The 114424-nt window shown below is 43.8% G+C and overlaps 1 protein-coding gene across 2 annotated transcripts; it reads right to left on the bottom strand.

Annotated features, from left to right (window-relative positions):
• Nucleotides 1-43405: 43405 nt before the first annotated feature.
• LOC139241444 (protoheme IX farnesyltransferase, mitochondrial-like) lies at nucleotides 43406-101778 on the bottom strand. Of its 2 annotated transcripts, none has more exons than XM_070870002.1 (5): nucleotides 101699-101778; nucleotides 98225-98364; nucleotides 77280-77604; nucleotides 60775-60899; nucleotides 43406-45611 (listed from the first exon to the last, which is right to left on the bottom strand). In XM_070870002.1, exons 1-5 carry the CDS (start codon nucleotides 101760-101762, stop codon nucleotides 45444-45446), a joined length of 822 nt encoding a protein of 273 aa, XP_070726103.1. In that variant the 5' UTR covers nucleotides 101763-101778; the 3' UTR covers nucleotides 43406-45443. The 2 variants fall into 2 exon arrangements, with proteins under 2 accessions (XP_070726103.1, XP_070726104.1); XM_070870003.1 differs by lacking the exon at nucleotides 43406-45611 and adding an exon at nucleotides 52499-52611.
• Nucleotides 101779-114424: the final 12646 nt, after the last annotated feature.

The raw sequence follows: 114424 nt of genomic DNA, 5'->3' as shown, positions 1-114424 counted from the left end.
CATACAGAAGAGAGGGCAGAGTCAAGGAGAGATTTACACACGGGAGAAGTTGAGCAGGGGTCATAAATAAGGATATGCAAGAGAACGCGAGAGGGAGGAAGAGAGGAAAAGGAATGGAAAACAAATAGAAACACAGAATGAAATAGAAAAATGGATTGAGAGAATAGGAGGACAGACAGAGATGTAGTTCCAGGAAAAGAGACAGTATTTAAAAAAAATTTTGTTCATGAGCAATGCCACAGGATAATGAGAGACATTCTTGATGCTTTTATACTGCGACGGGCAAATGGTTTTCCAAGCATTTTGCTAAAAATATGTCTTCCGACAGCAATTTTAGTGAGTCCAGGCAGCTTTATATTTGGCTTGCAGCCGGCTATACTCAGCTACGCTTGGGAAATCCATTACACTGAACCGGGTTTTGCACAACATAATGGGCCCAAGTTTCCACATGATTTGCGCCTGATTTTTAGGAGCAACTGGTGGAGAACGGACTATCTTAGAAATCGCAATTCTCCACATTTTCTTTTCTGCAGTTCTAGTCAGGTAGAACAGTTCTACTTTGGAACAGAATTTTTTCTTCAAAGAATTTTTTCTTTGAAAGTTTCCACAGTGAAAACGTACTCCAAACTAAAGTAGAATGGAGCAAGTGAAGATTTTTGTAGAACTGAAAAAACCTGTTCTACACATTAAAAAATCAGGCGCAGGTTACAAATTAGGCGTCCAGAACGAGGTGGGGGGGGGGGGGAGGGGGGGGTAGGGAAGTCATTAAATTCTATAATCAATCCTTATTTATACTTATACAAATATTATACAAATAAATCCAACCTGAATAAACATTTATAAGCAAAGAAAAGATTAAATAAACCATCTTCCTACCTGTGTGAAAGTGCTTCAGGCAGGCCTTTCGGGACCGAAGGCTGAACGGGCCGGCCCGAGACTTCGGGCAGGGCCTGTCCCCAGCACCAGAATTACAGGTAGGTGGCATTGGGTTGGGTCGGGGAAGTTTGGTTCGGTTCGGGTCGGGGGGGGAGGGAGGGAGGGAGAGAGAGGGGGGGAGGGAGGGAGGGAAAGAGAGGGGGGGAGGGAGGGAGGGAGAGAGAGAGGGGGGGGAGGGAGGGAGAGAGAGAGAGGGGGGGAGAGAGAAAGGGGGGAGGTCAGGTCGGATCCAGTCCGGGAGTCGGGTCGGGTCCAGTGGGGGGGGGTCGGGTCGGGTCGGGGGGCGGGAGCGCGGGTCGGGTCAGGTCCAGTCAGGGGGCGGGGAGCAGGAACAGGAGCGCGGGTCGGATCGGGTCAGGTCCAGTCAGGGGGGAGGGGGGCGGGAACAGGAGTGCGGGTCGGGTCGGGTCCAGTCGGGGAGGCGGGGAGCGGGAACAGGAGCGCGGGTTGGGTCGGGTACAGTCGGGGGGGCGGGGAGCGGGAACAGGAGCTCGGGTCCAGTCGGTGGGGGGGGGGGGCGGAGCGGGAACAGGAGCGCGGGTCGGGTCGGGTCCAGTCGGGGGGGAGAGCGGGTGTCGGGTCTGGGGGGGGGGGTAAGCAGGAGCTGGCCGTGGGAGGAGCCTTATTCACGCAGCCCCAGTGAGGCCATTCGGCCAGGGCTAGGGGCTGCGTGCTTCGGGCCCCTCCCACACAGTTCGGCGCCTGGAGCTACTGCACTTGCGTGCCCACTGTAGCGCGCATGTGCAGAGGTCCCGGCACTGTTTTCAGCGCAGGGACCTGGCTCCGCCCCCCTACAGCTCGTGCTGCGCTGCGCCGAGGGCCAGAGGACCTGCAGGGAGATGGAGAATACTGAGGATTTTTTTAGGCGCACTTTGTGGCGCGAAAAACGGGCGTCCAGGTCGGGACTGCGCCGTTCTAGGCGCGTGTGGAAACTTGGGCCCAATAGTGCCGTACAAACCTTCATATTGTCGGTGTCTTTTTAACTTGTCTATGTTCGACAGCAAGCCAGGAAACATATATAATGGCCCTGATATTGCGATCAGCAGAGAACGAACAGCACTCGACATTCATTACACTTACCCACAGACTTTGTGTGGGTTTTTGTATTGCAATTTGCAGTAGTTCGAGAGCTGAAACAGCACAACGCCCTTTACAGCGGATTAGGGATCTGTGTGAACAGGGAAAGCAACTGCGTGTCTCTTCAACCATTCAGACTGAAGAATCCTTGCAGAGACATGTCGAGTCTTACACTAGGAAGTGGAATCAAAAACATAATTTCTAAATTTGCAGATGACACCAAATTGGGAGGGATAGTCAATACTGAGGAGGACTAGAAACAAATTACAAGGAAGACATTAATAAACTTGAAAAATGGGCATATAATTGTCAAATTAAATTCAACACAGATAAATGTGAGGTATTACCCAGAGAGTAGTGAGAACGTGGAACTCATTACCACAGGGAGTGGCTGAAGCGAATAGTGTAGATGCATTTAAGGGAAGGCTAGATAAGCATATGAGGGAGAAGGGAATAGAGGGTTATGCTGATAGTTAGATGAGGAAAGACGGGAGGAGGCTCGAATGGAGCATAAACATGGCGTGCAATGATTGGGCCCAATGGCCTGTTTCTGTATATCCTATCCTATGTAATAAATATTGGCCAGGACACGGGGAATAACTTCCCTGCTCTTCTTCGATATAGTGCCATGGGATCAGATGGGGCTTCGTTTTAACGACTCATCCGAAGGATAATATCCGAGAGATAAAAGAGAAGCAAAAAAAATTTTTAAATTAAAAAAAAAAATCTCCAACAATAATTAAACTCTGAAGGAATGAGTCTCCACATTTTTAAAAGTTAATTTTCAGTGCCAGAGAGGTTGTTTGGCAGTAATTAAGACTGATCACGACGTTAAAAGTTCACTTACACTTGAATGGACAAGGCCTAACTTTTTATGGATGTTTAATGTGTAACTAGTGGATAAGTACCGCACCCTCACGGCCTTCATGCGTATTAATGCCGAATCTCTTGGCGAGGTATCAGTGCAGTGAAGCTTCTGGAGGAGCAAGGCAACCAGGACAGCAACTTCCAGATATCCGCGTTTAACTGCGAATGTGCCCAAAGTTGCTGTCTGATTTACTCCTTAATAACTGTGAGCTTTGATAGCCTCGCTGTTCTTCCGACCGCAAAAGCAGGGCAAGTACGTATTCTTATGCCTTTTTGTCTCAGAAGGCTTTGGTTTATCACAATCAGCCTGCTTTCTGAAGTGATAATTAAAATAGAGAGCAAAGATGTTGATAATTACACCGTGCTCCACTGTTAATCCACGGTTGAGAAAAGATGCAAACTGTTTTCTTTAGTTTCAACTAATTTCTGTTTTTACTTTGAGAATATGCAGAGAATGCTCTGTTAATTGTTGGCCTGAGATACTCACAAGCCTGTTTCTTTGGGCAATGAAATGTCTATCAAACAACTAACTATCTTTCATGCATGCATAGAACAGTAAATATGTTATTTTTTAAATACATTTGAGAAACCTAATTGAAGATTAAACCCAGCATGCAGACCAAGGTTGAAATGAGTAAGTCTGAGTCTACTTGTAAATAAATAATGGTGTGCTTTCCTGTAAGCAGACAGCAACACCCCCACCACCCCTTCAAACAAAACATTTTAGTCTAATGATACCTTCTTTGCCGCTGTGCCTATGTCACGCAGCCTCTACTGTGCTCAGCGCATTGACTGAAAATGAGTTCACGGCAGAAATTCTACTGCAAGGTTCTGCTGAACTTTTAAAAATGAACTTTGATTTTTCAGCTTATGATGTCATTAAAAGTTGAATTAAGATAGCATTTTGTAATTCACTGCAAAACACCACATGTACAAGGTTAACTCCATCATGTGTATACTGTAGCCAGTAAGCGTAAAGCACTGCTTGATCATATAGGTTTTCTTTTAAACCACTATAGTTTCCTCTCATTGAATTCCATTGAAACCACATTTGCAGCACTTAACAGTCTAGCCACGTAATATGCACTTAAATACCAGAATAATTGCACCCCAAATGTTCATCTTCGCAACCAATAATCTGGTAACTGTTTATTTATCCATGTTGATGTTAACTACCTATAGAGTCGAACTGTGTAAATAATATCCAAGGGGCTTGATTTTTGGTTCGTTGCCGCCTTTGTTTTCGCCCCGGAGGGGCGGTAATGGCGGCGGAAAGCATTTTCGGGTAGGTGGCCTGATTCCAGTGCCCTGCCGGGACATTCAGTGCCAGGTTTGCGGGGGCGCAGAGCAGTACATCCCGGGAGAGGCGAGCCGGTGTGCAACGCCCCTGGTTACGATAGCATCTCGAAATTTGTTGTGCGCCTGATCCGTAGTGCCCCCTAGTGGGACTGCCTGGGAAAGCTGGCCGTCCAAGCTGTACCTGCCACAGTGAGGGAAGGAATGTCTATCTGAGGTAAGTGTGATTGTTTTTTATTTTTGTGATTTATGTTGATGTGGCATCAGTAAGGTATTGGGAATGTTTTTGGTGTTTTTTCCCTCAATTTTTTCCCTCCCATGGAAGTCTCTCATAGGGCGCTCCGAGGCCGACTGTTTAGCTCGGGATTTTCAGTTACTCAGCCGGCCTAGAGCCCTAAAAGAGGTGTGGAACGCCTCCCTTAGCGCTCCGCTCCACACTCCAGGCCCAGCTGGTGAATTTTGCGGCTGGAGACGCAAACCATTTCCCAGTGTAAAATTTACCGCACCGCCCGGATTAACGCCGCAACTGAGGTGCAACCGAATTTCCACCCAGAGATCTTTACAGGGAAGTCCTATTATAAAATAAAAATACCAATGCCTTTTTGTTCTACATGATGTAGGCTCCTAAATTTATCCAATCAGTTGCGCTCAGTGCGCCAAGAAAGAGTATTATTCTTCCACCTTCTACGCTCTATAAAGACATTAGCCCCGGCAACAATGCTTTTCTCTCACTGTTCTTTTGAGAGGTCCAATAAAACAATTCGACACTGTAGGTAATACAGGTGTAACACTTTTATTTCTTACACTAATTTGAAAATCAGCTTTTATTACCCTTTGCTGGCCAGATCACGCTGATGTCCACAGACCAATATTGGTTATTGGAGATTCTTTATAAATCTACAGCTGGAATTAAATTATTACTGTATCTGATAATAAAGGAGACAAAGGATACATTTCCTTTCACTTGACAGGATGCAAAGATCTGACAAATCCTATAAATTCTGATCGTCTTACTCTAGGTGTTCAAACCAAAGCAATTTATAACAATCGAGCAACTGGCCTGGCTTTCTTGTTCTTTCTCAGGAATCACATCATTTAAAGCATAGTTCTCCTATAATTGTGAATCCAGGAAACTACTACACATACACTTGCAAAAGCAAATGGAACTCATATAATGCATTCACCTTCTCTGCCCTTGCGCCAAAAAGCCTGGTGACTGTAATGAAGATGGAGCCCTGCCTTAAACAAGCTGTCAAAACACGCAAAACTGAAGATCCGTTTAGACGCATCGGGTCATCAGTCTTAGCTGGTATTTGAAACTGTAATTCCAGTTCCGCCTGCAAAATCTTGGAATTTAAGTGATAGTGCATCGTTAATCTTAAACCAGGTTAAATGAGAGTTCAAAATGAAAAAAAGAGTAAATTAAATGATCAGGGAGCCATTTATTCTGAAATACGGGGCGGATCATTTTCAGGTCAGTTGCCAGTCTTTCTTGGTCAGTATTGACTTTTGGAAATTAGACCGAACATTGGTGCCTCAAACGATACTAGCATATTTTACAATAAAAACTGCTGAAATGTGTACTATTACAAATGTTTTGTTGCAAAAATGCAAAACTAAAGGGGATACAGGAAACATTTATGCTATATATTTCTTTTCACAAAAGCATACATGATTACCAGCCCATATCACCAAATATACAGTTAATTTGTATTTAATTACTCAATGCATTGAATATCCCAATTTCAAAATGTGTTTCCATCTGGTTATTCCTCTTGCAGTAGAACACTGATTTACCAAGAACATTAATTTGTAATAAATAGCAGGTATTGTTCCATTGCAGAATTCCAAGAACACTTAAAGGAAAATAATGAATAAATGCCTTACAGGTATTTACCTGAATTTGACAGGGCCTTTTGAGAGTAAGTAGTACATTATTTTTCTGCTTTTGACCTCATCATAAATATTTTTGTTTCACAACTACAATATAGTGCTAGGCTACTCAATATTACTTGACCTAAAATAACATGCTTTAAACGCCCACTGTATTATGAAAGGTAAAGAAGTTATAGAATTCTCCAAGCAGATCTCAACAAGCCTCTCCATACACAGCCATTTGAAATGCTGTAGGCGCCAGAGAAAGTCTGTCATGTGTATTGATCTGTCCCTCCTAAATATGTGATAATTGTGCATATTTTTGGAGACAGACTCTGTGAAAGCTATGGTGTGCTGAGAAGAAGTTGTTTCTATGCTGTAAAGCTGAATGAACCATTTGTTTCTGTTTCAAAATATACAATAAAGTACAGATAGGGTCAGATGGGAAGAGGCTCGTGTGGAGCATAAACACCTGTTGAGCTGAATAGCCTGTTTCTATGCTGTAAATTTGATGTAATTCTACCTAAAACATTACTTTCTATCGTGCATTATTTACCTGTCACAACAAAATGCACAAACATCACCTGGAAGAAAAACATCCTTGTTATACTATCCTGACGTTTATCTGATTAATAAATGCATTTTTGTCATAGTACATCATGAAGCTTATACTTTGTACTTATTTATGGTTTTGTATTGGGAGATGAAGTAAAATAAGTTGCTACCCCCATCACAACCCCAGAAATTCTGAGCAAAATGTTTAACCTGAATTATGTGAATCGTTCAAAAATTTATTTCAAAATTGATACCTCATTTATACTACAGCACTGCTGCAATATGAAGGAGGCAGTGTGTATCGTGCCAGAATGCCTCACAAGTGGTCTTGCTTTGTGAGGCAAAGCACTTGCAGCGGCTAATGGGAATGCCCAACACCGATGGTGCTTGCCATTAGGGTCACGAATGTGGTTTGTGATTTTCACATTGTTGGCCCTTACATCTGTAAAGCTCTGTGGCTAGAAATATAGGGCCCAAGTTTCCACAAGAAAAAAAACAGGCGCCACCGCGCCTAAAAAAATCCTCGATAGTCTCCACCGACTTACAGGTCCTGTGGCACTCGGCGCAGCCAGCACGAGCTGTGGGGGGCGGAGCCAGGTCCCTGCGCTGAAAACAGTGCCGGGACCTCTGCACATGCGTGCTACAGTCGGCACGCAAGTGCAGTAGCTCCAGGCGCCGAACTGTGTGGGAGGGGCCCGAAGCACGCAGCCCCTAGCCCTGGCCCAATGGCCTCATTGGGGCTGCGTGAATAAGGCTCCTCCCACGGCCAGCTCCTGCTCCCCGCCCGACCCGACACTCGCTCCCCCCCCCCCCCCGACCAGACCCGACACCCGCTCCCCCCCGCCCCAACCGAGACCCGACACCCGCTCCCCCCCGCCCCAACCGAGACCCGACACCTGAGACCCGTTCCCACCCCCCCCACCCCGACCCGACACCCGAGACTCGCTCCCCCCCCCCCCGCCGACCAGACCCGACACCCGCTCCCCCCCGCCCCAACCGAGACCCGACACCTGAGACCCGTTCCCACCCCCCCCGCCCCGACCCGACACCCGCTCTCCCCCCACCCGTCCCGACCCGACACCCGAGACTCGCTCCCCCCCGCCCCGACAGAGACCCGAGACCCGCTCTCCCCCCCGCCCCGACGTCCGCTCCCCGACCCGAGGCCCGCACCCCCCCCCCCCGACCCGACACCCGCTCTCCCGAACTCCCCTCCCCCGACGCCCCCTCCCCTCCCCCTCCCTCTCTCCCTCCCCTCTCCCTCCCTCCCCTCTCTCTCTCTCTCTCCCTCCCTCGCTCAGCGGCACGAACAGCTGCAGAATTCTCCCTGCCTGAAGCACTTTCACACAAGTAGGAAGATGGTTTATTTAATCCTTTCTTGGCTTATAAATGTTTATTCAGGTTGGATTTATTTGTATAATATTTGTAGAAGTATAAATAAGGATTTATTGTCAAATTTAATGAGTTCCCTTCCCCCCCACCTCGTTCTGGACGCCTAATTTGTAACCTGCGCCTGATTTTTTAATGTGTAGAACAGGTTTTTTCAGTTCTACAAAAATCTTCACTGGCGCCATTCTACTTTAGTTTGGAGTACATTTTCACTGTGGAAACTTTCAAATCAGGCGTCAGTGGCCTTTTGAAGAAAAAATTCTGTTCTAAACTAGAACTGTTCTACCTGACTAGAACTGCAGAAAAAAAAATGTGGAGAATTGCGATTTCTAAAATAGTCCGTTCTCCACCAGTTGCTCCTAAAAATCAGGCGCGAATCATGTGGAAACTTGGGCCCATTAAGTCACAAATGCAACATTTGCACGTGTAAGTTTCGTGCATGTGCCACCGCTGCCAGGCTCTGAATACACCCTTCAGCACAAATTTGTAATACAGGCAGCTGCTGGAGGATCCATTTCTATTAGAAGGTGCAATGTAAAGGGGCATTAAAGGAACATGCAGTTAACTGTTGACATTTTCCACTGTGCAATGTAACAGTTCAGTTAATACCTGGCTTTCTTTTATCTGCCTCAAGGGCATTTAGCTGCTTTTATATTGGGCTTCTAATTCAGATTCCGGGATGCTGCTGTCACGGGCCAGCTTCCAGCATTTATGCGCTGTTTTGCAGACTAGCAGAAGACTTGTAGATCTATGGAAAACTGATTTAATTACATAAACACCATATGAGCTAGTTCCTGGATGATGGACTTCAGAGTCTGAATTAAATGACCAACCAAAAGTAAGGCCCTTTACTGTCCATTATTTTAGCTCAAATATACTAGCAAATGGTGTGGTATTGCAATGCAATGTCAGACAAGCTCTCAAAAGTTAATGAATACTCACCAACTGTTATGAATATAAAGTAATTAACTTGACACATTTTTGTAATTAGTAGAACCTGCAAACTGTATGGGCTGGATTTTCCGGTCCTTTGCGCTCCAGGTTTCACCCCGGAGTGGCGTGAAAGGTGGTGTTCAGGTCTCCTGCGCCCCGTCGCAATCCTCCTGTCCGTTTTGCGGTGGCGCACCGCTGGGAGAAACTGTGCCAGGTGTGCAACGCTTCTCATCGCGACACAGGCAGTACTTTGGACTTTTGCTCGATCCGTCCGCCCGCAATGACCGTCTGGGAAATCAGTGCAGTCCAGCATAACCGGTGGCGCAAAGGAAGATAAAATACTCCAAAGGTAAGCGCGAGTGTTTGTTCTTTTAATATTTTTAGCGATTTATGCTTTGGTTGCGTGGGCAATGTTTTGGGAATGTTTTTTGTGTGTTTTTTTTTAAAAAAGGCACACCCCCACCCTCTCGGATCGCACACGGCCCGGCACTTTAGTTCGCGAGTTTCCCATCCTTGCGCCATGAAAAGTGTACAACACCTCCCTTCGCGCTGAGCCCTGACACAGGGCCCAGATGCCAAAACTTCCTTACCAAAGCGCAAACTATTCCCGGCTGGTAACTTTTCCGCCCCGCCTGTTTTCGCCCCAAAAATAGAAAAGCCGAAAATCCAGCCTCATGACTTTCCTGTTCATCTATTGAAAAGTCTGTCAGTGAAGATTGGTGGCAGTACCTGGCTCAAATTACAATGGCAGGAAATTGCTTTTGATAGTGGTCAAAGTACAGTATTTACGGAAGACCGCAGAGCACATACAGTAAACATAAAGAATCATTCTTTACATACCACAATCAGCAACCAGTTTTAAGGCTTGGTAGCTACTTATCTCGGTCTAAGTCTATTTGTTAATCGCATTATTGTGAAAAGCAAGTACAGAAAAAGCAGATGGTTTTTTCTCATTAAATGTCTTTGTTGCCTTGCAGCTATGCAGACTGGAGTCTGAATACAGGTAGCTATCCATATCAATTTTGTTTTGGCTCAAGACTCAAAGTATGTGGGCATAGTATGAACTAAGGTAAACTGTGACTAATATAAAGTTCTTACTGAAAACTGGATATTCAAGGATATACTACATTTTGCAGTTACTGTACCTGCTGGTTTACTCTGGTATGATTTTGGATGTACTGCATGCTGGCATCACCGAGTTATACTGCCAGCTCAGTACATACATCCTTAAACACATGTGCAGAGTTCTGCTTGCTCATGTCCAAATACCTCAGAGAGCTGTGGAGGCCGAGTCAATGGGCCCGAAATTGGTGGATATACCATCCGCTGCTGCCGAGTTTTCTCGGCGGTCTCCCTGGTTTTCCGGGCAGTCTCCCCTCCGAGCGAGTTTGGTAGAGTCCTCCCGCCGATCTGACCTCAGTGGTAAGTATGAAGACCTGCAAAAAAAGGTTAGTCCACTTCTATTCTTTGTTTTTTGTTTTGCAGGGATATAGGTGGATGGGGTCCCCTAAAGGATTTCTAGTGTTTTTTTAATGTTTTGAAAATTTTTAATTTTAGCAGATCCCCCCCTCCATGGGCCTGACTCAATCCTCGGCGGTATATGCCGAGGATTGCATTTGCTGCCGGGAATGGGAGCTACCGCCTGCTGCCGCCCAGATTCGGCGCGCAAGTCCCATTTTTGCCACTGGGTGGTTTTTCCCAGATTTTTTCATGAAACTTCCGCCCAAAATACCGCCAGGATCTCAGCAGCCCTTTGGGCGGTACTTAACTTTCACCAATTTCGGGCCCAATGAATATAGTCAAGGCTGAGATAGACAGATTCTTGAACTATAGGGGAGTCGAGGGTTATGGGGAACAGGCAGGGAAGTGGAATTGAGACCAAGATCAGATCAGCCATGATCTTATTGAATGGTAGAGCAGGCTTGAGGTACCCTATGGCCTACTCCTGCTCCTATTTCTTGTGTTCTTATGCCAGTGGCCTTTTCTAATGTTAGCAGATGGCAAGCGCCAGCAGCTGATTGATCTATCGGCTCTTTACTACCATGAAAACCTTTAGTTGACTACTTGGCACTTGCAGATCTGGCTCTCCAATTGTGCAGTAGGTAGCTGTTCAAAGTGGTCTTTTATCAGTCACTGGTTGGGTTACACAATTACACCAAATTTTACAACGTTGTGATGCATTGGTTTGCAGCAATGCAGTATGACTGTGCTAAAAGGATGTCACTTACACATTAACCTCTTGCATCAGAGATATATCTGGTAAGGAATCAAGTTGGTCTTGCAGTAGTATATTGAATGTCCATACTAGGGTCCCAGGTTTGCCTCTTAAGCTTTAACTGTTATTTGGACTCCATTTTTAATACAAATTTTTAATAAATTCTGGTTCACTAAATATTGCAATGGCCCAGACTGAACCATCTTCTCACCTGAAAAGTTATCTGTGGAGGCAGGAACCAGCAGAGATGAGAATATAATAGGCAAGAATATATACGGAATTCAAAACTATACTCGTGATAGATACATAAATGTCACTATTTCTGTTGCCAGTTTGTATGCAGAGGCAGCAGCTAGTTTCATGAAGTGCAAAGCAACTCTCAGCACTCTTCCGAAATATACTAAAAATGAGTTCATGAAGTTCAAACAGTCAAGAGCTGAATGACTAGATTTTTATATTTTTCATAATTTTATAGTAGACTTCAACAAACAGAAGTAGAAGTAAAGCTGCTATAAATTGCGATATACTGTAGCACTCACGTCAAAAGACGGTATATTCAACTCAGAAATGGCTATTAATTTATTGACATGCATGTTTGAAATCCTGGTTACTCGTCATTTTGAGTCGTGGAATACATTTCTGGATTTAACACTAAACCTCTTTAGTATGAACGGAAAGGTTTAATAAAAACTTCCATAAAATCTGAAGAGCCCTGATGGACAGCAGTTATTTCATTTTAAAGACAAGTTGTTGACAACTCTGCTCTGATCCAAAAAGCTGGCTACAATCTCATCTGACAGCAAGATCTGACAAGCAGTGAAGGAAGAGTCATGGTGGGCAGATAGGAATCTATGTATAGTCTACAGCAGACAATATCAGAGTGGCAGATATAATTTCCACTGGAATCTTAATTCTCTGCAAGTGCTATGCTGTCGGTTGCAAAGTTAGTGAAACATGAAAGAAGCATTTTTTTTGTGGAAAGAGGCGGAGAAAAATGGCAATGATACAGATTCATATTGGGAGTGTTCGTAAAAAAAAGTGTTTTCGCTACACTTTCCAACAGTGTTAAAGCCAATGCTGCCTTTTTGGTGCCAAATGGCTGCTGGTCTATTGACATCTGTAGCACTTAAAGAGCAAATGAAGATTTGATGGCACAGTGACATACTTAACTCTGCTGGTAACAGTGAGACCTACCCAAGTAGATCATCTCACAATGGATCTGAATTGCATTGGCTCCAATAATGCAGAGTTGCCAATACAATCCACAATCTACTCGATGTCATGTCATGCACCAATGTTGCCTTTGCACGCCCCTCGAATTCCAAGTCTAATGCCTCAGGATTAAACAATAGGAGCTGGTAGGTAAATGCAATTTACATGTAGTCACAACAATTTCTCCAGCTTCCTCCAAAGCTCAGGACAACACACACACAAATATGTGGCACATAACATTCAATTTGTACATGGTGGCACTCCACAAGGTCAGTGTGCTCAATGCAATGTTATAAAGCTTCCCACAATATAATTTTAGGATACATATTTAATATACAAGAGACATGGTTTAATAAATTTTTTATTACAATTTTTATTTTTTCTGGGTTCAAGCCCCACTCCAGAAACTTAAGGACATAATCCAGGCTGACACTTCAGTGCAGTACCGAGGGAATGTTGCATTGTCAGAGAGGCCGTCTTTCAGATGAGACGTTAAACCGAGGCCCAGTCTGCCCTCTCAGATGGATGTAAAAGATCCCATGATACTTTCCTCGGAAGAGCAGGGAGGCTCTCCCCAGTTTCCTGGCCACAATTTATCCTTTAACTAAAACCACTAAAATAAATTATCTGGTCATTAGAAACATAGAAACATAGAAAATAGGTGCAGGAGCAGGCCATTCAGCCCTTCTAGCCTGCACCGCCATTCAATGAGTTCATGGCTGAACATGAAACTTCAGTACCCCCTTCCTGCTTTCTCGCCATAACCCTTGATCCCCCGCGTAGTAAGGACTTCATCTAACTCCCTTTTGAATATATTTAGTGAATTGGCCTCAACTACTTTCTGTGGTAGAGAATTCCACAGGTTCACCACTCTCTGGGTGAAGAAGTTTCTCCTCATCTCGGTCCTAAATGGCTTACCCCTTATCCTCAGACTGTGACCCCTGGTTCTGGACTTCCCCAACATTGGGAACATTCTTTCTGCATCTAACCTGTCTAAACCCGTCAGAATTTTAAACGTTTCTATGAGGTCCCCTCTCATTCTTCTGAACTCCAATGAATACAAGCCCAGTTGATCCAATCTTTCTTGATAGGTCAGTCCCGCCATCCCGGGAATCAGTCTGGTGAACCTTCGCTGCACTCCCTCAATAGCAAGAATGTCCTTCCTCAAGTTAGGAGACCAAAACTGTACACAATACTCCAGGTGTGGCCTCACCAAGGCCCTGTACAACTGTAGCAACACCTCCCTGCCCCTGTATTCAAATCCCCTCGCTATGAAGGCCAACATGCCATTTGCTTTCTTAACCGCCTGCTGCACCTGCATGCTAACCTTCAATGACTGATGTACCATGACACCCAGGTCTCGTTGCACCTTCCCTTTTCCTAATCTGTCACCATTCAGATAATAGTCTGTCTCTCTGTTTTTACCACCAAAGTGGATAACCTCACATTTATCCACATTATACTTCATCTGCCATGCATTTGCCCACTCACCTAACCTATCCAAGTCACTCTGCAGCCTAATAGCATCCTCCTCGCAGCTCACACTGCCACCCAACTTAGTATCATCCGCAAATTTGGAGATACTGCATTTAATCCCCTCGTCTAAATCATTAATGTACAATGTAAACAGCTGGGGCCCCAGCACAGAACCTTGCGGCACTCCACTAGTCACTGCCTGCCATTCTGAAAAGTACCCGTTTACTCCTACTCTTTGCTTCCTGTCTGACAACCAGTTCTCAATCCACGTCAGCACACTACCCCCAATCCCATGTGCTTTAACTTTGCACATTAATCTCTTGTGTGGGACCTTGTCGAAAGCCTTCTGAAAGTCCAAATATACCACATCAACTGGTTCTCCTTTGTCCACTTTACTGGAAACATCCTCAAAAAATTCCAGAAGATTTGTCAAGCATGATTTCCCTTTCACAAATCCATGCTGACTTGGACCTATCATGTCACCATTTTCCAGATGCACTGCTATGACATCCTTAATAATTGATTCCATCATTTTACCCACTACTGAGGTCAGGCTGACCGGTCTATAATTCCCTGTTTTCTCTCTCCCTCCTTTTTTAAAAAGTGGGGTTACATTGGCTACCCTCCACTCCATAGGAACTGATCCAGAGTCAATGGAATGTTGGAAAATGACTGTCAATGCATCCGCTATTTCCAAGGCCACCTCCTTAAGTACTCTAGGATGCAGTCCATCAGGCCCTGGGGATTTATCGGCCTTCAATCCCATCAATTTCCCCAACACAATTTCCCGACTAATAAAGATTTCCCACAGTTCCCCCTCCTTACTAGACCCTCTGACCCCTTTTATATCCGGAAGGTTGTTTGTATCCTCCTTAGTGAATACCGAACCAAAGTACTTGTTCAATTGGTCTGCCATTTCTTTGTTCCCCATTATGACTTCCCCTGATTCTGACTGCAGGGGACTACGTTTGTCTTCACCAACCTTTTTCTCTTTACATACCTATAGAAACTTTTGCAATCCGCCTTAATGTTCCCTGCAAGCTTCTTCTCGTACTCCATTTTCCCTGCCCTAATCAAACCCTTTGTCCTCCTCTGCTGAGTTCTAAATTTCTCCCAGTCCCCAGGTTCGCTGCTATTTCTGGCCAATTTGTATGCCACTTCCTTGGCTTTAATACTATCCCTGATTTCTCTAGATAGCCACGGTTGAGCCACCTTCCCTTTTCTATTTTTACGCCAGACAGGAATGTACAATTGTTGTAATTCATCCATGCGGTCTCTAAATGTCTGCCATTGCCCATCCACAGTCAACCCCCTAAGTATCATTCGCCAATCTATCCTAGCCAATTCACGCCTCATACCTTCAAAGTTACCCTTCTTTAAGTTCTGGACCATGGTCTCTGAATTAACTGTTTCATTCTCCATCCTAATGCAGAATTCCACCATATTATGGTCACTCTTCCCCAAGGGGCCTCGCACAATGAGATTGCTAATTAATCCTCTCTCATTACACAACACCCAGTCTAAGATGGCCTCCCCCCTAGTTGGTTCCTCAACATATTGGTCTAGAAAACCATCCCTTATGCACTCCAGGAAATCCTCCTCTACCGTATTGCTTCCAGTTTGGCTAGCCCAATCTATGTGCATATTAAAGTCACCCATTATAACTGCTACACCTTTATTGCATGCACCCCTAATTTCCTGTTTGATGCCCTCCCCAACATCCCTATTACTGTTTGGAGGTCTGTACACAACTCCTACTAACGTTTTTTGCCCTTTGGTGTTCTGCAGCTCTACCCATATAGATTCCACATCATCCAAGCTAATGTCTTTCCTAACTATATCGCATTGCTGTTTGTGGGACCTTGCTGTGCTCAAATTGTTTGCCACATTACAACAGTGACTACACCTCAAAAGTACTTAAGTGGTTGTAAAGCACTTTGGGACATCCTGAGGTCATGAAGTGCGCTAAATAAATGCAAGTCTTTCCTTTTCTTTTTATTTTGAAAATTGTTACTTGTTGCTCGATTTCGCCTGTTGACACCATATGTAGAAGCAGTACTCCCTGTTTTCCTGTTCAAGATGCTGATGAATATTCCTTTGTATTCCTCCCCGCCCCCCACTCCACTTTTCAGATTTATTTACTTTCTTTCTAACAAGCTGAACATTGCAAAGCAGCTTTTCTCTTTGAATGTTGTTAAGTGTGTACTGCAGCACTAAACACATTTGAGGTGGGAGACACCAACCCACCAGTTAGAGGGGCTGAGTTTTAAAACATTACCTGCTCCAAAGGAGCATTTGGCACCTCAAGCACTCTGGATATTGTCTCTCACTGAGCACTTAAAAATAAATGGATGAACACGAACAGTGTTCAAAGAGAAAATCATCCCGTGACTTTAAGCAGTCCATTTGGAACAGTAAGCAAAAAGTACAAGAGGTGAATGGGCCAAAATACCTGTTATTATGTAAAAGTAGAAAATAAAAGGGAAGGGAGCATTTTAAAATGTCTAAAATTATATATATGGGGGAATGTAACGAAAAGGGATGATAATGATGACACATAAAATATCAGTATACGCTCAGATTAAAACAATATGGTCTTTATAGCTATTTTTTGTTGCATTTTCCTTTACAGGGTCACATTCTGTGAATAAATAAGGAGTCAAGTCCCATGTGAGGACAGTTTGTGCAGAACACATGAAGAAAGAGTGGAGAGGCCCAGGTGTAATATTCACAACTGGATTTTTTAACATGATATGATTCCAAACATTTCAGAGAGTACTTGGTTTTGTAGCAAGGCAATCCAGTTGACTTTTCTTTAAGAGCTTTATATTTATTCCTCGCCTCTCTTTTTATTAAGTCTGTGTGCCACGCACCATTCCATGATTTGAGGGGGGAAATTACCCATGACCAGATCCTTGTAAATGCAGAAAATGCAGTCCTTGTCTACTGCCCCAACTCATAGCATGTGGGTACTTAAGAGAAATAGCGGCAGGGATAATGGATTCATTGGTTGTAATTTACCAAAATTCCCTGGATTCTGGGGAGGTCCCAGCAGATTGGAAAACTGCAAATGTAATGCCCCTATTTAAAAAAGGAAGCAGACAAAAAGCAGGAAACTATAGACCAGTTAACCTAACATCTGTGGTTGGGAAGATGTTGGGAGTCCATTATTAAAGAAGCAGTAGCAGGACATTTGGAAAAACAAAATTTAGTCAGGCAAAGTCAGCATGGATTTATGAAGGGGAAGTCATGTTTGATAAATTTGCTAGAATTCTTTGAGGATGTAACGAACAGGGTGGATAAAGGGGAACCAGTGGATGTGGCATATTTGGACTTCCAGAAGGAATTTGACGAGGTGCCACATAAAAGGTTACCTCACAAAAGTTCATGGGGTTGGGGGTAATATATTAACACGGATAGAGGATTGGCTAACGAACAGAAAAGAGAGAGTCGGGATAAATGGTTCATTCTCGGGTTGGCAATCAGTAACCAGTGGGGTGTCGCAGGGATCAGTGCTGGGACCCCAACTATTTACAATTTATATTAACGACTTGGAGGAAGAGACCGAGAGTAATGTAGCTAAGTTTGCTGACGATACAAAGATTGGAGGAAAAGCAATGTGTGAGGAGGACACAAATAATCTGCAAAAGGACATAGACAGGCTAAGTGAGTGGGCAAATATTTGACAGATGGAGTATAATGTTGGAAAGTGCGAGGTCATGCACTTTGGCAGAAAAAAAATCAAAGAGCAAGTTATTATTTAAATGGAGAAAGATTGCAAAGTGCTGCAGTACTGCAGGACCTGGGGGTACTTGTGCATGAAACACAAGATAGTATGCAGATAGAGCAAGTGATCAGGAAGGCCAATGGAATCTTGGCCTTTATTGCAAAGGGGATGGAGTATAAAAGCAGGGAAGTCTTGCTACAGTTGTACAGGGTATTGGTGAGGCTGCACCTGGAATACTGCATGCAGTTTTGGTTTTCATATTTACGAAAGGATATACTTTATTTGGAGGCAGTTCAGAGAAGGTTCACAAGGTTGATTCCGGAGATGAGGGGGTTGACTTATGAGGAAAAGTTGTGTAGGTTGGGCCTTTACTCATTGGAATTCAGAAGAATGAGAGGTGATCTTATCGAAACGTGTAAGATGATGAAGGGGCTTGACGGGGTGGATGCAGAGAGGATGTTTCCACTGATGGGGGAGACTAGAACTAGAGGGCATAATTTTAGAATAAGGGGCCACCCATTTAAAACTGAGATGAGGAGAAATTTCTTCTCTCAGAGGGTTGATGATCTGTGGAATTCGCTGCCTCGCAGAGCTGTGGAAGCGGGAACATTGAATAAATTTAAGACAGAAATAGACAGTTTCTTAAACGAAAAGGGAATAAGGGGTTATGGAGAGCGGGCAGGGAAGTGGAGCCAGGTCCATGATTGGATCAGCCATGATTGTATTGAATGGCGGAGCAGGCTCGAAGGGCTGTATGGCCTACACTTGCTCCTATTTCTTATGTGCACAAGATACACCCCATACAACTCAACCTCTCATTTTCTCAACACCTCTGAGGATGTGCTTCAATTTCCAATCAAGGCTTCATTATGTCACAGTGGAAATAAGGATCTTAGTGCAAGGGCAATTGGAGGCATGATTTGGCGCACAATGCATTGGAGTGTCAACACCAGCACTCTGCTAGCAGCTCTTCATTTTTATCCAGCTGACATGCAGCATAATCCTTATTAAGGGAAATATTAAGATATTTGTGCAGGTTTCCCAGCTTCCATGATGTAATCCAAGAGGTGCCATTTTGCTTTCCCTTCATCAAGTTCTGCTCTACTGCCACTATAAATTGGGGCAATAGGCTAGGGCTGCACTTTCTGTTTAGTTTGTCACTGCAGTATGTCTGTGCACATGCTACCTCTGGCCAGCATAAGCAGCTTTCTCCGGTGGCCTAAAGAGTAAAAGTACCAACCATTAGGTCATATAGACCAGAAGGTTCCAGGTTTGATTCCCAGTGTGTGCTGCATTAGTTGTTCTTAGTCAAGGTAGCAGCAAGGCTGTTACAAATGGTCTCAGTATCCCTGGGTTCATGGATTCAAAAACAGTCAGCCAGGGTTCTTGCTCCTGATTGAAATTGCCATAGCCCCAATCAGATAGCTTGATGTCAGCTAAATGATTTGCGAGTTTTCATAGTTCATGGAGATCTAGACAATACAGCTGACGGGGGATGGAGATGGTGGCAGCTGGACAATCATGCCTGAGGTCTCAGGGAAAAGCAGAAAGCTCAGGCCATCCTCACAAATTGAAAAGACGCTCCTAGATACGGTGCCCTTTTCAACTTCAGTCACACAGGGGAAAAGGCTTTTTTGGGAAGCAGGTCTGCACTGTAATTCATGCAGCATAAGTTAGCTTTGTGTGTCTTGCCTGTTCATTCAAGCATGCCCAAAAATCCTTGGGGACACAGGGAACAATCCCCATGACTGAATGGATAGATGGAAAGGCCCCAGGCTCAGGCTGCATTATCATTGAGCCGGTGATCTGCGGACACGGAATGGGCAGCTCGCTGGTGAAATGGAATAGAGGATCGGGCCTCTGTGATACCGGTAGCGGCACTCAGGTAAGTTGTTAAGGGGGACTGCGAGGGGGGTCGACATGGCTGAGAGGGGGTGATTGGGAAGGGTGTGCAGCGGACAGATGCCTGGATCGGGGATGGGGGAAATCGAGGTCAAGGTGAGGTGGCGGGGGTGGGGGTGGGAGGAGTAGCCGGCAGTGGCCTGCGCAATTTGAATGCGAGGTCGAAAGGATAAGTCTTGTTCCTCCCAGCTCCACATTCAAGTAAGTATATTTGAAACACTTACCTAGTTGATTGCAGCGTGCAACAGTCTGGTTGGGTTGCTTTTTGACCTGGTTTTCCTGAAGGCTGTGTTCAGGGCAATGCAATATGGTGGGCAACGCATTTCCGGCTCGTAATAAGCTTGCGCTTCTTGCCTGCTATACTGGAGGCTCAGGCAGCTGTTAAATGTCTAGGTCAAGGTTTGCACCATCACACAGAATGCACTTTGAAATTTGGCCAATAAATGGCCTTTTTAAAAAAAATTATACAGTCACCACAAATAGAACAAGGTGATTGTATACACAAGACAAGGGAAAAGATAAGAAATTTCTGTCCAACAAAGTTCCTCTCTCCAGTACATTAGGTCACTCATCATAACATCGAGTTGTAGTCGAAATAACTTCAATGTTCTTTGCCTTTTTTTTTCTTGGTAAACTGTTACAAACATTTAGCACTCTTTCAGTAAAGACATTTTTTCCAGATATGTGTCCTAAATTCACTCTTTGCTAGTTTCCATTTATTTTCTCTGATCATTTCTCAAATCCTTTTTCACAGTCCATTCCTTTAATCCCTTAGATCAATCTTGCTGTGATTTTCGGTAACCTTCTAGTGTGACAGAGGGAACAACACTGAACCAATGTGTGCTATCCACAAAATCTTGGCTCAATCTCCTAACCCTGGAGGAAACTGGGTCAAGAACTACTTTTGTGGCAAACTAATGCAGCTATCACAATAAGAGCCTAATTAAATTCAGAGCTGAGTGGGTTGGTGCCATTAGGTGTGACGTACTTTGGAAGCATTCTGAAAGTCACATAAAGAGCTGGTTGTATATCAAATTTTTGTTACCTAATTTTTATTTATTACTGTTAGGAACAAATCCTGATTATCAACTACTTCTCCAGCAAATAAAAACTGATGTTAAGATGCCTGTCTTGCATTAAGTACACTCAGTAAATTCAGTGCAAGGATCCCCCCCCCCACCCTCCCCTCTCTATGGGCCCCAAGTTTCGAGCCGCGCCTAGAACAGCGCAGTCCCGACCTGGACGCCCGTTTTTCGCGCCACAAAGTGCGCCTAAAAAAACCCTCCAGATTCTCCACCTCCCTGCAGGTTCTCTAGCCCTCGGCGCAGCGCAGCAGGAGCTGTAGGGGGCGGAGCCAGGTCTCTGCGCCGAAAACAGTGCCGGGACCTCTGCACATGCGCGCTACACAGTGGGCACGCAAGTGCAGTAGCTCCAGGCGCCCGAAACACGCAGCCCCTAGCCCTGGCCGAATGGCCTCACTGGGGCTGCGTGCATAAGGCTCCTCCCACGGCCAGCTCCTGCTTCCTCCCGACCCGACGCGACTCCCGCTTCCGGACCGGACCCGACACCGACCTGACTCCCGCTCCCCCCACCCCCTGCCCCCTGCCCCGGACCGGACCCGACACCGACCTGACTCCCGCTCCCCCCACCCCCTGCCCCGGACCGGACCCGACACCGACCTGACTCCCGCTTCCCCCCCGCCCCCGGATCCGACCCGACTCCCGCTCCCGACACCGACCTGACTCCCGCTTCCCCCCCGCCCCCGGACCTGACCCGCCTCCCGCTTCCCCCCCCGACACCAACCCGACTCCCGCTCCCCCACCCCCCTGCCCCCGGACTGGATCCGACCTGACCTCCCTTTCCCTCCCTCCCGACCCGACGCCAACGCCACCTACCTGTAAATCTGGTGCTGGGGACGGGCCCTGCCCGAAGTCTCGGGCCCGGCCCGTTCAGCCTCCCTCCCCCTTCTCCTTCCCCATCCCCCAACCTCCTCCCCCCCCCCACAATCTCCTTCCCCCCCATCTCCCCTTTATCCCCCCCTCCCCTCCCCCCCTTCTCCCCCATCCCTCCCTCTGCTCCCCCCCCTCTCTCCCTCTACCCCCCTCCCCTCGCTGTCAGACAGAGAATGAGAGACACACACAGACAGACAGAGAGATAGAGACACTGACAGAGACACACTGGGGGGGGGGGGGGAGGCGTCCCAGCACGCTGTTGGAGGGCTCCCGGTGCTGCAGTCGGTAAGTAGAAAATGTTTTATTTATTGATTTAAATTTTTTTTTTATTTCTTATTAATTTTTTTTGATTGATTTATTGGTTGATTTATTGATGTATTTATCATTTATTATTGATGATGGCTCTTTATTTGTAAAGCTGAAGTGTTTAATGTTTGTAAACTTCCCTTTAAACCCCCCCCCCCCCCCATTCCCTACGCCTGATTTGTAACATACGCCTGATTTTCTAAAGTGTAGACAAGGTTTTTTCGAGCGTACAAAAATCTTCACTTACTCCATTCTAAGTTAGTTTGGAGTAAGTTTTCACTCACGAAACTTTGAAATCAGGCGTAAGTGGCCGGACACGCCCCCTTTTGAAAAAAAAATTCTGTTCCAAAGTGAAACTGTTCTAACTGACTAGAACTGGAGCAAACTAAATGACGAGAATTCCGATTTCTAAGATACTCCGTTCGACACCAGTTGCTCCTAAAAATCAGGAGCAAATCATGTGGAAACTTGGGGCCTATGTTTCTGTTTTTTTAATCCAGGCAGAACTCCAAGTCAAAATGTTTTCATTAACAACTTTTCGCTGGAGGTAACAAATGTAGCCAAACCAGGGTCGCCAAATGCTATTATCTTTTTTTCCAAGGCAGTAATAGTTACCATGTCAAGCTCTGCTCACAGTAGCTCAGTGGCAGTTACAGATGATTTTTTAACACAAAGCAAACTGTAACCAGAAAATTGAGAGAATGGAAGGAAACAATGATGCTAAAAAAAAGATTGAAATGATGCAAGCTGACCATCTGTAACAAGAACTTATTGAACCAAGCAGACTTTTAGATTAAGTTCCTTTCCATCCCCAGTGGATGCAGAATTATGGTTTGTGGTAGTCTAGCAAGACAACCACAATTACAGAAATTTGTTTCAACATTACACACTTAATTCCCACACCACATGCACATTTTTGGGAAATGGGAAGATAACTGGCAGGAAATAATTCTGTTTTGCTGTAAATCACTTTTTAATCGTTCGTCAATGCCGGAAGGCAAGGTGAGCATAACAGATAACCGCAAAAGCTCTTAGCTCATGCAAACGATTCGTGGTTTCTGAAGCAAACACCCAACTAAAGTAATTATCAAAATTGGTCACCAACAGCTACAGGTTTCAAAGCACATTTCAAAATCATGCTCATCTGGGTGAGAGACAGCATTTAGAATTTTGGGGAACTTCAAAAATAGCAGTGTGATGAAGCCTTGGCCTATAGATTCAAGGAAACAGCTCTAAGCCTTTGGGCTTTCAACTATATATTCCTATTCAAATGGGTTGGCCCAAACCTTCATATTTTATTAGGAACTTGCCGAACACACACAAACATTTATAGGATCACACAATATACTCTCTGTGCGTCTCTAGGCAGACAGCCAATCAGCTCGGGGATACCCAGCGCCTAAGCACCTGTTGATTTTATCGATAACAGATGCAATTCTGTTTTCTACATTAGATGCTGAGGAAACAATCTCTTCAAAAACCTGAATACTGTTGGAGACAGACCGAATAGCACATACAAGGGACTAAATGTCTCCATGTACTCCTAGTTTATCTCCATCCATCAGGAAAATAATTACACCGTGACTGGTTAATGGTATCTTTTCATTGTATAATATGGAAACGTTATTCAAATTGTAACAATGGGTGACATTTTCACAATACCCGACTTTAACAGTTCAATTTAGCTTTCAGGTCGGCGTCATTAATATAGTTGTACAATGCAATAAAAACATGCACTTCAGAAAACGTTCAGCTGTCTCACTGGGAGTAATAATATACTGACTGAATTATTACGGACAGAAAGTATTGAAAACTTTACACAACATCATCATGTCCCTTCACTGTCGGTTGTAAATAAGAATCTGCCCTGAAGGCTTTAAAAAAACGAATGACTGGTTTCCAAAGCAAACCTCTGGCTAAGTGTTTTTATCCTCATTACATCATTGATACTTAATTTGAACTTTAAATATTTATAACACTAGTCATTTCCCGCAGTGTTGCTCTGAACACTCAGTTCTTCTGGGGTGGGACATGGTCCATGATCACTGGGGTCTGGTTCTCCGGGCCCCAAATTCGTGGCCTCGCATGAATAACTTGCCTCAGGGATGGAAGGTATGCATCGATGGCTTACTCAGGAGAATGAAAAACCATTCATCTGTTGGTCCTACAGCACAACCTTCCCACTTAATTTGCACAGGTGGAAGCTGGCTGGCTAACACCATCAGAGCTCCAGCTGAGGTCTACTTTCCCTCCTCCTCTGTTGCCACCCCTCTATCCCTCCCCCCAAAATATAGGAACTAACTTCGCTCTTCCTCCTCAACAGAGTCTCTTGCCTCTCTCCTCTCGGGAAGTGCAGCAGCAAGGTTAGGGATTTGGCATCTGGTGTAGTGCTGGGGCAGGGAGTGATGCAAGCCTGACTGCAGTATAAGCACTTGTGGCTGTGCGGAGCCATAAGGTTTAATGAAAGCTGGGAACCTCAATGCCCGAGTCTGGAAGTAAGATGGCCAGGGCTGCTGCTGGGAGCCGGGATTAAGCAATGTGATCTAGGAGGTAACTAGTGAGGCAGCAGGGCAAGCTGGCAGCCAATAGACACTGATTTCAGATTTGAAGGCACCCTAAAGAATGACTGGATCTCTGATTTAGTGGTCCTGTGGAATCCATTCATCATCATAGGCAGTCCCTCGAAATCGAGGAAGACTTGCTTCCATTCTAAATATGAGTTCTTAGGTGACTGGACAGTCCAATACGGGAATTATAGCCTCTGTCACAGGTGGGACAGACAGTGGTTGAAGGAAAGGGTGGGTGGGGAGTCGCAAGCTCTGACCACTGACCAATATATAATTCGCTTAGAATATTTTTTAAATTAAACTGTTTTGCTCATTCATAAATGAGGCAAGATGGTGATGGCATGTTGCCAGCACAATGCAATTGATAAGATTTAATTTTTCATCAGTTTCAAAAGCTCTTCGACACTCTTTTGAGATTTCTCAGTGGGAATTCGAAAGCAAAATCTTTTACATTTGTCACGTTCCACATTTCCTGGACTATGGACATACAGACAACAGAAGCATCTCTTCCCCAGGGAAACAATTCATAATTTACAGAATAAATAATTAAAAGATATATATATTTTTAAACGTGTGTGTGTGTGGAGGGGGGGGGGGGGGGGGGAAAGAGAGGAGAGGGTGTAAGGGGAAAGAAGGTTATTCCTGAAATACAACCAGAATTTTGTTATTGAAGTATTACTTTCTAGGGTTCAAAATACAAAATGGATTCATAGTTAAAGAATTTTAAAGGAAAACTCATTACATTTGCTTTGCCATTATAATGAACAGCTGCAGGCTCATTTAAAGAAAACACATGGTAGCCTATGAGCTATCCTCGCACTATAATTGGTCAGCACTTGTAACTTAGTCAAGCAGCAGTATAAATTTACAATACAATAGCATGTTGGTGCTGGATAACATTGTAAAGGACATGAGCTTTAATTACAGCAGACAGTAATCACTTTTACAGCTAGCATTGCTAAGTTGATTTAACAGTGATAACTTCAAAGCCAAGAAAGCAGAAAAATTATTCTTGTAAGATTACAGCCCTAGAATTTAAGAAAAAGAATCCATGTGCACTACTTCCTCTGGTCCCATTAATAGTTTACATGATGAAAGAAATGTGCTTGTTCTAATCATCTATGTAAATCTGATGTACAATATTCAATGTTAGAATTATACTTAACTTTCAAGATGAAAAACAATGCAAGCGAATTTTAAAGTGCAAACATAGCATTCTTCAAGCGTTTATCAGTTTATTCACTGGACTATTTTCTAAAAACACCTTATTGTGGAACAGTAGCAAGTTTAGGCTTTAACACAAATTCATTGAGCATTTATTGTGACATAAAGTCTATTGAAATAAAATACTTCAAACATCACTCTGTCCTGTCAACTATTGGAAAAGATTAGGCATCTCCTTCCTTTAAGTATATTTTACCATTTTGGGCCGGTTCCTTAGTAAGCCAGAAAGGTGGTCATAAGTTAATACAATATGGCAGGTACTGACACAAACTGTCAGCAAAACCCAACACATTGCAAGGGGCACCACCATTGCTTTTCAAATACCATGCTGAACATAGCAGTCTTTTTACAAGTGCTCTCCAGTCTCCACAAAGGTCAAGATACATTCCTTCTGTAAGTTATCGCCAAATAATTGGGGCAAATCAAACAGGCATAAAAAGGGCAGAACACCCATCCACACACAGAAAGGAGAGCAAGGATCTTGGAAAGTGGCAACAGGTGTCAATCCTGAAATGCCAGTCAAGTTCTTGACTTTTCTGGGCTGTTTTAGAACTTCTGTGGATTAACATCACCAGTCTGACATTCTTATACAATCTAACATTATATGCTATCAGATGTATGATCTAGCTGCGAGCAGGTTTTGCTCGGGCAACGATGTTGTGCTCCCAATTTCCCCAATGACATGGCCTGATATTGGCACGGCACTTCCAGACAGTAAATTTTACATATTCACATTGTTCTAGAGCAGCACAGGCCTGCTGTCTTGTCTACCTAATATTTCCTTTGGCTCAGTGCCCACATTTGTCCGATTATGCATCTGTGAAGCACCTGAGGGAGTGCTGCACTGTCGGAGGTGCTGTCTTTCAGATGAGACGTTAAACCGAGGCCCCAGTCTGCCCTCTCAGGCGGAGGTAAAAGATCCCATGGCACTATTTCGAAGAAGAGCAGGAGAGTTATCTCCGGTATCCTGCCCAATATTTATCCCTCACATCAACATAACATAAAACAGATTATCTGGTCATTATCATATTGCTGTTTGTGGTAGCTTGCTGAGCGCAAATTGGCTGCTGTGTTTCCAACGTTATAACAATGACTACACTTCAAAAGTACTTCATTGGCTGTAAAGTGCTTTGGGACATCCTGAGGTCATGAAAGATGCTATATAAATGCAAGGCTTTCTTTCTTTAAAATTTACATATCCATAATAATGTGTTCTAGAGCAGCAGAGGCCTGCTGGTAATATGCACTCGTCTTACTGGCATACCGTGTAAACATTTTGCAGATAAAACATGCTCGGGTTTTGAGTGCATTTGCCAATGATGCATGTTCTGTGCAGAAAATGATATTAAATATACAAATATAGTCATACAGATTACATGCCTGCATGGTGTCTAAAAGCATCATCAGTAACAGCAAAACTATTTTTAAGAAATCCTTTTCTTGTATCTCTTTTCAAGCAGGATAGATGTGTGCTCTCGGGTTTGTCCCATTCCAGGTATTTATAGGCAGTCACTAAAGAGAGCTGAATTATTGTGCAAGACCTTAAAATGGGAGAAATTTATATTTTAAATGTATCAGCATCTACATTTGGATTTCAATAAAAAAATAATTGTACTTGATGTGTCTTTCATGTTCCTGACTAATTAATCTTGGCCAGAATAATGACCAGTTTCAGCCAGCATTGTGGTGCACTGGGCAGCATCAGGTTGCTGGCCTGCACATATCAGACACTCAGCTGTGAAAGGGCTCGACATGAGGAGAAAAAAAAATAAGGATGGATTAACTTCATAAAAAAACAAAGTTTCCTCATTGGTGCATACAGTTCAGAGTTAAGACAGAAGGCTTCACAGTCTAAAACAATTACTGCTGTGCACAATTAGACCAGACTGCCTGCTTTTAACATTTCAGCTGATGCCTGCACACGGGAACTTCAAAATATTGTGTATTTATTTAAATTTATCTTGAATACAGACGTATAATTTAAAATAGCTAAGGCGGAAACTTGCACCGAGAAGAAAATATAGTGCTGCTCAAGGGTTTGGTGCTGGCTCGATTTTTACATGGTCTGCTGACATGCAAGCCATTAAAATGGCCACTGCGTGTTAGTTCACGCATAAAATAAAACATTTCATTTTGTTTAAATTGCTGTCTAATTCTGCGAGAAGCAAGGGAATTTACTGTGTCAATTCCAGAGTGCTGGGGAGATGGAGATAGGAGAACGATACATGTAAGAAAATGTTCATAGAAATATGCTGGACAGAGCGGCGAGCATTAAGGGGCTGAAATTGCTCCATGCTGGGTTTGGGGCGCATAATTTGAATTAAAAGAAAATATAGCGTCTGGCGAGATGGGCCGCTAACAATCGCGCGGAATTGGGGTCTTAAAACAAAATAAAATTGGGTGGGGCGGTAGCGGGGCGTGACCATCAGCACTGCGCTGAGCACATCAGCGCTACCTTTGCCGGAGCGCCTCAGCCACCAATCGGTGGCATCGCCCCACACCAACCTCGCGTCCTGTGGGGCAATTTCCCCCATGGGGCGCAAAGGGGTCGGCTTGGGGCGATAAGGGGCCGGATCGCACAGCCATTACATCGTTGCCATGCTTGTGCCACTGCCGCTGGAGGCGTGAAGGCCCGCCGCCGCTGAAGGGGTGATGGCCCTCCGCTAGAGGGGTGACGGCCCGGTGCTGGAGGAGTGATGGCTCGCCGCGCTGAAGGGGTGATGGCCCTCCGCTGAAGAGGTGATGGCCTGCCGCCACTGGAGGAGTGGAGGCCGGGTCGTCTGGTCGGAGGCTCACCTGCTCACTGGGCATCATCGTGGATCAAGGACCCCGGTCGTCGTCGTGGATCGAGGACCCCGGTCGTCGTCGCTGATGGGTGGTGTGGTGGGAAGCCTGAGGTAGGCCCGATCTTGTGCGATTCGCAGGGTTGGGTTTAGCGTAAGGGTTCAAGTATTTAAGATCCGCTATTAAGGTCTATTAGGGCTGGGGGAAGTTTAGACAGTGGGAGGGGGGGAGGCTGAGGGTGGAAAGTTGCCGGATGGTAGCCAATGGTGGTTAGTCAGCAGGGGAGCTCCCTAGGGAGCTGCCATCCCGTCGGCCATCTTGCGCCAGACAGCGCGACAGCTGCAAGAAAAATGCAGGGAGCAGCACCAACCCTTCTTCGATCTTACAAAGGCCTTTGACATCGCCCAACCCGCGAGGGTCTATGGAGCGTCCTCCTCTGTTTCGGATGCCCCCAAAAGCTCATCACCATCCACCGCCTGCTCCACGACAAAATGCAGATCGTGATCCTTACTAAAGATCCATTACAGACCCAATCCACGTCTGGACCGGGGTCAAACAGGGCTGCGCCATCGCCCCAACCCTCTTCTTAATCTTCCTTGCTGCCATGCTCCACCTCACAGTCGACAAGCTCCCCGCTGTAGTGGAACTAACAACAGAACCAGTGGTATCCTGTTCAACCTTCGCCAACTCCAGGCCAGGTCCAAGACAACCCCAACCTTTGTCATCGATCTACAGTAAGTGGGCGACGCCTGCATCTGCGTACATACAGAGGTTGAACTCCAGGACATAGTCGACGTATTTACTGAGGCGTACGAAAGCATGGGCCTTATGCTAAACATCAGCAAGACAAAGGTCCTCCACCAGCCTGTCCTTACCGCACAGCATCGTCCCCCAGTCATCAAGATCCACGGTGCGGCCCTGGACAAAGTGGACCACTTCCCATATCTCGGGAGCCTCCTATCATCAAGGGCAGGCATTGACGACGAGATCCAACACCGCCTCCAGTGCACCAGTGCAGCCTTCGGCCACCTGAGGAAAAGAGTGTTTGAAGACCAGGCCCTCAAAACTGCCACCAAGCTCATGGTCTACAGGGCTGTAGTAATTCCCGCCCTCCTATATGGCTCAGAAACATGAAGCATGTACAGCAGACGCCTCAAGTCGCTGGAGAAATACCACCAATGATGTCTCCGCAAGATCCTACAAATTCCCTGGGAGGACAGGCGTACCAATATTAGTGTCCTCGACCAGGCCAACATCCCCAGCGTTGAAGCACTGACCACACTTGGTCAGCTCCGCTGGGCAGGCCACATTGTTCGCATGCCAGACACGAGACTCACAAAGCAAGTGCTCTACTCGGAACTCCTTCAGGGCAAACGAGCCAAAGGTGGGCAGTGGAAACATTACAAGGACACTCTCAAAGCCTCCCTGATAAAGGGCAACGCCCCCACTGACACCTGGGAGACCCTGGCCAAAGACCATCCCAAGTGGAGGAAGCACATCCGGGAGGACGCGGAGCACCTCGAGTCTTGTCGCTGAGAACGTGCAGAAATCAAGCGCAGGCAGCGGAAAGGGCGTGCTGCAAACAAGTCCCGCCCACCCCTTCCCTCGACGACTATCTGCCATACCTGTGACAGAGACTGTGGTTCTTGTATAGGACTATACAGCCACCTAAGAACTCATGTTATGAGTGGAAGCAAGTCTTCCTCGATTCCGAGGGGATGATGATGATGTTGATGATGCTTGTGCCACTAATCGTGGGGCATGGCGCAAAGTCCTTCTCACTCGACAAGCCCCACGGGCAATTCCAGGGGCGGAGGGGCACTCTGGCTGCCTCGCCCAGGCAAAAACCCTTTAGCACCTAATGGGCCTTTCACAGAGGGGCAATTTTAGCCCCTAAGAGTTTTTCAGGCTGCATTAATTCCTCCATTCCCCCTAATTATTATGGGGAAAGCACCCATCATTCACACTTTCTTGTAACAATATCTTTCATACACAGGATGCTACAAAATGGTTTAAGTTTCTTTTGTGTGTGTAGTGCTTCATCAGTGATTCTGGTTAATAAAAACTTTTCAGAATTCCGGAGCGATTTTGGCAGAAGAAATGCAGCTTTAATAAATGACATCACCTTTCTGAGTATTAATCAGGTTTTTCTCAAACAGATGGAATACAGCGACCAAGGTTCAGCGGGTAGTGTCCATGTTCCTGCTAGTGTCACAATCGGCTGGAGGAGCTCAATAGGAGAATTTTACTGCATGTTGCACCAAATATAATCTGTCACTTAACGATTTTCACTCCTGAACCACTCAAGACATACCATTGCCAATTGTAATCGATACACATGTGGCTCTGTCAAAGATGTTCCCTTAACAGGACCAACTGAATAAAACAATCGAATTGCCACTGGAGTCATCCATATTGGCAAAAAATGAACAAATACCAGCAGCTGCTCAGCTGGCTCAAGTATTCATTTTGACAAGTGACCATTTTCCACTAGAGTTAGTGTTAATTCAGCCATACGCCAAAACTCAAACAGAGAATTTACAAGCAATTAGGCACTATTGCCAAGATCCAAAGTATGCATGCTGAGCGACATAATGAAAAAAGACATCATAATTGCAATAACTAAATACTATCTCCTATTGGGCCCAAGTTTCCACATGATTTGCGCCTGATTTTTAGGAGCAACTGGTGGAGAACGGACTATCTTAGAAATCGCAATTCTCCACATTTTCTTTTCTGCAGTTCTCGTCAGGTAGAATAGTTCTACTTTGGAACAGAATTTTTTCTTCAAAAGGGGGCGTGTCCGGCCACTGACGCCTGATTTGAAAGTTTCCACAGTGAAAACGTACTCCAAACTAAAGTAGAATGGAGCAAGTGAAGATTTTTGTAGAACTGAAAAAACCTGTTCTACACATTAAAAAATCAGGCGCAGGTTACAAATTAGGCGTCAGAACGAGGTGGGGGGGGGAAGGGAAGTCATTAAATTCTATAATAAATCCTTATTTATACTTATACAAATATTATACAAATAAATCCAACCTGAATAAACATTTATAAGCAAAGAAAAGATTAAATAAACCATCTTCCTACCTGTGTGAAAGTGCTTCAGGCAGGCCTTTCTGGACCGAAGGCTGCCGGCCCGTCCCCAGCACCAGATTTACAGGTAAGTGGTGTTGGGTTGGGTCAGGTCGGGTCGGGTCGGGGGGGGAGGGGGGGGGGGGGAAGAGAGAGGGAGGGAGAGAAAGCGGGGGGAGAGAGAGAGAGAGAGAGAGAGAGGGAGAGGGGAGAGAGAGAGAGAGAGGGGGGGAGAAAGAGAGAGAGAGTTGGGGAGAGAGGGGGAGGGAGAGAGGGAGAGAGAGAGGGAGGGAGGGGGGGGAGGTCAGGTCGGATCCAGTCCGGGAGCGGGAGTCGGGTCAGGTCCAGTGGGGGTCGGGTCGGGGGGCGAGAGCGCGGGTCGGGTTGGGTCCAGTCGGGGGGGCGGGGAGCGGGAACAGGAGCGCGGGTCAGTCGGGGGGGGGGGCGGCGGGGAGCGGGTGTCGGGTCTGGTCTGGTCCGGAGGCGGGGGGGGGGGGGGGGGGCGGGTGTCGGGTCTGGTCGGGAGGCGGGGGGGCGGGGAGCGAGTGTCGGGTCTGGTCGGGGGGGGGGGGGGGGGTGGAGGAGCTGGCCGTGGGAGGAGCCTTATTCACGCAGCCCCAGTGAGGCCATTCAGCCAGGGCTAGGGGCTGCGTGCTTCGGGCCCCTCCCACACAGTTTGGCGCCTGGAGCTACTGCACTTGCGTTCCCACTGTAGCGCGCATGTGCAGAGGTCCCGGCACTGTTTTCAGCGCAGGGACCTGGCTCCGCCCCCCCCACAGCTCGTGCTGGCTGCGCCGAGGGCCAGAGGACCTGCAAGTAGGTGGAGAATACCGAGGATTTTTTTAGGCGCACTTTGTGGCCCGAAAAACGGGCGTCCAGGTCAGGACTGCGCCGTTCTAGGCGCGTGTGGAAACTTGGGCCCATTATGTTTATGAAGTAGAAGAGATTGGGGAGGAAAATATTACGTCACCAACTTTACGCTACTCTGACTTTGTGAATCCAACATGGACTTTTTTTTAAAGTCTAAAATGATCACACACGAGAGTTTGAATGATTTCTTGGATACAGAATTCTGGATTTAATGATATCTCAGCTGATTTGTCCCTTAAATTTTTGATCGAACATTTGTAGTGCAACACAAGGGTTCTCCTTGCTGTCGCTTCAGTTCCTATTATAAAAATGATTCTATACAAACCAGTTCCAACCTTTCAGAGCTCCAGTTATGTAAGCAGATAACTTGCAACTTTCTTCATAGATTAAAAAATTGCATTTTGACTCACTTCACATACTCTCAATCAGAAAGGCACAAACATAGATATTTGTAGAATCATGTTGCTTCACTAATGCATGAAATCAATCATTTGTCTTTTTAATGGGCAATGTGGCTCAGTGGTGTGGATTCCAGCCCTGAAGCAGTAGATGTGTTAATACCACAACCCACAACGGTTCAGTCTCTATGGAGAAACATGTTTCTGTGATTTAAAATGTAATATACTCACAACGTATTATTCTATGTTACTCAAGGCTCACTGTCAGAACGGCAAAAGATCGTTATGTGAACCATACCAGACTTTGCCTCTGGTTTCGATACATGTTAACAGTAATTGGTGGATAGACTAAAACTCCTCGCTTTTCACACTTTATAAGAGTTGATACTACCAAACCCAACTGGTTTCTTGAAGAAATTTTGTTTGGATCAGTATTTCAAAAACAGATTTAAAAAAAAACAACTGCTCTGTAGTTCTACCATGTTGGATAATCTTTTATTCTGCATATTCAGCCAAAACTTAGGCAGTCCCTCGGAGTCAAGGATGACTTGCTTCCACACTAAAAATGAGTTTTCATGTGACTGATGAGTCCTATGCGGGATCTACAGTCTTTGTCACAGACGGTAGTTGAAGGAATGGATGGGTGGGATGCTTGGGTTGCCGTGCGCTCCTTCCGCTGTTTACACTTGGCTTCAGCTTGTTCTCGGTGTAGAGACTCAAGGTGCTCAGCGTTTTCACGGATGCTTTTCCTCCACTTTGTGCGGTCTTGGGCGAGGGATTCCCAGTTGTCGGTGCGGATATTGCACTTTTTCTAGGAGGCTTTGAGGGCGTCCTTGAAGCGTTTCCTCTGCCCAACTTGGGCTCGCTTGCCGAGTCGGAGCTCTGAATAGAGAGTGCTTGTTTTGGGAGTCTGGTGTCGGTCATGCGGACGATGCGGCCTGCTCAACGGAGTTGATCAAGGGTGGTCAGTGCTTCGATGCTGGGGATGTCGGCCTGAGCGAGAACGCCGACGTTGGTACGCCTATCCTGCCAATAGATTTGCAGGATCTTGCGGAGGCAGCGTTGGTGGTACTTTCTCCAATGCTTTGAGGTGCCTGCTGTATATAGTCCATGTCTCTGAGGCATATAAGAGGGTGGGTATCACTACTGCTCTATAGACCAAGGGCGTGGTGTCAGGTTTGAGGTCCTGGTCTTCAAACACTTTCTTCCTCGGGCGTCCGAAGGCTGCGCTGGCACAATGAAGGCGGTGTTGGACTTTGTCATTGACATCTGTCCTTGTTGACAGTTGGCTCCCAAGGTATGGAAAATGATCCATGTTGTCCAAGACCTTGTCGTGGATTTTGATAATTGGGGAGCAGTGCTGCATGGTGGGGGCAGGTTGGTAGAGGACCTTTGTCTTATGGATGTTTAGAGTAAGGCCCCGCTCTCGTATGCTTCGGTGAAGGTGTTGACGATGGCTTGGAGTTTAGTCTCCGATTGTGCGCAATAGACGCAAGCAGCGTCTGCATACTGTAATTCAATGAGGATGGGACGACCTTGGATCTGGCCTGGAGGCGGCGGAGGAACTTACTGAGGGTGAGGTGGAGCATTGCAGCAAGGAAGATCGAGAAGAGCGTTGGTGCAATGACACAACCTTGCTTGACCCTGGTCCAAACGTGAATTGGGTCAGTGGTGGATCCATTGGTCAAGATCATTGCGAAGGATGGTGACAAACTTTTGGGGGCAGCTGGTTTTGACGACACTCCATAATCCCGCACAGTTGACAGTATCGAAAGCCTTTGTGAGGTCGAAGGCGGCCATGTACAGGGGTTGGTGCTGTTCCCTGCATTTTTCTTGGATTTGCTGTGGGGTGAAGATCATGTCTATTAGTGGGCGGAATCCGTATTGCGGAGGAGTTCTTCAGCCACAGGGAGAAGGCGATTGAGGAGGATTCTTGCGATGACTTTCCCTGTGGCAGACAGCAGGGAAATTCCTCTGTAGTTACCGCAATTGGACTCATCGCCTTTCTTGAATATATTTAATATATATATATATATTTTTTTTTTAAATGCTACAATGCATTTTGTGTGCTTGTATTACAAGCAAATAGTGATTATTTGGGAACATTTCACGTGGATTTTACAGATTAATTTTTAAAATGTAATTCATTCTGGGATGTGGATGTTGCTGGCAAAGCCAGCATTTATTGCCCATCCCTAATTGCCCTAGAGAAGGTGGTGGGGAGCTGCCTTCTTGAACTGCTGCAGTCCTTGTGGTGAACGTAATTCCACAGTGCTGTTAGGGAGGGAGTTCCAGGATTTTTACAGTGATGATGAAGGAACGACAATATATTTCCAGGTCAGGATGATGTGTAACTTAGAGGAGAACTTGCAGGTGATGCTTGCTCCCATGCACCTGTTGCCTTGTTCCTCCAGGTGGTAGAGGTCATGGGTTTGGAAGGTGCTGCTGAAGAAGCCGTGGAGAGTTGCTGCAGTGCATCTGATAGATGGTACACACTGCAGCCACGGTGCGTGGTGGTGGAAGGAATGAATGTTTAAGGTGGTAGATAGGGTGCCAATCAAGAGGGCTGCTTTTTCCTTTAATATAGCATCTTCAATCTAGGAAAAGGTCCCAATGTGCTTTATGGAAGCATGACAAAAATGGACACCAAGCCAAGGAAGAGACTAGAAGGAAGTGCCCAATACTTGGCTGAAGAGGCATGTTTGGAGTGTCTTAGAGAGGCAGAGCTTTTTAGGGGGAAAGTTCCAAAAGAAAGAGACCCAGGTGACAAAACATGACCATGAATGGTAGGGCAAGAGAAGCACAAGAAGCTAGAGACAGAGGAATGGAGCATTTTTGTTGTGTGGGAGGGGGATGTGGAAGGGGTGAGCGGTAGAGCTAGAGCAAGGAGAGATTGCAAGGAGGGGCAGGCGCAGAGGGGTCAAAGGACCAGAAGACAGTGTGGGTCAGCGAAGACCGGGCATGAGATTTGAGTGAGACTGTGTGGGATAGATCACAAACAGCATCATTTTGGATGAGATGGAATTTATGGTGGGTAGAAGATGGAAGATTAGGAAGGCAGAGTAATCAGATCTGGAGATGACAAAGACTGAGACTTTCGTTGTCAGATGAGCTGAGGGAGGAGCTGAAGTAGGGGCAGAGGCGGATGATGTTTTAGAGGTAGAATTAGATGCTCTTTGTGCTGGAGAAGTTAAACTCAGCATCAAAACCGGATGCTGAGGCTGCAATTAGTCTGAGTGTTTGGGAAGGGGAAGGGGATGGGGTTGATGGAGCAGAGTTTGTGCTGGGGGCTGAAGATAATGGCTTTAGTTTTCCTGATGTTTAGCTGGGGCACATTCAGACCAATGTTACCCCTAAGGTGTGCAGCCTTGCACCAATTGTGAGGTCTCACCGGTTGTTGGAAGAGATACCGCTCATGCTCGGCTGCTGCAGCAAATTTAATGGGACTCCCGCAGGAAAAAAAAAAGAGAGGGAACAGTGGTTCAGACCCATTCAAGAATGGATGTCTGACAAGCACAGAAATAGTGGTTGGGGTGGTGAGAGAGGTAACGGAGAGGCAGAACTGGGTGGTATCCATGTAGATGTGGAAGCTATCCCCACTGTCGGCAGATGATGTGGCCAATGGGGCAGCTTATAGATAAGGAAGAAGAGGGCAAATGATGAATTCTTGGGGAACCTTCACAGTGCTGAGAAGGTGCTTTTGCTACGACTGATAGATAAGAGGAAAACCAAGTGAGGGCAGTATCACAAAGCTCATCAACAAAGGAAGGAATAGTAGGAGGATGGCATGGTTGATTATGCAAATGGCTGTTGTGGTCGAAGAGGGATAATGCACCATGGTCACAATTGCAGATAAGGTCATTATTGACTTTGGCTAGGGCTATTTTGGTAGGGAAGGAAGCTTGCTTGGAGATATTTAAACAGGAAGTTGTAGGAGTGATGGGCAGAGGTGCAAGGCAACAACACCTTCAAAGACTTAAGAGGAAGGGGAGTTTAGAGATGGGGATGTCGTTTGCGAGGACAGAGGGTTCGAGGTGGGTTTTTGAGAAGTGGGTTGATGACAGAAATATTGAGAGGCAGGGGGACAACATCCGAGAAGAAGTAGATCCAAGTATACATTAGTACCGTATACTTGAATCAAAGCAATGTTCGATCAAGTTATGCATTTATCTGCACTGGACCATTGAGCGCTTTAAATATCTGGGGGCAATACTGACACAACAAAACAAAGTGAAGCTTTACAGTACATGCTGCCAGCTAATTACCTAAAGTATGTTTGACCAAACCCCACTTTAATGAAGCAGAGTCAAAATCTATTAAGTCTTGTATGATGTATGATGATGGGCTTCAGCATTGTAGAGTTGCTTCCAGCAGAGAGCACTATCCTTTCATCTCATCGTCCGGTCAAGATATGAGGCCCAACAATAGATTAACTGTTTCTGTCCGCAGAATTTTCCCAAGAGATGTGCCAAGTATCACTGAGATTTCCTTTCAAATCAACTGACCATGAGCAATGCCACAGGCATTGCACTACATTAATTCAGTTTTCAGATTTGCGGATGCACCTTCCGATTGCAAAATTTTCTAGTAAGGCAATGTGTTGGCTTAGTAGTTGTGGGGAGGGCTATTGTGGCTTTGTTCATGGGTTATCCAAGGCCGAGAGTGCAGATTCTGCTCCGAGATCCCAGATGCACGCTTACTCTCTAGTGCGGCCATTCACTGACCCCTGCCACTACAATTCCAACTGAGGAACTGGTAAATCTTGCTGCTCGAGTCTGGTACATGCTCTATTACTATTTCCTACATCAGTTAGCTGTCACGGTAACATCTTACAGCCATTTTTTTTTTTACTATGCAGATTAGAAAAACTCTGCCTTCAGTGAAATGAAATAAATGCGTGCTTTGTTTTCAATTGCTCTTTGTGTATGTAGTTGTTGCACTCTCGCTCCAGGATCTCACATTTTTGGATCCCTCCTTCCCCCTGTTTAAAACCGTGACAGAATTGGCTACATTATGGTTATTTCGACTATGGGCTCATCTATAATTCAATTTGGTGTTACCTACTTGATTATATTTCCAGTGACTACAGCACACACTGCCAGAAAGGAAATTACCCGTAAAGATTTAAAACAGTGCACACATAACATTAATCATTCAGTTAATGCAGATTCCTTCAATTCATTTTCCCCCCAGATACTGTATACTTAGATAAGCGTCACGCACACTGATTAACAGATTCTACAAGGGCAATTTATAACAAACTTTCTCCATACTTCATCATTGCATTTGGAAGAAGCAGCATTACACTCAGAGCATTTTAAAACAAGTGTGCCGAAAAAGGACAGGAAGCAGCACAAGTAATTGATCTTAAATGTTGATCGAAATGCCCACACGCATACATTAAGCATCTGATCCAGCAAAGCAAGTACCAATTTTCCTATTCGAGACTCCTAGTAATAGTTAATAAACCTACTTGTTAAATACAAGTACAGTATTCAGGAAAAAGTATCACTTGGCCATTGCAATTCTTTCGAGGCACTAGCATTTTAAGAGTGTTTTTCAAACATCTTCACCGAAAAACAATTGCATTTCAGTGTCGCAACATATTTTATTAATAGTAACCGACCAGAAGATCTCATTGATTAGTTTTAAACAGAAGTGAAACCCAATTAGCAATTTGCATGTAATTAGCATATGTTTAATAAAATCATTGTCCTTCCCAACAAACACATTTTTATTGATTTCTAGATGGGTTTGCAAATACTTTAGGCATGACAAATGAGATTTAGTAAGTGGAGTTTGAATTGTTATAGCTGGTACAACACACTGGTTGCCACTCCCAAACATATGGCAAATGATGCATGAAGACATTGCCCTTGAACGATACATTAGCACCACTCATATAATAGATTAATTAAGTATTCAAAATGTGTTAGGAGAGTGCATTTAATATGATTAGTGAGGGTGTCAGAATTACTTAAAATTGACCTGTGCTTTCAAAATTGCTGCAAATAGTTTATGTACAGATTAGCTCAATGGATTGGACTCATTATTTCCGAACACAAAAGCAACACACAAAAATAACCATGGCATGGACAATAAAACCAGTAACATGATTTATTTGAGTGCGCAAACTGGGAAAAAAAATCTAAAGAGAAAGAGCAGTCAATAATTGGAGGAATAGTTTGAGATTTTGTCGCTGCACTTATCTCAGTGACTGCAAGGATAGACAACCAGTATATCATCTTTCATGTCTTCTAATGGCAGTCGTGTTTTATATTCCTTTGCCTGGCAGCACTTCCTGAGAGTGGGATGAAGCACCTGCATGTATATATGTATTGTTCTTTCTAGGAAAACCAGATCTGGTGTATCATTTCCTTGTTGGGGGAAAAATGGATACTGTGTTTTTTTTTGAGGATGGGGAACAGAAAATAACCACACAGCAGAGCACTTTGAATATAAATGGAACTTGGCACCAGAAATACCCAATTTATTTAATGTTAAACTTTACCAAAAAAAAAATCACACAATTTTATAAAAGAACAGACCTTAGAGGCAAATGTTAAAGCAACTAATTCTACATAGACCTAAAAGTGAATCTGAGATTACATTTAAAATACAACTGGAGTATTGTGCACTACAGTTGTGCAAAATGCAACCTAAGTCATCGGACAGCTTCAGTCAATTGGGTCCCAATCGCTTCAGTTCTTACCTGTTCAGTGAAAAGGTTAGACTGCACTTGATGTATCAGAGGGATTATCTTTGTGCTGCTATTCTTTACAATCCTGATATTCTACAGCATTTATTCGAATTTCACAAATCTTGTCAAAATAAGCACTCTTGTAAAATAATTTGAAGAAATATTTTGATACTTTGGGAAGACCAAAGCAATCTACTTTAGCCCGCAGTGCAACCTTTTTAACCTCACTGTCAACTGTGGCTCAGTAGATAGTATACTCGCCTCTGAGTCAGGAGGTTGTGGGTTCAAGTCCCACTCCAGTGACTTATATATTGTGATTGTACGCAAATAATCTTCGAGGGCACAAGCTTTTGGGAAGTAAAGGTCCTGGATTTAAAAGTTGTTTTTAATATCAAGTTATGATTGCTTAAAGCTCCAGTTTTTTTAGAAAAAGAATAAAATTGATAGTTTTATACAAAAATGATCTTTTTTGGAAAATATTTATCGGACACATCAAGTTTCTGCCATTGTTTATGTTGAGCCACAGGTCAAGGAAAAAAATGCTAAAACGTGTGTACCTTTTTAAAAATATGTTCTTGTACTCTAATATATACTGGAGTAGATAACTGAAGGATGGAGTGGAGGCAGCACTGAAATAAAAATAAGTTTATTTGAAATTAAATTTTGCAAACTTTCAATTTTTAATCCCATAAAAACTGAATGGTGAAATTGCTACTTTAATGCAGCAACTTGTATTTTTCCTGAGTAATGTGGTTTCAACAAAAATAACTGCAAACAATAATCTGTAGTTACAGCTTTAAATCTAGTTTTATCCCACATTTTTTGACTGGCAAGTTGGACAGGTATTAACTTACTGGCACTTGCAAATTGTTATACGTCAGAAAGAAATCTGGTCAATGTAGTTTGCAAATTAGAATTACAAAGGAAAGGCAACAAAATATTTTAAGTGCACGTCTAAACTTAAAACACATTCAGAAAACACAAGAGTCTCTAAATGTTTGCTTCGGTGTTCTTTTAATTTGCTGCAGCTCTGTGCAGACTGAATTTGACAGCACCTGTGATGAATTAAATAATGCTTGGATTAACCATTAAATAAACTGCAGAACCTCCTGCCAACTCCGTTATCTGCTTCTTCACATCCATTCTTCAGGTGCTTCATCATGAGACTTTAACCTGAAATGTTTGGGTTCTTCATCAAATAGGTCTGAGCCTGAAAGGGATGGTACTCAATTCCAATGGAAAACCATCAGCAGAAATATTAACATATTTACACCCTGAGTATTCGTCTTAGAAACTGCACTTGATCTCCTTACAATGTATAGTATCACATTGACTGAGGGATTGAACATACTGAGCTGACTTAAGAGCAATTGCGAAAATATGGCAATTCATTGCCATAAACTTCCAAAATATTCTGCATTCTAAACTATGAGACCAACTGAATTTAAGAGCAACCTATAAAATATAATGCAATGAACCATTTTTTAAACTATTGAAATAACTCAGTTGGAGACTTGACATTCAGAAAAGGATTCAAAGATCACCTTAGATACTGCTGTTGACAACAGCAAAAGCAAACCAAACACAATTTGTTTCAAATCAATCATCTGCTCTAAACCGAACTTAGTCGGAAAGAAATGAACGTGGAAAAGGCATGGCAAATGCACTCCAAAATAGTGTTACTGTCGGGGAAAAATTAAAAGAGTTTTTTTTGGCGAGGATGGAGTTTGGGAAAGGAAGTTCTAACACTATTTTTTTGGTGTTTTAGGACCGAGGCTCTCTTGCAGAAACTGCTAATGAACAGCTTAATTGCAATAATTTGATCTGGACTATTTCACAAGTGTTATGTATGACACTTCATCTGAAGATTTGCCTCTATGTACTGAAGGTGAGTGAATACAGACATAGGACCAGAGAACCAGCAGTAATATATGGAACAAAGTGTACATTAATTGGTGAGTAACTTAAACCAGGATTAGCTCAGGAATGATGATAACAGCACTCCCCGTTTGCCAAGCATTGCATATCATCCTTCGAACTGTAAATGTTCCACTTCATTTTTGGTCAAATTTCACAATCTTTGCACATTCAGAAAACACACATTTCATGAGTTATGCAATATTTTTTTTAAAAACAGAATATAATACCTACAAAATACAGCTTTCCAACTGTTCCAATAAAAGCCCCTTTCTTATACGGTTCACAGCTTGTGGACTGGAGATAGAGAAGCACATACGAGGCCTGAACTGCAATTTTTTCCACCCTTCAGAGCCACTAGTAGAAGACAGCATCTCTGTGCTTAGACTGTGGAAACTCTCTTTTAGCAGCTTGAGAATCTCATGAGATCAGTCATGCACAAAATTCAGTTGGAATTAAATATTAGATTTAACTGGAGAACAAATTTCATTCTTCCCCAAAATCTGAACTGACCCTGGAGGATAGTGCCAAAGCCCAAAATATCCTGTTCCCAATGCCTGAAATAAGCTGCAGCAACTTAGCCAGCGATTACTGTACCCAATATATGAGTGGAAAAAAAATACTATAATCTCTAAAATTAAAGAGACTCAGTGCCTTGCTTCACTCGCTCACTCCCCTGGTCAGATCCTACTGGAAAGACACTCCGATTGGAGGTTGATGAATTTTACAGGGTATTTCTGGTTTAAAAGATTCCAGGCAACACATGCAAAAGGGACAATGATAATTAGCTTCTTGGCTCATTACTGGAATAAAACAGATATTGGGGCACCAGAATTCATAAGTTTCGAGCAAAATTTCCAATTAGTTTGGTAAATCAAATTGAAACTGATGCATTCACAAGTCTTGTGTCAATCTCCTTTCCCACATTATTAAAACACAGCAGTTGTTATACCTGGAACAGAGGAACTAGATTAGAACTAGACACTGTAAATGCAATGTCCTCCTCCCTTTCAAAACCCATCATTGGCGGTTGTGCTTTGTCGTCTAGGCCCCACGCTGTGTAATTCCTTCCCTAAATCTCTCCACCTTAAAACCCACCTGTTTGACCAAGCTTTTGGTCATCCTACCTAATATCTCCTATGGCTTGGTGCCCATATTTGTCGGATTCCGCATCAGTAAAGCACCTTGGGACTTTTTTCTACGTCAAAGAAACGATAAGAGTTGAAAGTTGTTGTTAGTGGAAGCATGAACTTGCATTTCACCACCATAGAATTTATCAGCATTGCACAATGATTGACATGGGTGGAGAAGGGATGATGCGTAGATTAATTCAGTGAATATTAAGGTTGTGGTGATGTACTGAAAGCTGTTACCTGTATATTTTTGGATCTGAATTCTCTAAGCAAGTTCTTTAAAATGGTAGGTATTGCACTTGTTTTGTTGGACCTCAATTTACCAAATGCAAAAAAAACACAAAAATCAATTCACAAAATGTGTTCACCATAAGCAGCTAAAATGTAATGATTCACCACAAACTTATTTTTGCCCAACAGTTGAGTGCTGACATTAAATCGAGGGAACCGACATGGAACAGTTACTAAGCAGCAAGTGAGAGAGATCATTATATCTACAGAGATAGCATAGTCGTTAATCGACAGCACTTTAATAATCCTGTCACTGCAATTGTATGTCATTCCAATTATGGTCTTACAATGCAACTCTAAGACAGTGGCTTAATGATGTCATCACCATTTATTGTTTACACTAAATATTTATTTTTAAATGATGCTGGAGTAAATAAAAATGAAGCAATGTTAAAGTGAATCATATTTTTTTTTTAAAAGATAAGGACTCGATCTTTAGTTTCTGCAGAACCTGTGCCAAAAAGTGAAGCACGCGTGTTGAAAGCTGAAGCACCTCAGAAGCAAATGAACCATAAATCTTAGTTCTACACTTTTTTGGAGTCCAACCCAACTACAAAAAAGGACACCCAAAAACTTTGATAAAGGTAGCAATTAACGTATATAGTAAAGCGGCAAACATACAGTCAATACACACTGAGATAGTAGATCAACCTCAATAATGTTGCACGTATGTTTAATTATACAGAACCTCTAGGATTTGAGGTTATTTAAAAACATTATAATTATGAACAGCACAGATGGAGGAGACGTGTGATATATGCAATGTGTGTGGATCTGGGCAATACACGCGTTAGATGCACTGCATACGCCACAGATACAAGCACTATATTTGAGGAATAGCATTGCTGGTAGTTTGAGAATGGTTTCATTGTTAGGATTCCTTTTTGCTGGATAAAGATTTATTCCAGAATTATTTAAGTAGTAGTTCATCATTGCAAAAAATCAGTTCTGATGCTACAAAAATCACTAGTTGACACGTGTTCAGTATGTATCATCATCATAGCCAGTCCCTCGAAATCGAGGAAGACTTACTTCCACTCCTGAAGTGAGTTATTTGGTGGCTGAACAGTCCAAAATGAGAGTCACAGATTCTGTCACAGGTGGGACAGATAGTCGTTGAGGGAAGGTCTGGGTGAAACTGGTTTGCCGCACGTTCTTTCCGCTTTCTACGTTTGATTTCTGCATGCTCTCGGTGTTGAGACTGCTTAGCGCCTTCTTGGATGCACTTCCTCCACCTAGGACGGTCTTGGGCCAGGGACTCCCAGGTATCAGTGGGGATGTCGCACTTTATCAGGGAGGCTTTGAGGGTGTCCTTGTTTCCACTACTCACCTTTGGTTCGTTTGCCGTGAAGAAGCTCCGAGTAGAGCACTTGCTTTGGGAATCTCGTGTCTGGCATGTGAACTATGCGGTCTGCCCAGCGGAGCTGATCGAGTGTGGTCAGTTCTTCAATGCTGGGGATGTTAGCCTGAATGAGGACGCTGATGTTGGTGCGCCTGTCCTCCCAGGGGATTTGTAGGATCTTGCAGAGACATAGTTGGTGATATTTCTCCAGCGACATGGTCCATGTCTCTCACCCAAATAGGAGGGCAGGTTATTATTACAGCCCTGTAGACCATGAGCTTGGTGGCAGTTTTGAGGGCCTGGTCTTCAAACACTTTTCCTCAGGCGGCCGAAGGCTGCACTGGAGGCAGTGTTGGATCTCCTCGTTAATGCCTGCTCTTGTTGATAGGAGGCTCCCGAGATATGGGAAGTGGTCCACGGTGCCCAGGGCCACGCCGTGGATCTTGATGACTGGGGGGCAGTGCTGTGCGGTGAGGACAGGCTGGTGGAGGACCTTTGTCTTACGGTGTTTAGCGTAAGGCCCATGCTTTCGTATGCTTCAGTAAATACATCGACTATGTCCCGGAGTTCAGCCTTTGTATGTGCACTGACGCAGGTATCGTCCGTGTACTGCAGCTCGACGACGAGAGGTTGGGGTGGTCTTGGATCTGGCCTGGAGATGGCGCAGGTTGAACAGGTTCCCACTTGTTCTGTAGTTTAGTTTCACTCCAGCGGGGAGCTTGTTGACTGTGAGGCGGAGCATGGCGGCGAGAAAGATTAAGAGGTTTGGGGCGATAACGCAGCCCTGTTTGACCCCGGTCCGGACGTGGATTGGGTCTATGATGGATCCGTTAGTAAGGATCACGGCCTGCATGTCGTCGTGGTACAGGCGGAGGATGGTGCCGAATTTTTGGGGGCATCCGAAATGGAGGAGGACGCTCCACAGACCCTCACTGTTGACAGTGTCAAAGACCTTTGTAAGGTCGAAGGCGGCCATGTATAAGGGCTGGCGCTGTTCCTTGCATTTTTCCTGTAGCTATCGCGCTGCAAAAATCATGTCCATTGTGCCCTGTAAGGGACGAAATCCGCACTGTGACTCCGGGAGGAGCTCCTCAGCCACGGGAAGAGGGTTGAGGAGGACTCGAGTGACGACTTTCCCAGTGGCTGATAGCAGGGAGATTCCTCTGTAGTTGCCGCAATCGGACTTGTCCCACGATTACTGCATCTGAGATTCCCCGGCATGCTCTCCACCCTCCAGATGAGGTTATGTATTCGTTTCAGCAGTGCCTCTCCGCCATACTTCAATGCCTCAGCAGGGTATTCCATCCGCATCCGTAGCATTGTTGTTTTTAAGCTGTCTTACAGCTTTTTCTATCTCGTGCAGTGTTGGGGTCTCACTGAGGTGGTGGCGGGTAGCATGCTGCGGGATGGAGTCGAGAACACGCGAGTCAAAGGCAGAGCCTCGATTGAGGAGATCTTCGAAGTGCTCCTTCCAGCAGGCCCGGACTGCCTCGGTGTTCTTGATGAGTGTTACCCCGTTCTTGGCCAGCAGTGGGGTGGGGCCTTGGGTGTTTGGCCCGTAGATGGCCTTGACTGCGATGATAGGGGATTGACATCTAAAAAAGACATGGATTTATATAGTACCTTTCATGACCACCGGACATCTCAAAGTGCATTACATTCAATGAAGTACATTTGGAGTGTAGTCACTGTGGGAAACACGGCAGCCAATTCGCGCACAAGCAAACTCTCACAAAGAGCAATGTGATAATGACCAGATAATCTTTTTTTTGTTATGCTGATTGAAGGATAAAGATTGGCCAGGCCACCGGGGCTAACGCCCCTGCTCTTCTTCGAAATAATGCCATGGGATCTTTTACGTCCACTTGAGAGCAGACAGGTCTTCGATTTAACGTCTCATCTGAAAGACGGCACCTCCAACAATGCAGCATTCCCTCAGCACTGCACTGGAGTGTCAGCCGAGATTTTTATGGTGCTCAAGTCCCTGGAATGGGACTTGAACCCACAACCTTCTAACTCAGAGGCAAGAATGCTAACCACTGAGCCACAGCTTACACCGTCTAAGTCAAGATGTCTTTTACACTGATATAATTTATAAATTAACTGTTCAGAAAGCTAAAGGTTCAACTAACAGCCAGTTGTATCACACAGCATGTGTCGATGTAAAATGGTTTTGGCTTTGCATGAATGCAAATTGTGTCGTGTAGTTCTGAGATTAATAAACTGAGACATATTTCGGCAAGTGGTGAGGGATCACCACAGACAGTCTTGCACCATTTAAATAGAACTGCAGCCCAGTGTAAAGCAAAGCTTAAGGGGACTGCTCGGGAACTTTTTAAAAATTCATTTTAATCTTTCCAGTGTTAGCCAAGAGCTGACAGGACAGATGTCGCGTTGCTAATAGCAAAGTAATATTTGTATGCTAATAAGTAGAATTCTGCACAAATACAGAAACATGCTTGGATAAACTAAAATTTCCTAGACAAGAGAATACTGCAGTGCAACTCGTGTCTGCTGGGAACAGCTCATTTGAAAAAGGTGCTGTTTTTAAACTGGCAGCTATAGAATAGCAATGTCATGACATACTGATTTCAAAGGAACATAGGTTGTATAATCTTAAAAGTGTCGGGTCAACATTTATCCTCAGCCTACACCATCAAAACAGATAAACTGGTCATTGCTATTTGTGCGATCTTGTTGTGTGCAAATTGGTTGCCGCATTTACCAGATTACAACAGTGACTACACTTCAAAAAGACTTCATTGGCTGTGAAGCGCTTTGAAATGTTCTGAGGATGTGGAGGTGCTATATAAATGCAAGTTTGTTTGCCAGTTCATTATCTGAACCATGACATTCTTCTACATCCCTTGATCTGTTATCAGTGTTTATTTGCTGTATTTGTTTTCTGCTACTGTTTGAGGATGATTAAAGCAGTGACATCAGACCTGAAGGTACTTGAATAAGACAGGATCTGTAGTTATAATCTGGTTACCTTTAACGGTGTACTACAAGAAAATTCACCATCTTGCAAGTATCGTGTTTTATTTTCTTCTTGGGAAGCAACAAATGGAAGGCTCCATGTAACTTGGACTGTAAACGCAACAGGATAAATAATACGAGTTAAAAGAAAACTATTGGCTAATCTGAATAACTTTATGCCGCTTTCCTTCTACTAGCAAGGGTGATCACAATGAGATGCAAAACAGTTAAAGGTGATCAATTTCTATTTATTTGAAAAATATATTCACAGATCAATGATCAATTGCTGTTCAACTGAAGTTTAACCGCAAACTTCTGAAGTCTGTACAGATTACAGAATATTACTAGATTAGATATCTTCACGCTCCTGTAATGTATTGCAGTAAAATAGTTCCATCGCGGTTTTAGAGCTCATAAATGAAGGTGGGATGGAACGAAAGCTCAGAAGGTTGAACCTCCATTTGGACATATATTACGAGTGGACACTTGTAAGGCTGAACAAACAAGAACTTAAGCTACACTTTAAATACTGCAAACACCAATTCAAATACAAAACAAGGTAAGCCCACAAATACTCCAAGCACTTGAATGTTCCACAGACTTTAAATGCCAGAACACTCAAGATGCCAAGAATGCATTTTCTAAATGGTCTACTTTTAATCAGTAGATCACTTTCTAATGTTTACACAGTAGGTAGAAACGATTATTAGCAGGCTGTGCCACAATCAAAGCCTTCAGATTGTTGCCAACAAATAAAGAACTTATTTTTTTGCAATTTAACTTTTTGCCAAATAAACAAATTACCCCAAACCTGGATCTTTATTGATGTGAAACCAACAGGCCAAGCTAAGAGGCTGGACATGGTTAATACTGAAACACAACTCCTGCCAACCAACACAATAAGTGCTATTTATTCTTCTATAAAAAGTGTATTGTTGCTCTAATAACAAGCCAGATTTCCTTTTTTTAACATAAAACACATTCATTGCCTTGTATTACTCTACATCAAACAAGAAATAATTTCCACTATAAATATCTAACACCTAAATCTGCTGCTGAAATTGCTGGTTCTGCAGCCCATTATCTGACTGCAGTTAGGCAATAAAAACATACAAACGCAAAAACTAAAATACTTAAAATTGTCCTTCTGTTCTGAGGTCCTCCTAAGTTATTGTTCAGAACGAACAGCTGAGTGAGCTTTTAATTTTAATGCCACCTACTTCTACAAGACTTAATATTTGATTCACTGCTAAAATGTATTACTCAAGCGCGAGCACGTAAGGATAGAAAGATTTCTCATTAGCCCAGCTCAGCTCTGGTCATTCCATATTTAGAAAAGAAAATTAGTAAATCTTTTGAAACTTATTGCACTTGTAAATTGTTACTGAACTAATTCGTGTTGCTTAGCCTCCACTCTCAATGATGCCCGTGATACAGTCGGTTAATAAGTGCTCTCTATTCTTGTAGCACAGCATGAACTTGGTTGTTAAGTGTCCATATTTGACAGTGAAGGATAAAACCATGTGCAGGAATTGAACAAGCCAATGATCATTTCTGATCTTGGTTTTCCATAGTTTCAGATAGTTGATAGTTTATTTTCCCAAAGTGTAAGATCTTACAATGCAACTGGTAGTCATGTGCATGATTGTTTGAACTCCCGAATGGTTTATTTGTAGAGCAAAATAAAAGAAAGCATTTTCCACGTATGTAATAAACTGAGTCTTCAGAAATGAATACCAACACGCTGCATTTATATTCATTTCCAAAAACCGAACTTCATACTGGCAGCTCAGATATAAATCTTCCCCATGAAAACCTTTTAAGTATGTATGGGCTTCCCCTCTGCCCTATCTCCTCAAGGGCACTCCATACTGTCGTACAATAAGATCCAGTGATTACAAGTCAGTGATCAATTACCAGAATGAAATGGTTACAAAGCAAAATAAATTGATCTCCCACGATGGATGTAGGGTAGGTTAAACATGAAAATATGCAAAGCCATTTTTCTTTTTAAACTGTTGCTTGAAAGTTTGGCTCGTACTTGCAATGAATTAATTTGCTTTTATCTTTTAAGCTGTGTTTTTTTAGTTCAGACTCCAGGAGGCTGAGGTTGTGAGTTGGCTCCCTTACCCTGACGGCAGACTGGTAGACTCAAGTCTTTCATAGATATACGAGTCTGCTGCTAGGATGAAGGAGCAGTGTAAAGGTTAGGAGCTGGCCTATTGATGCCAGTCTCCTGAAATCCAGTTGCTCAACACCAGTCTCAGAGTCTGAAATAAAACAGCGGCAATATAAAAATGCTTTAACCAACAACTTGCATCTATATAGCGCCGTCAACACAGAAAAACATCCCAAGACACTTCACAGCAGTGTGCGAAGAACAGACGTCGAGCCAAAGGAGAGATTAGGAGGGTTGCTCAAAGGCTTGGTCAAAAAAGTTGGGTTTTCAGAGAGTCTTCAAGGGAAGGAGGAAGTGGACAAGCGGAAGTGCTAAGGGAGTCGATGTCAGATAATGACACCGAGGCAAGTAAGGCTACTGCTCTGAATATTTAGTAAATAGTAGTCTTTGTTACCCTGCATAGTAACGAGAAAAAAATAACTTGTAAAAGCATCTTTCATGGCCTCCGAATATTCCAAAGCACTTTTTGAAGTGTAATCATTTTTGTAATGTAGGAAAGCAGTTTGATTTTAAGCAGTGACACCCATGCTTCAAATGTATTTTAAGAGAACTTAAGTAAGGAAGACAATAGAAATCAAAACATAATGGCCCTGAAATTCCGATGTCCTAATCCGTACGAAGTTTCTACGGACCCGGGAAGGAAAAGCCGGTTTTCAGAGCGCAATGTGCATGCGCTGAAAACCGGCTTTTCCGATCTGTCAAGTTTCTGGCTTGACAGATCCAATGCATATTGGGAGCGAGGACACTTGCAGGCAAGATTTCCAAATATCCTGCCCAGCAAATGCCCTTTAAAATCTTGCGCCTGAAAAAGCAGGCGTATAGCCTACTTTTAACAGGCGCAAGTGTTTAAAAATACAAAAAAATATTTTAAAATAAAGTTATAAAAACACATTTTATTGTTAAAAAATCATCCCCACTACGGTAAGTTTATTTTAAGGCTTAATTAAAAAAATCTTTTTAAAAGTCGGGAAAATATTTTTTTATAACAACTTTAATTTAAATGAATGTTAAATATGTAGTTTATTTTCTATTTTTTATTGTGTTTTGGGTGTTTGGGAAGGGTTTCTCATTCATAGTAATAGGAGTTCCGGACTTACGGAACTCCTATTACTATGATGAGAATCTATACTACACCTGATTGGCTGCTGTCACCAGATCCGGCTTGCGCACGTCCCCACGTGCACACGCTGTCACGAGAGGCTTCAGGCTCGAAAGTTCCAACGGGCGCAGCAACAACAGGTAAGTGCGCATCTTTTTTTTCTTTTTCTTTCGTTTGCACGCGGGAAGAGCTCTACCGGAATTTCAGCAACAATATTAGTATAAGCTAAAAATAGCTCTCTTTAACAGTAATATAATTCTGTTGAAGAAGACTTTTATAGAGGTTAAAAGAGAGATTTCCCAATACATAGGGTGGACTAAGAATAATCTGCAGTTTTCAATCATAACCTAGAGTGGCTAGGATGCACTGTCTTAATGGGTGATAGGATCGGTTGCATGATGATGTCCAGCGATGGCTGCATGTTCTGATGGAGTAGATGATGTACTGCATGCGTGGCCAGAAATACAAACTTAGAAATGTAGGAGACAGAAACATGTCTGTTGTCTACTGGTTACTTTAATACCTTTCCATTTTACAAATCCAATATTCAGACGTTTCAGAATATGGGAGATGTTTCTGGTGCATCTCAATAAGACAATAATAGGAGCAGAGGCATAAAATCTTTAATCTGAATATCAGAAATACACACAACAGCAATTTGGGTTAAGAGCCATCTCTTGCTGTAGAATCTTATTTGCTCATTTAGTGCCCCCTTTCAAGATTATGGAAGGAATTTGATCACAAAGTTCACCGTGGTTATCCATGTCAGGGTGGGTTTGGCGAACAGGTGGTTAGGGGCTGGTCATAACACTCGCCTCTTCCTCATTTTTTTTCATCCAAGTTTTCCCCACCCCAACACTGGCAGCATTGAGTATTTAATATAAAATAGCAATGCATCTCACAGCCCAGCCAAGTCTAGGTGGAACTTTTTCATCTGCTCTTGATGGTGGATAGTGATTGTGAAAGAAAGAACTTGCTTTTAAATAACACCTTTCATAACCCCAAGATGTCCCAAAGCACTTTAATGCTGGCAAATGCAGCAGCTAATTTGCAGACAAGGTCTTGCAAATGGCAATGAGATAAATGATCAACAATTTGCAGTTAGTGCTTTTTAAGTGACGTAAGTTAAGAGATAAAGGTTAGCCAGGACACCCCCCCCTGGTCATCTTCGATTAATGCCAGGAGATCTTTTACGCCACCTGAGAGAGCAGATAGGGCCTCAGTTTAACATCTCATCCAAAAGATGCCACCTCCAACAGTGCAGCACCCCCTTAGTACTGCACTTATGTGCTCAAGTGTCTGGAGTGGGGTTTGATCCCACGACCTTGACTCAGAGGCGCGAATGCTTCCATTGAGCCATGGTGTAATGCGAAAAACAAATGTTGTGAAGCTATCAAGCGACAACACCCCATTTTGAAAACAGCTAAGAACTTGGAACAATAACTTAAACAATGAGGCCAAATTTAAAGCAAATAACAGGGCGTCGGAGAGTTGCTGGATCAGCCCATGAAAGCTAGTTTGACAAGTCAAAAGACAACAATTGTACTTTTAAGTACAACTCACAGACAAACCTGAAAAAGATGGCTTAAATGATAGTCTTTACTTTGTTCTTTTCCTTAACAACTTTTTCTCATTTTGATTATTCTGGAATGCTTGTGTTCCCAGTGTGATGATTATTTGTGAACCAAGTCCTTGGCAAGAGATCTATCACTTCTACATACAGATGCTCAGATCAATCACGCAGGTATCCATGTAATCTTAAAATAATGATTCAGCCAGAGAAGCAGTCACTGATACAAACTACTTGCATCAATTCAAACTCACCTGTCTTACTTTAAAACAAAAGATCTGTGGGTATATTAAACAGTATTTATTATAGGCATCCAGCTTTGATCTATTCACACGCTAATTCTAACAGGGTAAAAATGATGGCAGAGGTGCTTTGGGCAATTATGCTAAATTGTAACACTTGGGGACTACCATATTATTATTTATACATTCAATCTGAGGTAAACGGTCTGCTGTGACTCTGTCAAATAAATTTACACCGATCTCGTCGAAGTTAGCCAAATGAATTGAGAAAAATTAGTACACACTCTACCACCATCCTTTTACAGCAACGACAACAACTCGTATTTATATAGCGCCTTTAACATAGTGAAATGTCCCAAGGCGCTTTACAGGAGTATTATGATACAAGAAATTTGACGCCGAGTCACATAAGGAGAAATTAGGGCAGATGACCAAAAGCTTGGTCAGAGGTAGGTTTTAAGGAGCGTCTTGAAGGAGGAAAGTGAGGCGAAGAGGTGTAGACAACGAATTCCTGATGACAGTTTGTCTGCAGAGAGCCAAAGGAAATGCAATATTTTATTTCTAATCACAAAAAGGAGGCAGTTTTTCCTTATTGCTCAGGTTAACAACAGGATAACCGACAGCCAGTAATTCAACCAAATGGCTTGATTGACATTATAGACAAAAGAAATTAAGCAGTTCATAATTGTTGGCTGAGCAGTGAAATTCAATTGTTGCCTAAAATTCAGTGCGAGGCAGTTATCAAATGATTTAAATCCTTGTTTTAAAGTGTTCGTTTTTGACTTTTACACCCTAATTCAGTCTGGGTGAAATGGTAATAAAACCCAGAGTGACATCGTTGAATGTTGATACAGGTGAAGATATGCAATCAAGTGAATTTAATGTGCCTTCAGCCCCCATATTATGATGAGTTTTATTTGGAGATGCCTAAAGATAATTTTGAATGGCTTTTTGTATTCATATTTTTTATGTACAAATTGGGCATTCAAGTCAAGTTGTGACTCTAAAGACAACATAAAAGTTTTTCTTTATTCCATTCTGGAGTGCAGTAAATGATGAGACAAGACTTTTGGCTGTTGAACTGGAGCTGCTCAAAATGAATGGTATTTATGGCATTGGTCTGCTTGAAAAGAGGGAAAGTTTAATGGGTCCAAATTTCCCCATCCACTTTAAACTGCGCAGCTCCATCTGGTGCGCCGACTTTGCAGGTAAAAAAGCACGCCGAAAACCTACCTTCGAATTCTCAGCGCTCCTCGAACGCTGTAGGCCTGTGACGTGGCGCATCAAAAGCTGAGGGGGGCAGAGCAAGTGTGGTGCTGGGTCCACACAGCCGGCAGGGGGGCGGGACTAGGGCCCAGCGTGGTTTTCATTGCCGGCAGCGTTGCGATGCACAATGGGTCTTCAACCTTGGCAATCGGCCATTTAAAGGCAAAACGTGTTCAGCAACATTTGACACTCGGCCACATTTCAAGTTAAAGCGAGCTGTGTGATTTTTGGGTGCAGGAAGGGAAGGAGTGAAAAGTCATAAGTGATTCTTGGAATGTAAAGGAGTGCTGCATAGGTGCATGCAACGTAAGGACTATGTGTTTTGAAAAATCACTAAGTGTAAATCCAGTACAGCTATGCAACAACGTACAGCGAGAACGAAGAATTTCTTGCATGATGAAGTGGAGACACTAGTTAATGTCATTGAGGAGAGATGGCAGGAGCTGGACACCAGCAACAGAGGTCGCATGAGGGTGGCACCCAAAGAAATGAAGAAATGCTAGAACCTGGTTGCAGAAGAATACTGCGGAGTGGTAAATACCAGGAGATCTGGGAGCCAGTGTAAAAAGAAATGGCAGAACCTTGGTCAAGTAGTTAGTGTAAGTAATATCTTCATTTTTCAATGGATTTGCAATTGTAAATGTGACCATCTGTGTATGTCCCACCCAGCAGAAAGATACCCTCTCCAAAAAGTTATATTTTAATCTCTGAAGAAGAAATTGGCCCACAACAAAAGGGAAAGAACGCAAACAGGAGGAGGCCTGCCAAATCTGCACCAACTGACACCCTTGGAACAGAGGGTCACTGCCTTGATGAGTCGTGCCTGGAGAAAAGCAACCAGTAGTGCACAAGCTGGGCCCACACTCGTGGGAGAGGGCAAGTCCTGAAAATGCATCGTGACCCTTCAAATCAACCTGCTGCCTGGCCTGCTATGTGCAAGACTACTCATGTCACCCAACGTCCCGTGCTGCTAACCATTTGACTGTTCAGTTATATTTTGCAGAACATGATGCCAATCCAGATGATGATTCAGATGCATGCGATCCAGACCAAGGCGGTGGGGTGGACGAGGTGGGCATTGGTGTGTGTTCAGGAGAGAATGTTGATCGTAATATGGATCAGTCCATAGTGAGGGCCTCACTCTACCATACACTTCCAAGAGTTCTCGTCTGACATTCCATGCTTTCATCTCCTCCCCATTCTTGCATAGTGCTTTAAGTTCTGATGCAGCATTCCAGCGTCTCTTCACGTACCCATTCACGTTTAGTGATGTAAGCTCTGGTCCGACATTCCATGGTTTCACATCATCCGAGGTTGCGGGTCCCCGTGGTAGTGGTGGAATGCAGCTAGGAACACCCAGTTCCCTACTGTCAGAGGAAGCGGGTCCCAGTGGTGGTGGTGGAATGCAGCTTGGAACACCCAGGGCCCCACTGTCAGAGGAAGCGGGTCCCTGTGGTGGTGGTGGTGGAATGCAGCTTGGAACACCCAGTTCCCTACTGTCAGAGGAAGCGGGTCCCTGTGGTGGTGGTGGTGGAATGTAGCTAGGAACACCCAGTTCCCTACTGTCAGAGGAAGCGGGTCCCTGTGGTGGTGGTGGAATGTAGCTTGGAACACCCAGTTCCCTACTGTCAGAGGAAGCGGGTCCCTGTGGTGGTGGTGGAATGTAGCTAGGAACACCCAGTTCCCTACTGTCAGAGGAAGCGGGTCCCTGTGGTGGTGGTGGAATGTAGCTTGGAACACCCAGTTCCCTACTGTCAGAGGAAGCGGGTCCCTGTGGTGGTGGTGGAATGTAGCTTGGAACACCCAGTTCCCTACTGTCAGAGGAAGCGGGTCCCTGTGGTGGAGGCAGAATGCAGCTTGGAACACCCAGGGCCCCACTGTCAGAGGAAGCGGGTCCCAGTGGTGGTGGCAGAATGCAGCTTGGAACACCCAGGGCCCCACTGTCAGAGGAAGCGGGTCCCAGTGGTGGTGGCAGAATGCAGCTTGGAACACCCAGTTCCCTACTGTCAGAGGAAGCGGGTCCCAGTGGTGGTGGCAGAATGCAGCTTGGAACACCCAGGGCCCCACTGTCAGAGGAAGCGGGTCCCAGTGGTGGTGGCAGAATGCAGCTTGGAACACCCAGGGCCCCACTGTCAGAGGAAGCGGGTCCCAGTGGTGGAGGCAGAATGCAGCTTGGAACACCCAGGGCCCCACGATCCCATCCTGCGCCTCGCAATGGAGGGGTGCCGTGAAGCAGACCCGGTGTGAGGGGAAGGAGAATCCAAATAGGTTCTCCTGAGATGCAGCATTCAACAGATGTGCTTGAGGTTATTGCATTGGGTGTGGAGACCAATGCCGTTACCCGATCACTCGAGGGCACCGTCAGAGGGGTGGGTGATGAGCTTACGGCACTGTCAGGAGAAATAGCAGTAATGACACGGGAACTGAAGGCAGGAATGTCAGAGGCAGTGCAAACGATGGCAGAGGCCATCAGGGAGTTAGCTGCTGCAATAGGGGCACACAGCCTGGCTAATAAAATGCCACTTCCACTGCAATCCCCGCATCAGCCTCTGCAGAGGCCCAAGCTGGGCCCTCCCCTCCTCGCCTCAGCCTCTGGAGGGGCCCAAGCTGTGCCCTCTCCACTCACCCACCCCCCACCCCCCACCCTCCCCCCTTTATAAGTGATATTAGAGTTTTAAAATTATCTTAAAGAGTCATATTAAAGTTTGATACAAGAATGATCTTATTGCACTAAAGTAAAGTACATTGTAAAGTTTTCTATAAAACTGAATCATGACTAGAATGATTTTTTTGCACTAAAGTAAAGTACATTGTAAACGTTTCAATAAAGTATATTATACATTAAAACTGAATCATGGTCCATTATCACCACACAACATTTACGAACACCTGCAAAAGATAGACATCCCTCCCCCCTTCAGTCATGCATGCCTTCCGCATCTAGGCATGACCGAGGGGCTTGCTGGTGTGGCGTGTTGTGGCTCGGAGATCTCTCCTACTGCAGTGGGATGGGTGTCCATGGGCCGAGGAAGCCAGCGACTGGTTGCCCTACAGTATCTGAGATGCACAGATCTGTCCTGCTGCTGGCTGCGAGGGGTTGAGGGGGGTGGGGGGAAAGAGTGGTGTTGGGGGTGTGAGAGTGAGGAGGGACACAGGGGCCATTATTGATTTGCAGGGAACAATTTAAATGTAGATGGCGTGGCCTTTCGACGTTTTGTTTGTAACAACACAGACTGCTAACTAAAGGTACCTGTATATAATTATTAAGTCGGGGCATATTAAAAGACTTAAAGTACATGGGTGGGGCAAAATACCAAGGTCATAATTGGATGCATTACTGAACTCAAACAAGTATATCCGATTTAGAACACGCACTTGGCATCCTCTCATGTGCCAAAGGAGACAGTGGTGGGTTAAACCACGTTACTCTAACAGTCAGTCCCTGACAGAGGCACATTAATGCAAAAAAGTTCATTCTTAAAAATGAGAGGTAATCTAGTCCCGAGGTGAATTATTCAAGTAATAGGTTGGAGTAAGTTTTAACTGTCTAAACTTGCATAAATGGCCAAAACAGGGTAAATGGTTAGTAATGCCCCCTTTTGGAAAAAAAAAAATCTGAACTAAAAAAAAACCTAACTCAATTACACTGGAGCAACTTAAATGTGGAGAATTGAGATTTTTAAGTTACTCCAAAAAAAAACGGAGCAACTCATGGGGAAATTTGGACCCAATATCTTGGGCGTTATAAAAGTTCCATTCAAAAAGTTTATGACAACACAGGTACAAAATGGATAATTGCAGAAATGCATGCTATGCATCAACAAAAAGAACAGGAATAGGAATAATTGACAGTATTACCCTGTTTTAGGTTTGCAGTAAAGTTAACTCTGATTTACGTGCTTTACTGGCCTTCATGAGTTTACTCTCTGGTTTACATTATTTTATAGTTTATCAAATAAAACCTCATCTATTACTAATTAAAAACATGCACTCTACCAACTCACAAACTGTAAATGACGGGTATCTTCATGCGTAGTTCTGAAGCAACAGCAGGAAAACCACCAAGTAATATTCTGACATGTCACTATCACAACCATTTCATCAACCAAGAGATGAAAGGAAGCCAGCACTGCTTAAGGCAACCTGTTTGGCTAAAACCAAGCAGACTTCACAGGGGTCGAACAGGTATTTTTACTCCACTTCTGTGGAATGTTGCTCTCCAGCATATGCTCTGATTGCGCAAGGTCTGTCAAAACGATTCCTCATGATTTGAAAAACAAAAATCTATATTTGTAGCTTTGCGGTCCTGCTGGTAACATTGTTTTACCAACAGCTAAAAAAATAACACTGGGCAAGTCAAATGCATTAATTGCCAGAGTATTTCCTGTGACAAGGTAAACAAAGTGGTAACATCATTAGGGAAAAGAAAACAGGTTCTACCTTTCCTCAGTGAAACATGGAGCGTATAGAGCAAGAAGGTGCAACACATTCAGCTGTAGGTCTTGACCCAAAGCACAGGTACAAAATGGAAATGTTTATTAAGCCTACACAAGTAACCTTTATTTGTACTGGAGAACGTTACACTCAGTTGAACACAGTTCATTAATCTACAGCCACAGATCAAAAGTCTTCAGTAAGACTACAACCTGTATTGGTGTAGAACTGTAGCTTCCATGAAACATTTTCAGAATACAATTAATCAGTGTCAGCTGTGGCTCAGTGGGTAGCACCCTCGCCTCTGGGTTGTGGGTTCAAGTCCCACTCCAGGCTGACACTTCAGTGCAGTGCTGAGGGAGCGCTGCACTGTTGGAGGTGCCGTCTTTCGGAGGAGATGTTAAACCGAGGTCCCGTCTGCTCTCTCAAGTGGATGTAAAAGATCACATGGCACTATTTCGAAGAAGAGCAGGGCAGTTATCTCCGATGTCCTGGCCAATATTAATCCCTCAATCAACATAACAAAAAAAACAGATTATCTGCTCATTCATCATCATAGGCAGTCCCTCGGAATCGAGGAAGACTTGCTTCTACTCCTGAAGTGAGTTCTTTGGTGGCTGAACAGTCCAATATGAGTGCCACAGACGCTGTCACAGGTGGGACAGATAGTGGTTGAGGGAAGGGGTGGGTGGGACTGGTTTGCCGCATGCTCTTTCCACTGCCTGCGCTTGATTTCTGCACGCTCTTGGCGTTGAGACTCGAAGTGCTCAGCACCCTCCCGGATGCATTTTCTCCACTTAGGGTGGTCTTTGGCCAGGGACTCCCAGGTGTCAGTGGGGATGTCGCATTTTATCAGGGAGGCTTTGAGGGTGTCCTTGTAACGTTTCCGCTGCCCACCGTTGGCTTATTTGCCATGAAGGAGCTTCGCAAAGAGCACTTGCTTTGGGAGTCTTGTGTCTGATATGTGAACTATGTGGCCTGGCCTGGCCAGCGGAGCTGATTGAGTGCGGTCAGTGCTTCAATGCTGGGGATGTTAGCCTGGACGAGGACGCTGATGTTGGTGCGCCTGTCCTCCCAGGGGATTTGTAAGATCTTGTGGAGTCATTAGCACATTGCTGTTTGTGGGAGCTTGCTTATGCGCAAATTGGCTGTCGCGTTTCCTACATTACAACAGTGACTACACTGCAAAAAGAACTTCATTGGCTGTAAATTGGCTGTCCAGTGGTCGTGAAAGGCGCTATATAAATGCAAGTCTTTCTTTTTAATTTATACAATTTCAACTCTTACTAGAACAGTCATGCTGTGAACTCCAGTGTAAACAGCAAAGCTCTAAGCTTGTCACCTAACATCAGGGAATGCAAAAACGCAGACCTCTCGGTACAGTACCAGTGTAAACTGGTTACTGCGAAACAAAGTTACATGAACAAATATGTGGCAAACTCAATGGTCCCAGGGAGTCTGGCAGACTTTCCCTCCCAGCTGGGAACAGAGGAAGATAATGCACAGATACATAGACTTGGGCAGTCTGCCAGGTCTTTTTAAAAAGAGAAAGTTCCAATCACTTTCACGGAAACTAAAAGGTTAGAAATGCTGGAGGATAATTAAAAGTCACCATGTTTGAGTCAAGTAAGACGACCCGCTAATTCATGGAAGTGTGACGTATTTTTATTTTGTACTTTTACATAATGGCAAGTTGTACTGATTAAATTAAGTGCTGTGATTAGAACTGCTGCTCTGTATGTTCATCTGTGAAATAAAGCAACTTATTGATTTGTATCAAGCCTTGTGTCACAAAGTGTTTGCACAACCTACCTTTGGAGAGATTAAAGTATACATGCAAAGGACATGAATATCCAGTTAAAATCACAAGAGGTATGATTGTCACCCCCTAGGTTACACTCTCATACAAGTAGATATAGGACAGTGCAAGCCAACTCCCATGAAAGTAATACCTGTACATTCAAGCTGCTTATTGGAGCAACTGATGCCACTTAGTCCAACTTGCGACAGTCAGCTGGGTTTAGTTAGTACCACTATTGCCTTGGAATCAGGAGGTCATGGATTCAAGTCCCACTCTTGGACTTGAACAAAAAAATCTAGGTTGACTTCAATACAGTACTGAGGGAGTGCTGTACTGTCAGAGGTGCCATCTTTCAGATGAGTTGTTTAACCAAGGTCCCATCTGCCTATTCATCCCTCATCTAACACCACCAAAACAAGCGAACTGTTTATTTATCTCAATTGCTGTTGGTGGGACTTTGCAGAGTACAAACTGGATGTTGCATTGGCCCACATAACAGTGACTAAGTTCAAAAGTATGATGTCAGCGGTGAAGCACTGTGGGAGATCCTAAGGACGCAAAAGACGCTAACATAAACACAAGTATTTTCTTCATGTCATTGTTTTTCTTAAACATTGTTCACCTGAGGATCGAAAACTTACATTACAATATGCATTAATAATAATTTGGCCTCATTGGTCAAGACTACAAGCCTTCAGAAGACAAAAAGGTACCGTTATGAACAAAAATAACCACTGCTTCAAAGTCCACGTGTGGTTATACTGTGAAATCCAGACATGCAATGTTGATGTGAGCACATTCCTCATGAGTGAACAGTATCCAGAGTACATTCTGTTCCCTACTTAAAATGACCTGGTGTATAATGCCTGCTGAGCAACTTAAAAATAAAAATTAAACTCTTCCTAACCTACTGCTTAGGATGCAATTTAATGTACATTTGATCATTTAAATTCTGGCAGAATTTCAAAGGCTTTATAATTGTTTTATGTGCCACTTTTACAAAATTTATCTTTATTGCAAATAATGTGCCATTGAAGAATTTGCTTTGCTCGTGGAGAAGATCCATTTGCGAAGTGCTTTTAACAGACACGAGTAAAATGTTTCCTACCCAGGAAAGGTGGTGAAACTCACATCCTGCACAAATGTGCTCTGCTTTTGGCCTGGTTTGTGTTAAAATGAATAACTCACCTGGTTAATGGAGTTGGCAGCACAGGAAGCAAGGCCTGTTCCAATAGTGGCGAGAAGGAAACAGCTAAGGTCAAAGGGTACAGGTGCCATTGCAAATCCAGCAGATGCAGTTGTTGCAACTAAAGCTGAAAGAAACAAGAAACAGGAAGAAAGGAAATCACTTATAATTTCAGAAAATGTCATTATGGAGAGCTTTTTTGGTCACATTTTAAGAAGTTGTTTCTGTCTTTGAGAATGGTTGGAAAAATCAGTCCAACATCCTTTCTGTTGGTTTCAGTGGCTGTATCATTTTAATGCTATGCGTACATCTCCTATGCCTTATACATTGGCCAAGAATGAGGCCAAACTTGGTTTTGATACAGCACGCAGAGATTTTTTTTTTACAAAGATGTCAGGCTTGGAGAGGCTGCAGCCTGGATGATTCAATGATGATCCATTCTCTCTCAATTATTTGTTGATGTATTCACAAAAATCAGTAAAGTAATCAATCCCCCTTACAATGTGTTAAGTGTAAAAGTCTATTATGTACTTATTGTAAGTTTAGATAATTGCCATGACACCTCAAAATAAATCATAAATTATGCTGACAAAAAGGCCATGAAACAATCCAAAACATCCATGCTAGACTAAAAAAGTACATTTTAAAAATGAAAGCTCATCTGATACAAGTAAATATACTCCCAACAGCATATATCATTTGTATGAACTTCAGAAATGATTATAAATTTGAAGTAGTGTCGTAATTCATAGAATTAAAATCAGTTTGCATGAGATTTGCTTGAATTGAATCCAGTGATTAAGATTGAAGGAGCTTGATTGAATCTTTACTTCTATCTGCATACTTCTCAGGGCTGCAGCTATTCAAGGTGCCCTCATACTCAACAATTGCAGAGATATTTCCCTGGGCAATAGGTCTGATGCGAAAGCAATACCCGAGTGTTTTGCCACGTTCCCATCTTCCATGGTTCACCTTACATCATCTAAATCAAAGCTTCTATCCTTCGTACGTGAAACAGATACCAAACGCCATAGAACAACGGAACAGAGGAAGTTCGAAGTAAGAGTGATTCTGGGAAGAGGGGAGGTGGAAAAGAGGCAGCATTACAGTAATTGGCCAACCTCACTGGCCAAGGTCCCATCAAATCTCCGGTTCTTCAATATAATACAGCAGAAGAAGGAGCTCGCTAGAAAATGATAGCGGGGACCAATGAGCTTGCTAGAAAGAGACATCCATAGCCAATTAGCTGGTTCAAAAGTGCCACTCATTCAATTTTGTTTTAATGACAGATAAACTGTTTTTTCATATAAACTAGTGATCTCCTATGCCAGGTCTCATAAGTCTGATATATGAACATAAGAAATATGAGCAGTCCATTCGGCCCTTCTAGCCTGCTCTGCCATTCAATAAGATCATGGCTGATCTTCTCCCTCAACTCCACCTTCCCACACAATTCCTACAAAATAAGTAATTTTATAAGGACAGGAACATTATATCACATAACACCATAATCACTCTTGTACACTAAGGTACGGTTGTGTTACTTTAAACCCACAAAGTCTGATTGTTGCTAAGTATTCACAGGGTGAGGTCAGTCAGAATTTAATTTCAGATTCAACCAGTCAATCTCCTATGATGTTACTAATAGTGAAAGTCAGAAAATGCATGGTTTTATAACGTGGGTCTACGAAGTCCCAGCAGCAATCAACCCCAGCAAAGTCAGAGATGTCCCTTCCTCCACAACAGAGTTAGGCTATTTCTTTCAAGATCCCCATCCATGCACTCGAGGTTTTCTCTTCCTTTCAAAAAGATCTTGTCACACTTTCTCCATGCAATCCAACAGAACACTGTAACCAGAGAAAACTGCCTATATGCAAGTTACAACCACCTTGCCAGGATTCATTCTAGTTTTTAGATAAACCCTTCTCCCTGTCTATTCCCTCACCTTTTTTAAAAAAAACCTTATCTCTCAGCTACAGGTAATTAACTTGTACCAGAACAAACCATCCAAGATAGTTAGATCACCACCTGAAATGATGTCTGTGGTCACATTGCTAAGGCTGTGCCTGACACATCTGGTTGTAAAGCAAGATCCATAAATTACTTCCTCTGACTGCTATTTTTCATTGATTATAAACACAGTAACAATAATGCACAGAATATAATGAACATTTTCTAACTATAACATACTTGAACAAAACAATCTACCTTGTAACAATTGGGTATGACGCTCAAATGTCTGGGATTAAATTATACAAACTCGACAGTCTTGCATCTGTTTAAGGCCGGAATGCCCATAAGTGGCAGGTGCTTGTATACTCATAAACCCAAATCAACTCGGGACTTCCCACATCTCTGAAATTCATCCCAGTCACTTACTTTGCATAATACATGCATTTTCTCTCAAATCTGCCTTCGTTTCTACAAATGGTTCATGTCAAATCAATGTGACTAACTGCACCGATGAATACACAAAACAATGCATTAAAAACACTGCTGAGGCGACATGCACAGTAAATAGAAATGGAAAATCAAAGGAAAATGATTTGCATAGTCTGATGTACAAGGGTGTAGATCAGGAGAGCATTTTCAGGCAATATGGAACGGACATTTCCTGCTTCCTGCAATGATAAACATATTGGGCCGGATTTTGGAATAAGAATAATGGTGATGCTTATTGTGTTCCTAACACAGATGAGGCTGCACACAGGGAGGTTAAAGTAACAATGAACTCAGTCTTTATTAAGACACTCCAGAGTGAGGAACAGGCCTTAGCGGCCGGCTTATATATAGTGCTCCCAAGGAATGCTGGGATCCCATGGGACTTCAGGGGATGCGCTCCCTAGTGGCGGAACATGGGAGTGCATGCTTTACAGATACACAACATCACTCCCCCCCCCACAAAGTCAAAGTGAAAACTATTTACAAGGTGAGACGGTCGGGAGCCTTTCTTTCCCTGGTGGACCGCCTCGGTACAAATGTCTGTTCTGGTGTGTTGGCTGTGCCCTTGCTGGGCTGTTGAGCGTGATGGGTTCGATTTCCTGATCTGGGGTGGTGTCGTTGATCCTTTGGGTGTGTGTTGTGGGCTCGAAAAAGGTGGTGTCTGCTGTGGGTTGTTCAGGGCAGTCTGTGAACCGCAGCCTCGATCGGTCCAGGTGCTTTCTGCAAATCTGTCCATTGTCTAGTTTGACTGCAAACACTCTACTCCCTTCTTTAGCTATCACTGTGCCCGCTATCCACTTGGGACCATGTCCATAGTTTAGCACATACACAGGGTCATTCAGATCAATTTCCCGTGACACAGTGGCGCGACCATCGTTTACATTTTGTTGCTGCCACCTGCTCTCATTCAGGTTGGGCTGAACCAGCAAGAGTCTGGTTTTAAGTGTCCTTTTCATGAGTAGCTCAGCCGGGGGCACCCGTGAGCGAGTGGGGTCTCGTGCGGTAGCTGAGCAGTACTCGGGACAGGCGGGTTTGGAGTGAGCCTTGTGACTCGTTTAAGGCTCTGTTTGATTGTTTGTACTGCCCGCCCATTGGAGGCTGGTTTAAATGGGGCCGAGGTGACATGTTTGATCCCATTGCGGGTCAAGTTTGACGAATCTTCTGGAATTTTTTGAGGATGTAACTAGCAGAGTGGACAAGGGAGAACCAGTGGATGTGGTGTATTTGGACTTTCAAAAGGCTTTTGACAAGGTCCCGCACAAGAGATTGGTGTGCAAAATCAAAGCGCATGGTATTGGGGGTAATGTACTGAAGTGGATAGAGAACTGGTTGGCAGACAGGAAGCAGAGAGTCGGGATAAACGGGTCCTTTTCAGAATGGCAGACAGTGACTAGTGGAGTGCCGCGGGGCTCAGTGCTGGGACCTCAGCTCTTTACAATATACATTAACGATTTAGATGAAGGAATTGAGTGTAATATCTCCAAGTTTGCGGATGACACTAAACTAGGTGGCGTTGAGCTGTGGGGAGGACGCTAAGAGGCTGCAGGGTGACTTGGACAGGTTAGGTGAGTTGTCAAATGCATGGCAGATGCAGTATAATGTGGATAAATGTGAGGTTATCCATTTTGGGGACAAAAACACGAAGGCAGAATATTATCTGGATGGCGGCATTTAGGAAAAGGGGAGGTGCAACGAGACCTGGGTGTCATGGTTCATCAGTCACTGAAAGTGGGCATGCAAGTACAGCAGGCGGTGAAGAAGGCAAATGGTATGTTGGCTTTCATAGCTAGGGGAGTTGAGTACAGGAGCAGGGAGGTCTCACTGCAGTTGTACAGGATCTTAGTGAGGCCTCACCTGGAATATTGTGTTCAGTTTTGGTCTCCTAATCTGAGGAAGGACGTTCTTGCTATTGAGGGAGTGCAGCGAAGGTTCACCAGACTGATTCCAGGGATGGCTGGGCTGTCATATGAGGAGAGACTGGATCAACTGGGCCTTTATTCACTGGAGTTTCGAAGGATGAGAGGGGATCTCATAGAAACGTGTAAGATTCTGACGGGACTGGACAAGTTAGATGCGGGAAGAATGTTCTCGATGTTGGGGAAGTCCAGAACCAGGGGACATAGTCTTAGGATAAGGTGCAGGCCATTTAGAACTGAGATGAGGAGAAACTTCTTCACTCAGAGAGTTGTTAACCTATGAAATTCCCTGCTGCAGAGAGTTGTTGATGCCAGTTCATTGGATATATTCAAGAGGGAGTTAGATATGGCCCTTACGGCTAAGGGGATCAAAGGGTATGGAGAGAAAGCGGGAAAGGGATACTGAGGTGAATGATCAGCCATGATCTTATTGAATGGTGGTGCAGGCTCGAAGGAGCAAATGGCCTACTCCTGCACCTATTTTCTATGTTTCTATGTTAAATCACAGAATTAATTTTATCCTCCCTTTAGTCACCAATATTGAAAATTCCCTAAGCAGGGACATAGATTTTTTTAAAATGGTGACTCGCACAATCCCAAATATATTTTTCTAGTGGCCATAGACCCAGCATTAATAGTTTAATATTGCCATGAAAGCAGTGTGAAGGTCTGTAATGAAACTTATACAATACGTTGGAGCAAAGTACAAACCTGTTTCTAATGTATTGGAGAGAAAGCAGGAAAGGGGTACTGAGGGAATGATCAGCCATGACCTTATTGAATGGCGGTGCAGGCTCGAAGGGCCGAATGGCTTACTCCTGCACTTATTTTCTATGTTTCTATGTTTCTATGAATTCTTTAAATTCGGCACTGGCGAAACATGGCCCGCTGTCACTGACCAGTATGTCAGGCAGGCCGTGGGTGGCAAATATGGCCCTCAGGCTTTCAATGGTGGCGGTGGTGATGCTTCCCGACATTATTTCTCATTCAATCAATTTTGAAAAAGCATCCACCACCGCCAGGAACATTTTACCAAGACACGGGCCCGCATAGTCGACATGGATCCTCGACCATGGTCTGGAGGGCCAAGACCACAAACTTAGTGGTGCCTCTCTGGGCGCGTTGTTCAACTGAGCAGACACGCTGTATTGCCGTACACAGGACTCTAAGTCAGAGTTGGTACCGGGCCACCACACGTCGGATCTGGCTATCGCTTTCATCATTACTACACTCGGGTGTGTGCTGTGAAGATCCGAGATGAACCTCTCCCTGCCCTTTTTGGGTAGCACTACGTGGTTACCCCACAACAGGCAGTCTGCCTGAATGTACAGTTCGTCCTTTCGCCGCTGGAACGGCTTGATTAGCTCTTGCATTTCAATGGGGATGCTGGCCCAGCTCCCATGCAGTACTCAGTTTTTTTTACTAGGGACAGCAGAGGATCTTGACTGATCCAAGTCCTAATCTGGTGGGCCGTGACAGGTGATTTATCATTTTCAAACGCTTCCATGACCATCAACAAGTCTGCGGGCTGTGCCACCATCAACAAGTTTGCAGGCTGCGTCATTTCGAATCCCGTGGTGGGCAATGGTAGCCGACTGAGAGCATCCGCAGAGTTCTCGATGCCTGGCCTGTGGCGGATGGTATCGTTATACGCTGAAAGCGCGAGTGCCCACCTTTGTATGCGGGCTGAGGCTTTAGTATTTATCCCCCTGTTTTCAGCGAACAGGGATAGGAGGGGCTTGTGATCGGTTTCCAGCTCAAATTTGAGGACAAACAGGTACTGATGCATTTTCTTTACCCTGAACACACACGCTAATGCCTCTTTCTCAATCATGCTGTCGGCCCTCTCGGCCTTAGACAAGCTCCTGGAGGCATAGGCGACAGGCTGCAACTTCCCCGCAACGTTAGCTTGTTGTAATGCACACCCGACTCCGTACGATGATGCATCACATGCTAGCACAAGTCTTTTACACGGGTTATACAATACAAGTAACTTGTTGGAGCATAAAATGTTTCTGGCTTTCTCAAAAGCAATTACTTGGTTTTTTTCCCCATACCCAGTGCTCAAGTTTACGCAATAACACATGTAGGGGCTCTAAGAGGGTGCTTAACCCCGGTAAGAAGTTACCAAAATAGTTGAGGAGTCCCAGGAACGACCGCAGCTCCGTGACATTCTATGACCTGGGCGCGTTCCTGATAGCCTCCGTCTTGGTGTCTGTGGGCCGAATGCCGTTCGCCACGATCTTTCTCCTCAAAAACTCCATTTCTGTTGCCATGAAGACGCATTTCGACCTCTTCAGCCGCAGCCCTACGCGATCCAGTCGCTGAAGGAACTCCTTCAGGTTTTGTAGGTGCTCGACGGTGTCCCGACCCGTGACCAATATGTCGTCCTGAAAAACCACCATGCGTGGTACCGACTTGAGTAGGCTCTCCATGTTTCTCTGGAAGGTCGCTGCAGCCGACCGAATTCCAAACGGGCATCTGTTGTAAATGAACACTCCCTTGTGCGTGTTGATGCAGGTGAGGCCCTTCGAAGACTCCTCCAACTCCTGCGTCATGTAGGCCGAAGTCAGGTCGAGCTTGGTGAACGTCTTGCCTCCTGCCAGCATCGCAAATAGGTCGTCTGCCTTCGGTAGCGGGCATTGGTCCTGTCGCAAGAAACGATTAATAGTTACTTTATAATCGCCGTAAATCCTGACTGTGCCATCACTTTTGAGTACTGAAACAATCGGGCTGGCCCACTCGCTGAATTCCACTGGGGAGATGATGCCCTCGCGTTGCAGCCTGTCCAGCTCGATTTTCACTCTCTCCCTCATCATGTGAGGTATCAATCGCGCCTTGTGGTGAATGGGTCGTGCCTCTGGGACCAAGTGGATCCGCACCTTCGCCCCAGAACATTTTCCAATGCCTGGCTCAAAAAAGGAAGGAAATTTGTTAAGAACCTGGATTCATGAGGCCTCATCGACATGTCATCCCAGTTCCAGCAGATTTTGCCCAGCCAGCTCCTGGGCATCGCCCGGGACAATCCAGAGTGGCAGTTCGTGCACTGTGCCCTCGTAGGTGACCTTGGCTATGGCGCTGCCCAGGACAGTGATAAGCTCTTTGGTGTATGTTCTCAGTTTCGTGTGGATGGGGCTCAGGGTTGGTCTGAGTGCCTTGTCGCACCACATTCTCTTAAACATCCTTTTACTCATGATGGATTGGCTAGCGCCAGTGTTCAGTTCCATGGCTACGGGTAAGCCATTCAATTTTACATTTAGCATTATAGGTGGACATTTCGTCGAAAATGTGTGCACTCCGTGTACTTCAGCATCTGCCTCCACCTCCCCTCTCTGAGGCTCGAAATTGCTTTGATCCACCATGGACCGATCTTCCTCTGCCACGTGGTGGTTAGCAGATTTTGCAGAGCTTGCAGTTCGTCTGCAAGCTCGCTGGAGGTGCCCCATTGTTCCACAGCTCTTGCAAACATATCCTTTGAAGCAGCATGAATAGGCTGAATGGAAACCTCCACAACGCCAACCAGATGTGAATTGCCTTGCATTCATCCTTTGTTGGGGACTCAGTCATCTGGATCACCTGAGGCCTGCTGGCAGTTGCCGACTCGTGGTTTCTGCCGTCGATTTCTGCTCACAAACACAGTTCCAGTTAATTTATGAACTTTGCTAGCACTTGTGTGCTGAGAGATTTGTTTGGTGTTATCACTGTTGGACATAAATGCCTGTGCTATCGCAATGGCCTTACTGAGGGTCAGTGTCTCTACAGTCAAAAGTTTTCGTAGGATGGTCTCGTGGCCAATGCCCAGTACAAAAAAGTCTCTGAGCATTTGCTCCAGTTAGCCATCAAACTCACATTGTCCTGCAAGTCGCCTTAGCTCGGCGACGTAGCTCGCCATTTCCTGACCTTCAGATCACTGGCACATGTAGGACCGATACCTCGCCATCAGCACGCTCTCCCTCGGGTTAAGATGCTCCCAAACAGTGTACAGAGCTCCTCATACGACTTATCTGTGGGTTTCACCGGAGCCAGAAGATTCTTTATGAGGCTGTAGGTGGGTGCCCCGCAGACCGTGAGGAGGACCGCTCTCCTTTTTGCAGCGCTTCCTTCTGCGTCCAGCTCGTTGGCTACAAAGCACTGGTCTAGCCGTTCATGATAGGCTTTCCCAGTCCTCACCCTCCGAGAACTTCTCCAGGATGCCCACAGTTTGCTGCATCTTTGCGTTGGATTTGTATACTCTTCGCCAGTTACTGAGGTTAAAGTAACAGTGACCTCAGCCTTTATTAAGACACTCCAGAGTGAGGAACAGGCCTTAGGGGCCGGCTTATATACAGTGCTCCCAAGGGGTGCTGGGATCCCTTGGGACTTCAGGGGATGCGCTCCCTGGTGGTGGAACATGGGAGTGCATGCTTTACAGATACACATTGCTAACAGCGCTCACCTTTATAACAGGGTAAATCAGACAGTACTTTTTGGCATCCGCACATGAAGTTAAACGTGGAAATCCGGAAGTTGCTGTTAGAGATACCCTGCTCCTCCGCAGGGCATGCTGTTGCAGTCCTCACCAATATACACGGCATTGAAATGAATGCAACGCCGTGAACTTGCTGTACTTGCCCACTAGTTCCGCACTAAAGACGGCTGAAAAAGTTAGGGCTGGTGTATTTCGGAGTTAGTGAGTTTTTAACCAGCATGATAAGTGATGATTGCTGCTGAACAACCTCTCTGAGGCCTGAACATTTAATTTTACAAGTGTGGAGTCTCATTCCCTCAGAAGAAAATTAGTGTTGGAGATTTAAAAAAAATGTAAATCATTATTTTTAAAACTTTTTCTGTGTGTCTCTTTTATCTCTCCGTTAATCCCATCTGTATTTCCCAATCTTTATTTAACTTTCTGTACATCATTTACATCTAATTTATATTTCCTGCTTTAGACTTTGTGCGTCTCAGTAAGGATTCATCAATCTGATTGGTTGAAAAGCCTCACTGTTTCTTCACCTGCTCACAATCAGCACAATGCCCTGTTGAGGGCGCCACATTGGATCAGACGGCAGATTAGAACAAGCCTATGCTCTAAAGACTGCAAAAACGTTGTGGGCAGCTGTCAGTGAGGTGAATGCAGAGCGCTGTTCCTTCGCCACTGACTGCAAAATCCGGGCCATCAAAAGTTTAGCCTGGTTCATTCTCTTTTTCCTGGTTATCTTTTAGTATCCCTTCTGTCCCTAGCACCGTGCAATATTGTGTAAGATGGCAGGCTAACAATTTGCTCCCAGATCTCTGCTTATGCGATCTTTTAAACCAGGCAGTAGAAACAGTGAAAGAAGAGAGAGCAATGAATCTCCCTGCAAATTATCCTCTCTGGCAAAGTACCTTCCCCAAAAGTCCTTCTGTGGGGAACTAAAAGGACGAACCTGAGTTTACCAACTCCATGTCACAGCATATTAGCATGCTCTTCATTGTTGAGTACCAGGTTGCTGATGCAAACTTCTTTTTAAAATAACTGTCTCAGTCATTTCCTTTCCTGGACTTTTGCCAATACCAGATAACAACAAATTTCTGGACTCCTTGCTGCAGTACAGTTTAATTACTTGATGAATTACTAAATTCCTTTCAACAGATGCTATTCAATCTTGTTTACATACATAACATGCAGTAGTTGATATCCTTTTACTGCCAGGATAATAGAATAAGGTAGCAGCTAGTTCATTACAAGTATTGAATGTCATCTAATACCATCATTTTTAGTAATGGCTGCTCATTAGTTTCTAGGTTCATAATGCATAATCTCATAATGGGTTCCTTTATATAGTTTAAATATAGCTCTGGCATATGGGCACTGATGTTCTGATGGTACACGGTGTGTAACAACCAACATTCTTTCTTGTAATTGAATAATTAGTTAGGGGATCAACAAGAGTTGGGGCTTCAGGTCCAGGAGAGTTAAATGTTTTAAAGATTGTTTAGAATAAAAGTCCACCATGCAGTTTTTTGTGTTGGTTAGCCACATGCAAAAAAAAGTCACCATGTTTGACAATCTCTAAAGCAAACTGCTCCTGTACTCTTTCTGTTTGTCTGATATGGAGTGAGCATGTGTGAGGATAGACCGAACTTATCCAAGTCCAGAATGTTTAGGCACAGAGCGAAGGTACGGGACTCTCCTCCCCAAGTCTGGTACTGTTGGAGTTTAACCAGCTAAAATCACACATCTTGATAATACAGATCAATGATAATCTTCTCATTGCTTGTCCAGTTAGGACCACCGGGTTTGAATTTTTGCTAAGTGGGTGGGAGGTAGCAGGGTCTCCTTATGAGCAGAACAATGAGGAGCACAAATCACTAGAAAATATATACCACCATCCTCTTGACTACAACATTGGACACATAACATACCCATCAAATAATAGTTCCATCAAACAGCTTCCGTGGAAGCTGCTTGCCAATCACAGTAGGCACCAAACCCTGGAGATATGAGCATGTGTTCTCAAATACAACCTTCAGGTAACAACTTCAGTGGCTGTTGTCCCAAGGCTCAGAGTTCCCTCATCAACTATCAGTCTTTGATGCATTGGACTGAAGTCACTACTGGAAGAGTCTGCTGTTCTGTGCCATTGTTCTTCTGCTGCGATAATCTGGAAGAAGGGCGCACTGCTTTTCCTCTATTCAGCTCACTAATTAAAACATTTGAGGACACCCAAATGTCTTCCACTTCCAGTTATCCACCAGTGGATCCCTTCTGCTATGGTGGGTATGAGGTCTCCTATAATTGTATATGCAAAGTTAAAAATTAAGGCATTTTGATTTTGTGCCAATTATGGGATGTGTGCAAAACTCCATTAACATATAAATTATCTGTTAAGTGTACAGCAGAAAATAGACAGATTAGAGTGCTAGTTTTGAAACAAATCAACAAAAATGACTTGAAAAACAATAAAGTCACATCATGAAGCTGGCCTTTTCCATTAACATTCCTTGAACAGGGGGAAATTAATTTCTGTGCTGTAATTGAAGTGGCCAGTAACAGATGGGTAGTTAATTAAATGTCAAACTTAGAATTGCTTTGTTCATTTATTACAATATTTTTGCCTACACAACTGATCTGTATAAAAGGCAAGTGGAGAACAAATGAGTTGTTTAGTTGCCACCATTGACCTTGCAAGATGTATTTCATCCTATAAATGCAGCTCCAATGGCAATTAAATTGTTTTAATGGATCCTTTTAGTTAATTATTATAAATGGTCAAGTAACAGAAGCAACATACACTTTCGTTAGTGCCATAATGAGTGAAACTTACAAAACAATCCCTTCCCATATCATAGAAATGAATTGCACGGCATTCTTTGAATCAAGCAACAGCAGTGAAAAGCAACAAATTTTTAAAAATTAATTGCACTCAAAGGGTATAAAGATCACAGTAAGTGAAACTCTCTTAAATGGTATTGCCGTTATGAAAAACAAATGTTCCTTATATCCAGATGTTCTGTTTAAGCAAACACCATGGAAGGGAAAAGAATTGGTGCCTGGACAAATATTACCTTCAAATGAACGTTTTCAATCCCAGGGTACTCACTGACTGCAGTCTGGTATTTCAAATAGATTCAAGCCAAAGAAATGAAATCCTCCACTGAACAGATCAGTTTCTTCACAGTTTATGAGTCTAATGTAGAAATCTAATTTGATTGAAAGCATATTAAAATGAAAAATGTAACCAGGCTACTAATTTTCTCTCCTCTCTCAAAGATGTTGACCGACACTGGGGTTTTAGGTGAGACGTTAAACCGAGTCTGTCCTCTCAGATGGATGTACAGGATGCCATGAAGAAAAGCAGGGGAGTTCTTCTGCTCCTGCTATTGATATGAGCAATATTTATCCATCAACTAACATCACTAAAACAGATTATCTGGTCATGTATCTCATTGCTATTTATAAGACCTTGTTGTTTGTAAATTGGCTGTCACGATTCTGTACATTACAATAGTGACTATACTTCAAAAGAATTTCATTGGCTTTAAAGGTGTTCGATGACATTCAGACTTGGGCTGATAAGTGGCACGTAACATTCGCATCACACAAGTGACAGGCAATGACTATCTCCAACAAGTGAGAGTCTAACCACCACCACTTGACATTCAACGGCATTACCATTGCCAAATCCCCCACCATTAATCTCCTGGGGATCACCATTGACCAGAAACTTAACTGGACCAGCCACATAAATACTGTGGCAACAAGAGCCGATCAGAGGCTGAGTATTCTGCAGTGAGTGTCTCACCTCTTGACTCCCCCAAAGCCTTTCCACCATCTACAAGGCACAACTCCACTTGCCTGGACGAGTGCAGCTCCAACAACACGCAAGAAGTTCGACACCACCCTGGACAAAGCAGCCCACTCGATTGGCACCCCATCCACCACCTTAAACATTCACTCCCTCCATCACCGAAGCACCGTGGCTGCAGTGTGTACCATCTACAAGATGCACTGCAGCAACTCGCCAAGACTTCTTAAGCAGCATTTCCCAAACCCGCGACCTCTACCACCTAGAAGGACAATGGCAGCAGGTGCAAGGGGACACCACCACCTTCACGTTCCCCTCCAAGTCACACACCATCCAGACTTGGAAGTATATCGCTGCACCTTCATCATCGCTGGGTCAAAATCCTAGAATTCCCTTCCTAACAGTACTGTGGGAGTACCTTCACCACATGGACTGCAGCAGTTCAAGAAGGTGGCTCACCACCATCTTCTCAAGGGCAATTAGGGATGGGCAATAAATGCTGGCCTTACCAGTGATGCCCATATCCCATGAACGCATGGAAAAATATACAGCGGATTCCCAAGTATTAGGCATGCACATCAGTTTATTATATGGGACGGTGCAGTTTAGTTCATGCAGCTCCATATTCTTTTTACCATCAATATTTACAGAATGTTACAATAATAGTGTATTTAAAATTGTATGGTGGCACAAGCCTCTGATCTCTACTCTTGTGGTTATGCCAAAACATCAACATTTTTAATACACTAGCAACACCTCATTGTAGCCTTGATTTCTCTGTAATTTGACCCAACCTTTAATGATATATATCATACAGTATAATGAAAGACTTGTGCAGTCTTAAAAGCATACTTGGCAATAGCTTCTTAGAAGCCAATGGCCCAAACTAGTTATTGTTCACACAGCAAGTGCTCCAGAACAAAAAAGCACCCCAGCAAAAAAGAGAGAAAACACAAAAATCAAAACAGCAAAACTGGTGGACCAGAAGATGACAGTACTGGTCAGGGGAAAAACTCATTTGATTTCTTTCAGTAACAGTTTAACCCAAAATACAGATAGTATATTTTAGCTTAAAAATATCATTTTTTGGTTATATTACACTAGCCCAGAAATTGCGGTCGGAGGCTTCCTGCAGGCGGACGCATCCGACCAAAACTTTTTTTTTTTTACGAAAGTACCTGGTGGCCCCGGAGGAACGTAGACTTGTGGTCCGAGGCCTCCAATCGCAGTCCAGCGTATGGACCCACGCATCCCAGGAACGTAAGCGCAACCTGGGATCACGTGGACCTGGACCACCAATGAATATGGAGTATTCTCATTGATTCTGTTTGTACGAGCTCCCATTACTATCAATGAGAATACCCCCCAAAACACAGAAACACAACACAACAAAAAAAATCCCACATATTTAAAATTAATTGAAATTTAATTAAATTACAAAAAATTATTTTTTTGGAACTTTGTTTTTTTATTAGGGTTAAAAATAAACTTGCCTTAATGGACAGTGTTTTCAATATAAAAATCTGTGATAAAATTACATTTTTCTACCTTTTAAAACTCTTACGTTGGTAAAAGCAGGCTATACGCATAAGAGTTTGAAGGACATTCGATTGGGTAGGGGTTGGGCAATTAGCCCAAATCTCTGCGTGCGAATGTCCTTCTCCCGGGGATGCGTGCGATCTGTCGAAGACATTTTGACAGTTTGCAAATGCCGGTTCTCAGACTGGCACTTGCGAGGCCTCTTCGGTCGTGTGCGCACATCATACGCACCCGGGGAGGCCGCAACTTACCGCCCACATTTTCATCAAAAATCGAAATATTCAATCAAATCTCACTCGGGGTTTGTGTAACTATTGCAGTGCCAAATTACATTTGTTCTCATTGAAAATCAGAATCATTCTCTTACATTTTTCAAAATGAAGTTTGTGACTTCTCTCCCCCCACCTCTTTTCAAAGTTCTCCCGGGGACAATTTCAGCGATTGCCGGCAGCCTTATGAAAGTACCTAGCCCAAACGGACATTCTTCACATGCAAGCTGAGACAGTGGGAGGCTCTTGGATATAACAGTTCTTAGAAGGAAACAAGCTTTTAATTTTGTTTTTTGCTGTAAAGATTATCTTAACAGTTTAAGCACTGTGTTGCTTTTATTTGATTTTTTTCAGTATTTCTGAAATAATTTTTAATATCAATTTGTGCATTTATTGTTGGGGGTGGGGGGGGGGGAGAAAGAGGGGCATAATATATACTTACTCATTATGGTAGGTTTACCTTCAAATGTCGAAAATAAAGAGTCTATTGTCGCCTGCCAAGTCACTGAAAAGAATACTGTTAAGTGAAGCATTCACACAATGTCAGCAGTACAGGATTTAATGTAAAATGAGAGCACATGAAAATGAGTTCTTCCACTATCAATTTTTTGAGGAAGCCACAAAACATTTTGGTGTCCCAGGCAGGTTGCAAGTGCAACTTGAGTTTATGATAGGGGTTGGTCTGGATGTACGCAAAATACACTCTTTTATGGTTAAAGCCTCAAGTACATAATCGAGTCTGACTCTTCAGTGCAATTCTGGGTGCGCTGCACTGTTGCAGGTGCCATCTTTCAGAGGAGGTGTTCCCGAGGTGCCCCGTCTGCCTATTTAGGTGGGCATAGAAGGTCCCATGGCACAACACAAAGAGGAGGGGATTCGCCCTGTGCCATGGCCAACATTTCCCCCTTCAACCAAAAAATGGCATAACTGGTCATTTACCACCTGCAGGACCTTGCTGTGTGCAAATTGGCTGCTAATGTAACAGTGACGACACTTCAAAAGTGATTTATTGACTATGAAATGCCTTGGACTATCTTGAGGATATAAGGGGCTATAAAAAAACGCATGCTGGGAAGATTAGCAGACACCTAAGCCACACCTGTTATTTTGCCACCAACCATACCAGCAGGCCTTGGCATATCTATTTGAGAATAGCTGTCTCCTCACTGGATCAGCAGCAAGCCAGTTGTTGAACTTTGCCATTTGATGCACAGACACCTCGAGCTAATGTGTAACATTAACGCCGCACTGCCAATGGTTTTGACGATCACGTCACCTCTGCCCTTTATGCCTCTGGCTTATTGCAAGCATGCTGCACTCCTGCCCTATGAGGAACGTACTCTGGTACACTAAAGAGGGCAACTCCTCTCACCTTCACCTCAAGCAGAATAATGCCCACTTCACCAGCCATGAAACGGTGGGGGGGGGGGGGGGGGGGGCGGAGTCACTTTCCCCCAGACTCACCATTATGCATCCACATTGGGATTCCTCTTACTTCATTTTTACTTGGCACTTCTTTCTCCCTCTCTGTCCTGAGCCTTGCTAAAGGCTGGTGATGGCTTCAAATCCCTTCTGAATCTTTCTAAAGTCTATAAGAAGCATTTGCTCCTATGCAGCCACTTTTAAATTTCACCTACACAATTTTCTAAGCTTCCTGCACTAGGCCAAAGCTACACTGCAAACGGTGAACAATTATTGAAATCAGCTAACCTAGAAAAATTGCACGTATATGTCTGGCTAGATTTATACTAGCACTTAGTCACTCTGGACTGAACTATGCTGTGATCTGAAAATGTACCTATAATGTTTATATTCAAAAAGTGCGCACAACTCAATGTTGTATTTATACTGCATGTTTTTGGCCTCCAAAAGAAGAGATCTCTCACCTCAGGGTTTTATTGCACTTGGTAATTCGTCTGCATTGTAATGCCAGTTTTGTGTTGATAGGTGCCCAAAACCACTTTGCACTAATAAAATAGCGGCAATATAAATGTAGTCTCAATTGACTGCAATCACCTCCTTACAGCATTGTTCTCCATAGTACCGGGCATAAAAGCAGAAATCATAACAGTACCTGTGAGTTTTATTTTAGACAGTCTTGCATAGATCCCTGGTAGATCAGACAGTTGCAATTTCACCTCCTTCCATTGTTTAGCTTCCCTGATATCTCGGGTAGTCTCTTCATCCTCAGTTACCTCAGCCATTGCTGTTTTCTCTGTTGTGTTGCCTTCACCCTCTTGAAGACTGGACGGATGTGGCGTAATTGCAGGAATTTGTTGTACTGATCGCACAACAGCTTCATCGTTCATCAGAGGTTGTTTCTCTGGAAAAGGTGATGCTGTTGGTTCAGCTTTGGGTTTTGCACGTTGGAACAGTCCTTTGTCAACTTTGGTTACATACTGCATGAGAAAGAAATAATGAAGTGAGTCTTAATTTAGGCACCTAAATGTCTTTTAGTATATTATGCTTATATATCAGACTAAACAGGAGAAAATTAAATTTACAAGGGACTGTTTAAGAGCCGGTTGACTTTTCAAATTAAAAAAATATTTTACAATCTAAATTGCTGTGTCTAGTAATTAGCTTTCAGTGGTTGCTATTTGATCCCAAATTACATGGAGTTTAAGTTACTGTTAGCAATTTACCTTTAAATAAAGCAACATGTAAAACGATGAGAATACATATTGGGGGTTACATTCAACACTATAATTATTCACCCGGTGGACTTGTTTCATGTTTCATTTTTGAAACAGAGTCTATTATTTTTAACACAACAGTGACGCATCTATTGCATGTCAAGAGCTGCTTGAAACTTCTCGGTCCTGCGACAAAACCAGATCTGAAGAGAACTGCAGAGACTCAAAGTGGCCAATTTTACTTGTTGCATACTATTACGGGGTCTATTACATCAAAGAGAGCCGATGCATATAGTGAAGCAGAAGAATGAGGGGGAAAATTACTCTGCCTTATACAGAGAATCTTGATTTAATCTGGGCTATTTGGGGAAAATAACTTGTTTTTAAAACACAGCATTTTCTCAATTAAATGCATTTTCATCTCTGTAGTTCTCTTCATTCAGAAACCAGAATACAAACCTCTCGAGCATCTTGTATGCTGCACTTATACAAACCTGAATGCTCCAACTAAGCTACAATTTAAAATTAGTGGACTTGGCAAGGTCATTAATTCACTCCATTAATTGCACATTAAGGTGAGAATGAATAAAGAATTGTACACTGAAAAAGCAGCATGTCCTGTAAGATCTCAAAATCCTTGAAATAAAATGGTACAACGCTGAGGTTTTCATTATATAACTGAGTTATAAAATGGAAACAGAATAAAAGGAAACAAAGCAAAGTCACTTTGTGTACAGTTAGAAAAGTTATCTATTGTCAAGATCAGTATGTGAATTTGGACGGTGTATATGACTTCAGTGAAGTGGCCCAATTTATATTGTCACTGGACAACCCAGCTAGTTCCACACTTGATACATCCTTGGGCATACCTGCAGCAGATGATTACATAAGAACATAATAGGAGCATGAGTAGGCCATAAAGCCTCTCGAGCCTGCTCCGCCATTTAATACGATCATGACTTAGGTCCACTTCCCTGCCTGCTCTCCATAACTCCTTATTCCCTTATCATTTAAGAAACTGTCCATTTCTGTCTTAAATTTATTCAATGTCCCAGCTCTCTGAGGCAGCGAATTCCACAGATCCACAACTCTCGGAGAAGAAATTTCTTCTCATCTCAGTTTTAAATGGGCGGCCCCTTATTCTAAGATTATGCCCTCTAGTTCTAGTCTCCCCCATCAGTGGAAACATCCTCTCTGCATCCACCTTGTCAAGCCCCCTCATAATCTTATACGTTTCGATAAGGTCACCTCTCATTCTTCTGAATTCCAATGAGTAGAGGCCCAATCTACTCAACTTTTCCTCATAAGTCAACCCTCTCATCTCTGAAATCAACCTTGTGAACCTTCTCTGAACTACCTCAAAAGCAAATATATCCTTTCGTAAATATGGAAACCAAAACTGCATGCAGTATTCCAGGTATGGCCTCACCAATACCCTGTACAACTGTAGCAAAACTTCCTTGCTTTTATATGCCATCCCCTTTGCAATAAAGGCCAAGGTTTCATTGGCCTTCCTGATCACTTGCTCTACCTGCATACTAACCTTTTGTGTTTCATACACAAGTACCCCCAGGTCCTGCTGTACTGCAGCACTTTGAAATCTTTCTCCATTTAAATAATAACTTGCTCTTTGATTTTTTCTGCCAAAGTGCATGACCTCACACTTTCCAACATTATACTCCATCTGCCAAATTTTTGCCCACTCACTTAGCCTGTCTATGTCCTTTTGCAGATTTTGTTTGTCCTCCTCACATTGCTTTTCCTCCCATCTTTGTATCGTCGGCAAACTTGGCTACGTTACATTCAGTCCCTTTCTCCATCATCAAGGATGCTGCAAAGAAGCACATACTTGGATGTACCAAAAAGTGTTGAATGTAGCCTATTCGCAACAAAGATTAGGGTCACCAGCATGTTCATATCAGCACCCAACTCAAATTCAAATGAAAAACTACATTACTGATGGTGCAGTGCACCCCAAAAAGGAAATCATACAATAGTATAGCACAGAAGGCGGCCATTTGGCCCATCGGGTCGGTGCTGGCTCTTTCGAAGAGCAATCCAGTTAGTCCCACTCCCCCGCTCTTTCCCCATATCTCTGCAATTTTTTCTCCTTCAAGTATTTATCCAATTCCCTTTTGAAGGCTACTCTTGAATCTGTATCCACTGCCCTATTAGGCAGTGCATTCCAAATCCTAATAATTTGTTGCGTAAAAAAGTTTTCCCTCATAACACCTCTGGTTCTTTTGGCAATCACCTTAAATATGTGCCATCTCGTTAGCGATCCTTTAGCCATTGAAAACAATTTCTCTTTATTTCCTCTATCTAAATCCTTCATGATTTTAAACACCTCTATCAAATCTCCTTCTCTGCACTGTATAAGCATAACTAGTACTTTAGATAATTGGGAGTGGCTATATTTAGAGAGAGCTTCCTTTTACCAAATAAGCTTTAGAGTAGCCTGGTTCTAAAGTTAAGTGCACTGAAATATACTGTGTGTTTTAAAATCTTGTAGTCATCAAAGTGAGTGATGTCAGCGCTGGGAAATGCAACGCTACCCCACCTTTGGCACCATGCATCAGTTTCAAGCAATCCAAAGGCATGTGGCAGATACAAAGTAAAGCTCCCTCTATTGTGCCCCATCAGTGTGCGGCAATTCCATTCTCTAAAGAGCACTCTCCACTGCACCAATGTGATTTTCTTCCCCGACTTTCTACACCAGTTATTCTTCTGGCCTCTTTCAGCAAGATTGCCAATTTAGTGCTAATTAAGCATTGAATTATGGACAATTTTGTCCAATGTGAACCTGATTACGAATACCTCCTCATTCCACATAGAACCCTTACATCTGGCAGACAGGAAACATTTTTATAGCAGTCCATGTTGGACCAGGACTCAAAAATAGTGTGGTAACTCACGGAGACACCATTCCCGCAGCAAATCTCTCATTCAACAATGAGAGTGAAAGTATTGAATAAACTGAATAAATGGACTGTGGATTTGCACATTTCAGATCGAATCACAGAATTTCAAAGTTCCAATATCATTTACATTATTTGTCAGTCAAGTTTCATAGTCCACAATTATTTGTCTCCTTAAAGCTCATTAAACAGTCAATTTATCAACAAATTACACATGAAGACTGAAGCACACATCGAAGGTGAAAACAGATTTATACAAAATGTTTACTTCTGCTAACTTAACTATTTTGCTTCAAATTTAAATTGAATTGATTGCTGGATCAAATTGCAGACACGTTTGCAAATTGCCTATTTTTGTCTGCAGTTAATAAAAATGTGAAACCAAGCATTAACTTTCCTGGCAAACTAGTTATGTGCTTGTTGGGATTGGGTTGCACTCAAAATATCTTTTCCATTTTTCCTTTTGTAAACTGCATCACTGGCAAACGAAATACACAGTGCGTCAGACTGAATTATATAATGGAATTATATAGCCATCTGTGTGAATGAGGCACACAAAGTTATACCCAATCACTGAACATAAAGTAACAGAAAACAATGGGCTATTCAAGCACTACGAATGACGGCATTAAAACCAGTAACTTATCTGCAGCATTATGCGAGATAAAGATATTGTAAAACAGAAAATTGATGATTTGCCATTACCAAAACAAACCAATATGTGCTTGTACGTAAAAGTGAAAAGTTACCATTCCTGAACCTATTGCAGTCTGCAATAGCATTTCTAAAAGGCATGTGCCAAATGATTATTCGTAACAAAGATTAACGGTCGGCTCCTATTCAGAACAACTTATAATGAACAGAACAAGCTTAATTTATCTTTTCACTATATTCTGTAATTCAAAAGAATCACTTGCATTCCAGTGATGATATTCAGCATAGTAACTTTCTTATAGTTGAAGTAGAAATTGCTGAATAGCAGTAAGGTATCTCACTTAGCAAATTCTCGCTCCTTTCTATCAGGCTTCGAGTGGAATTGAACTGATTTTTTTTTTAACTTTCCGTTATCTCTTTAAGGGCTGGATTTCATTGGGTGGCCAAGTCATTGGGTGGAAAGTCCAGCCCGGAACAAATTGGGAGAAACCATTTGCTTACAGCAAACTTGTTCTTGGGATGGGCTTTGCTGAATTTTGATTTGATAATTCAGGCGTATGACGCTTCACCATGAAAACTGCATCACTTCTTGCTGAAATTCACAATGATCATCTTGCTGATATGGCATTGAATAAATCACCAGTTTAATTGGCTCAAATTTCCCCAGGAGTTGCCCTGCTTTTTTTGGAGCAAGTAGCTTTTTTTGGACTAACTTAAAAATGGCAAATTTCCCCATTTAACTTGCTCCAGTGTAAGTCGGTTAGTTCGTTTTTTTTTAAGTTTCGTTTTTTTTCTCCAAAAGGGGCGTGATCAGCCACTTACACCTGTTTTGGCCATAGAAGCAAATTTGGCCAGCTAAAAGTTACTCCAAAATAACTTAGGTCAGTATATATGGCCACTTTTGTAGGCACAGAAAAACCTTACCTACATTTAAGAAATCAGCGTAGGTAGCCAGAGATTTGGGGGGTGCGGGAGGTGAGTTAGAGGATTCTAAAGCACTAAACATCTTCACAGCATCAGCACATCAAAACAGCACAACATCTTCATGACATCATCAAAAATAAATGAAAGATAAATCAGCTACTGAAAATAGAGCAGTCCTGTCTTGCTGACTGCAGAACGCACTGGCTAGCCCCTTGGCCAGGGCTAGGGGCGGCAGGCACGCATGATTGTAGAGGTGAGGGATTTTTTACAGTTGTTCCTAAATGTTGTGTGGTGATAATGGAACATGATTCAGTTTTAATGCAAAAAATCTTTTATTGGAAAGTTTACAATACACTTCCATAACAACAAAAACAGCAAAGAAAGGCTACACCCATCTCTCACCCACATATCGGGGAATGTGCACTTCCTCATAGGGGCGATGATGGTGGTGGAGAGGGCTGGGGGCCTGGCTTGGGTCTCAACAGAGGCTGGTGTGCGGATTGCAGTGGGAGTGGCATTTGATTGTCAGGCCTGTGTGCCCTTAGTGCAGCAGCTAGCTCCCTCATGGCCTCTGCCATCGTTTGCACTCCCTCGGACATGCCCTCCCTCAGTTCCCGTCTCAATGCTGATATTTCTCCCGACAGTGTCGCAACCTCATCACGCACCCCACTGACGGTGGCCACGAGTGATCGGGTAAGGGCATTGGTCTCCTCACCCAATGACATAACGTGATGTACATCTGATGAAGGCTGCATCTCAGGAGAGACTGGTCAGCTTCTCCTTCCCCTTGGTTCTGCCTAGCAGCATCCCTCCAGTGCGAGGCGCAGGCTGGGACGGTGAGGCCCTGGGTGTTCCAACCTGCATTCTACCATCGCCACTGGGACTCGGAAGGAGTGAAACCAAGGAAAGTCGTGGCAGAGCTCATGGAGGTGTCTGGCAAAGTGATGCCCTGTACGATGGACTGATCCATATCACGATCAGCATTCTCCCGTGAACACAGATCCATGGACCCCTCCTCCCCCCACCTGCCTTGGTCTGGAGCAGATGCATCTGGATCTTCTTATTGATCTTCAGGATGTTCAGGATTATCTTCTTGTTCTGCAAAATACAACAGATCAGTCAAATGGTTAGCAGGAAAGGAGAGGACAGGATGGGTGGAATGAGTAGTCTCACGTGTAGCAGGCCAGTCAGCGGGTTGATTTGAAGGGCGGCGATGCATTTTCATGATTGACCCTCACCCTCATGTGTGGGCCCAGCTTGTGCAGAGCTGATTCTTTTTCTGCAGGTGCAACTCAGCAAGGCAGCGATCCTCTGTCCCAGTGGTGATAGTTGGTGCAGATTTGGCGGCCCTCCTTCTGTTCTAGTTCTCTCCCTTTTGTTGTCGGCCAATTTCTTCTGTAAAGGTGAAAATATAATTTTTGCCACATGGTGAGCTTCTGATGGATGGGACATATACAGATGATCACAGTAACAATTGCAATTCCATTTAAAACTCTAGATAATACTTACACTCACTACTTGACCAACGTCCTGCCATTTCTTTTTACACTGGCTTCCAGTTCTTGCGGTGTTCACCCCTGCGGAGAATTCTTCTGCAACTAGGTTCCAGCATCTCCTCATTTCTTTGGGCAAAACTTTTGTAGGACCACTCTTACTGATATCCAGCTCCTGCCATCTGTCCTCAATGACAGTGACTAGTTTCTCCACTTCCTCATGCAAGAAGTTCTTCTTTCTTGTTGCACGCTCTTGCGTCATTGGTGTATCGGATTCACACTCAGGTAATATTGAAAAAACACAGTTCTCACCTTGCATGCACCTATGCAGTACTTCTTTCCACTCCCTCAGCCACCCAAAAATCAATATTAACGCCTTATCTTCCAATATGGCTCACTGCCAATGCTGCTGATGCACTGAGGACACTCTGCCTTTAAATGGCCGATTGCCAAAGTTCCTGGCCCATTGTGCTTGCGCGCACGCACAAACGGACATGCGTCCCCCTGCTGGCACTCGAAGACACGCTGGGCCCAAGCCCCGCCCCGCCCCCCTGCCGGCTGCACTGAGCAAGCGTGACCCAAGCTCCGCCTCTGCAGGTTTCGCAGCGCCACGCCATGGGATCACAGGGATCCAGGAGCGGCCAAATTATCCTGGTAAGTTTTCGGCGCGTTTTCTCCACCACAAAGTCGGGGCACCACATCTAACTACACCGCTCTAAGCGGCTGGGGAAATTTGGGCCCTTTGTGTTAGACTTTTCACTCAATAATCAATCTGCAGGTAATTCCAATACATGGGTTAAAATATATTAGTGTTTTCACCTGCGGTAGAGCAACAGCAATAGGAACACGCTGGCTGAAATGAGAAGCAATAAAGTGAGAATGTATTTGTAGATGTCAGTTAAGATGAAGTGTGAAAATTTGGTCGGTAGCTACTTTACTTTTACACAAGTCTTGGATTTGTTCCAAGTTTTTTGTGGGGTCATCTTGTATGTGAACCACCTTATACACAAGAATGTACAGCACATTTAATGCAGAGCTATATAGACAAATTACATCAATCCATCACTAAATTGGTTAATCACAATCATTATGAAAAGCTATTTGCATTGACAAGACACACAAACTTATCAATGTGGCCACTACATTTCTATATCTATGAGTCCTCCATTTTCCAGCACAAGCAACATGTACGATTTTGTCTGTACCACTGGATGTTTGGGTGTGCACTCAGGTTTCTATCACTACAGCCATCACAGAAAGTATCCGGTAAACAGCAGCTGCACACAATTAGTCCACTAAATCGCCAAAGTATTGGCCTTTGCCTGAATTTTTCTAAACAAAAATGAACTCAAAGTCTTAAAATCAGTCTTAAACGCAATACAAAAATATGTTTATTTTTAATTTAAAAACTGCAAAAGATTCTTCAGACCTCAAAAGGATTTTTTTTCAAATACGAACATGTTATGCGAACAAAATATTAAAAATAATTACTTGCATAAAAATAACAGTGCTAACTAAAATATAGGTTGCACAATGTAGGTGGGTTTATTTATTTAACATTTAAATATAGTCTTGTTGCAGTTAAACAGAGCTTCTTAATAATAATGTGAAACTCAAAGTACTTGCTTACATCCGCAGGTGCTGCACGTTATCTAACAATGTACAGGTCAAGACAAGACAGCACCAGTTTCACTTTTATGCTTTGAATAAAGCAGCTGTTTCTCAATCCTCCTCCTTAATTTTCTCAGTATTTTGCTTCTTCTCGGGACTCATCTCCCACTGATCTGACAACTTATGAGAGACAAAGCCCCGGATTTTGCGGTCAATGGCAAAATGATGGTGTTTGCCGCTGTCCTCAGAAAGCTGCCCACAAAGTTCTAGCCATCAATTTGTGGTGTCAATTTCACTCCTCCTGACATTAATTTGAATCTGACGCCAAGTCTAGGGAATCTTCAGCGTCCAGCAACAGTGATGTCATCAAGCTGGCAAAGCAGCCAATCACATTGATGAATACTCACAGGCAGGAAACCAGGAAGTAAAATGAAATGATCTTCCTTCACTTTTAATCATTTTACAGAGAGCGAAGTAAAGATTGGGACATACACATGGCATTATGATAGAAGCTGAAATATTATATTAAAAATCATGGAATTTTTACCATAATGGAAATATTTGACATTCCACAAATAAAAAATTTGCTTTTCAGGGCCAGAATGGTTGTTCAGCAGTAATAATGACTCAGTATGCCATTAAAAACCTAGTCACACCTTATTCAACAAGGGCTGAACTTTTTTTTTTTAAAACAGCAATATTCCAGCATAAAAGGGGAAGTTTTCATCGGTCAGTGATTTCAATTGATTGTCGGCTCCAGGGAGTTCAAGAGCACATCCTGTGGAGGAGCAGGGAATGACTGATATTCAGTTTGGATGAGCCATAATTACCTCCTGTTAACATTGGGAAGACCGAATCCATCGTCTTCAGCCTCTATCATAAACCTGCACCAACAACTCCATCCCCCTCCCCAGCCATCGTCTCAGGCTGAACAAGACTTTACATAGCTACGGTGTCCTATTTGAACCAAAGCTCAGCTTACGACCTCATATCCTCTCCATACTAAAGACCGCCTACATCGCCAGCCTCCACCCTTCCTCACTACATCTGTTCCTGATACCATCATCCATGCATCAGTCATCTCCAATGCTCTCCTGGCCTGTTCCCATCCTCCACACTCCTTAAACTTCAGCTCATCCAAAACTCTGCTACCATATCCTATCCTATGCCAAGTCCCACTTGCCCATCGCCAATGTCATCATTAACCTACATTGGCTTAAATTTAACATTTACATTCTTGTGTTTAAATTCATTTGTGACCAGGACCCTCCCAATCACTGTAATCTGCTCCAGCCATACAGCTATCTATCCCCCAAACTCTCCATTTGTCAGGGTCTGGCCTCTTGTGTATCACTCCCTCCCTTTGCCTTTTCATTGGCAGTTGTGCCTTCAGTTGCGTTAGCCCCATATTCTGGAATTTCCTCCCTAAATCCATCCACTTCTCCACCTCCCTCTTCTCCCTTAAGAGTCTCCTTAAAACAGATCTATATGACCAAGCTTTTGGTCACCCCTGCTAATATTTCCTGCTAATGCTTGGCATCTGTTTTTTGATTTCGTTTTTATGAAGCTCTTTGGAATGTTTTTCTACATTCAAGGTGCCATGTACATTTACTTTGTTGCTTGAGCAGGAGTAGACTGGCATCCGCTCCCTAGTTTAATTTCCCCTCCATCCCCAAGACAATCATGCTGAGATCAAATGAACTTGTTTTTCCGTAACTGATCAGAAATTACTGAAAAGATCTGGTGGAAAACCAATGTTTGTTCATTGCCTCTTCTCATTCCAATACTGCAGAAGATGGGAGTGGGTCTTTTCCTAAATTATCAAAGTGACAAGACAAACTGTAATCCAAACGCCATATCTGCCTATATTTCATCTGATTTCATTCAAAGACCCACACACCAGGAAGTTTGCTCATCAGGATATATTAAGAAAATTAATATTTTCATTAGACATGTTAATTTTGAAAAACTGTTAGTGAGAAAGAAAGCACTTGCATTTATTTAGTGCCTCTTATGTTGTAAATGTTTAACAACAACAACTTGCATTTATAGAGCGTTAGCAAACAAAATTTGACACCGAGCCACATAAGGAGATGTTAGGGCAGGTGACCAAATTTTTGGTCAAGGTAGGTTTCAAGGAGCATCTCAAAGGATTAGAGAGGTAGAAAGGTTTAAGGAGGGAATTCCAGAGCTGAAGGTCTCGGCAGCTGAAGGCATGGCTGCCAATGGTAAAGCGATTAAAATCAGGGACGCACAAAAGGCCAGAATTGGAGGAGCGTAGACATCGCAAAGGTTTAGAGGGTTGGAGGAGATTACAGTGATAGGAAGGGACAAGGCAATGGAGGGATTTGAAAATAAGGATGAGAATTTTAAAATCGAGGCGTTGCTCAACCGGGAGCCAATGTAGGTCAGCGAACACGGGGCTGATGGGTGAACTCGACTTGATGGGAGTTAGGATATGGGCAGCAGAGTTTTGAATGCGCTTAAGTTTACGGAGGGTGGAAATGTAGAAAATAGGTGCAGGAATAAGCCATTCGGCCCTTCGAGCTTGCACCACCATTCAATCTGATCATGGCTGATCATGCAACTTCAGTACCCCATTCCTGCTTTCTCTCCATATTCCTTGATCCCTTTATACGTAAGGACCACATCTAACTCCCTTTTGAGTATATCTAACGAACTGGCCTCAACAACTTTCTGTGGTAGAGAATTCCACAGGTTCACAATTCTCTGAGTGAAGATGTTTCTCCTCATTTCGGTCCTAAATGGCTTACCCCTTATCCTTAGACTGTGACCCCTGGTTCTGGACTTCCCCAACATCAGGAACATTCTTCCTGAATCTAACCTGTCCAATTCTGTCAGAATTTTATATGTTTCTATGAGATCCCCTCTCATTCTTCTAAATTCGTGAATTTTAGCCAAGTCGATCCAGTCTTTCTTCATATGTCAGTCCTGCCATCCCGGGAATCAGTCTGGTGAACCTTCGCTGCACTCCCTCAATAGCAAGAATGTCCTTCCTCAGATTAGGAGACCAAAACTGTACACAATATTCAAGGTGTGGCCTCACCAAGGCCCTGTACAACTGCAGTGACCTCCCTGCTCCTATACTCAAATCCTCTCGCTATGAAGGCCAACATGCCATTTGCCTTCTTCACTGCCTGCTGTACCTGTATGTCAATTTTCAATGACTGATGTACCATGACACCCAGGTCTCGTTGCAACTCCCCTTTTCCTAATCTGTCACCATTCAGATAATATTCTGCCTTTCTGTTTTTGCCACCAAAGTGGATAACCTCACATTTATCTACATTATACTGCATCTGCCATGCATTTGCCCACTCACCTAACCTATCCAAGTCACCTGCAGCTTCTTAGCATCCTTCTCACAGCTTAGTGTCATCTGCAAACTTGGAAGATGGGAGGCCAGCCAGGAGTGCATTGGAATAGTCAAGTCGAGTGGTAATAAAAGCATTCACAGGCAAACAATTCATTTTTATGCAAAGTTATGTAGTCTAACATGGCAGCCAATTTGTGCATAACAAGGTCCCACAAACACCAGATGAGATCAATGACCAGTTAACCTTTTTGCTGGTTTTGGTTGAGAGAAGAATACTGGCGAGCCACTGGGAGAACTCCCTCCTCTTCTTCAAATAGTGCCACGGGCTCTTTTATGTCCATTTGAATGGGCAGATGGGTCCTTTTTTTTTTTTAAATATCTCAGCTGAAGCACAGGACCTCTGACAATGCATTACTCCCCAACTACTGCATTGGAGAGCCACCCTAGAATATGTGCTCAAGCCAGGGAGGGGCTTGAACCTGCAATCATTTGACTTACAGACAGGAGAGCTACCAATTATACCAAGCTGACACAAAGTCTAATCGCATACTTAGAATTAGCAATTTAAATATCCAGCAGAATATATATGCCTTGTAATAACTAACATTTTCATTAAACAGATTATTGAAGGAGAGATTGTATTCACAAGTTGGACAGTGCTGCTGAAATTTGCAATCACTATATTGCTTTTCCTGTCTAAATAGAAAGGGATTAAATGCCAATGCTTCAAGTTAGAATTCTGATCAAGTAGCCAGTTTGCTGACTGTCCAAAAAATTGTGTCACCAAAATAAACTTTTTTCCAAAAAAAACTTTCCTGACTTGGTCAATCTCAGTTGTGGCAATAGCCATCATCTGTTTACATCAATGACCAACCAGAAAAATTGGGGCACAAAAGCATGAAGTTGATGGATGTAAAAGTTATATTAGTACTATGATCATCAACTACCCAGTTAGGATTTATATCACGAGCAGTCCAATCAGTGTCTTATCAGCTGTGACTGAAGTACAAATTTTTGAATACTTTATACAGCATCTGTTCATGCACTCAATCACAACGTGAAAGATATAGAACAATACAAAAAGGCAACCACAATAAAACGGTCAGCTTTACTTCTCTCCTGACCTAGCTAGCCCATATTTTAAATTAATCACATTGTGAGCTAAATCATTTAAGCTCAAAATGGGAGACCTGGTACACAACTCCGCGATTAAACAATAAATCCCTCCTGAAGCCTAGCAAAGTAAATAGTAAATCCTCCTGGAACACGGCAAAGGAGCAAATGGGAAGCGACAGTGCTGCTACTGCCACAGGCACAAACATTGAGCACACTACCATCATCTTCATCAGTAAAAAGAGCCCAGAATAGAAGGGCTGCTCAGATCTCAGACAAAGAAGCACTACCAGTAACCAAGCATAAGAGAGAGGGGGAAGCAAGAGGGTGAACGGCAACGAGAAACACGAGAGAAAGGAAGGGGGAATAATAAAGGGAGAGAGAAATACAGAAATAGGGAATAGGGAAGAGAACAGCTGGAAACAATGCATGTAAAAATTCCATTCATGGGCGAAGTTTCAAAATTTCTTGCATGGTATACTTACACTAGTTGTAGCTACAGTCAGAATTTCAGTAAGTCTGCTGGTATACTCGATTGACCGGATCCCTGCGCTCCCTTATTGCGTGGCATAGAAATTGTCCCCTGCTACAGTTACCTGGCTAATACTATTTGTTCCTGATCTTCAGGACTCAGGGCTGCAGATGAACTTGGAATGGCAGGGGGAAGATCTAGTTGTCATGGTCCACGTGGGTACCAACGACATAGATAGGACAAAGAGGCTCTGCTGAGAGAGTATGAGCAGTTAGGAGCCAAATTAAAAAGCAGAACCACAAAGGTAATAATCTCTGGATTACTGCCCAAGCCACGAGCAAATTTGCATAGGGTAAATAAGATCAGAGAGTTAAATAGGTAGCTCAAAGACTGGTGTGGGAGAAATGGGTTTTGGTTCGTGGGCCACTGGCACCAGTACTGGGATGAGAGAAAGCTGTTCCGTTCAGATGGGCTCCACTTAAACCGCGCTGGGACTCGGGCCCTGGCGAAACAAATAACTAGGGCTGTAGAGAGGGCTTTAAACTAATTAGTGGGGGAGAGGATCCAGCTGAGTGAAAATGTTAAAAGTCAAATAACAAGGTGGCGGCAATAGATCAGGGTAGCACTGGGGGAAATAAAAACAAGAGCGTGCCAGGAAGGGACAGTGTATAAACATAAAGGTGAATCAGAAAGTGGGGTCAAAGTAGGAGAAAATGGTAAAAGAACTATTTTAAAAGCTCTTTATCTGAATGCACGAAGCATTCGTAACAAAATAGATGAGTTGATGGCATCAATAGATACAAATGGGTATGATCTGATAGCCATTACAGAGACGTGGTTTGTAAGGTGACCAAGACTGGGAACCAAATATTCAGGGGTATTTGACAATTCAGAAGGACAGACAGACAGGAAAAGGAGGTGGATAGCACTGTTAATAAAGGATGGGATCAGTGCATTAGTGAGAAATGATATTGGCTCAGAGGATCAAGATGTTGAATCAGTTTGGGTGGAGATAAGGAATAATAAGGGCAAAAAGTTACTGGTGGGCATAGTCTATAGGTCCTCGAACATTAGCTACACTGTTGAATGCAGTATAAATCAAGAAATAAGGGAAGCTTGTAATAAAGGAACAGCAATAATCATGGGCGATTTTAACCTTCATATTGATTGGACAAAGCAAATTGGCCAGGGCAGCCTTGAGGAAGAGGTCATAGAGTGTATCTGGGATAGTTTTCTTGAACAGTACATTGTGGAACCAACCAGGGAGCAGGCTATCTTAGATCTAGTACTGTGTAATGAGACAGGATTAGTAAAGGATCCTCGAGGAATGAGTGACCATAACATGGTTGAATTTCAAATTCAGTTGGAGGGTGAGAAAGTTGGTTCTCCAACCAGGGTCCTAAGCTTAAATAAAGGAGACTACAAAGGTATGAGGGCAGAGTTGGCTAAAATGGACAGGGAAGATAGATTAAAGTATGGGACGGTTGATGAGCAATGGCAGACATTTAAGGAGATATTCCATAACTCGCAACTTAAATATATCCCAATGAGAAGGAAAGACTGTAAGAGAAGGGATAACAATCCGTGGCTAACTAAGGAAATATGGGAGAGTATAAAATTGAAAACAAGGGCATACAATATGGCCAAGACTAGTGGGAGGCCAGAGGATTAGGAAACTTTTAAAAGCCAGCAAAGAATGACTAAAAAAATGATAGAGAGGGAAGATAGATTATGAGAGTGTAAACTCACATGAAATATAAAAACAAATAGTAAGAGTTTCTACAGGTACATAAAAAGGAAAAGAGTGGCTAAAGTAAATGTTGGTCCCCTAGAGGATGAGACTGGGGAATTAATAACAGAGAACAGGGAAATGGCAGAGACGTTGAACAAATATTTTGTATTGGTCTTTACGGTAGAAGACACTATAAAGATCCCAATAGTGGATAAATGAAGTAGTGGAACTAAAATAAGGGGACTAATGGCAGATAAGTCCCTTGGACCTGATGGCTTACATCCTAGGGTCTGAAAAGATGTGGCTGCAGAGGTTGTAATCAACCAAAATTCCCTGGATTCCCAGCGGATTGGATAACCGCAAATGTAACGCCCCTATTTAAAAAAGGCAGACAAAAAGTAGGAAACTATAGACCAGTTAGCCTAACATCTGTCGTTGGGAAAATGCTGCAGTCCATTATTAAGAAACATAGAAAATAGGTGCAGGAGTAGGCCATTCGGTCCTTCGAGCCTGCACCACCATTCAATATGATCATGGCTGATCATGCACTTCAGTACCCCATTCCTGCTTTCTCTCCATACCTCTTGATCCCTTTAGCCGTAAGGACTACATCTAACTCCCTTTTGAATATATCTAACAAACTGGCCTTAACAACTTTCTGTGGTAGAGAATTCCACATGCTCACAACTCTGAGCGAAGAAGTTTCTCCTCATCTCGGTCCTAAATGGCTTACCCCTTATCCTTAGACTGTGACCCCTGGTTCTGGACTTCCCCAACATCGGGAACATTCTTCCTGCATCTAACCTGTCCAATCCCGTCAGAATTTTATATGTTTCTATGAGATCCCACTCATTCTTCTAAATTCCATTGAATATAAGCCTAGTCGATTCAGTCTTTCTTCATATGTCAGTACTGTCATGCCAGGAATCAGTCTGGTGAACCTTCACTGCATTCCCTCAATAGCAAGAATGTCCTTCCTCAGATTAGGAGACCAAAACTGTACACAATATTCAAGATGTGGCCTCACCAAGGCCCTGTACAACTGTAGTAAGACCTCCCTGCTCCTATACTCAAATCCTCTCGCTATGAAGGCCAACATGCCATTTGCCTTCTTCACCACCTGCTGTACCCTGTATGTCAACTTTCAATGACTGATGTACTCTGACATCCAGGTCTTGTTGCACCTCCCCTTTTACTAACCTGTCACCATTAAGATAATAATCTGCCTTCCTGTTTTTACCACCGTAGTGGATAACCTCACATTTATCCACATTATACCGCATCTGCCAAGTATTTGCCCATTCATCTAACTTGTCCAAGTCACTCTTAGCATCCTCCTCACAGCTCACACTGCCACTCAGCTTAGTGTCATCTGCAAACTTGGAGATATTACATTCAATTCCTTTGTCTAAATCATTAATGTATATTGTAAATAGCTGGGTTCCCAGCACTGAACCACTGAAATAGTCACTGCCTGCCATTCCTGTTTATTCCTACTCTCTGCTTCCTGTCTGCCAACCAGTTCTCTATTCACGTCGGTACATTACCCCTCATACCACACGCTTTAATTTTGCACACTAATCTCTTGTGTGGGACCTTGTCAAAAGTCTTTTGAAAGTCTAAATACACCACATCCACTGGCTCCCCCTTGTCCACTCAAAAAATTCTAGAAGATTTGTCAAGCATGATTTCCCTTTCATACATCCATGCTGACTTGGACCGATCCTGTCACTGCTTTCCAAATGTGCTGTAATTGATTCCAACATTTTCCCCACCACCGAAGGAAGAAGTAGCGGGACATTTGGAAATGCATGATTCAATCACGCAGAGTCAGCATGGTTTTATGAAAAGGAAATTATGTTTGACAAATTTGCTGGAGTTCTTTGAGGATGTAACAAGCAGAGTGGATAAGGGGGAACCAGTGGGTGTAGTGTATTTGGATTTTCAGAAGGCTTTCGATAAGGTGCCACATAAAAGGTTACTGCACAAGACAAAAGTTCACGGGGATGGGGGTAATATATTAGCATGGATAGAGGATTGGCTAACTAACAGAAAACAGAGAGTCGGGATAAATGGGTCATTTCCAGTTGGCAACCAGTAACTAGTGGGGTGCCGCAGGGATCGGTGCTAGGTCCTCAACTATTTATAATTTATATTAATGACTTGGATGAAGGGACCGAGTGTAATGTAGCCAAGTTTACTGATGATACAAAGATGGGTGGGGGAAAGCAAACTGTGAGGAGGACACAAAAAATCTGCAAAGGGATATAGACAGGCTAAGTGAGTGGGTAAAAATCTGGCAGATGGAGTATAATGTGGGAAAATGTGAGGTTATCCACTTCGGCAGAAAAAAATAGAAAAGCAAATAATAATTTAAATGGAGAAAAATTGCAAAGTGCTGCAGTACAGAGGCACCTGGGGATCCTTGTGCATGAAACACAAAAAGTTAGTCAGCAGGTACAGCAAGTAATCGGAAGGCAAGTGGAATGTTGGCCTTTATTGCAAGGGGGATAGAGTTTAAAAGCATACAACTGTACAGGGTATTGGTAAGTCCGCACCTGGAGTACAGCGTACAGTTTTGGTCTCCTCATTAAAAGGAAGGATATACTTGCATTGGAAGCTGTTCAGGAGAAGGTTGACTAGATTGATTCTGGAGATGAGGGAACATAAGAACATAAGAATTAGGAACAGAAGTAGGCCATCTAGCCCCTCGAGCCTGCTCCGCCACTCAACAAGATCATGGCTGATTTGGCCGTGGACTCAGCTCCACTTACCCGCCCGCTCCCATAACCCTTAATTCCCTTATTGGTTAAAAATCTATCTATCTGTGATTTGAATACATTCAATGAGCTAGCCTCATCTGCTTCCCTGGGCAGAGAATTCCACAGATTCACAACCCTCTGGGAGAAGAAATTCCTTCTCAACTCGGTTTTAAATTGGCTCCCCCGTATTTTGAGGCTGTGCCCCCTAGTTCTAGTCTCCCTGACCAGTGGAAACAACTTCTCTGCCTCTATCTTGTCTATCCCTTTCATTATTTTAAATGTTTCTATAAGATCACCCCTCATCCTTCTGAACTCCAACGAGTAAAGACCCAGTCTACTCAATCTATCATCATAAGGTAACCCCCTCATCTCCGGAATCAGCCTAGTGAATCGTCTCTGTACCCCTCCAAAGCTAGTATATCCTTCCTTAAGTAAGGTGACCAAAACTGCATGCAGTACTCCAGGTGCAGCCTCACCAATACCCTATACAGTTGCAGCAGGACCTCCCTGCTTTTGTACTCCATCCCTCTCGCAATGAAGGCCAACATTCCATTCGCCTTCCTGATTACCTGCTGCACCTGCAAACTAACTTTTTGGGATTCATGCACAAGGACCCCCAGGTCCCTTTGCACCGCAGCATGTTGTAATTTCTCCCCATTCAAATAATATTCCCTTTTACTGTGTTTTTTTCCTCCCAAGGTGGATGACCTCACATTTTCCGACATTGTATTCCATCCGCCAAACCTTAGCCCATTCGCTTAACCTATCTAAATCTCTTTGCAGCCTCTCTGTGTCCTGTACACAACCCGCTTTCCCACTAATCTTTGTGTCATCTGCAAATTTTGTTACACTACACTCTGTCCCCTCTTCCAAGTCATCTATGTATATTGTAAAAAAGTTGTGGTCCCAGCACCGATCCCTGTGGCACACCACTAACCACAGATTTCCAACCCGAAAAGGACCCATTTATCCCGACTCTCTGCTTTCTGTTAGCCAGCCAATTCTTGATCCATGCTAATACATTTCCTCTGACTCAGTGTACCTTTATCTTCTGCAGTAACCTTTTGTGTGGCACCTTATCGAATGCCTTTTGGAAATCTAAATACACCACATCCATCGATACACCTCTATCCACCATGCTCATTATATCCTGAAAGAATTCCAGTAAATTAGTTAAACATGATTTCCTCTTCATGAATCCATGTTGCTCTGCTTGATTGCACTATTCCTATCCAGATATCCCGGGGTTGACTTATGAAGATAGGTTGAGCCTATACACATTGGAGTTCAGAAGAATGAGAGGTGATTTCATCGAAACATACAAGATAATGAGGGGACTCGGCAAGGTGGATGCAGAAAGGATATTTCCACTCGTCGGGGAAATTAAAACTAGGGGACATAGTCTCAGAATAAGGGGCTGTCCATTTAAAGATGATGAGGAGGAATTTCTTCTCTGAGGGTTGTAAACCTATGGAATTCTCTGCCCCAGAGAGCTGTGGAGGCTGGGTCATTGAATATATTTAAGGCGGAGATAGACAGATTTTTTGAGCGATAAGGGAGTAAAGGGTTACGGGGAGCACGCAGGGAAGTGGAACCGAGTCCATGATCAGATCAGCCATGATCTTATTGAATGGCGGAGCAGGCTTGAGGGGCCAAATGTCCTATTCCTGCTCCTATTTCTTATGTTCAGTTAGGATTGGGCTTCGAGCAGCATAAATGTAAAGTCGAGGGTGGTTTCACAGCCACAGAGCAGTGAGGATAAAAATTACAGCTGTTACTGCAAGAACTGATGGAAACACTTGTTTCCACTAAATTTTAATGGCAAAATCCTAAAGGGCTGTAATTTTTGGTGAAAGTTCCTCCACTAATATCAATGCAAGGTTATATCATTGTTAAAATATATTGTTACTTAAAAATGTAGTTGCTGCAAGTCTCAGTTTCTCAACCTGCGTCAGCCTTTCTCATCAGGCTGTAACATTGCAGTTCAGGTGCTGTCTAACTTTGTGCTGTTTTTGTCATGATCTAAAATTTGCTGTTACAATTAGTTTAAGATAGTGAAATATATCCACACCACTTGGTAACGGACAGCAGAATCTACATTGTGTTGCTGCAGAATTCTAGGGACTAGTGAAATATATCCACACCACTTGGTAACGGACAGCAGAATCTACATTGTGTTGCTGCAGAATTCTAGGGACTCTGTTGATAAGGTAACGCTCTGCGTCATTATACCGTTTCTTTTTCTAGGTCTTAAGCTTTGAAAGGTTGACTGCACCTAATTTACAGACGAGTCACATTCACTGGCACAGGAACCGCAACAGCTTCTGTGTTTCAATTTATGAGCTATGGAAAAGGCTCAGAGCAGAGGGAAGAATAAACAAATGGGGAACAAGTGGCCAGGAATGGAACAGGCAAATAAAAAGCTCCTGAGCTCGCTCTGTGTTGGAAGCAACTGAACATTTTTCTGTGTTATTACTAAAATTCTGAACACATTTTAAAATTGAAGTTATGAGGAACTAATCCAGAGAGGAACAGTGACAAGTATCAGACACATTGGTCAGTAACAGTCAAGATAACAGGGAACTGAGGAGAATTTTTCTATGCAAAAACCCTTTCCTACAATCAGTGGAGAACTAGTTTAATACTACTCCAGAGTGGAAACACTAATGGGAAAAGGGAGTTTTGTAAGATAGAAAACATTATTTGTGATTAGCCTATAAAAATGATGTTACAATATTTCAACTTTACAAACAATACAAGGGTCCCTTGCTTTCTGGACTCTGTGGAGGAACCTTTCGACAAAGGAATCCTGAAAAGGAACTACTTTAAAAACACAAGTAAGGAGGGAGCCTGGCCACTGAAACTTGTCCTGAATGATTTCCTTTGAATTGCTAAAGAAATGTTGAGTTTTCTGGGAGATCTGAAAAATCTCAAATTGAAGGTAACACTAACTATGCAAGAGAAAATTGGGTATGAATTTTCCACACAGAAGAGTCAGTCTCCTGAAAACTGCTGCTGGTGTCTTGTTTTATTTCTAGCTTTGGGAGATTTCTTCATTTTCTGACCAGGTGCTGTTTACAACTGCGAATTTCTGGTACAGCAAAACCTTCAGTTACTGGCCAGGCAACATATTCCCATTCAGTGCTACAGCAATCCTACAAACCCTACAATTAAAATGTATAAAGTAGTTTGGAAACTGGGGGGGGTTGGGACGGAGACATTAAACTGTTCTTACTTCCCTCCCACTTGCTTTATCCCCAACATGCACTCAACTGTCTTTCCTACATGGACAAATTGCGCTCAAGAAACATGTATTCATGTCCCACAAATATATGAACCATCAAACGCTCATGATGCTTTTACTAACCTGGCATTTGGAAAGGGTAAAATGCTGAAATGTGAACCATTTGTGATTGCCTGATCTGTAATGATGGACAATGACCTTTGGAAATTGCTTTATGATTGTTACTTTCTGAAGTGTCTCGAAAACACACACACCCAACCGACCTAGGGAGAAGGGGGAAAGAAAGCAAACTGTTGAAACTGCAGGAAATAAAGTTTTAATAAGAGTTCAAATATGCTATCCTTTTATTCACAAGAATCTACTCATGAGTATATGGAGTCAGACTTTTACTCAGAGAATACATAGTAGTCAAAAATGCATGGTTTTCACCATGTCACCTTTCACACAGCCTCACTATTTCCTTTTGTCAGACACACTTTAGGTATGTCATGAACTGTAGATGGCCAAGAACATTTATCAGCTGCTTTCAGTGGGTTAAGTAGAGTTCGAAGGCGCTGGCTCCTGATGTGTTGGAACCACACAGCCTGCAATAATCCCAATGTTAATCTGACAGATTTGCTAATGCTGACAGCCAGGAGTATCCAGTAAAAACATGTCTTCCTAGCTGTGGCAAGTTTACTTTGAGTCAAATGCCAGCTGCACAGGGATCAAGTGTTGGATGGCTGCAGCCCACTAAAGCCAATATAAAAGCAGAAAAATTTCCACCACCTCTCCATGTGTGTTTACCAGTCTGGACTTGCTTCCTGATAACTCTTTGGTAGTTCTCAAAGTTAAGAAGCTTTCTATAATTACAATAATTGTAGGACTATTATAATTTATAACTATTTTTAACTTCAGAATCCCTGATTAATCTCTTCAATCTATTTTATACATTAAACACACAGCCATTGGCCTTAGGCACTATTTATTAGTGCACAGCAGCACTTAGTCAAGTGCACCTAAAGGTTCATATGTTTATTGTTTTTATGCCAAATATTCCGAGAGACACGTTAAACATCCATGAGGTCTCCAGTATAAATGAACCCTCTGTGTTACAATATAATTTCTGAACTGATATCAAGAAACGTTGGCCCAGATTTTGTGTTCCATGACGGCATACGCTTTGTAACCCTTGTAAAAGGCCCCACAAGTTCCCGGTCTCCCCATGCTTTGACAGACCTACTGCACCACATCAAAAATCACTTTTGCTGGCGGTGTCAGAAAATGCCCACGAAAGCCTTACACCTGGCAAAGGCAGGCATAAGGCCTGCTTTCACCAGTGTATGGGTTAATATAATTCTTAAATTAAAAATGTAATTTAAAAATCAAGCACATTTAAAATTTGTTTATGTAAATTTTGGCCTGAATTAAAATGAATCAAATAATTTAAAAAGTATGTATTTTTTTATTATAAAGACTTCTAATTACATTTCAAAATGCGAATATTTATTTTTATTCCAGTTGTATACTAATTTAATTATTTGGGGATTCCTCATACCTGGCCCACGCTTCCGAACTTCCTGCGTCCCTGGCCCTTTATACAGGCATACAAAGTCTCTTAAGCTCGGGAGCCTGAAGGCAAGTGCGGATTTTTTTTTTTTTAAATCAGGTCGGAGACGTACTCCAAAGGTACCCCTCCAACCACAAATTCCGGCCCATTATGTAATGTTTCTTGGAAAATCCCATCAGTTTACACAAAAATAAGGGCACAAAAATCTAGGCTGAACACTACGGTGCAGTACTGAGGTGTGCTGCACTGTTGGAGGTGTCGTTTTTCGGATAAACCGAGATCCTGTCTGCACTCTCAGGTGGACATAAAAGATCCCATGGCACTATTTTGAAGAAAAGCAGGGGAGCCATCCCTGGTGCCTTGGCTAATATTTATCCCTCAATCAACATCACTAAAAACAGATTATTTTGCCATTCTCACATTGCTGTTTGTGGGAGCTTGCTTGTGCGCAAATTGGCTGCCGCGTTTCCTACATTCTAACAGTGACTGTACTTCAAAAGTATCGCATTGGCTGTAAAGCGCATTGGGACGTCTTTAGGTAGTGAAAGGCTCTATATAAATGCAAGTCTTTTTTATTGTAGATTTTATCATTAGTCAATTGTGTGATTACATGCAGCAAATTCTAAGTCAATCAAAACTCTTAAGTACTTAGCTAATTGACATAGCATTGCATAAAAACAAATAAATAGGTTATGCTAGCTGTTTTATAACAGGCATTGTTTTGCATATTCAACTCAAAAGAACACAGATGCTTGACCCATAAATGTTCCATTAAGGCATCATAAAGCAGCACATTATGCAACATCAACACTTAATATCTTTCCTCCAAAGTTGGCTTATTCACCATTCCTAGGATTCCACACATATTTGCAAACTACTATTGGTTACACAATTCCACAGTGAAAACATCAAACAAACCTATTGACCAGATATTTGAACAGCAACTTTCAGCATCCGCACTTGTGCAATTAAACGCGGAAATCAGGAAGTTGCTCTCCGATTTGTCCTGTTTCTCCACAAGCTTCGCTACACCGATACCTCAAGAGTCTCGTCATTAAAATGCATGAAGAGCATGAAGTTGCAGTACTTACCCATTAGATACGCCAGAAAAAGTTATGGCGGGTGCATTCAGGTGCAAGGGAACTTTTAATGGCGCGATAAGTCTTAATTATTGCTGAACAACTTCTCTGGTCCTGAAAATTAAATTTTCCTTCAGAATGTAATTGTTGTTGGAGATTTTTTTTTCATTTTAAGAAGTAAAACATTTTTGTTTACTTTTTCCTTTCTGTCGTTTTTATCTTTCTCTCTTAATCCCGTCTTTCTTTCCTTCTCTTCATTTCACTTTCTGTACATAATTTTACATTGAATTAAATATTCTATTTTATACTTCCTGGTTTAGACTGTGTGTCTCAGTGAGAATTCTTCAATCTGATTGGGTGAAGAGACACGCTGTTGCTTGCCCTGCTCATACATGCCCCTATCCCCTCTCGATGGCGACACTGAAAAAGATCTCTAGTAACCATAAGTTGTTGCTCAAACGTCCACAAAAAGTACGTGGGCAACTGTAAACGTGAACAACGGTGAACGCCTTTCCTTAGCTGCTGATTGCAATATCCGGGCCATTATATTAAAAGTATGTGGTCATAAATGACTCATCTTGGAGCTTCATCATTTATTCAATGGACTCGAGTGCTGCCAACGAACCAGGAGTAGTCACACATGCACAGTTCAATGCTTTTTTGTTTGTTGTCAGCTGACTTCCCAAAATGAGGAATAAAGAAGCAGATTTAGGTTAAAGTTGTTGTTTCTTCGTCGAGACAGCGGTTATTAAACTGGATAAATCACCAGTAACATTAATCCAACCTAGTATTCAATACAGAGGAGCCATTTATTGCCTTGTACGGTCACCATTTCAGACAGACAAACCATTTAATGTAGACTTTTTTTCTGCAATTGACTCAGTTACTTCAAGCAGAGGATATGTTGCAATCATTCAAGCAGGCCACCTCAATTGAAAGAGAAACATTAAAATCGGAACATTCACTCACTTTTTCCCAGTCCACTGGACAAACTAACTGCAGACAAGGTTTTCATCGGCAAAAGGCCCATCATCTTGTACAACTGTTTCTCATTCTCAGTGTTGCATCAATGAATACGAAGATGAATGGCATATAGCAAGAAAAACATTCAAGAACATAATGAAAAAAAAAGATAGAACATAACTGTTACAAGTTTAGGTCTTGCTTTTGATATTATCTCAGGTACAGCATTACTAGTCATTCCTGAGCTAGCCTGAGTGTCTTACATTCGGATGTGTGCCTGTACTGTCCAACATCGAACTATACAATAGTGTAATCCAAGGATGTAACATTAACTCTCCCTTGTGATTTGAACAGAATATCTATGTTTTTCACATGTGCCACTTCAATCTTTGCGATGCAGACCAAGAATATATTTGGTACAACAAGGCCAGATACAAATTGTTAAGTTGTTTTATTTCACAGCACGTGAACATACATTGCAACAGGTAAATCAAATTCACTTAAATCAATCAATACAACTTGTCTTCATATAATACAAAATATAGGGAAATATGCTTCCCTATATCAGTAGGTCGTCCTACTCAACTTAAAATAATTTCCAGCTTTCCAGCCTCCATTCTAACTTTTTGCACCTGACAAAAGCCTGCCCTCGCATCTTTCTCTTTTAGAAAAATCAGTGAATATTTCTGCCTCTGTTCATAATCTGAGGGGAGGTTTTACTTCAGACACACCGTGCAGAGTGCCTGGGATCACAGATATCCCAGATCAATGGGCATGAAATGTTTATTAATTACCAAGATAGTTTGTTCTCAAGATGTGGACAATGTTAGCAAGCCAGTATTTATTGCCCATCCCTAGTTGCCCTGAAAACATCAAGGGCTAGAAATTCAGTTTTTGGTGATATCGTTTTTTTCCCATTATTTTACGGAACAATACTAAAAACAGTGCCATTTTTTAAGGAGGTAAAATTGGCAAAAAAAATGCGCCCGACGGTAAAAATCGGCATTGCACGAGGATTCGCGGTCCTCAACTTTAGCCCGAGGCCGATCACCGCCAAAAATACAGGCCCTGGGAGGGGAGAAACCATACTCACAAAAAAAATTGCAAAAATTAAAAAATCAGAAAACATTCACTGTACACTTAACTAATGAATCACTGAAAAATTAATTAAAAACTTCAACTTACCTTTTTTGTAGGCCTTCATACCAACTGCTGTTCCTGGGGCTTCAATGCAAGCTTTTCTCAGGCGTTTTTTTTTCCACCCAGCGTACGGGTTCACCAAACGGCCAATTTTAAGCAGTGCGTTTTGTTTTGTGTTGTCGATCCGCTTTTCGGTGATATTTCAAAACCGCCATTCGTTAACTTTAGCCAATTTAGGCGAGTACCTTTTACCGGCAAAAAAGGCGAAATTTTGCCGAAAAAACGTGCGCAAGGCAGGCTAATTTCTCCCCCCAAGAGTCAATCATGTAGTGTGGGACTGGAGTTCGTGCAGGCCAGACTGGAGAGGGTGCAGGAGTAGGCCATTCGGCCCTTCCGAGCCTGCACCACCATTCAATATCATGGCTGATCATGCAACTTTCAGTACCCCATTCCTGCTTTTTCTCCACACTCTTTGATCCCTTTAGCCGTAAGGGCTACATCTAACTCACTTTTGAATATATCTAATGAACTGGCCTCAACAACTTTCTGTGGTAGAGAATTCCACAGGTTCACAATTCTGAGTGAAGAAGTTTCTCCTCATCTCGGTCCTAAATGGCTTACCCCTTATCGTTAGACTGTGACACCTGGTTCTGGACTTCCCCAACATCGGGAACATTCTCCCTGCATCTAACCTGTCCAATCCCGTCAGAATTTTACGTTTCTATGAGATCCCCTCTCATTCTTCTAAATTCGAGTGAATATAAGCCTAGTCGATCTAGTCTATCTTCATATGTCCCGGCAATCAGTCTGGTGAACCTTCGCTGCATTCCCTCAATAGCAAGAATGTCCTTCCTCAGATTAGGAGACCAAAACTGTACACAATATTCAAGGTGTGGCCTCACCAAGGCCCTGCACAACTGCAGTAAGACCTCCCTGCTCCTATACTCAAATCCTCTCGCTATGAAGGCCAACATGCCATTTGCCTTCTTCAGCGCCTGCTGTACCTGCATGCCAACTTTCAATGACTGATGTACCATGACACCCAAGTCTCATTGCACCTCCCCTTTTCCTAATCTGTCACCATTCAGATAATATTCTACCTCTGTTTTTGCCACCAAAGTGGATAACCTCACATTTATCTACATAGGAACATAGGATTTTCTAGATGAATAAAGACCAGGATTCATCTAGTTCGCCTTCTACCATCCTGACAGTCGTATGATACATTGATAATAGAGTTGTTGACTATTCATAGCAATTAAAATCTATTAGTCTACAACAGATCCAGCAAGAGCTTTGGGAACCATCGGTTCACCTGTTCCTCCCAAGCATGCGACGCTTACCATGTCAGGTCTGAAATTGCTCATACATTGTATCCCAAAATGTTCTCTGAAAGAAATCTATCTCATTTAAAATGAATCAAAGCTAACTGCTACCACCATCTTCCTAAGGAGCTTGTTCCATAGATTGACCAGTCACTCACTCACTGAAATATTGTTTTTGCAGATTTGCTTTGAATTTACCCTCCTTCAAACGCACTTCATGCTCTATAGTTCTGTTGTTCTGGGCAAAGTGAAATAGCTTGTCATGGTCTAAATTATTTAGTCCCTTTAGAATCCTAAAAAAAAATTATATCACCTCTGAACCTTCTCTTTTCCAGTGAGATTACATAATTGCATGCCTAATTTACATAATTGCCTTTCATAATCCAATCCCTCCATCCCCTCTATCGTCCCAGTTGCTCTCTTTTTCACCAGTTCTCTGCAGGACGTTAGAGAGCCAATTGGGGTTTTACAACAATCTACAGCTTTCAGAATTATTTTCTGGTGGCAGCCCATGAATTACCAGATTGACTGAACTCAATTTCACAACCTGCAATGATGGGATTGCTAATCCAGTGTTATAACCACGAGGCTACCGTACAATTATTTACAGTCTTTGGGGAAACAACTTCAAAGCCTGGTCCTTTAGCATTTTAACTATCATCTCAAAATCCCAAAATATGACAACAATGTACCATTTAATTCCTGTAAATCCATTGTCAAGAAAAAAAGCATACAATCCTCCCATTGTGCCATACTTATTGCCATACAACCTACATCACACCACCTCTACTTTGCACCTCACTGAGCAAAGCAGAAAATGAACCTTAAAAGAAAATTTGGGTGTATAATAAGCAATAATAGTTGGCAGCAAGTTTTAGGCACCGATACAAGTTTAATATTCTGCTAATGATCAAGGCATATTTCCTTTCCCCCTCCCTCCCCTTTGGTGTAAGATTATCAGATTTGTGGTAAATGGATTATAGCCTTGCAGCTCACTGCCACCTACTGAATATTCTTTCATACAATGAGTTGCACACATATTCATCTGTGACAGCCAATCAAGGATTAGCATCCCCAGCCCATGAAGACTAATTAATAGAATTACTGCTCTACAAATCAAATATGCATGATACCAAGACAGGTGGTGTGATTTTAAACTGATGTCTCAATAAAACTATAATAACAAACACGCATTACCTTAAAATAATCTAATACTTGACCACTGGGGTTTTCATGAAAAAACATTTTTGGCTATGTTTACTTAAAATGTTAACTGAAAGTTAAACAGATCCCTTTTTCTTAAGATTGTTAAATTTTAAGAAGCATAAAAGATGACCATATAATTGTGGCACTCCTATCCACAATATAGATAAAATATTGCAAATAATTGCATGGCGGCAAGAACTGGCCAGAAAACCACGAGTTGTAATTTGGATTTGTACTGTGTAAAAATAATCATCTGTGGCCAGCACAAAGCTATTTTGGTGACAGTGATTTAATTCAATGTGTGACAAGATAATCCATCTTCCATTTCAGACATTTGCCTTACCTAAGGAAACATTAATTCAAGTAACAAATTAAGATATTTACACCTAATTTCCTTTAACAGAAAATGCACAAATCATTCGACTACTGATGCATTACTTTAATGTCCTGGGCATTTATCATTAAAAAAATCACTTAAACAACAATTTACTCAATTTTCCAGAACAGTGATGCACTTGCTTTAATGCAAACGCATCAAAAAAGATTGCAAAGGGAATTTGTCTTGAATCTCACAAATGCAGCCGATCAATTTTGTCATTATTCATGCTCCACACAAATATTTAGCAGAAGCTCTCCACAAATACAGTACTTAATTCTGAGTGCCGATGTAGCCTTTTGGCACCAATTACACTGGGACACTGGAAAACCTGGCATTCAAAAGTGATATGGGAAATGAAAGGGCTATCTTGCCATGAATCATTTGTTAGCAGTACAATACTTCATACAGGAACTCTAACTCCAATGATTCCAACCCAGAAACTATGGGAAAATTGGCCTTAGGAGGGAAAATTAACGCATTGCTGCGTATCGCTATGATGTCTGGGAGCTGAGCCAGTACAGAAAGCTGCAGTCACACGTTCTTATTTTGCTGCTGGCTAACCCCATTTCCTTGGCAGCATATTACACAGGGACAGGAACAATATGGTCGGCTATTCCCTTTGCCTGGCTTCAGAAAAGGGCATGCATTTATAACGTGACATTATCACATTCACAGGATGTCTCAAAGCGCTTCACAGCTAATGAATTTATGTTTGAAGTGTAGTCACTGTGTGTCAGCAAATGCCAATTTTGCACATGATGAAGTCCCACAAGCAGCAAAGGAGATGACTGATTTGTTAATTTGTTTCAGGCAGTATTGTTGAGGGATGAATGTTGGCCAGGACATCAGGAGAACTCCCCAGCTCTTCTTCAAATAAATATTTTACATACACCTGAAAGGCCAGGCAGCATCTCAGTTTAATGTCTCATCTAAAAGACAACAGAAGAGAAATCAAAGTCATTTCAAGGTGTGCCATTGGCAGGGTTTCTAGAGGACAAATACAATTATAACACAGAAAAGAGCAGAGGGGTTTGGGGGTAGAGGCACAAATCACTAAAAGTAGCAACACGGTCATAAAAAAAACCAAAGCACTAAAATCATTTCTAAAGGGACAGAATAGAAAAGCAGAGAAGTTACGTTAAACTTGTGTAGAATCTTGGTTAGACCACACTTGGGAATACAGGAACAGTTATGGTCTCAATATTATAAAAAAATAGAAAGACACTGGGGAAGATACTTGAATGCCAGAACTGAGAGGTTACATACATCAGGAAAAATTGAAGCTGGAGCTTTTTTCTCTAAAAAACTGAGGGATAACCTAAGGCAGGCCTTTAAGATTATGAAAGGGTTTGATAGGGTAGATGTAGAGAAAATGTCTCCACTTGCGAGGGAGACTAGAACCTGGGGCCATAAATACAAGATAAGTCAATAATAAATCCAATGGAGAATTCAGAAGAAACTTCTTTCCCCAGAGAGTGGTTAGAATGTGAAACTCGCTACCATAAGGAGTAGTTCAGACGACGAGCATAGATGCATTTAAGGGGAAGCTAGTTAAACACATGGGGGGTGGGGGGGAGAGAAAGGAACAGAATATGTTGAAGGGGTTAGCTGAAAAGTGGTAGGAGGCTCGTGTGGAGCATAAACATCAGCATTGTCCTGTCAGGCCAATTGGCCTGTTTCTGTGCTGAAAATAAAATGGCCCAAATTAAATAATAGCTATTTTAAGTTGTGCTGGTTTTATATCTTGCCGTTATTTATATATTCCCTTATCTTTCTCCCAGTGGGGTGGACCTTGTCTCCTTATGTCTTTATACAAGGTAGGTGAGAAACCCACAAATTTAATACTAAGGTTTATTATTGTTTGAAGATATTTTAGGAAGTAGCCCCATATGATGTTGTATCTGATTAACATTGTGGCCCGAACACTGCAATCAGATGGCAGTATTAGACAAGCTCAGGATTCTCTGGGATGGCATGAATTCAGCCAATAGGAAGCAATTTTACTTCCTCTTAATATTCGCTTCATTCTGCCAACCACTTCTGACTCACCCTGCTAATATATGTTTCTCATCCAACATTTTGGCCTCGTTTATGTCCTCACAGCAGACCTAACTAATTTCTCCTGTGGCACATAACAGCATTTCCTGCTGTACTTTCTCTCCTTCCCTTCAAATCAGCTCACTGCTCAACTGATTACTTAATTTAATGTCTCATTTTCAGATCAAAGAAAAAGGCTAAACTAAAGATGCATTACATTGCCTGCGATTCACTTTAAATTTTCAGCATCAAAGTAAAACTTTAATTTTCAGTCATAAATTACATCATAATATCCAAACTAATGGCCCAGAAATTCCGATCGCGGTCTTCCAGTGGGCAAACTACTGAAAAAAGGAAAAAAAATGCGCACTTACCTGAAGATGCTGTGCCCGCTTGAACTTCCGATCCTGAGGCCTTCACTCCCTGCGCATTGGAGCGCGTGCACGTTGGAACATCCGTATGCTGGAGCTGGAGTCACATGGCTCTGGGCAGCCAATCAAGGTACAGTATTTTCTCATTCATAATAATGGGAACTCCAAGTTGGAGTTCCCGTTATTATAAATGAGAAACCCCCCCCCCCCCACCAAAGCACACAAAACACGAATAAAAAATAGAAAAATACACTACATATTTAAGATTCATTTAAATTAAAATTCTTATAAAAAAAATATTTTCCTGATTTTTTAAAAATAAATTTTAAATTATGCCTTAAAATAAACTTACCGTAGTGGGGAGAGTTTATAAACAATAAAATGTTTTTATATGTGTCTATTTAATTTAATTTTAATGTTTGTGTGTGTTTTTAAACACTTGCGCCTGTAAAAGTAGGCTATATGTCTGCTTTTTCAGGCGCAAGATTTTTGAGGACATTTGCTGGGCAAGATATTCGTAAATATTGGAAATCTTGCCCTGCAAGTGTCCTTGCTCCTGATATGCGTTGGATCTGTCAAGCCAGAAACTTGACAGATCGGAAAAGCCGGTTTTCAGCCGGGCCCGGGACATCGGAATTTCAGGCTCAATATGTTCGCTTATCATGTCAAAATCAAGTTATAGCAGCCAGCTGCTTCTAGGGTAGTTTGACAGAACAATTGTGGGAACGTTCACATTATTCCACAGCCACTGTTGAGAGCAGAGCTCCATTTGTGTTGGACTTTTTTTTTCTATTGTAGTCTGAAAGCTTTCAGTCTTAGTTTTTCAATGACATACTTAATTGCAAAGAAAACCCAATACAAAATTAAATCGTTAGGCAGCTAGACATCACAAAAACGAGTCACTAAAATGACAGCAAATTAGAAGCCAAGCTATTACGTACACATAAACTCACAAAGTTATCAACCATCGTATAGACCTCCAGTGCTGTACAGGCGAGCAGAAGTGCCAAAACCGCAGCACTTTCCAGAAGTAAACATGTAGAGGAATTAATGAGTTGCATTCAATGAGACTCCAAATTGGGTGCCTTTGCTAACGTCCTCCCAAAATTCAAGGTTCACTGCAGCACAAGAAGACTAAGACATGGCCCAGGTAATGAATACATTATGACACAATGTACCAATGTACACGCACCCTGTCACTCATGATTTTGCATTTGTTTTTTGCCCCTCTTCAGGTTTCCTTGAAGCACTTACTGCTGGAGCGGGCCAGCAGACCACCAAGACTCAAGCCCTGCCAATGAAGTGCTTGCTGCGAGGTGGGCGAGAGAGATGACTCATCCTCCAAACTATTCTCTACTCCATTGTCTAGTTTCTAATTTCCATAACACAGCACATGCAAAAATTTTAATGTTGCCACTTGGGACTTAGCACATCAACACACCAAAAGGCAGCAGCCCTGACCTTCACCAACTGGCACTGTCTCACATATTCAATTATTAAACACTAAACTATAAACAAGAGCATGTAAAAATGCAAAATCCTGAACCCAACCACCATATACCTCACTGTACCAGTGCAACATTTTCACTTCTCATAGCAACCATGCCTGTGACCTTTCGTGTGAGCCGAATTTAGTGCAAATAGTGTTAAATTATGGCCAAACCTATTTCAAGGTATATTCTTATAGTCAGCTCAGAGTTGAGACTTCATCGCATCAATTCCAAATTTAAATTGCCATTCCATAGGTGGAAGGTCAGTGTGAGAACCCATTGTCCATCACTATTTTCCCCACCATTAGGATTTAGTGGCAGGACTCTAGATAACACACTATACCTTAAGTTTGGCTAAAGCACTTTACATTACTATCCTGGGAAAGATTTCAGGAAACTAAAACACCTAACACATATTTGTTACAAAAAGTTCAATAAATGTAACAGAAGTAGGCATAAACATCCAGCTGGGCAAGTACCATGAACAAGCCGTTTGGAGAGAAAATAGTATCAAATTGTCCCATTTAAATGCAGACACACAAGAAAATATGCAACTTTCCTATGCAACATGTGTGCATCTTTCTAGTTCAATTAATAGGATGTTGCAGCGTGTTGTGCCATTAAGTGGTTGGCTGTGGACTGCCTACGAAGAAAAATCCTGATTTTAATTTGGCTGTATTTTTGGGGGGGAAGTATCGAGAGAGAGAGAGAGAGCGAGGGAGAGCGACACAGCGGGGTAGAAAGAGAGAGAGACGGCGGGGGAGAGAGAGAGACGGCGGGGGAGAAAGAGAGAAACACGGAGGGGGGGGGGGTGCGGGAGAGAGGGGGGGGCCGTGAGGGAGGGGGGCGAGCGGGCGAGAGACGGGAGCGGTGGGCGGGCGAGCGAGAGAAAGGGACGGGGGGAGCGAGCGAAAGGGACGGGGGGAGAGAGAGCGAAAGGGACGGGGGGAGAGAGAGCGAAAGGGACGGGGGGAGAGAGCGAAAGGGACGGGGGGAAGAGAGCGAAAGGGACGGGGGGAAGAGAGCGAAAGGGACGGGGGGAAGAGAGCGAAAGGGACGGGGGGAAGAGAGCGAAAGGGACGGGGGGAGAGAGCGAAAGGGACGGGGGGAGAGAGAGAAAGGGACGGGGGGAGAGAGAGAAAGGGACGGGGGGAGAGAGAGAAAGGGACGGGGGGAGAGAGAGAAAGGGACGGGGGGAGAGAGAGAAAGGGACGGGGGGAGAGAGAGAAAGGGACGGGGGGAGAGAGAGAAAGGGACGGGGGGAGAGAGAGAAAGGGACGGGGGGAGAGAGAGAAAGGGACGGGGGGAGAGAGAGAAAGGGACGGGGGGGAGAGAGAGAAAGGGACGGGGGGAGAGAGAGAAAGGGACGGGGGGAGAGAGAGAAAGGGACGGGGGGAGAGAGCGAAAGGGACGGGGGGAGAGAGCGAAAGGGACGGGGGGAGAGAGCGAAAGGGACGGGGGGAGAGAGCGAAAGGGACGGGGGGAGAGAGCGAAAGGGACGGGGGGAGAGAGCGAAAGGGACGGGGGGAGAGAGCGAAAGGGACGGGGGGAGAGAGCGAAAGGGACGGGGGGAGAGAGCGAAAGGGACGGGGGGAGAGAGCGAAAGGGACGGGGGGAGAGAGCGAAAGGGACGGGGGGAGAGAGCGAAAGGGACGGGGGGAGAGAGAGAAAGGGACGGGGGGAGAGAGAGAAAGGGACGGGGGGAGAGAGAGAAAGGGACGGGGGGAGAGAGAGAAAGGGACGGGGGGAGAGAGAGAAAGGGACGGGGGGAGAGAGAGAAAGGGACGGGGGGAGAGAGAGAAAGGGACGGGGGGAGAGAGAGAAAGGGACGGGGGGAGAGAGAGAAAGGGACGGGGGGAGAGAGAGAAAGGGACGGGGGGAGAGAGAGAAAGGGACGGGGGGAGAGAGAGAAAGGGACGGGGGGAGAGAGAGAAAGGGACGGGGGGAGAGAGAGAAAGGGACGGGGGGAGAGAGAGAAAGGGACGGGGGGAGAGAGAGAAAGGGACGGGGGGAGAGAGAGAAAGGGACGGGGGGAGAGAGAGAAAGGGACGGGGGGAGAGAGAGAAAGGGACGGGGGGAGAGAGAGAAAGGGACGGGGGGAGAGAGAGAAAGGGACGGGGGGAGAGAGAGAAAGGGACGGGGGGAGAGAGAGAAAGGGACGGGGGGAGAGAGAGAAAGGGACGGGGGGAGAGAGAGAAAGGGACGGGGGGAGAGAGAGAAAGGGACGGGGGAGAGAGAGAAAGGGACGGGGGGAGAGAGAGAAAGGGACGGGGGGAGAGAGAGAAAGGGACGGGGGGAGAGAGAGAAAGGGACGGGGGGAGAGAGAGAAAGGGACGGGGGGAGAGAGAGAAAGGGACGGGGGGAGAGAGAGAAAGGGACGGGGGGAGAGAGAGAAAGGGACGGGGGGAGAGAGAGAAAGGGACGGGGGGAGAGAGAGAAAGGGACGGGGGAGAGAGAGAAAGGGACGGGGGGAGAGAGAGAAAGGGACGGGGGGAGAGAGAGAAAGGGACGGGGGAGAGAGAGAAAGGGACGGGGGGAGAGAGAGAAAGGGACGGGGGGAGAGAGAGAAAGGGACGGGGGAGAGAGAGAAAGGGACGGGGGGGAGAGAGAGAAAGGGACGGGGGGAGAGAGAGAAAGGGACGGGGGGAGAGAGAGAAAGGGACGGGGGGAGAGAGAGAAAGGGACGGGGGGAGAGAGAGAAAGGGACGGGGGGAGAGAGAGAAAGGGACGGGGGGAGAGAGAGAAAGGGACGGGGGGAGAGAGAGAAAGGGACGGGGGGAGAGAGAGAAAGGGACGGGGGGAGAGAGAGAAAGGGACGGGGGGAGAGAGAGAAAGGGACGGGGGGAGAGAGAGAAAGGGACGGGGGGAGAGAGAGAAAGGGACGGGGGGAGAGAGAGAAAGGGACGGGGGAGAGAGAGAAAGGGACGGGGGGAGAGAGAGAAAGGGACGGGGGAGAGAGAGAAAGGGACGGGGGGAGAGAGAGAAAGGGACGGGGGGAGAGAGAGAAAGGGACGGGGGGAGAGAGAGAAAGGGACGGGGGGAGAGAGAGAAAGGGACGGGGGGAGAGAGAGAAAGGGACGGGGGGAGAGAGAGAAAGGGACGGGGGGAGAGAGAGAAAGGGACGGGGGAGAGAGAGAAAGGGACGGGGGAGAGAGAGAAAGGGACGGGGGGAGAGAGAGAAAGGGACGGGGGGAGAGAGAGAAGGGACGGGGGGAGAGAGAGAAAGGGACGGGGGGAGAGAGAGAAAGGGACGGGGGGAGAGAGAGAAAGGGACGGGGGGAGAGAGAGAAAGGGACGGGGGGAGAGAGAGAAAGGGACGGGGGAGAGAAAAAGGACGGGGGAGAGAGAGAAAGGGACGGGGGGAGAGAGAGAAAGGGACGGGGGGAGAGAGAGAAAGGGACGGGGGGAGAGAGAGAAAGGGACGGGGGGAGAGAGAGAAAGGGACGGGGGGAGAGAGAGAAAGGGACGGGGGGAGAGAGAGAAAGGGACGGGGGGAGAGAGAGAAAGGGACGGGGGGAGAGAGAGAAAGGGACGGGGGGAGAGAGAGAAAGGGACGGGGGGAGAGAGAGAAAGGGACGGGGGAGAGAGAGAAAGGGACGGGGGGAGAGAGAGAAAGGGACGGGGGGAGAGAGAGAAAGGGACGGGGGGAGAGAGAGAAAGGGACGGGGGGAGAGAGAGAAAGGGACGGGGGGAGAGAGAGAAAGGGACGGGGGGAGAGAGAGAAAGGGACGGGGGGAGAGAGAGAAAGGGACGGGGGAGAGAGAGAAAGGGACGGGGGGAGAGAGAGAAAGGGACGGGGGAGAGAGAGAAAGGGACGGGGGGAGAGAGAGAAAGGGACGGGGGGAGAGAGAGAAAGGGACGGGGGGAGAGAGAGAAAGGGACGGGGGGAGAGAGAGAAAGGGACGGGGGGAGAGAGAGAAAGGGACGGGGGGAGAGAGAGAAAGGGACGGGGGAGAGAGAGAAAGGGACGGGGGGAGAGAGAGAAAGGGACGGGGGGAGAGAGAGAAAGGGACGGGGGGAGAGAGAGAAAGGGACGGGGGGAGAGAGAGAAAGGGACGGGGGAGAGAGAGAAAGGGACGGGGGGAGAGAGAGAAAGGGACGGGGGGAGAGAGAGAAAGGGACGGGGGGAGAGAGAGAAAGGGACGGGGGAGAGAGAGAAAGGGACGGGGGGGGAGAGACAGAGAAAGGGACGGGGGGGAAGAGAGAAAGGGACGGGGGGGGAGAGAGAAAGGGACGGGGGGAGAGAGAGAAAGGGACGGGGGGGAGAGAGAAAGGGACGGGGGGGAGAGAGAAAGGGACGGGGGGGAGAGAGAAAGGGACGGGGGGGGAGAAGAGAAAGGGACGGGGGGGGAGAAGAGAAAGGACGGAGGGGAGAGAAGGGGAGAGAGAAAGGGACGGGGGGGAGAGAGAAAGGGACGGGGGGGAGAGAGAAAGGGACGGGGGGAGAGAGAAAGGGACGGGGGGGGAGAGAGAAAGGGACGGGGGGGGAGAGAGAAAGGGACGGGGGGAGAGAGAAAGGGACGGGGGGGGAGAGAGAAAGGGACGGGGGGAGAGAGAAAGGGACGGGGGGGAGAGAGAAAGGGACGGGGGGGAGAGAGAAAGGGACGGGGGGGAGAGAGAAAGGGACGGGGGGGAGAGAGAAAGGGACGGGGGGAGAGAGAAAGGGACGGGGGGAGAGAGAAAGGGACGGGGGGAGAGAAAGAGGACGGGAAAGAGAAAGGGACGGGGGGGAGGAGAGAGAAAGGGACGGGGGGGGAGAGAGAAAGGACGGGGGGAGAGAGAGA

This window comes from Pristiophorus japonicus, unplaced genomic scaffold (genome assembly GCF_044704955.1).
Source record: "Pristiophorus japonicus isolate sPriJap1 unplaced genomic scaffold, sPriJap1.hap1 HAP1_SCAFFOLD_1080, whole genome shotgun sequence".
Lineage (NCBI taxonomy): Eukaryota > Metazoa > Chordata > Chondrichthyes > Pristiophoridae > Pristiophorus > Pristiophorus japonicus.
Note: the sequence above shows the minus strand (reverse complement) of the source record. Positions and strands in the feature narration are given on the sequence as shown.

Excerpts from the sequence above, each read along its gene's own strand:
- LOC139241444 (XM_070870002.1), bottom strand. The coding sequence starts at position 101,762 with ATGATGGGCCTTTTGCCGATGAAAACCTTGTCTGCAGTTAGTTTGTCC. Across the intron at positions 98,365-101,698 it reads GTCCAGTGGACTGGGAAAAA|GTCGGTTGGGTGTGTGTGTT; the intron begins GTGAGTGAATGT and ends CCTTCTCCCTAG. Across the intron at positions 77,605-98,224 it reads TTACCCTTTCCAAATGCCAG|TATGTAACCAAAGTTGACAA; the intron begins GTTAGTAAAAGC and ends TTTCTCATGCAG.